This window comes from Vigna umbellata, chromosome 1, assembly GCF_029865625.1.
Source record: "Vigna umbellata cultivar VRB3 chromosome 1, Vumbellata_1.0, whole genome shotgun sequence".
NCBI classification, from domain to species: domain Eukaryota; kingdom Viridiplantae; phylum Streptophyta; class Magnoliopsida; order Fabales; family Fabaceae; genus Vigna; species Vigna umbellata.
This window is the reverse complement of record NC_142165.1, coordinates 41,254,015-41,396,857: the sequence shown is the minus strand read 5'-3', so window position 1 is coordinate 41,396,857 and position 142,843 is coordinate 41,254,015. Positions and strand designations below refer to the sequence as shown.

The following is a 142,843-nucleotide window of genomic DNA, read 5'->3' as shown; positions in this document are numbered from 1 at the left end:
AAGAAAGGTTGATGAAAGAAGAGAGAAGCAAAAGATGGGTAGGAGTATACGAATATGTGGTGGATTGAGCATAATGGATCACATGGGTGCGTGCGAAATTGCCGGAGGCTGCACAGCACTCAGCTTCCATTTTCACAAACAGATGGTTGGAGGGAAACATCCCTCATAACAATAGGCCATACAGTACTGGTTAGCATTTACTACTTTCTACTTTGTAGCATTCTCTTTCTATCTATCTCTGTCTTGTTGAGTTGTTGGTATTAAGTGTTGTTGTCCCATCCAAATGTGCATGTTTTGCCTGTGTCCCTTGTTAGTGTCGTGTGTGTGACAATATGTAGAAGAGAAGAAAGGGAAATTGAGGAGAATAAGGTGGTAAAAAAATGTGTTATGATGTTGAAGAGATGAGAAAACGCAGTCCCCACCATCCCCATCTGACAGCTCTGAGAGTCTCACATTTGGGAGGCAGTGGCACCACTTCTTCTTTTTGTTTACTGTCATTGGGGGAAGCAGCCTACATAATGCAGTGTTGTTGTGTTGTGCTTCATTACTTGGTTGTCTCACTGACCATAGGTCACATAAAGCCACGTAAAATATTTAACATCTTCTGATTCCCAATTCAAACATAGTTGCATGTTTCTTTCTTTTGCATGACATGATGTCAACCCTCCTTTGCTTTCACATATTCACTCCCAAAACTTTCCCAGAATGCCTACTTATGTTATCTGCAATCTGTCCCCCTTAAATAGTAAAACTATCCCACTCTTACAAATTCTCCAATTCTCAACAGTTTCACCTGCAAATCTCCATATACCTCACTACAGTAATTCTACAACATTATTATCTCGTTAGTATTCACTCACCTCCATTTCACAGTAACTATTATATTGAAATCTCTTATATATATTCTGTAAGTTTTGTATTGAAAACGTGGTTTTCTTTATTGCTTTTTCCACTGCGCCTGTTTTACACCTTCACTTTGTAACTGATATTCGAAACACTGATATCTCACATGCTGAATAGGTAAAATGTAAAAGATAATGATATTTTACAATTTTTTTTTACAAGATTTTAACATCATCTACGTGTTATTACGTGATTAGTGCAAAATTCTCCACGATCAATAATAATAATCATAAACACCAACATAGACCAATCACATAATAAAATAATGTTAAAATATTGTAAAAAAAAATTATCGCACTATCGTTATCCAGACATAAATGTACTTTAACAAGTCACTTTGGTGTGAGACAAGAAAAGTTACTCAAGAAGTATAAAGAAAGAAATATAGTGGTTTGTTCAAATAAATAATTTAATAAACATTTTTGTATAATTAAAATAAGTATTTTTGTATGAAGTGCATGTTGACTGTTTCATTCATGCAAAAGTATATTCCTCTTAAATCATTTTGAAGTTATTAAAGCTGTTTGAGAATTATAAATGTAATTTATTATTTCAAAAATGACTTTTATACTCGTAACTTTTTCATACCTTAATTTTATAATCACCGATTTTTTTTTCTCGTATGCTATGCATTTTTTTATTTTCTTTTTACATCCTCTTTCTTTCTTGGCATACGCACTTTTAAAACACAATTTCTTTCCAAAAATAATTTATTCATTTTATTGTTGTTTAACTTCAAAATCGATCGTTTTAATTTGCTCATTTATTTATAGGTTTTAATTTATCCATTTATTATTTATGAATGTGATCTTTTACAGTTTCAATTATGTATTTCGATTCGTTCATTAAATTGATATTTAATATGTAGCATCGATGTTAGTATTACACTCTATTATACACATTAATTTAGGTTGGCACATTTATGATAGTATTTTAGTATCACATCAAATTTTTCATTAGAAATTCGATGTATTATATTAAAAAAAGTTAATTAATTTTTAAAATAAAAAAATGCTTAAATATTGTAGTGATTATTGCTAAGAAAAAATGAATTTACATATTAAGTATTTAGGCAATTGTGAACTTAACACAGGCGTGGTCATAAGGACACAAATATTAAATATATAGTAAAATAAGAATTATTATTTTTCTTATATGTTTCTATCATTTTTTGTGTTAATTTGCATTATCTTTTTTCTTTATTCATGGAAATAAAGAAATACGCTTTTCTTGAATCAAGTGGGAGGAGGGGTAAATCACGAATCAAATTGTTAAAATGCATTGTGCATGTTCGAGGTTTCATTCATCCGATAATTAAATATTGTTCCTTCTATCTTAGTTATTGTATTAATGAAGGAGAAAGATATTTTCGTACAAGTATCATAACCCTTGCATGTATGGATATACTTGGGTATTTTTGGGTAGCTTTAGCTGTATTATATCATTTACATTTTGATATTATTATGTAGCATTATAATTTTTCTTTAGAAAAATGTGCATTGAAAAAGTTGATATTATTAATTAGTTATTTGTACTATAAATGTTTATAATTATTAATGTTTCTGTAATTGTTTTATAGGATTGGTGCCAAAAATAAATTTTGGCTTAATTACCTACTTAGTCTCCATGTTAGGAGGTAATTTTCTGTTTAGTACCCAGTTTTAAAAATGTAGGCATTTAGTACCTATGTTTTGAAATTTGTATCAATTCAATCCTATCCAGTTAACGGCGTTATAATTGATGCGAGAAATTAAGGACGTTAATGATAGCCTGGGTGGAATAGCTATCAAATGTTTGAATGCATCTTCATTAACGTCCTTAATTTCTCGCATCAATTATAACGCCGTTAACTGGATAGGATTGAATTGATACAAATTTCAAAACATAGGTACCAAATGCCTACATTTTTAAAACCGGGTACTAAACAGAAAATTACCTCCTAACATGGGGACTAAGTAGGTAATTAAGCCAATAAATTTTTGTTAAAGCAGAATAAAATCTTGTGACTCGAAAAGAGTTGGAGGTTGGAAGGGTATGATATATTTAATATCAATAAGGAAGAAATCTTTATCTTGAGTGATTTATTGTTTTACAAGTATAGTTTAATAATGGGATGATTAAAAAATGAGAAACTTAGAAAAAAGAAAAATGTTGAAATTGTTTATAAAAATTGTGGAGAATATAATAGTTTAATGATGAAAGTAGGTTTGCATGAGTTGTGAAGTGAGTATTGATTGTTGGTTTAAAGGGAACATGGTTGTTGATTGGGGTGAGGTGGGACCTTGCTTCTGAATTCAGCATCTTTCTTGGAGGGTGTGGCTATGAAGTATGATAGCCAGATATCATGGAAGAAGCACATGACACCATCAATTCTCAAACATCCATCTCTCTATACTCTTTCAATTACTCCACTTCAATTTACTTTTAAATATATAAGTGTGTACAATTTTGAGAAATTAAGTTAAATTTAAAATTTACTTTTTAATAAATAAAAATAGATACAATAAAATAATCTTGTAGTTAATCCACAGAAAAAATAAAATTGGAAGAAAATAGTAAAATATGTTGAGATGTAATAATTTTGGTTAGTATAATTATGAAAGTTATTTACTCTAGTATTTACTATTCTAATTGAATATTAGAAAGTTATTTCACTTGCAAAATATATTTATTTTCTCAATCATGGTTGAATAACACATAATAAAAACAATAGAGTATGGACATTTTATATTGATTAAAACTTAAAACGACATAAATAATATTGAGCATATTTTATTAGATTATTTTGGGAGATATATAGCATTGATTGTAAAAGTATATATTATGCTTTCTTCATTAATAGCTTAAAAGTTTTGGACTTCCTATATAGATTAATTCTATCTCAAGTTTTTAATTAATTATATATTTGAATTTTGGTTACCAAGATGTTAAACCAACCTAACTCACATTTTAGAAATCAATAACTTTGAAACATAGTTTAATCTATTTCAAGCCAGTGAATTAATAGGTTAACATGGTTAAAGATGTTATGGTTTTTAATATATTTTATATAGTTTTAGCAGTTCACCCTCTCAAAAGTACATTAATTTAATTCATTGTTTATGGTTATACAAAGTTCCCTATTTAATTTAATTCTTTTATTGTATGAAAAGGATTTGAGCATGCATTATTTCCAAGATGGAAACGTTAATAATTCCTTACATAAAAACTTTAACTCTTTTTTTTAAGCTAGAGTCTATAAATTTGATTTGTTGTAACTAAACGTGGATGACTTGCAAACTTTTATTTCTCTAATTCGATTTCTTGGGGGTTGGGGCATGTGGAATGCAATTTTTATATTTCACATATCTCATGAAAACAGAATTAAATATCTATTTATATAGAATTGGCAGCACCCCTATAAATAGTAAATAGCCAAAAACAGAAACTTTGGTCACCAGATTCCCCTTTTTCCTCCCATCACAAGCTTTTACCTTTAGCCAAAAAGGTTAACATTATATGAATGCAACACAACAACACTACCTATGCATGTAGCTCCATTTCTCCCACTTATATATATTTAAAAAAAATGTTTTATTTTCAATTTTATATGTACACAAGGAATTGTAGGTCATGATTGTCCTCTTTACACCCATGAAAGACTATGAAAAGAAGAGAAAGTATAATAATTTTAGAATGAGAAACTTTGGTAGAAATTGATTCATGTGAAATTAGTTTAGTTTTTTTTAAAAAAAAGTTTAGTAAATAATAATTAGATTAGTTAAAAATAAGAAAGACAGTTCATTGATGAAACTGTGAAAAGATTTTGGAAAAGAGATGCTAAGCCAGCTCTTTCTACATACTCACAGCTCTCGTCTTGGGATTCAGGACAAAAGAATATCTCATAAGTCTCATCAACATGGGGATTGTATACCTTAAATAAAGCTTCCTTCTTGATCACCAAACCTTGCAATTAATTAATATAAGATCTATACTTTTTCATTCACCATTATTTCTGTCATCTTTTCTCTCAATAACCCTGATTTTCTTTCCTCACAAGGAAGTTTTGTTATCCAAGAAGATTGCATCTTGCCAAAACTATCAAAATAAAGAGCGACACTTGGAATTAGAGACCCACACGTTTGTCATAACCCACGTGGGGACTTTTTCCTGCACATGCTCATTAGACATTGTTTGCATCACTCACAAGATTGATCATTTTTCTCAACTTTCTTAACTAGCCAACTCATGATAAAAATCTCAAAAAAATGTGATAAAAGTATAATATATTAGTTAAGTTTAGATCTGAATTCAATTATATGGAATCAATGTATATAATAAACAATATTTTTTAATTATGTATTGTTTCTTATGAAGTTGAGATTAAGTCTTTTTTTTTTCATAAATAATTTCTAAATTTTAAGTTTAGGTTAAAGCTTTATTTTGGGTCCTTTCTATATTGTTCGGTTAAGTCGGTATTATCTCTCATGTTAAAATCATTGTCTGTTTGAATACTCTATTAATAAATATGTAATAAAAAATAATGAATTATCTAATATCAAACCTGTATTTATAGATTTTTGGATGAATTTTTGATTAGTAATTACTTAATTATAACTCATACAATAATGATCTATCATAATTATTCTTATGGTTAATCTGGTATGTGGTCTCACCGATCGACCCACCAATTATTTTGTATTGGATAAAAAAATATGTTAATTGTTCACTCCGTGACTGTCATGGCCTACATGTATTTAATTGGTTCATAAAAACCTTAAATTTTACCTTGTATTTCATGTTTTTGGCTTGTAATTAACCCTCTACTGTGTATGTATGTATGCAGAGTACCAATTATGACCAACCCAACTGTGTATTGCTGTGCGTGCCCTTTTTCATTTCATCCAAACAGCATTTCCCAGCTTGGTCACTGATTTTGACGAATTTGACTATGACCTGATTAGTTAGAGGTGTTAATTGGTGATTAATTTATTATACCTTGCCCCGAAGAAAAAGCCAGAAGCAAACAAAACCGTGGATTCCACGTAGCATGGCCGTGTGCAGTGTATGGTGGTTTTTGCTTATAGGAGATTTAGGTGTTGTATAAAATCCAATGTTACAGGGTTAAGCGTATATTCCTCAACTTGTATAAAATAATTACTTTTTAATTAAGTTTTGTCGGTAGAATTTGATCCCCACCCTACAAAATCAATGTTTTTCTGGGACCAAATGATCCATGATGCAGAAATATGCGATAAACTTTAGAATTGTTCGAAGCTCACGAGGTCATTTTTTTTAGTGGTGGTGCAGTCAAATGATAGAAAGAGTGAAGTCATCAGCATCCATTACAACAATTGAGCATTGCAAACATTATCTCTAAGGTTGTCTTTTAGTGTTGTCAAACTAGATATATTTATGCAGGAAGCAGGAAGCATTTTCACAAGGGGTGTCTACAAATTCAACCGCAATACAGAATGGGAAATGATTATAGTTAGATATGGTTGGATTTTGGGGGGTTAATATTTTTGCATTGATCTGTGCTAGACACATTATAGTTGGCCCGTAACATGTGCGGTTTATAATTAGCATGTTTGAATATGGAAATCAATCGTAAGAGTCATTAAAGAATCATTATTACTGAATCCCATGAGACCATAAAAAAGTCATAATCACTTCCTCCATCAAAATAAAGACACTAGCCAGAGTCAAAAATCGGCTTCCAAATCACAAATTAATCACTTTTGTGAGTGATCCTTGCTTCTCATTTAAAAGCTCTCACATTTTCCTGTAGAGCAAATCCCTTTGATGCCGGAACTGAATATATATTGTCCTTTTTCACGTTGAATTTCATTTCACAAATTAATACCTGATAAGGTCAGAAAAGCTATCTGGATGTTTTAAACCGTGACACAATTACACAGAGTGATCTACAAAGTTACATCATATATATGGAGGTGTTACAGAATAAGGTCAAATTTCGATTGCTGCAGAATTCTAGATTGTATTCGTGAAAAGTAAGGCTTATAAAATTTGCACTTCACACAACCTATATTTTATTAGCATGTTTATATTTTAATATACTATTTTCTAAACCTCTTTATTTCTTATACTTAGGAAAATTTGTTCCCAAATGAATAAAAGATGATGAAAAAGAAAAACTCCTACTTTTGAGGCTAAGAATGTCTTTCGCTTGTTAGTATTTTTTTTCCCCACGTGGGTAAAGTAAACCAGGAAAAAAAATCTAAACTGGCCCGAGAGAAAGAAAACAATATGTTTTCTTTCTGCACCCCAATCATTACTAACTGTATCTCATATTAATAGAAAAGACTAAAATATTCTCTCTCATTGCACTACAGTACATTATCATTGAGAATGTCTATGCTGCAGAAGAAGATAGACAGAAACAGTGTTGTATAAAAAAACTCGTTCCAGAAAGTATCATACATGTTTCACAAATTTTGTTCCAAAAATTTTATTTCAGAAAGTTTATTCTAAAATGTATGTCGTATAATCCTGTTCCACAGATCCTATTCCAAAAATTCCATTAAGAAAATTTATTATGAAAATCATGTTCTGGAAATTACAAAAAAGCGATTTCAAAAGATTTTCAAAACAGGTAAACCAGAAGTCACTTTTACAAAGAGTAAAATGTCATTTTCAAAATTGTGGGGGTGCATCGAGCAATCATGGAGGTGCAGGAAAAAAATACCTGAGAACAAAGTCGGACTAATTTAAGATAAAATATAATTTGTTGGCCCTTATTTTTAACATCTTATACAGGAGAGTTTCTCCCTACACCTCCCAATTTTTTTTATTTCCAAAAGTAGTCTTAAACCTCCCCAATTTCTTTTATTTCCAAAAGTAGTCTTTTAAGTTAATTTTTTTTTTACTTTTAACATTTAGATTTTATTTTAAACCCTAATTGTACCCTCTCTTATTTGCACACTCACTACACCCCCACCCTCACTTCTCTCTTTCACGAATTTCTTTTCCATTTTCGTTTTTTTCCTTCTTCTTCCTCTCTTTTCACTTTTGATTTTGGTTTTCATTTGTCATTCTCATTTCTTCTTCCTTTGCATTTCTGTTTCATTGCTTCCATTGGCCGTTGAGTGGTGGTGTGGAGCACCATCGAGGAGTAGCATGGAGTAGAGCGGAGTTCTTCGTTTCGGCATCCAGGTTGGTTTGTTTGAGAGAGAGTGTTGCACCGAAAGATTTCTTGTTTGCTTGTAATGAGTGGTATTTTGGACCTTTTGTCCTCCTTAATTATAAAAGGGGCACACATACAAATGAAGAGGCACGGTGTAGGAGAGAAGAAATAAAGTGTTTCAGTGTTGTGTGCACCGTGTAAAAAAAAGATTAAAAAGAGTGAGTAGAAGTAAGGAGTACGTGTGAAGAAGAAAGAAAGTTTATGTGTGTTCTGTGAGAACCGTGAAGAACAAAACAGAGAGGAGGGTTGTATTTTAAATTGTGAGTGTATATTTGTTGTATGTTTGTCAGATTTGAGAGTGTATAGAGTGTTGCGCTTATGTATTCTAGATTTCCAGAAAAAATTGTTAATTTATTAACAGAGAATATATTTCCAAAATTCTACAAATTATGTGTGCGGGTGTAAAGATGATTTTAAAATATTTTTACCAACCATCTTTAACTCTGGAGGAATGTGGTGATGTAGGAAGAAAAGGGTGGTGGTGTAGGAAAAGTCCCCCTTATAGAGTGACAAAATTGTTAGCCAGATGGAGAGACACCTTAACACGAAAAAAAAAAACGATCTATTATTCGAAGTTAAAAAATATTGTGTAAATACAGTGATATTAGGTAATGAATGGTTGAGTATTAAATTGTTTATAAAATAAATAATAATATATTAAAATATAAAAGTGATAGCTTTGAAAGAAATTAACTATCAAAAACCTAAATAAACACTCTTAATATTGTAATAATTTTTGTGTCTCTCCCTCCATTCCCAGATCTAATCACCTTTGAAATATTGAAAAAGGCTGTTTCATCCAACACTTCATCTCCAACTATTTCAAAAATATTTTTTTAACCTTTACTAAATATACTTTTTCACTTTTTCTCTTTCTATTTAAAGTAATTCTATCCTTCTTTAACTCTGCACCATTTTAACAAAATTTTTAAAATTTTGTTTTTATTTATAATTTAATAACTATTTAATTTAATTTAAAAATCTAATATTATTTAATATTTTTTCATATTTTAATAATTATTAAAATATGATTTGTATTATTATAATAATTATATTACAAAAATTAAAATTAAAATAATTAAAATAAAAGTAATAAAAATAAAAATAAATTATATAAAATCTGATTTAATATATATAAATATATTAAATTAATAAAATAGAATTTCAAAATTTTTAGATTCTTAATTATTATTATTGTTATTTTAATTTTTTTAATATTAGTACTATTATATTTTAATAGTTATTTAAATATAAAATATATTAAATTATATTAAATTTTTAAATTAAATTAAATAATTAATAAAATATAAATAAAAAACAAATTTTTAGTGTCGGAATTGGAAATCTGATAACAGAGTTATCGGATACCAATATTCGATGCTTCTTTTTAAAGTTTATTTTTTATTTAAAATTTATTAATAATTTAATTTTTCATATAATAATTATAATAAAAATTTAAAATTAAAATAAAATCCATAAAAATAAAAGTAATATATAAAATCTAATTTAATATATATGAATATATTAAATTATATTAAAATATTAAATTAACAAAATAGGATTTTGAACTTTTTAGGTTTTTTAATTATTATTGTTTTTATTTTAATTTTTTTATTATTACTATTATAATTATATAAAATATATTTTAATAATTATTTAAATATGAAATATATTAAATAATAACAATTTTTAAATTAAATTAAATAATTTATAAGATATAAATAAAAATCAAATTTTTAAAAATTTTACGTGGGAATTGGAAATCCGATAACTATGTTATCGGATACCAACATCGGATAACTTTTTAAATTTCATTTTTTATTTAAAATTTAATAATAATTTAATTTTTCATATAATATTTATATTAAAATAATTAAAAGAAAAGTAATAAAAATAAAGACAATTATATAAAATCTGATTTAATATATAAATATATTAAAATATTAAATTAATAAAATAAGATTTCAAAAATTTTAGATCTCTTAATTATTATTATTTTTGTTTTTATTTTTCTAATATTACTACTATAATAATGTAAACTATATTTTAATAGTTATTTAAATATAAAATATATAAATAATATTAATTTTTTAAATTAAATTAAATAATTAATAAAGTATAAATAAAAAACAAATTTTTCGTGTTGAAAATAGAAATCCAATAGCATAGTTATCGGATACCAATATCCGATGAAATTTTTTAAAATTTTATTTTCTATTTAAAATTTAATAATAATTTAATTTAAATAAAAAAATTATATTTTAATAATTATTAAAATATGAAAAAATATTAAATAATATTATATTTTTAAATTAAATTACATAATTATTAAATTATAAATAAGAGATAAAGTTTTAAAAATTTTGTGAAAAAGGTGCAGAGTTAAAAAAATGTAGGTGTAGGATTACTTTAAATAGAAAGAAAGAAAAAATTTATTAAAGTTAAAAATAAATTTTTAAAAAAGTTGAAAGTACATGATAAAATGTTGTTGAAATATTGTTGGAGGTGCAGAATGAAACACTGAAGAAAAAATATATGTATGAAGTATGAACCTTTACCGAATGGCCCAAATCCAATCCACCGGTCCAGTATTACAATTTTAACAGCCCAACTCACCAATAATTAGCCTCCAACGGGTGAGAATCAAGGTACTTGAATAAGAAGAACAACTATTAATATGAAAAAAAGCATGTTTGTAATGTGTCTTCGAATACACATATAAGAAAATTATCATAACACATAATGTTATCATAGAACATCGGACATAGTTCGGTCAAATAAACGTGTTGCCTTGTCTATCCACTTTGGGCAGAAAATTGGTGGTATTATTCGGTTCTTTTTATTATTGTTCTTTTTCATGTTTAAACATATTATTTATATTTACTTTTTTTTCTCGTATTGGTTCTATTAATTTTTCCGAAAGAGGAAAATTGAGAATATCTTTAATTAATTAATGAGGACAAACTACTAGGAAAATAAATATTTTATACAAATTAGTTTCTATGTAAAGCAATTTTAACTTGTAAATGACTAAATATTTCTTTATCAGCATAAAGTATTGTAATTTAAAATAAATTTCCATAAAAATCGAAATCTTTCAATAATTAGATGGAAGTAATTTAGAAAAAGAAATTAGTTTATAAACATAGTATAACTTTTAATTAACATTTTCGTTTCCACCCCCAATTTAACGGTTACTATTTCATTTGAGTGTTTTCTTCTTTATTAGATAGATAAAAAAAATTACTGAAACAACAAAATTTATTCTATCTTATATTAATTTGTGGAGGTTATAAAATTCTTGAAAATATAATTAAAACCTCTATTATTATTAATTTTTATAAAAAATTCATCAAAATTATTTAAAATCATGTTAATTTGTGGAGGACTTTTTTAACATCTAACTCTCACTGAATATATATTTTTTAGTGTTTTATTCAAAAACGTAGCCAGCACTACATATAAATATTTCTTAACGAATCAAAGCGAATACCATTAAAGAAAAGAGTAACTCATATTTTATCAACAACTTTATAAAAATAAAGAAACATCAATTATTTTTAATGTTATCTTTACCTTCCTTTTTATTTTCATTAAATAGAATGGTAAAATTAAGAAGAAGGAATAGCCATGTTATTTTCAGTGGTAGTTCTCTTCTATCTTAAAAAAATATAATATTTTATAAATTACAAAATGAAAAAAATATAAACATTGGTGAGTAAGTTGGTTGGTTTTGAGTATTAGATTGTGATGTCATCTCATCATTGAATTAGAAAAACTTAATTGTGGTTAGGACAAGTATTTTATATAATAAAATATATAACACTGATGAGAATAGAATATCAGGTATTTTAGCTTTTACGTACCAGCAAAATATGGCCTACGTCCTTGTCTAAATGAAAACGATACATTTATTATGAAAATAATAACAATAAATTGAAATCGGTTGAAAGAAAAATAAAATATTATGGAAAGAAGAGAAATTTCAGAAAACACAAGATGTTGAAAGGAATAGAATGTTGGTGTGGTTTATTTTGTACATGTAGTTAATAGAATTATTATACACACGAATGCTTAAAGAATATATCTTTGATTTTAGAAATAAATAAAAAAATGAAAGAATGGAAAGTGAGAGAATCTTTGGCGTGAGATGTTGGATTGGAATGATTTGGTTACACTTCCAATCAAAACCTGATCGCACCCAACATGCCTACAACAAAACCAAACCATGGATAACTACTAAGCAACACCAATCTTTTCAATTACTATTTTTTTTTCCTCCACTCTTCGTCAATTATTATTGTCCTCTTCTGTTTTGTGTCATTTCATTGTGAATGAACGCAAGAACCAATACTCCTTGAAATAAATGAAGATGAAGATGAATTGTTGTAGTTGAATTTGTTAGGTTTTATAGATGGTAGGATCGTTCAGTCAGTTATGGATCAAGCGGTCAATAAAGTATTCAATCCAACAATAAAACATTATGTAATAACTGATTATTTTTTGTTTAGTATTTATTATTAAGGTATTTGGATAAATTATTATTTTGGTATCGAAGTGTTTTTTATATAAAATATCTAATTAGATTGAACGATGAAAATAAAATTGAAGATTAAACTGTAACTTAAGTCTGGAGTTCAAAAATTATTTGTATAAGAAGATCTACCTCGACTCATAAACCAAAACAGTAAAGATTCTGTATCGAGACATAAGGCTAATGAATCTAAATATAATTTTAACATCACTTTTAATTCAAAACTTTCAATCAATGAGTTAATAAGTCTTTACTTTTATATATTGTTTGATTTTTTTATTTTTATTTTTATTCAATATAAAACTTATATTTATGTTAGATTTTTAGCAAAATTTTCATTTTTATGACAAAAATGTATGAGTATTGGAATGGGATTATAATTGAGATATTAAAATTGTTGTAGTTGAAGCGGTAGGGTGAAAGAGGAAAAAGGAGAAGACATGTGATTTAAAAATAGGTGAGTTATGAGTTTGGGTGTTTAAGGTAAAGGTGAAGAGAAGGAGTATAGGTATGTAATGTTTGTGTGGAATGTGGTTGTCGAAAATACTGCCATGTTAGAGAACGCTGAAATTTGCATTGTTTAGGTTTTTTTAGTTAGAGTTTTTAAGATGGTTTTGATTTGATAAGTTATGTAAAAATATCTTGTGACTAAAACTGAATCGAGTCATTTTTATTAACTTATCATCGTGGTTTATGTCAAGTAGAATGGTATTACAAAATAATAGTTATATTTTAAAGAATAAAATTATTGAAAAATAATTTATTAAAATGTGTGTAATATTGTAATTTATAAATTAAATCATTATATTTAAAATTAAGAGTAATTTTATTAGTGACTTAAATTTTAAAAACTGCCTTTAATTTTTAATGACCTTTTAACTTAACATGAGGTCAATCCTAGCTGTCATAAATTTGTTATGAGATTGGACAGCTTATTGATTTTGTTACCTTTAAAGACATAGCTTTACTACAAGAAAAATATCAATGAAGAATAATTGAAAAAAAAAAGTGACAATTTTATGTCCATTAAGCATCAAAATTCTTAACATCACACAATGTTAAGTTTTAAAATAATTCTTTATTAGATGTGTGACATGTTGACAAGTGTAATTCAAAGAGATTTAACAAAATTATATTGATAGTTGGTTTTTGAAATTTTTGTAGAAAAAATATGAATAATAGTATATATTATATAGATTGAGTAGAGTGAAAACTATCATTGAATTTCATCTCATTTTTCTCTATTGCATCATTACTAATTTTGTCTATTTAATATGCAAACTATTCAATGTCTTAAAAGTATGTCACGCCTCATTAATTACCCTGCTGCGTCACCTGTTGGCTCTCTTAAATGCACCACGCCACTTGCTCAGAGGCATTAAAAATGCACTAAAACTCTGATATCATGAGCTGCCAAGTGTCAAATGGAACATTCTGAAGTCAGTAAGTGAGGGCAGGTGTCAGCAGAAGGGCGCACGTCCGTTTTTGGGGCATGGGCAAACAGAAAAATCATTTCTGAAAAACTCTGATCATTCTTCTGCACGCTTCTTCTTCTTCCTAACTTCAGATCTCCATTTTCTCCACCTTCTCTCTAGAAAACCTTTCACTTCTCTCTACTGCAACTCATCATCCTCTGCTCCGATTACTATTTAGGCACCGTAGAAGGATCCCCGTTGCCTTGAGCTTTCACCAGAACCGAGCACTTTAGCGTTCTGAAACCGGTAAGTCTGTTTCCCTTCAAACTGTCGTTCTTGTGCGCATGCACGCCCAAACTCTGGGTGATGGAATTCTTTAGTTAAATACTGAACCGTTTTCATCTATCTTTGATGATTGATTCATAGAGTAGTAAGCGTTGCGGATAGAAGGAATTTGTAAATTTACAAGTCAAGTTGCACATTGTAGGACGTCTGTTCACGTTAGAGGTAAGGGAAGCTTATTAAGTTTAATTCTTGTATTGTGTTGTGATGTATGAAGTTATATGATTTTATGAAGCATGAAATCTGTATTATTTGATCTTTGGTATATGATTTTGATGATGAGATGATATATGAAAATTATGAAATGTGCTATGGTATGAGTAGTTAAATGTATGAAATTTTATACTGGAAAATGAGTTACTGTAAGAGAGATTTTGATTATGAAATTCTATGATAATGAACGTTCGTTATCGAACGGTCCTTGACCGTTCGGTATTCTTAGTAACTCTTTTGATAAATAGAATTCTTTCATTCGGAAAGGAGTCCAGCTGAGGACGAACGCCCTCTTAAATTAGTCTTACGTTTGAACGTTCGGTCAAACGTAGATATCCTGAGTGTTGTGTGAGAATCTGAGAAGCTTGAAAATACACATTCGGACACATAGTCATTTTGTTAAAATATAACTTTACCATCTCGTCTTATATAAATCCCTCTTTCCATAATTTTAAACAGCGATGGGTCTCGACCCAGAGCATACGTTATGTACAACGCTCGGTCTTATACCGAACGTTCGTTCTTATACTGAATCGACAAACTAGTACAAATAGCGTTCGTCCAAAACATCAATAAATATCCCTTACCGCGTTCGGTCATTGACTGGTGGTTGGTATCGTTAATTAAATCGTACTCTGTATCAGTATTTAAACACCTTGCGGTGTTTCTATCCATTTGGATTCTATCTATAGTTATGTACTTAAATTATTATAAGTATCATTGAATCGTTCTAGAATCAGTTCATTTAACTGATTCAAGTGGTCACAACGTCCGTCATTGGAAAAGTGTTCGTTTCTTTCTGTTCCGAAATGAGGGTTATTCTGTATCGTATTAACGTTCGTTCTCATTTTGAAGAGAGCTGAACGTTCGTCATTTTATGAAAGTGAAATGAAAGATGGAAATATTACTAAAGTGGAAAATTATAAAGAATGAATGGTATTTGAGATGAATTTATGGTTGTGGAATTTGAACGAGCGTTCCAGGGAGGAACGACTCTTGGATGGAAGTTGAGATTTTAGTAATGTATGAATGTGGACAAAGCTTGGCCGACGTTCATCCTGATGTTCCGTGAGTACTCGTCCTCACGTAGAGGGGGTACGTCATGTGTGGGAACGGCAGGAGGTCCTAGTCCTTAGGGTTACTTTGGATGGAACGGACTAACCTCGGGTGGCAGCTGAGGAGAATTTCAGTTATTACATCACCCGGGTGCACGAACGTAGTAGCTACACAAGATTCATACAGTCCAGACGGTCTGTCTGGTATCAGGAATCGATTGAGTAATGGAATGAGTTAAATTATATGTTAGGAATTATTGATCTGATTGATATGTTTATGAAATGTGTGATTTACTTGAATTAAATTCAATAAGCTTACCCTTTTGTTTTTCTTTGCGTTGTCGATCGTCATTGTACGTCCGTCCTGTCTATGCGATGATCATCCGTGTGGATGTGAGCAGATGGGGAGGCGTTACTTGAGGAAACGCTGGAAGAAGAAATTTTGGAGGATGCAAACCTGGTGGAAGTTGAAGTGAAGTCCGAACAGTAGACGTTCGGTTATATTGTTTAGATTAGATATTTCATTGTACTGCTTTTAGAACGACATTTATATTATTAGACCGTTCGGTATGTTTTGTAAACCGTCGGTTGGGTATGCTTAGGTCGAGCGTGGTTTTGTAATTAACTTCTTGTAAGGCCGTTCGGCCTGAACCTTAGCTTTCGTTAATTAAGACTGATTTGGTTATCATTAAATGTAATTAATTCTACTATATGGTGTTTACTGTATTTTTGGGATGTTACATACTCTAAGGTAATTCTAGACTTATTCTTGCATATTTCAAACCCAATGTGATTCCTTTCCTTTTAGTTGAATGAATCATTGTCTTAAGTGCAAGACTTTATATTTAACCTAAGCTTTAGATCATACACTAGCCTATAACAAAAATGAGATGGTTTGATTGAACCACAAGTTAAGATTAGTTTTTCAACTCAATCCAAATCAATGAAGTAAGATGATTAGTTAATTCACCCAAACAATAAAGTATAAATCAAACTACAAACATTTGAATGAAAGCGTGGATAAATATGTTGAAGTATAGATATTTATAATTGATCACATCCAACTTCAACATAAGAGAGTTTAATTGCTCATACAATATTGCAATATAACTTCAACATCTAAACATGGAATTTACATCTCTTTACCCTCAAGACATCGATTCATACTTTGTTATCACTTATTACTTCTTCACTCAATGCTTAAAACCAAGACATGAGGTATATATTTAACAAAATTTTCATCGCTGCTCAACCCTAGTCATGGATGCTTAGTTGCATAGGTTTCCTTCTATGGAGGATTTTTTACTTTCTTTGTCACTTTAAGTATTCAACGCCATTTTTTATTGCTTAATTTATGCACCGTCTTTAACTTTTTCTCTTAACCTCTTTTAGTGCTCAACCACAACTTTCTTGTGGTTTAGCCGTAAAAAGTCATATTTTAGATATTTGTAAAGTGCTTTTGTCAATGAAAAATTTATTGAACTCAATTGCATCATCCTTTAATTCCTTAAAAAATTGTTGCAAATAAAAAAAATAATTAATTTCTTATTTTTCTGCTTCTTATTACCTCATTCTATAATTCCAAGCAAAAGGGGTTTGATTTATTACAAAAATATATCATTTAGATGTATTTTAAGTGCCAGAATCATATGTCAAATTACATAATCTAGATCCTTATCAATGTTACATGTCACTTATAAAAGTATATTCATCCTCAAGTTCTGATTCAATGTTAATAATCTCTTTCCTCTTTAGATATTTATCAAATTAATTTCGCTTAACAAGAGAATTATTGACTCACCCAACAACAAAATATGCAAAACTTAATACATTCATTCAACAAAATCAAACTCGATCAACAATCTAAAACTCTCTGAACTTTTATAAAATGATTTTTTCTCAACAGGAAAGCCTTTCTTAAAGTCTTGACCAAGGAATAAACAATTTGAATGGATTTTAAAAATTTAAATTTTGCTCAACTAATGACTAACTCGTTTACTGGATCTACATAATTTAAAAAAACTTAAGAGATACGTAGAATCAATCAATTAGTTAATTTGAACAATCATACACATTTCTTAAGTAAAAATTGCTACATATAATTCGAAAATACTTTTAAATAGAACGATTGAACAAAATTGATATATCAAATCATTCAACAACTCACTAAACCACAAAATCTTTTTTTAATCTATCATTTTTTATTTAATATTCAAAATCTTTATTCCTTATTCGAAATAGAATTATCATAACAAATATTAAATACACATAAAATATATAAATCACATTAATCCATTATCAACATAATTTCATTACGTATTCATCAATATTAATTACTAAATTAACATAGAATGCTCTTACAATTGTCAAAACTAGTAACCTCAACATACAATGCAATTGAAAATTGGACTAACTTCCCTCACTCAGTATAAGTCTTTTCATCTAACAAAACTAAGAGTTTTCACTTTTAAATGATAACATAGATTTACATAGAAAACTTAAACTAATAGTTTGAATATTCTCTAACAATCATAAAAGAACAAATATTTAGTTCTTTTGAACCACAAACATAGTCCTAGAAAATATATATATATATAAATATATATATATATATATATATATATATATATATATATATATATATATATATATATAAATATATATATATATATATATGTTTCGGATGTGTAGGGCTGTGGGGTTCCAAGTCTTTCAAGTCCTCCCGTAGTCTTGTCTCCTGGGCGGATCCTCTCCTGGCGCTCTGGTTCTCCTCTTGATCCGGAGGGGTGGAGACCTACAAAAGATTCTCCGATGCCAAAGTCAGTTTCAGAGCAGTGGCTATTTTCAGTAGTAGCAATAAATGTGCATTCAATGTAACTTATCTACCACTCACCGTGGACCTGTATTTATAGTTTTCGCTATGGGCTTGGGATTAGTGAAAAGTTAATCACGGCCCAAAACGGCCCAATAGCTTCTAATTTCTACTTACCTTTAAACCAGGCTACTTTTCCTTAAGTCATGTTGATTAGTGTTTTGGCGGGCGTGGACGTCCGCCCATGTGAAATGGGCGTCTGCCTCGCGCGCACGGAGATCCGCCCATGTGGGTCCGCCCATGCGGGCTCTTTGGTACGGCGTCCGGTTTCGCTTGGCCGTGTCCGCGAAGGTCCGCCCATGCGGGATCCGCCCATGTGGGCGCTTCCGTACGGCGTCCGGTTTTGCTCGTCGTGTCCGCCCATATGATATGGGCGTCCGCCTCGTCCGCATGGAGATCCGCCCAATTAGCTTGGGCGTCCGCCCACGTGGATCCTTCCGTACGGCGTTCGGCCCTTGCAGATACACAAGCCCCCCAAGTCCTAGTGCACGTAGTGAACGTAGGACTTTAGGTCACCTAACGGACAAGATTTCATGCCGTGGCTGTTGTGCCGGGCTGCTCTGTGATGGTAAGATTCCTTGTGAGTTCTTCAAAGTTTTTCTTATAAAGAGGCTCGGCCCGGTTGGTAGGTGTTCCTCCCTGCTACATGAGGGTTAGGAGAGTTTATACCGGGTCTAGGTTCAATCTTGGGCCGGCTCTTCAACGCATGAGCCTCCGGCGTGCCTTTTACGATTGCGTACAGGCATTGTCGTAAGTACGGCGCCTGGCACTTCGGCGCCCCTCGTACGGCGCCCGGCATTTCGGGCGTTTCGGCGCCCCTCGTACGGCGCTCGGCATTTCGGGCGTCTCGATATTTCGGGCGTCCTTCGTACGGCGCCTGGCACTTCGGCGCCCCTTGTACGGCGCCCGACACTCTCTGGTACACAAGCCCCCCAAGTCCTAGTACACGTAGTGAACGTAGGATTTCGAATACGGCGCGTGGGGGTCGGGAACCCGTAATTGGGCTTTATCCAGTGGGCCTTTTGAATTCGAATTTTAGGCGGGAAAACACGTGGCGCGTCCTCATTGAATGGAGCTGAAGCGTCGCCAAATCTGGAGCGTTGGTTGTACCTAATCTAAACGGCCGAGATGCATCTGACGGTTACTAATTTTTCCCTATAAATAGTGTGTTTAAACGGGGTCATTTTCACTTATCTTCTTTACTCAGGAGTTCGAGATTCTTTTTCCCTCAGGTAATAAATGGCATCTATGTCCATTGAGTCAGGTTCTGGGTCGTCGGGCGGAGTCCGGGAGGGGTCGGCGCAGGGCGACAGCGGCGATTCTCTAAGTTCGGCTTCTTCTCGTTTTTTGGAGGAGGCGGTTGGGTCTTCCGGAGGGGACCCTGGGTCACCGGTCTCGATGAACGACCGGATATTTAATGGTGTGCCTCTGTTCTTGTTAAAAGGCGGTATTCGCATAGTCGGGTCACCCTTCGAGCCGGATGGTGAAGGGACGGTGATATCGGAGTTGGCTCCCGTCGTTCCCAGCCGATATGCTTCTTGCTATGCTTACAGCAAGGATTTGGAATGGCGGATCCGCCATACCCATATCGTACGGGATATGGAGGATTCGAGGTTAATTCGTGCCGGGGTGACTTTGTTGAACGAAAGGGTCTTTCATGATGGGCGGTCTAGTCCTTATGATTTCTTCTTCATGTACGTGACCTTCTTCACCCATCTTTTCGTCCGGGTGCCCTTTACTAATTTTCAAACGGCCGTTCTTCGGGAAGCTAATGTGGCTCCGACGCAGCTGCATCCCAATTCGTGGGCGGCTGTACAGGCGTTTGTGGCGATGTGTTCAGCAGTGGGTGTCACTCCCACCATCCCAGTTTTCTTTCACTATTTCGAGGTCCGCCCTTCTTCTTCTGGCGGTTGGGTATCCTTTAACTCGGTGCGGGACAGGACCCTATTCCGCCCCTTCTCCGATTCCTTTAAAAATTTCAAGCAACATTATTTTAAAATAATCGTTGACAAGGACGGCCTCCGTGAATTTTCTGATGGTGAAGGGAGGCCGCTGTTCCCATTCTATTGGACGAGGGACCCTCGACGAATACGGGCGACTTGAATCGGGGATTTGACGGCACCCGACCGAGAGGCCGTGCGCACCATTAACACCCTCCCTCGCCGGATCTCCGCCCGTCACCTGGTTGAATGCCTTAGTCTTGAGGATTGTGGACCAAAGGCGTTCGGTATGGTCTTTGTCACATTAGGTGTGCTCGTTTTTCGCATACTGACGTTAATTTTTCTGAATTTCCTTGTTTTTTGCAGAACTAATGACGACTCCGGGCCCCCGCAAATCCAACTTCCTGACTGTGAGGAAGAAGTCCGGTGCCAGCTCGTCGACGGCCCGACCAACCGGAGCTCCCTCAGTGCCGCGCCCTCCTCCTGCTGCCGGCGCGCCGACTGGAAGGGTCCCCCCCACTGGTAAGGCCGGGGGTCCAGGCGTGAAGATTAGAATCCGGGAGCATCAACCGGAGATGGCGGCCGTCCAAGTAGGTCCAACGTCTGGGGCGGCCATGACTTCCGCGGATCCTACTCGAAAGAGAAAAGATCCTACTGCTGAGGGACGCCAAGACAAAGAGGGCTCTTCGTCTCGGTCAGCTTCCAAGAAAGCCCGTAAGGACAAGGGCAAAGAGAAAGAGCGGGAGAGGGTATTGGCCGTCCCCATTCCCGGCGGTGTTTTCAGCCCGGAGTTCAGCATGAGCGACCGGGCAAAATTCCATATGAGCTCCTCTCAGCGGGCGCTTATTGAACCGTTGTCCGAGCTGGAGCTAACCAACGCCATGCTAGAGATGTCTACCCGGACATCCGCTCTGGCCTGGTATCTAAGAAAGTTTGCTGACCGCCCTGGCGTGGCGGAGGTCCGGGCCGAGCTCGACAAGGAGAAGAAGAATGCAGCCTCCCTTCAGTTGACCTTGGAGCAGATGGTCCTTAATCAGGATGAATACGATAAGAAGATCGAACAGTTAGAAGCCGATCTTGAGGAGGCCAAGAGGGAGGCCGCCGAAAGTTTGGCAACCGCCCAGGCCGAGCAGGAGCGCTTGACGGAGGAAGGTCGCCAGCTGAAGGCGGAGGTAGCCCGCCTAAAAGAGGTCGAAACGGATCATGCTAAGACCAACGAGGAGCTCACTCTTGAAGTTACTAAGGCCAAGGAGCAAGTGGCCGAGCTGGAGTCGACCATTATGTTTGAACATGAGGAAGGGTTCAACAAAGCCCTTCGTCAGGTAACTCTGCTGGCGGGCATCCAGGATCCGTTTTCTTTGGGCGTGGATATAGAGAAGGACGTTTTCGACGGCGTCCTTATGGATTTGAATGTGGTTGAAGACGACGGGCCAACTGTAGAGGCGGCATCCGGGAAAAACGTTTAGAATTCTTTTTCTTTTAATTTTTTGGTGTATCTCGTGACCATCCGCCCAACATCTCGGATTGTCCAGAAGTTGGCCGGGCGGTCCTTTTGTAAATTGGCGCGTTTTAGCGTCATTGATTAATACACAGTTGCTATTTCCTGTTTCGTATATTTTGTGTGCCTTTTATTCCTATAAAGAGCTTGCTTTAGTACCGGCCTGGCCGGGTGGGATGACGCCCCCCTTTTCCCGGGCGGATGTCGACGTTTAGCTTTTAGATGTTTAACTCTCGCTTCGCGGCCCGCCCCCCACCAAGCTGAGTCGTTCTCTTTGGAACGTTGTTGCATCAACTTGGGCTTGGTAGGGCGGACATATCCTCACTTCGTCGCCCAACCAAGCTGAGAGTCGTTCTCTTTGGAACGCTCGTTCGCCAGCTTGGGTTTGGTAGGGCGGACGTCTCTTCACTTCGTTGCCCAACCAAGCTGAGAGTCGTTCTCTTTGGAACGCTCGTTCGCCAGCTTGGAGTTTGGTAGGGCGGACGTCTCTTCACTTCGCTGCCCAACCAAGCTGAGAGTCGTTCTCTTTGGAACGCTCGTTCGCCAGCTTGGAGTTTGGTAGGGCGGACGTCTCTTCACTTCGTTGCCCAACCAAGCTGAGAGTCGTTCTCTTTGGAACGCTCGTTCGCCAGCTTGGAGTTTGGTAGGGCGGACGTCTCTTCACCACGTCGCCCAACCAAGCTGAGAGTCGTTCTCTTTGGAACGCTCGTTCGCCAGCTTGGCGTTTGGTAGGGCGGACGTCTCTTCACTTCGTTGCCCAACCAAGCTGAGAGTCGTTCTCTTTGGAACGCTCGTTCGCCAGCTTGGAGTTTGGTAGGGCGGACGTCTCTTCACCACGTCGCCCAACCAAGCTGAGAGTCGTTCTCTTTGGAACGCTCGTTCGCCAGCTTGGCGTTTGGTAGGGCGGACGTCTCTTCACCTCGTCGCCCAACCAAGCTGAGAGTCGTTCTCTTTGGAACGCTCGTTCGCCAGCTTGGAGTTTGGTAGGGCGGACGTCTCTTCACCTCGTCGCCCAACCAAGCTGAGAGTCGTTCTCTTTGGAACGTTCGTTCGCCAGCTTGGAGTTTGGTAGGGCGGACGTCTCTTCACCTCGTCGCCCAACCAAGCTGAGAGTCGTTCTCTTTGGAACGCTCGTTCGCCAGCTTGGAGTTGGGTAGGGCGGACGTCTCTTCGGAACGCTCGTTCTGAATTAGATGTCTACAAAACAAAGTGAGTTTCATAGGAGAAAATAGAACTTGATTCATTAACCATGGGGGTACATTACATCAAGCCGTGGAAGTTAACTGAAATAAAACTTTAGATGTGTGGCGTTCCAAGTGTTAGGGATGGGACGTCCGTCCATGCGCTCCAGCCTATACGCTCCGTTTCCCAGGGCCTCCATTACTCGGAACGGCCCTTCCCACTTGGCGGCCAGCTTTCCATGAGTTGAGTTTCGGCGGGCGTCTCCCGCCTTTCTCCATACTAGGTCCCCCTCCTGGAAGCTTCTTGGCCGGACCTTGGAGTTGTATTTTCTTTCCACCATGCGCTTGCATGCTTCGGCCCTCAGCGCCGCTCGATCGCGCCGTTCGTCCAGGGAGTCCAACTCGATTCTCAACTCTTGGTCGTTGAGGTTCAGGTCCTCGACTTCTCGCCTCAAGGATGGTTCGCCCAGCTCAACCGGCAACATAGCATCAGTACCATAAGTTAAGTTGAAAGGGGTTTCGCCTGTGGTTCCGTGAGGTGTGCATCTGTAGGCCCATAGGACCTCGGGCAGTTCGTCCACCCACGCTCCCTTCCTTTCTCCCAAACGCCGCTTGAGTTCCGAAACTATGGTCTTGTTCATTGCTTCGGCTTGACCGTTCGTCTGGGGATGCTCCACGGAGCTGGTAATGTGCTTGATTCCCAGTCCTTTGAAGAATTCGGCGAGTTTCTTATCTATAAACTGCCGGCCGTTGTCTGTGATGATGGATCGGGGGAGGCCGAAGCGACATATCAACTTCCAACAGAATTTCTGGACCTGGGCGGCCGTGATGGTCGCCAAGGGCTCGGCCTCTACCCACTTGGTGAAGTAATCCACCGCCACTAAGAGGAACTTCCTCTGCGCTTGCCCTACTGGGAATGGTCCTACGATGTCCATCCCCCATTGGGCGAATGGCCATGGGGAGGATATAGAACGTAAGGCATGTGGCGGAAGATGGGTGTTGTTGGAATGTTCCTGACAGCGAACGCAGCGCTGGACGAACGCTTTTGTGTCCGCCTCCATGGTAGGCCAATAATATCCGGCTCTCAGTAACCGGGCTTTTAACGTTCTCCAGCCTGTGTGGAAACCACAAACGCCGTTGTGTAGCTCGTCCATGACATAGCGTGCTTCTTCGTTCCCCAAGCACTTAAGGAGGGGGGAGGAGAATCCTCTTCGGTATAAGTCATCCCCCACAACAAGGTAACGGGCGATTTTCTTGGCTTCGCCCGGACCTACCGTCCGCCCCTCGTCCTGGCGGGTCATGATCTCCCTGATTTCTGCACGCCAGTCCTGCCCTCCATCGGATACCGCCGAGCATTCTACCGAAGGCTGAAGTAGAACCTGCCGCACGACAGTAGTCAACTGTCCCTTTTCCTTTCCCGAACTGAGTTTAGACAGTACGTCCGCCCTCGTGTTTTGCTCTCTGGGAATGTGCTGTATGTCAACCTTGTCGAACGCCCTTGCGAGTTCCGCCGCTCGTTGGTAGTATCGTAAAAGGCGCTCCTCTCTGACTTGGAAGTTGCCGTTCATTTGGCCTACCACCAACTCAGAGTCCGTCCGGCAGGTTATCCTCCGCGCCCCCATGTCTTTTGCCAACTCGAGGCCGGCTATGAGGGCCTCATACTCGGCCTGGTTGTTGGATACTTTGAATTTGAATATCAAGGAATGCTCCAGTAAGAATCCGTTGGGGCCCTCAAGAACGATGCCGGCCCCGCTTATCGAACGCCCGGATGCTCCGTCCACGTACAGATTCCAGTCTTCTAGGCCGGATGGGGGTAATTCGGCCGCGAAATCTGCCAAATGTTGGCCTTTAACCGATCCCCTTGGTTCATAGCGCAAGCCGAACTCTGAGAGCTCTACTGCCCATGCCACCATCCGTCCAGCTAGGTCCGGCTTTCTGAGGATTTTGGAGATTGGGAAGTCCGTCCGGACTATCACTTGATAACTTTGAAAGTAAGGGCGAAGCCTTCGGGATGCGTGCAATAAAGCCAAGGCCACCTTCTCTACCCGCTGATACCGGGTTTCTGCATCTAGGAGCGTTCGACTCACGAAGTAAATTAATCTCGCTTGAGGCCGTTCTTGCATCAATACGGCGCTGACGGCCGTTTCAGATACTCCCAAGAAGATATGCAAATCCCCATCCGGAACCGGGCGGTTCATGACCGGTGGGTTACTTAGGATGGCTTTGACGTCTTGGAACGCTCGCTCGCACTCGTCGTCCCATGACGGGCCGGCCCCTTTCTTCAGCTTACGCAGGACCGGCCTCATCCGCTCTGCTAGCTTGGGGATAAATCGGGACAAGGCAGTGAGGCGCCCGACCAGTCTCTGGACTTCCTTAAGGGTGGCCGGACTCTGCATTTTCAGTACCGCGTCACACTTGTCTGGGTTAGCCTCAATCCCCCTTGATGTCAGCATAAAACCCAAGAACTTTCCGGCGGCTACCCCGAACGTGCACTTTGCGGGGTTTAAGCGCATGCCGAATTTCCTTACTTGGCGAAAAACCTCCTCAAGGTCTTGGATGTGTCCCTCTCCATCTGCCGATCGGACCACCATGTCGTCCACATATACGTCCATGCACCGGCCTATCTGGTCCCGGAAGATTCGATCCATTAGGCGCTGGTATGCCGCCCCCGCATTCTTCAGACCGAACGGCATAACCTCATAGCAGAAGTTAGCCTTCTCTGTGATGAATGCTGTCTTCTCGATGTCTGGTCCGTACATGGGTATCTGATTATACCCGGAATATGCATCCAGGAAACTCAGCACTCGGTGTCCGGAGGCGCCGTCCACCAGGGCGTCTATGCTGGGTAGGGGGTGCGAATCCTTTGGGCAGGCCTTGTTCAGATCCGTGTAGTCGGTACACATGCGCCACTTCCCGCTAGCCTTCTTCACCATGACCACGTTAGCTAGCCATGTGGTGTAGGTGACAGCCCGGACGAATCCGGCTCTCTTCAACTTCTCTACCTCCTCTTCGACCGCCTTGCGCTTCTCCTCGCCCATTCTTCGTTTTTTCTGGGCTATAGGTCGTGCATTCTGGAAAAGCGAGAGCTTGTGGCACATCACCGCCGGATGAATGCCTGGCATATCCGCTGCCGTCCACGCAAATAGATCACGGTTCCTCCACAAGAGTGCTCTCAACTCCTTTTCCATTTCGGGGTTCAGCTCCCTGGCGATGAGAGTGGTTTGGGCAGGTTCCTTTCCTATCAGGATAGGTTGGGTTTCTCCCATAGGTTCCAACCGGTCCTCGGTATTCGTCCTAGGATCAAGGTCGGCCATGGCCACCTCCGAGCCGGCCGCCCGTCTTTTTCCGGGACGGACGTGCAACTTCAACCCTGCCGCGTAACATTCTCGCGCCGTCTTCTGGTCCGCCCGGACTGTACAAATAGTTCCCTTCTCGGAGGGGTATTTCATTGTGAGGTGGGGGGTAGAGACGATCGCTCCAAAAGCGTTTAAGCACGGCCTTCCGAGCAGCACGTTATATGAGGTGCTCGCCTCTACCAGCAGATACCGGACCCTCTTCTCCTCGCTAGATCGTCCGGTACCCAACCTCGTCCTCAACTCCACATATCCCCTTGTGTCAACTCTTTCTCCTGCAAACCCTACTATCTGCCCATCGTAGGGGACAATCAGATCTTCGGAGATATCCATTTGCAGGAAGGTCTTCCAATAAAGGATGTTGACCGAACTTCCTTGGTCAACCAGAACTTTGCTTATCCCATACCGTGCTATCTCCGCCGTTATGACCATTGGGTCGTCCTGGTCGGGATCAGGGGCGTGAAAGTCCTCGTCCGAGAAGGTAATGGGCGGCATGGAGCGACGCGGCTTGTCAACCAGATGGACGGATTGGAGGGCCCGAACGTGGCGTTTACGGGCGGAAGAAGATGATCCTCCTCCCGCGAATCCCCCGGAAATGGTGTTAATGTGTCCTCTCAAGGGGCGTTCCCGGCTGCGGCTTCGACTTCGGCTCGGGCGCCTTTGGGAGCGGGGTCGTTCCGCTCGGGGATCCCGCGGCTTATCCTTTCGGTAGGCCGGTCTCTGGGCGGGCCGTTCGGTTGACTGCGACGGGCGCTCGTCTCGGACGTACTTCTTAAGTTTTCCCGCCCGGACGAGTTCTTCTATTTTGTCCTTGAGGGTCCGGCATTCTTCAGTGCTGTGACCCATGTTTTTGTGGTAGGAGCAATGTTTGCTCCGGTCAGCGCCCTTCAAAGTTGGGAGTCCCTCATGCTCCACTATCAGTTCTGCACTTAGGGCCTCTCGGAGAATTTTCTCCCTTGAGGCGTTCAAGGGCGTATATTGTTGGAAGCGAGGTCCTTTCTTCTGCTCCCGGGGCCTAAGGCCGAACGTTTTTCCCGTAGAATTGGCGGGCTTATTACCGTCCGTCCTCTCTCCCCTGGCTTCTTGATTTTCTTTTTTATAGGAGAGCTTCATCTCCTCCACCCTTATTTCATCGGCTGCTCTTTCCCTCAACTCCTCCATTGTTTTGGGTGCTCGCCTGCAGACACTATCTTTGAACGGCCCCGGCTTAAGAGCCGGCAGGATGTAGTGAAGGGCGAGCTCCGGCGTCAGGCTTTTCACTCGCCGGACGGTCTTCTGATACCTGTCCATGAACGTCCGCAAGGTCTCGTCCTTCTCCTGCTTGAGGGTCATTAATTCGAATACGGTCAGATCTTGAGTGCTGCTGGCCGCAAATTGTTTGACGAACAGCTGTTTCAATCCGGCAAAATTTTCTATTGAATTAGAGGGGAGGGTGTTGAACCATTCTAGTGCCTCATCTTCCAACGAGAGTGAGAATGCTCGGCACCAAATGGCGTCATTGCCTGTTCGGAACGCCATCGCGTTTGAGAATGTCTGGATGTGGGACGCGGGGTCCGTCGTTCCGTTATACATTTTGAACTGCGGAGCCATGAATTGCTCCGAGATTTGGACATTCATTATGTTCTGGGTAAATGGGAGCAATAGGGTGGATGAAGGCTCCGGCTTGATAACCATCCGCCCGTCTTCGGCAGCGCTTTCCGCGTGCACCGACTTTGCCTTGCTTTCCGCTGCCTCCGATCCGGAAGGCCTCCACGTCCTATCGCTCTCGGTACCCGGGGGCGGGCGTTCTCCTTCCACCCCCTTTCCTTTATCCTTCGTTCGTTCTTCCCCGTTCATCCGCCCGATCTCCCGAGCTATCCGGGCTTCGCAGTCGGCCTTCACGGCCGCCATCTCTTCTTCATGACGTTGCTGCATCTCGTCCATTTTTTGCTGTAGCACGCGCATCATCTCAGCGGGATCGTCTAAGCTCATATTTCTCGTGGTCACCATTGGGTTTTTTAAATCACACGGCCCCACGGTGGGCGCCAAATGTTTCGGATGTGTAGGGCTGTGGGGTTCCAAGTCTTTCAAGTCCTCCCGTAGTCTTGTCTCCTGGGCGGATCCTCTCCTGGCGCTCTGGTTCTCCTCTTGATCCGGAGGGGTGGAGACCTACAAAAGATTCTCCGATGCCAAAGTCAGTTTCAGAGCAGTGGCTATTTTCAGTAGTAGCAATAAATGTGCATTCAATGTAACTTATCTACCACTCACCGTGGACCTGTATTTATAGTTTTCGCTATGGGCTTGGGATTAGTGAAAAGTTAATCACGGCCCAAAACGGCCCAATAGCTTCTAATTTCTACTTACCTTTAAACCAGGCTACTTTTCCTTAAGTCATGTTGATTAGTGTTTTGGCGGGCGTGGACGTCCGCCCATGTGAAATGGGCGTCTGCCTCGCGCGCACGGAGATCCGCCCATGTGGGTCCGCCCATGCGGGCTCTTTGGTACGGCGTCCGGTTTCGCTTGGCCGTGTCCGCGAAGGTCCGCCCATGCGGGATCCGCCCATGTGGGCGCTTCCGTACGGCGTCCGGTTTTGCTCGTCGTGTCCGCCCATATGATATGGGCGTCCGCCTCGTCCGCATGGAGATCCGCCCAATTAGCTTGGGCGTCCGCCCACGTGGATCCTTCCGTACGGCGTTCGGCCCTTGCAGATACAATATATATATATATATATATATATATATATATATATATATAAATTTTAAAAAATGACTTAAAATAAGAAGTAAAAATGAATTTATCTAAAAAAAATTCTGAACAATTATAATTGTTGAACCAAAATATCTATGAAGTTAAATGATCTTAAAAGAAATGAACAGGTAGACCAAACACTTAGAAAAAATTCAAAAAAAGAAATGAAATAGTTAAAAAAATATAAATTTGTAACATAAAACTTAACTAAACAATTTTTATATTTATAAATTCTGAATTTTTAATAATAAAATATATAAACTCCGTTTATAAAATTATAAAACACTACTTATTTATTTTTTAGGTTTTTAGATCTCTTAATTTTTTATGTTTTATTTTATAGTATAATATCTTCGTCTTTAAAATTAGTAGCTTATATATTTATATCTTTAAACTCAATTTATATTTTATATTAATATCTCTATCTATTTATATTTATTTTATATTTATATTCAAATATATATATATATATATATATATTGTATTCTAATACATTGATCTTATAGACCTAATATATCTTATATTCAAACCCCTTATCCATTGTGATTTGATTTATTTTAATCTCTTTATCTTATGGAATTAGTTATTTGTATGTTTATCTTATATATTTTAACGCCTTTAACTTCTTGTAGCAATTTTATCTCAGTCTAATACTATCATTTATCTTATATTTGTTTTTAATTGACTTGTACCATATTGATTAATAATTAAAAATACGTGAATGATCAATATCTATATAAAAAAAACTTAATATATAAGTAACTTAAAAAAAAAAACAGGGAACACAACTTTCCTCACTCCATGTAAGATTGCTCCTGAATGTAAGTCATAGTAATTATGTTCACAAGCAAAGTGGATATTAGGAGAAAGTAAAAAAAATAAAATAATACATATAAGATTTGTAATTGAAAATTTTAAAATAATATATATGTATATATATAATTTATTTATTTTTTATTTATTTACACATTTGTTAGGACACATGCACAAAAGTGTCTCTTATCTGTCACTGCCTTCTTTTCTTTTGACATATTTACTTATTCATACCACCACTCATCACCCTTTTTCTATGCAAATACCAACCTTCCCTTTCCACACTCTTAATCAAACTAAAACTTAATATAAACCTATCCTTCTATCGTTCTTTCAACCTTATCAAATTGCCAATAATGTGCTGATTTGTAATTAGTGAAAACAAAAATCTTTGAATTAATAACACTCTCTAAGGAAACATTGTCCCTCTTTGTCATTATTTATAATTTATAATAAATGAACTTTTAAGATGAAAAAAATACAAGCCAAATGTTTTCATTCTTTATACATTTATGGTGAAATTCAATAGTCATATTTCATTTTTTTATCCCTATGTAAGCTCAGCGGTGAACCTATTAAATAAGGATGGACACTTGTACCCCCTCATTGTTTTTAGTTTACAAGTAAATATATTTACCTTTTTATTCTTTTTACTTCTTAAATTTATACATTTGTCCTCTACTAAATAATAGAGAATTTTTGAATCTATCACTGGGTAAGCTCCAACAAAGGAAAGGAGCTTAGTTATTCAATTTATAGAAATAAAAAAATTAAACCAATTTTTTTTTAAATCTTTTTATCCGGAAATTACTAAAATTAACTAATCAACTTTCTATTTTGTTTTTTTACCAAGAAAGTGAAGTTTTACATTAAATTTGTAAGATTGAGATCAGATCGGGCATCTCAACTCAACCCTAATGAAATTAATTATTTGAAGCGAGATATCTACATAATTTTACTAAATTTCAAATTTTTTTACTGTGTTTAACACTATTTGATGTATATGTATGTGTTGTGTGTCTGTCTGATTTCATTTCACCTCTCTTTCCTAACCCCCAAGGCCACGCCACTGTCACTTTCCCACAATGTGCACCAATAACAACAATCTCTCACTTCCCCACTAAAATCTAATCTGGGTTTCATTCTTCAGAGGACAAAGTTTCGGACTTTACGGGATTCGGCTTGTTCCACTGCTGTCATGGGCAAGGTCGCGGTGGGAGCTGCTGTTGTCTGTGCCGCGGCCGTTTGTGCCGCGGCGGCGCTGGTGGTGCGCCACCGCATGATTAGTTCCCGCAAGTGGAGTCGAGCCATGGCCATACTGAAAGAGTTTGAGGAAAAGAGTGGGACCCCACTTGCCAAGCTCAAACAAGTGGCTGATGCCATGGATGTGGAGATGCACGCAGGTCTCGCATCTGAAGGTGGTAGCAAGCTTAACATGTTGATCAGTTTCGTCGACAATCTCCCTACTGGGTTCGTAGATTTATCCATCTCTTTTCCCTTTTCACATCTGTTAGCTTTTCAATACTAATATTTATAAAATATAGGATTTTTTTTTGTCTATATTTTTTTAAATAAAGTTTGTAGTAAAAAGAGTTTCAGACACTTGAGGATCAGGATGTCCGGTTTTTGTTGACTGTCTATTTGTCCTGCTCTCTGGAATGTTGATCTTGTTGTTTTATTTGACTTTTTTAATGGATTTTTGGCTAATCAATGTTTCTCCTTTTCCTTTTTTTTTGTTTTGTTATGCGTGCTGTTTATTTTACTTTCTGAATTCTGATACCGTGAACTGACAAATTTGGATCAGTGGTGAAGTAGTTCACTTCATTTTATGCATTATCTCAATTACGAACTTATTGTGGTATTGGAATGTTAAGAATAAAGATTAGAGCTTTTTTGTTTGTTGTAAATCCGGGGTTTTTGAAACTCGAATGTCACAGGTTCAGAATTATACTGCTTTTTAGCAGTTCATTACGTGATTAAATTGGAGGTGTTTACTAACATATCATTCATGGTTCTGTGACCCTCTGGATTATAACGGTTTATCACTAAAGCGTTTGATTGTTTATATTGTGGTTTGAAGACCCTGCAGTCAAGATGCCGAGAGAGAAATACGAACTAGTTATTCTTAAAGATTTCTTCTGTGTTAGTTCATTGATCACCACATCCATTACATACAGGGATGAGAAAGGACTCTATTATGCACTGGATCTTGGTGGCACAAACTTCCGTGTCCTTCGTGTACATTTGGGTGGGAAAGACAAAGGTGTTATTGGCCAAGAGTTTGCAGAAGTTTCAATTCCTCCACATTTGATGACTGGTACTTCGGAGGTAAGCGTGTTATGGGAAAATCTATCAGACTATTAAGCGTTGTTACACTTTGATACATATTCATTATGTTGTTACAGGCATTATTTGATTTTATAGCAGCAGCTCTTGCCAAGTTTGTTGCTTCAGAACCAGAAGGTTTTCATCCTCCACCCGGCAGACAAAGAGAACTGGGTTTTACATTCTCATTCCCAGTGAGGCAAACATCAATTTCATCTGGGACTCTAATTAAGTGGACTAAAGGTTTTAATATTGAAGATACGGTAATTCTTGTTGCCTTCCTGTTATTCAAGAGGAGTGCTAGCAGTCCTAGCACACACTTTTTTACACCTACTATTGGTTAAAATATACGAGAAAGTACAGAATCACAAATGAAGCTGATTAACTATATTTGAAATGAGAGCCACAAAGTTTTTTGATCCCATAAATTCAACCAATACTGGAGAGTGTGTTATAAAGCCTATTGTTAGCATTTTTCGATATTCAATTTACTTGTGCAGACACTATTTTCTTCCGGTCACTCATCTTAATTACACTGTGACGGATAGTCCAGAAATTTGAACGAGTCACTCTCTCTTGTATAAAGTTTTGCAAGTCTCCAGATATTGCAATAGTACAATCATTATTTGCCTCATTATAATTCAAAACTGCATCTTAGCCATAGGATCTTTCATTTTTTTTATAGAGTGAATTTCTTGTTGTTTCTCTGATCTCTTGCTGAGCATGGATACTCCTTCATTGTTCGTTTGTAGGTTGGTGAAGATGTAGTGGGAGAGCTAACCAAGTCCATGGAAAAAATTGGGCTGGATATGCGAATTGCTGCTCTAGTCAGTCTCACTGTTCTCTCTTTTTTTATTTATATTTTATGGCTATGATCTGAGTATGACGATTTCCAATGTGTCTGACTGAGTTTTTTGAGTTACAAGATTTTATTATGTCAGTTTTATTTTATTTTAAGTCATTCTTGGTGGTTTAATATATAAACTGGAAATGAAACTTAACTTGCTGATTTGATGTAGGTTAATGATACCATTGGAACATTAGCTGGAGGCAGATTCTACAATCAGGATGTAATTGCTGCTGTGATTCTTGGTACTGGGACAAATGCAGCATATGTAGAACGTGCACATGCTATTCCAAAATGGCACGGCCTTATACCAAAATCTGGAGATATGGTATGTAGGTTATGAATGTGTGAGATTTAATTTCTTGTGAAAGAGTTATCTTTACCGTGTTGCTATCTGGTGTTACTATATGGTGACGAAGCATGCTCTGATTATTTCTAAATGTTATAGGTTATAAACATGGAGTGGGGTAATTTCCGATCAAATCTTTTTCTAACAGAATATGATCTGGCTCTTGATGCTGAGAGTTTAAACCCTGGAGAACAGGTAATAATCATCTATAGTATCCATTATTTAATTAACTAATGCAACTCTAACATTATTCCACTGTTGCTTACAGATTTTTGAGAAATTGATTTCGGGCATGTATTTGGGGGAGATTATTAGGAGAGTTTTGTTGAAGATGGCTGAAGAAGCTGACTTTTTTGGAGATACTGTTCCACCCAAATTGAAAGTTCCTTTCATACTTAGGTATGCTAATTCATACTGGCAAACGTAGTTGTTAATACTGCACTGGTGTAGAAGTGGCCAGCGGCTGCTATTTGGCATTTTTGTGGTGTGGGAGTCATGACTGTGAATAGGAATCATCGTCTCTCTCTATTTTTGATAGAGAGAGAGGCAGAGATACAGAAAGACCCACCATTTTTTCTGTCACTAGAAGTTCAAAATGAACATGAGATCAAACAGCAGTGCTGGTAAAGTGCAGCTCTGTTTCTGGCAAATCCGCTGCACTTGTCAGTTCTGGTGTTGTTTCCAACTTTCCAGTGAACCCTTATCTTGTTCTTTTCTTCTGCTCTGTACTCTACTATGGAGCTCTCTATGTTCTGTATAACAGACCAACATAGGTCCTTCATTTCACTGCTCTGTCCCTTCTTTTCCCTGGTCTTCTTAGGTCTGTTTGGTTAACATGATAAGATATGGAATGATAGGATAAGAGTGTGTGAAAATTAGCTTATGGACAAACCATAAACCATTTTCATCTGCTCTTCCAAACACTTTCATAAGTGCTTATGTCATAAGATAAACCTAAAGTTCTAAATAAGCTTTTCCAAAGACACCATGATATGAATTCAGTAAGCTCTTGTCCTATCCTGTCTTTGGTAGACACAGAATAACAACTAAATAGTATTATATTATTCTATCATGTGTTTTGAGATGGACCAAATAATGGCATGTGATGCAAGTCATAGTAAATGGCAAAATTACCCTTGTGACACAATTGCATATCACTTTTTGTAAGTTAACTTTGATATAGTTTTGTCAAATTTTCTATTGTTTAAATAATAAAAAACGTAACAAAATAATTACCTAATTTTAATAAAGTTATTTAAATCTATAAATATCTAATTTTAATATGGATGCATTGAATTTTAGAGCTATTATTTCTAAATCTTGTATTGAACTCAATTAAATTTTAAATTGTAAATAAATTATGTAAAGTAGCAAAATAATTTTAACTAAAAGAGTGTAACACGTAATGTACATATTTTATATGCTTAAAAAAATTCATTCCCATTTTAAAATAACATGGAGAATGTGGATGTGATGATAACTTGATTCGTGAGCTGCCACTGATAAAAAGGAGAACAAGTGATGCAGTGAGAGTGCAAAAGAAACACAGTACGGGGACAGATGGACGGAGAGAACTTAAGTGGAAAATATTTTAATCTTATCCTGTTAGCTTCCAACATAGAATCACAGGATAAAATTTAACTGGTGAAAAAGATAGGATAGGATTAGGTGATAAGGTTGTCTGATCATATCCAATTGGTTCACAAAACAATGGATTAAGATATGATATCTTCCTTACCACGATCACCAATCTATCCCTTAGTTGTAATGAGTTTTGTCTCTTTTTTTTTGTTCTTTGACTTTCGGTGCCATTGACTCGTGTGTTTAGCTTAAAACTACAATTTTTTACAACTTAATTTTTGGTATGTATTTTTAAATGTTTAAGGATTGATACATGACTAGTATAAATTATATAACTGATAATCATACCTTCAAAATTGTGGTCATTCCATTATGTGCTATCCAGCCACATCGGTTTTAGGGTCTGGCTACTTAGCGCCACTGTCTGGAAATGGTTACTGCCACCAAACAGTCGTTTTTTTTTTGTCTTGGATGATACCTGTCAATATTGGTCCATGACCTTCATATGGAGTATTCTTTTACTGCATATTTACGTGCCAGTAATGATTCTGATGCTTAGCCTAGTTGTTTAATTTCATGAATTACACAGAAACCTGAGAAAATTAAGATGCATGCTCTGTTTAGACTTTTTATGTGGACCACTTCAGTATCATCATGTATTTAATTTTTGACAAAGTGTTGTTCCCCCCTTTTCTATTTAAATCTTATTTCTCAAGATTGCTTGATATTTGCTCTGTTGTTAATTGATGACCAAGGTCGTCACATGAACTAACTTGTGCATCAATTTTTTTTGGAACTTGTAAATCAAGACAAGAATGCTGCAATACAAGATTGGGTTGTCATTGCCTCTTTTGGGGTTTGCTTGGTGGGTTGGTAGGAGATACAGGGATAAGAGAAAAGATGAACGTGGTGGGGAAAGATTTATTACCATTTTTTTAGGCGGTGTAAATAGGGAAATGATAATATTATTCTCTATGTATAAGCTTAAGATAGAAGGACAACTAAGAAATTATTTTGTGGCATTATTGGGATTACATTTTCATCCGAAAATGTGGCGAAAGTTTTGGCTAAGACTGGAGTGTGACGAAAGTTTTAGCCTTTTCATTTTCAGCTGTTTTTTTTTTCTGTGCTTATACCAATCAATCTTAATAAATTGTATTCAATTCTCATTTTAGCTGTTATTCCACAGTGTACACTGTTTATGCTACCCGTGCCCTTGTTGAATTGCATAACCCTTCATTGCAACATATATTCAGAGTTTTAACATCATTTTTATTAGGACACCTGACATGGCAGCCATGCACCACGACACTACTCCTGATCTGAAAGTGGTTGGAAACAAATTAAAGGATACATTAGAGGTATGCATGCTCTTCTAAGATTTTGAAATATTGCTATCATGTCTCACCATTCTATAAATTGTTTTTTCTTGAATTGGATGTGGGGGGGACAGAAATTATGACGATAAGATAAACTACACCTATTCTTTGTGACATGTCTTTTAAAGTAAATAGCATTCTGATTATGTTTAGGGCAATAAAAGTTGGTGCTTCTAATGCTCCTCATTTTGTCAGATCTCGAACACTTCCCTAAAAATGAGGAAGATTGTTGTGGAACTATGTGACATTGTTGCTACTCGCGGGGCCCGCCTTGCTGCTGCTGGTATTTTGGGCATCCTCAAGAAACTAGGAAGAGACACAGTTAAGGTTGGGGAGAAGCAAAAGTCAGTGATAGCATTGGATGGAGGATTGTATGAACACTACACTAAATTCAGAGAATGCCTGGAGAGTACACTGAATGAATTGCTGGGAGAGGAGGCTGCTGAGACCATTGTCATTGAGCACGCTAATGATGGCTCCGGCATTGGTGCAGCCCTTCTAGCAGCTTCTCACTCCCAATATTTGGGAGTGGAGGAGTCTTAAATTATTGCCGAGGGAATGTAATACTAGTTTCATTTTTTTCTTAGGTAATAGATCAACACATTGAAGCAATGATGCCTTGGTTATTGGTCTTGCAGATCATGTCCACCGGGAGGGATCTCTCTTCTTACTGGGGCATTCATTATTTTGGTTCGGGGTTTGTTTCTCCTTCGTTAAGGAATAATATCAAAGATATAAACTTTATCATGAGTGACTAGTCACCTTTTGCGGATGTAGCCAACCGGAATAAATCAGAACTTAATGCACTGAGAAGCCTAAGTGCTTTTTTATTCAAACCTTTTCTGAGTTATCAGGAGTTGTTGCTGTTATTGTTGTAGTATTTCATTATCTTGTATGAAACACGCTAAGTTTTTCAATTTTTTTGTCGGTGATATTTGTTTTTCTGAGTTATCAGGAGTTGTTGCTGTTATTGTTGTAGCAAATCTTGGATTTGTTTTTTTCTTTTTCTTGTTCATGAGAAAAGTAAACATGTTTTTATCATATCTTTTGTGAAAATTCATAAATATCAGAGAGCTTAGATTTGGCGAAATGTCTTGTGCTGTTCTCTTGTCCGCAAGAAAGTAACAAGGCACAAGAGAAAGGTTTTGGATCTGTGGTATTTTAGTGCAAAACATGCAACCGCAAGTTTTAACGCGTTTTGTAGACTAGTGAAGTGAGGTGAGCTAAAAGAGTAAAAGAGTTTCAACTCATTGAAACCAAAATCTCTTTCTGAAAGGGTTGTTGAGTAGAGAAAAAATATGACTCATCACGAAGCAGTAGTTTCATTATTAAAGATGCATCTGACAAATCGGTAACGGTAAGAGCAAACGCGTCTGTCTTCTATAAAAATCAACTAACGATATTATTGCTTGTTTTAATTTAACTCCAATAATGAAATCAAGACAAATGCTTTGGGTGGCCGATTTTGGTTTGTCATCTTTCTGTATTCTAATCGAACATTTTTACTATGATGCAACATAAGCCAGTCTACCTAGCTGTCCTTATCAACATTTTCCTTTCGTTGAGGAGAGTAAATTGTTGTCAATCTTTTCACTACGAATATGGGTTGGATCCAGCAAACAGCACTGTATATCAAAGGAAAATTGAGTGGAAATTGACGTTTAAAGATTTTGGCGTGGTTTAACGGAGCATAACTTGAGAATAGATAGAGAGAAGGCTTTCACAAGTAAACAACATTCATAGGTCCAAGTCCAATCCAAACATCACAGCAAAAACAAAAAGTATAAAACCTACACTACAGCAAACATCAACCTTGGTTTTTGCGTGGCCAACTACAACCTCTTAATCGGTGTTGTTTTTTAACCCATCGACTAGGAAACCTGAAATAAAGCGAATTGCCATTGCCGCCACCCCAAATTGCTATCAGCCTCCTTCTATGCATTCTGGAAGCTACACTTCCATGATGTGAAAACTTCATTGAAAATAGGATAATTTGTTCATAACTAAATGATACAACAATGTTATAACTCTTCAGATAAAGAGGTAGGAAACATTAAACCCCCAATTGATACCAAAGGATTCTCCAATGAGAAAAAGGGTAAAACTCAATCACCAGACTTTATTATGCCATAGCGTTGTGTGAGACAGCAGAGTGGAGAGGGCAATGCAGTAGAAGTAAAATAGTAACAGACGAGAGAGAGAATGGTTGCTTTGAGATTTCAGGCATCGGAGGGAGGAAGAGAGACATTGTTGAGTCGCTCGAGTACCAAAATCAGAGCCTGAGTACCCAAATATCCTTCACCATGAGCCTTAAGCGACAAATAAAGCTGTTGAGCAAGAGCCAAACCAGGCAAAGCAATCCCCATGTTCTGACATTCCTTCAGACAAATCCCCAAATCTTTAACAAAGTGGTTCACGAAAAACCCCGCTTCAAAATCCCTCTTTAAGATCCTCTTTCCGTACAAGTCCAGCGACTTCGAACCGGCCGCGCCGGTGGAAATCGCCTCCAGGTACAACCCTACATCCAACCCCGCCTTGTGCGCGTACACCATTCCCTCCACCAGCCCCACCATCGTCGACGCTATCGTCACCTGATTCGCCAATTTCGCGAATTGCCCCTTCCCACTCCCTCCCATGTAGTTCACTTTCCCCATCACTGAAAACAAGGGTTCCAGATTCTTCACTGTCGATTCCTCCCCGCCGGCGAAAATCGCTAGGGTTCCGTTCTTCGCGCCTCGGTCGCCGCCGGAGACGGGGGCGTCGACGGAGTGACAGCCTTTGCCCGCGGCTGCCTCCGCAATTTCGGCGGCGAGGGAGGGCTCCGAGGTGGTCATGTCAACTAGGACACCGCCGGGGCGGAGGGCGGCGAGCGCACCGGAGGTTGGGTGGAGGAGGACGGATCGCACGTCGGAGGGGTAGCCGACGATGGAGAATACGACATCGGAGCGGGAGGCGACGGCGTTGGGGGAAGCAGCGAAGTGGGCCCCGAGGTCGACGAGAGGTTGGGCCTTGGAAGCAGTGCGGTTGAAGACGGTGAGAGTGTAGCCGGCCCGGATGAGGTGGGCGCACATGGACTGGCCCATGACGCCAGTGCCGATCCAGCCCACACGAGTGTTTGATGGGCTTATGGGCTCGGCGGCGGCCATGAAGTTTCGGACGGTGGAGGAGTAGCAGTGGCGGATACGACAGTGGAGGGAGCGGAGATTTAGCAGGGGAGAGGTGAGCGGCATGTCTCTTCTTTTGCCAGCCACATATATATCGGTAATTTTTCGCGTCCGATTATCCTGTTATGTGGTTAACCTTAGAGAATTTTTTTTATTTATTTTATTCTTCAATTAAAGGCGAACTCGGTTCGAGTTTGACTCACCAAGTGAAAAAAGTATTATTTGTAATTACAGTTGCAAATTCTTGATTTTTTTTTCAATGTTTGTAGGAGCTAAGAAAATACTAATTTTATTGATTTCTATCCTTATTAAGGAGCTAAGAAAAAAAAAATCGAATATAAAAAAGTGATGTTATCTAAAGTTCAAATAATATTTTTCCAAAAAATAAAATAAACTATTTATTTATACATTATGGTTAAATTTTGGATCAACCAGATTAAATATTATTGGATATATTTAATTTAATTTCAATGTTTTGTTTCTGTAAATTGTAAAATTAGTATATTTTTCATATTTACATAAGATTTCATTATTAATTTACATTTTCTTACTTTTATGATTATTTTAAAATAATTTATTAATCAATAAAAGGTCAAATAAGAACATTAAACGGTGTCGTTTAATTGCCCCTCTGAACAATTACGAATCATCTCCTGTAGTCTCTGTCTGCCCTAATTTCGCATGCACATCTATGTAGGAAAGAAAGATAAGGCATTATCATTTTGAAAACTTCACTGTACTTTAATCCAGTTTTCACATGGTTGCTCCTTCCTCAATCCATTCTATCAATACTTGAGATTCTTTTCTGGGTTTTCACTTTGACGAGTTCGTAGTTATTCTAGTGCTACCTCAATGTACACCAACATCTCCAAAGTCCAGGCATTTCCTTTTGCCGCTAAAATCTCTTCGCAACCCAAATGCTTCGCTTCACCCAACGCCTTAAGGTCCCTATCTTTACCGCTTGCTTATAATCAAAACCACATCTTAATGATCCCCACTTCACATAAATTTGGAACCTCGGAAGCGGGGAAGTTAGCAAATCCGTACGGCTTTATGGTACAAATTGCTAGAAGGTATTATAGGTCAAGAAGTGGCGAAAAACAACTTCCTTGGTTAGAAGTGGCTAATGAGGTTCAGGGAGAAGGTAAGGTGGTGGAGAAAGCAAAGATGACTAGGATTAGTGCCTCTATCCAGGAAGGTTCAGCAAAGAAGGTGAGTGCTAAGTCCTCTTGGGAACAATCCATTGAAAGGTTAGATAAAAGTCATAAAACAACAGTTCCAGAAATTAAGCCGAGATCAGCAACGGCTGCAACAGTTTCTATGAAAGGCGGTGCATCAGCAGCTGCTAGTAAGGAAAGGAAGAGTGGATTGGTTGAGAAGGCTGGAGAGCACAGGAGTGATTATGGCAAAAGGTATGTGAAGTATGATGATAGTGACGAGGAAGAAGTTGATGATGAAATGGGGGAGGAGATTGAGGATCCAAGGTGGGATAACATAAAGAATAGGTTCAAGGGGACGGTGGGGGCAAAAGTTGGAACGGAGAGACCCGAGTTTCGAAGATGGAATAAGCAGGAGAACTGGGGTAGAAAGACATGGAAAGAGGCCACTGAATCCACTGTGCCTAAGATTGTTGGTGAAGGGATTTATGGGGTTGGTCCTGTTTTGGCTGCATTGTCAGCTGATCGAAGGGAGTTCTATGCATTGTATGTTCAAGAAGGATTGGATTTGAGTAGCAATAATAGGAAGAAGAAGGACAAGAAAGGCTTTGAAAGAGTTCTAAAGATTGCTGAGAAGCTAGATTTGAGTGTAAAAGAAGCATCAAAACACGATCTGAATATGGTGGTTGATAACCGTCCTCATCAAGGTTTGGTTTTAGATGCTTCACCACTAGAGATGGTGAAAATAAAGGAACTGGACCCTGTTTCTGTTGATGAGGGGAAGGGTTCCCTTTGGATAGCTTTGGATGAGGTTACCGATCCACAGAATTTAGGGGCAATAATTAGGTCTTCATACTTTTTTGGAGCGACTGGGGTAGTTTTATGTGCCAAGAATTCAGCTCCATTGAGTGGTGTTGTGAGCAAAGCAAGTGCAGGCTCTCTTGAGTTAATGGAACTTAGATATTGCAAGAATATGATGCAATTCTTGGTGTCTTCAGCTGAAAATGGTTGGCGGGTTCTTGGGGGCTCTGTCTCCACCAAAGCTATTTCTTTGGATGAGGTTGTACCAGGTCCGCCTACTATTCTTGTTTTGGGCAGCGAGGGCACTGGTTTGAGACCATTGGTGGAGAGATCATGCACTCAGTTAGTTAGGATTCCTGGGAATATTCCTCTTGACCCAAATACTAGTGAATTGGATGGTGAAAGTAATGATTTGAATGCTCAGAGCTCTGGTAGAGAGTTTCTATCATTTTTGGCCGTGGAAAGCTTAAATGTTAGTGTTGCAGCAGGTGTACTTGTTCACCATTTAATTGGGAAGAAGTTAGTGGATTCATTGCCAGAGGACAATAAACAGGTTGTCGTGTCTGAGTGAGACGCATTGCCTCAATTTATTTAGTTCTATCTTACTTACTGTTTGCCGATGGATCACAGCTTTTGTTTCTTTGAATACAGTGTAATTTCTCCTTCTTTATCACTTGATTATGTATTCATATTATTATCATGTAAGAAAGTTGGTCTGTCCTGCCGTGGAGTCGGTTCACAATTTTGCCTGCAATATAACTTGAAGGCTAAATATAGTTTACATCATTATTCAAATGAAGGAGAATTGATCAATTAAATCAAAAGTCGAGGCTTCTGCTGCTTATCACATTGAAGTTGTATTAGTTTATAGTTGTGTTATTTTTAACTTGAATTATATTGTTTTGAGTTTCAGATGTGATTTTTTCATTATAAATCAAATTTGAAACAATTGAAAATTGAAAATTATGATTTATTTTTATTGTGGTTACTGTGTTCTCTGTGTTGAAGTTTATGAGTTGGCTGCTTCTTTCTCCTGAATTTTGCCCATTGTCTCCATATAACATGAAACCGGTGGCCTGCTTATACTCTTAACTTTAGCTGAATCCCTATGACTCCATGACAAGTGGCACCATCTAACGGAGTATAATTACTTTTACCTGTTCTTGTTGCTTTTTCTTTCTGGTTCTTGTTGAAGTTCTGAAGGACTTTTGGGTTAAACGTGTTATTACTTTCTGCATTGTTTGTAAAATGTATTACCCATTCTTGCAGAGTAAAGTTTCAGGCTCAACAACACCCACTGTTAGGCAACTGAGATCTTTTCAAACTGAAAATATCAAGAACAGAAATAGAGAATAGGAAACAAATAGTTTTTCTGTATTAAAATTAGTAGACGACTGTGCTAAAGAGCAATCCCTTTCTGAACCAAACACAACTTCTCAAGGACCAACTCAACAAATGTCTGACTAACGTCTACTATAACTCTTTGTCTTGAATAGACCTTTGGACTTGAATTACAGACTGGGCATCCTAACCCACACCTACAGTTTCTTACCTCTTCTTGTGGTTTGTGAGCTCAGTTCGTCCAGCATTAGAGCCACATGACATCAAGATCTTGTTTTGGCATATGTTAGGACTGTTGGAAAGGGGTAGTTAATTAGCATCTTTAGATCATTTGTAGGTAAAGGGAGTTACTGGAGGGAAAGGAATTGTTTCATATTTGTTATCATTTGTAAATAGACAATAATCTCTTTGGGATATGAGGAATCGTTGTGAAATGGAAACCTGATCTCTCTCCTTTGTTCTGTTGTGTTGCCATCAGTCAAGAAATGCTATCTTTCTTTTCTTTTCTCTACTTTCAGTTCCAGGTTGCGAACGGTCTCATTAATGAATGGCTAGGTTCCGAATATGATGAGTAATAACTGTTGCCATGCAGTTGCAGTTCCAGCAGATTGAACTTTATGATACACACTAGCATTGCGTTAAGGTTCTCCACTTAATGGTTTATCCTGAATTCTCTAAAGAAAATACCTTTTGTTTTGTACTTATACACACCGTATTTTAATCTTCCCTTGTATTTTAGATATTTATATTTTGGCAACCAAGAATTAATTTGTTTATTTCATACTCGTAAGATTTGTATTACCAGAAGCAGTATCACAATCATCTTTTTCAGTGTTATATTTAAGAAATTTATTATTTGTAAATAATAGATGCTTCTATTCTGGAAAGACAGTATGTAACATATAGGCATGATATAACTGGAGCATTACAATTTTCATTCGTGACCGTTATTATGCAAAGATCTTCTGCATGTCTTGAGCAAGGCACGACATGCCTTAGTTTACACTAAATAAATGTTAGAATATACAAAAATATCTTATCATATCCTATCACATTTTAAATTATCTTTTGGTTCAATTTCTCTGTTCATCTTTATCTCTTATGAATAGTTATCATCTTTCTTTATCTTAGTATGATTTCCTCCACATGTTTAGTTAGATTAATATACATTAGAGTTAGTATTATAAATTTAATGAATATATAAAAAATATTCTGAAATTGTGATATATTTCTATTAACATTAATTCAGTGATAGATTTCTCTCAATTCTTTCCTTTCCTCCACATGGTTATCTAGAGCAGTATGCGATGTCATCCTCTTTGTCTTACTGTTTTCAACTTCATTCTTTCTTAAAAAATAAAATTAATTTGTTTTATAGAACTTTCTCCCGAACTTATCTTACTTTCTGCAACTTTTTGCTTAATTTCGAATAGTTAAAATTGCTGTGTATCTTCTTCTCAGAAAGTTTGTATCTCCCTTTTTGGCTCCATGGTTGAACTCGCTTGCCTCTGTTCAAATCTGTGATAGCTTTGGACTTCAGGTTGAGTGTGTCTCCTTCAATAATATGTTTTTTTGTCTTTATTTTTACCCTAGCTATGTCCCATGGAGTGTTGTCGGTGTCCCAGTCTTTACTTCTTTGGATGTGACTTTAGGCTTTTACTTTGATGTTGTTTGTCTCTCGCTATTTTTTATATCTTATTTGGTCTTTGGATCTCTCTTGAATGTCTTTATGCTATGTTAGTTTAGTGCCTTAATGAGCACCCTTTCAGTCCATAAAGGATAATCTGGAAAGTAAAACTACTGCTTCACACCTGATCTCCCCTCTTGTTTGACACCCATGTTTGATTTGTTGTGTCCCTCTAGTTGTTCGGTGGCTGTGCAATATTTTTAGGTTGTTCTTTCCCTGACTTTTTTAGGACTTATTTGTTTTCTATTAGAAGGAGGGTTTTCTTTATAATAAGCTTTAAATTGAGTGTTAGAACCTGTGGAAATGTCTTTATTTTTTATTAGAATATCGTAGATGATTCTTCAGGATTAATGCTTTCTTTATATACCGGACTAATTACATATAACTTCATCATATCATGATCTACTCCTCTGATTTTCAAGGATTAAGTTTGATATTAACAAAGGTCACATGTTCTATGAATATACCAGATATATAGATACAGTGTGGTACATCTCAGTTAATAGCTAGTAGCAAGAATTGGATGCAGATAGAGAGATAGAGGAACTCTTATAATCTAATTACATATTATCATACAATAAAAAATTGTAAACTTCAATTAAGGGAAACAGATTGTACAATATGGTAAGAGTTGATCAAAATCATAAGGAAATTTCTCTCTGTCTGTCTGTCTGATACATACACATGCCCACAAAAATTATGGGGATAAGAGGAATAGGAACAAGATAACAAAGTTCACTGTGCAAGAGCCTCATCATTAAATAATATATGGACATAGCAGCAACACAGCGAAAAAACACTCTCCTATATGGCCCTTAAGATAAGGGGATTTTTTGTTTCTTTCCTTAAATTTCATTTGGTACTTATGTTTCCATAGTTTTTATCATCATCATCATATATATATATATATATATAAGCATTGCAATTTTAAGTGGTCAACAGCTTGTAATTCCTTGATATATCTTATTTTTGAAAGTTGAAGTGAATGCTCTTAATTTTTCAGAATCCCAACATAAAGTAGCAGAAAAACATTATTCCTACTAAAAGCATGGATGTCACATGATTTTCGAGTTAGTCTAAACTGAAATTCAAGTTTTATATTACCAAAAACATATTCTGGAGTTGTAGTGTTGACATTTTTGAAGTTGGACCTGTTGTACAGGCAATTATTTTTGGAACTTTTAATGTGAACACCCTTCTTCAATTAGAAATCAAAATTTGCTTCACTATTTATTTATTTATTTTATTTTGAAGGACTGAGCCACACATGAACAACAAATTATCAAATACTTATTTTCCTCTTTTCCTTCTGACAATTGGAATCACTATCTTATTTTAAAATATTTATCCTGTTTCACCTCTTAAATGAATAATGTCAAATGCCATTTTTCATTTGGAAGTAGTACTTCTGATAAGAGATTAATTTCTATCTTCTGAGTATAAATAATTATGGATGACAACGAAGTAATTATGCTCATTCCTCTTAATTTATATATATATTTCCTACTATGAGTTTCTACAACTTTGTTAGGTCAGAAAATAGTCTCAACCTTCATACTAAAAATTTTACTTGACAAGTTTTCAACCTTTATAATCAACTATACAGCTGCATGAATACTTATATGGTGCGCCAAAATATATATATTTGAATTGTTAATTTCCTGACTTAATATATATATATATATATATATATATATATATATATATATATTTCTTAACTTATATAACCTCTTAAAGTGTATCAAATTTTTAGTTGATAAAAAAATTTTATTCATAAAAGCAGACATACTTTAAACATAGAGATATTTTTAATATTTATTTTTAATTTAAAATAAAAAAAATAAAAAATTATTCAAATATCCTTAAAATTAGCAAACCTCACACACACACACACACACACACATATATATATATATATATATATATATATATATATATATATTGAATTTAAATTTATTTTATTTTACATTATTTATTTTTTAAATTTATTTTATAAAATAATTTAAATATGTTTAATCTGATTTTTATATTTAAATAAACTATTTAAATTATATGTAAAATAATATTTAATAATTAAATAATCTTAACAATTTAAAAAAGGGTTAAATATGTTTTTAGTCCCTAAACTATTGGTCGTTTCTGGTTTTCGTCCCTCTTTCAAAGTAAGGTACAATTTGGTCCTCATTTTTTTCGAAACGTTCGTTTTAGTTTTCGGAACTTTGTTTTAGTCCTCATTTTTTGCTAAATGAGGACCAAATTTTTAAACAGTGTTTACTTTTCGAGGACTAAAACGTTTCGAAAAAGAATGAGGGCGAAATTGTACCTTACTTTGAAAGAGGGACGAAAACCAGAAACGGCCAATAGTTTAGGGACTAAAAACATATTTAACCCTTTAAAAAAATATCAATAGATTTTCAATTAATATTAATGAAAATTACTTTTAGTTAAAGTGCACTAAGATATTTTCTATTGAAATAATTATTTTTAATTAATATTGTACAGAATTATTTTACAAGGCTGAACATATAAGTTATACTTTATTTATGATAAATAATTTATTTTTTGATACATTGCTATTTTTAACTATTGATATTCACTAAGAGTGTAAGTATATATATATATATATATATATATATATATATATATATATTAAAAGAGTAAAATTGACCCCTTTATAAAAAAAATTGAAATGAGTGATTGAGATGGAAAACATAAGAAAAACATATATTTTAATAAGTTTTTGTACAAGAGGATATTGAAAGTTATTTTAAGAAAATCTTGAAAGGTTGGATTACACACACACACACACACATATATATATATATATATATATATATATATATATATATATATATATATATATATATATATATATATGCAATTATTTATAGAATGAAGAATGGTAGATTGTTGGAGTTTGATTTTTGGCAATCATAAAGTTACAAAAAACACCATAGATTATGTTGTCAAAAAAATTGCAATGGACCACTTGATGAGTAGTTTTCCATTAGAACATCAAAAGCAATAGCTGGCAATGCCATGTGAATAAGGTGGGGCACTTACACATGCATTCCAAATCCCATCACTTTCTTCATTATCCTTATTCACTTCTTTCCTTCAATTTTTGCAAACTTCTCACTTATACAAATCATATAACATTATACACATTCTAATCAACATCCATGTTGCTTCTTTTAATTATTACTGTGCAACCTTTTACTTTGTTTTTCTATTTAATGCATGTTTCACGGATTTCTCACATGGGACACATCTCAACCAAATCACGATATTTCTTCTATTGTTTTCTTCTCAATTTGATATCAAACTCCTTCACGGCATTATCAAATTGTCTCATTGAAGGAACTGAGAGGAAACTGCCACCATTTTTTTAAAGATTAAGATCATCTCATATAAAAAACATCAACATCTGAACATAGTACATGTCAATACTTAGCAGAAATAGTAAGAACCTTTACACGTTATTTACCTCATAAAATATTCATCTCTTTATTGTTCATACAAAGTTGCATGAAGTGTAATAATGACCAAAAAGTGATGGGAGAAGACATGTACTGTGAAGTGATCAAATGACAAAGGAAAAAATGTTGCGTTGTGTGTACCAAAAGCGACATATGGAAAAAGATTCGGATCCTACGAAAGGCACCTTCCTTCTCATCAAACTTTGCAAGCTGCCATTCTTCTCTCAACCTATCAATAACCACCAATCCAACGGTCTGTTTCTCTTTTTTCTCACAGATTTAACACTGCACACCAACAAAATTTCAAATTATAAGAAAAACATATATTTCGTTTTCTTTTCTTTATATAGAACAGCACAAAGGTGTATAAAACAAAAATAGTGTTGTTTTTGGAAGAATATTCTCATTAAATGCTTCAATTATGTTTTCCTATCAGACAAGTTTGGTGAAGATAACTATGGGTTTCAATTTATTTTTTATGCTATTTAGTATTTGGATTCTCACATTGAATGACATCAGATTTGGCATCTAATCTGGTTTGATTAACTATTTTTTGACTGAGAAAAAAAATACTTCATTTGGTACTTATATTTTTAGGACTGTGAAGTTTTTTTCCTCAGCAAATACATTCTACTAATATCTTAAATTACCATCTATTTTTTATGGTAAAATTTATATTTTTTAGAAAAAATATGACTTTAAAATTTGAATTTTAAAAGCATATATAGATTTCCAACTTATGGTTGGACCTAATTAACTTGTTTTTAGTTTAGTTAACCTTGAGTTTGTTGACTGTTTTAAAAATAAAAAAGCAAATAAATCAAATTAATTTCAATTGGTGGACTTTTTTTTCCCTATTCCGAACTTAAATTGAACTCACCCGTAATATTTCTGTTTTTTTATTTGGAATTTTGTTTAAAAAGTTTTTTTTCTTTATTAAAATTTATATACCATACTTTTTATGAATTTTTTTAGTATACTAATATAATTTTTTTTTCTGTTTTTTAAATTTCTCTTCACATAGTGCATTCTTCAACTGTTCCTATTTAAAATGTTGTAATCTTTACATAATAATTGAGAAAGTTTTGTTTTTTTGGGTGAAATTGATAAAGCGAAAATACTCAAAGAAACTGGAAAAGGTAGAAAGCAACTTATAAGGTAACAGAATTAGGTGAAAAGAGAATATTTTTATGAAAAATAGATTACTAATTTTTTAAATAAATTAAATTTTAGTTTTTAAATTCTTCTAACTATACATTCATCTCATTTCCTATTATATCCTTAATATATATATATATATATATATATATATATATATATATATATATCTCCTGTTTCTTCTATAAATAATTATTAAACAAATAATTAAATTGGATATGTAGAAGATATTAAATATTTTCCACCAAACAAAAGAAAGATATTAAACGCAATTAATTTTCATTAATATTTGAAATTAAATAGTACTTTATATAACTAGGTTTGTAGAAGATAAAGAACAAAATATAGCATTAATATGCTAAAAATACCAGGTTGTATTAACAAATATTATTTGAAGGTGATGATGAAATTTTGAATTTAAAAAATCCTTAATTACGCAATAAGTGTTTAAATTGAATTGGAGCTTTTTTTGAGAGAGTTCCCTGAACTCCCTTGCAGCTTGTGTTTCTCTCTGTGTTGTTCATGTCCTTCTGAGGTAGAGAGAGACACCGTGAGCGTTTCCGTTCAGAGACAGACAGAAAAGAAAGTGTTCAGAAAGAAGAAAGCACAACAATGTCTTCCTTTGATTTGTTACTGTTTTCTCTGAGCAGGGTCTTGTGTAGTCCCATCGCGGTTTTCTTTCAGATCCAGGTTTTTCACTTATATCACTTTTTGATCTATCTCTGTTTAAAGCTCTTGATTTTGGGGGTGACTAATTTTGTCTCAATTATTGTTCAACTAATTCAGCATTTGTCTCTTGTTGGTGGGTAGATATTCTTTCCTTCCTAGCATTTCTTGGCTTCCAGGTTTTTGTGGGAACCAATATGAACTTGTTCCTCTTCATTCAGTATCTCTATGCGAGGGTTTTTCAGCTGAGTTATGATGGTTTTGGTACCGCACAAAATTGTGCTTTTTATGTTTTATTTGTTTGTGGTTACAAAGGGTCTGGGGAGGGAAAGTGGGTATGTCTGGATGACGTGCTTCCCAATGGCACTTGGTGAAACACGAGATAAAGCTCCTGTGTTGGTAATGATGCGTTTGATTTAAGCAATTGGGGCAATTTGCTAGTTCTTGAATTAAATTGAAGTTTCTTTTTTCTATGGGTTGTTGAAACCAATTTCTGCCTCCAGGAAGAGGATTGAATTCGTTTTGTGTTTTGTTTAAGTTTGAGAAAGTGACCTAGTTTAGCCTGGTAGGATATGGATGGAAGTCTCCAGTATTTATTTTTTATCTGTGAAATCTTTTTCACAAATTTTATTCTCGCCCAGAAATTTTGACAGTTGAGGTACCGGCATGTGTGTCATTTTTATTGATTTAGCATCCGGAATCCCTTTAGTTGGGATGTCTATATAGACTTTAAATTAACATTTAGAAACAGAAGAAACAATATAAATAATTGAGATAGAAAATTATGCATTGTTGAAAGGGATTTCCCTTGAGCTGCATTTCAAGCTCAGGTTGTAAAATTGCATGTTTGTTGAATGAAATGGAAATAATAAAGGAGGTAATGGAACCTTAAGTTTCAGAATATGGGCTATGTGTATTTGTGGCAGTTTTAAGTATGGCAATATAACTCTTGCATTTCAATATTGAATGATAATTATCTATGTTTCCTTAAATTGAAATCTCGCTTTGTTTTCTCCACCGTTTTTTTTAAGAGAACATTGCATTAAAACCTGAATTTTATGTTTGCTCTGCAGGGGTGTATGATTTGCTTAACACTTGCTCTTGGGTGGGCCTGTGCTGCTTATGTGAGGTAGTCACTGATATAAATCAACTAGGAAACACTTTCATTTCATTGAGAAATTTACAGTTTTTTTCCCCCACTCACAGGAACAGAGAGATCAAACAAATGAAGGATTGTATGAAGAATGGCAATAGCTTTTCTTTCCTTTCTCATGACATTAACGAACTTGAGCACTCCTACCAACTCAATCTTCCAAGAGTAACTGTGATTATGCCCCTAAAAGGGTTTGGAGAACATAATCTCCATAACTGGAGGAGTCAGGTGATAACTTATATGACATGTCCCTGGAATTTATTTGAGGTTTCCAATATTTTGGTTTCTGTGCAGTGCCTTTTTGGTTCTTTCACAAGTAATAGTAATACACTAGAAATAGGAAAGTTGGAATATAATTCGATCTTGTATGATTTATGTATTTCACACACTTTCTCTTGCATTTTCCTAAATTTGTAATTTAAATGGTATGATCTATTGTCATTGTAGTCATACTATTAGTTATTCAGTTTTGTTGCAAAGTAAATAATAATTGGTTGTAATTGTGAACAACTGTTGTCCACTTTCTTTAATATCTGATTCTGTTCATTTTAAACACAGATAACATCTCTATATGGTGGTCCTATTGAATTTCTTTTTGTGGTAGAAAGTATCGAGGATCCTGCTTACCATGCTGTATCAAGGCTAATAGCAGAATTTGAGGTATAAATAAGCTCACAAGTTATTCTCTCATGTTTTTCATTTTATTTCCACTTTCATGTCTTTCATTATTTGCGTTTAAGTTTTGCCGCTCACACTTCTTAGTCTTTTCAATTAATTGCTTTGCCCTGTTGGAGTTAGTTTTTTCTGTTTTGGACTGTCTCCATTACCTTGTCTGTGTCTCATTCACGCTAAATACATGCCTATTTGATATATGCAGGATCATGTTGATGCTAAGGTTGTTGTAGCTGATTTGTCAACAACTTGTAGTCAAAAAATTCACAATCAATTGGTATGGAATTTTGTTGACATATATTTTTGATAGTTTTTTCAAATACTAAGTGTTGCCTTGGGGCCATGCTATATACGGAACGTAATCCTATCTTCCTTGTATTTTGTGGAAGTCAATCTGAATCTATGTTGAAAATGATGATCTTGGATCTTAGAAAGCACTTCTCTATATGTAACACTAACTAGGCAAATACATATGTGAAAGACCAGGGTTAACTCGTAGAAATCCCACATTGAAAATTGGTTCATGTGCATCCTTGTTGATTTCCTAGATTGTCCTTGCTAGATGTATTTTACCAATCACACGTGTGTTGAGTGGTCTTAACACCTGTGCAGGTTGGAGTGGAGACAATGCATAAAGATAGCAAGTATGTATTGTTTTTGGATGATGATGTTAGGTTACATCCTGGATCAATTGGAGCACTCACTCGTGAGATGGAGAAGAACCCTGAGGTCTAACTTAAATTTGTTTATTGTGGTTCTTTTCTAAAGGATTAATTATAACTATTGTGGTTTCACTTCCCTGAATTAATTTATTATGGTCTTAATTCTTTGATGCTTAGCAGATATTTATTCAAACGGGATACCCTCTTGATCTGCCATCTGGAAGCCTGGGGAGTTACTGCATCTATGAATACCATATGGTACACAACTTCCTCTGGATTTATATCTCCAATCTCTGCAGCACATGTCTGTGTATAAGATTGAGTTTTCTTTTATTTTCCTTTTGTTATAAAGTGTACAAGTCCTACAAATGAAACTCAGCTAATTGAATGTTACTCAAGTTTCAGGATTTATTGGATAACTTTTAGTTTGGATTTTTTGTAAATCCTAATATTTGACGAGATTTAGTTATAATAATTCCACTCTTTTGCTCCTAATGTGCTTTTATTTTATTTCACAGCCTTGTTCAATGGGCTTTGCCACTGGTGGAAAAACATTCTTTTTGTGGGGAGGGTGCATGATGGCAAGTAGCTTTTACTGTTCTTTTTTACTCAGTTGATGCTTTGAAGAAACTATGTTCTAACTATTTAGCTTTTTTTTTTCTTTCAGATGCATGCTGATGACTTTAGGCAAGATCGTTATGGTGTAGTCTCAGGACTTAAAGATGGTGGATATTCTGATGATATGACTCTTGCAGCCATATCCGGTTAATCTTTGGTTCTCTTATCTTTTTGTTTATGTTCACTTTGTCATTGTATACAACTACTTTATCTGTATCATTCATTGAAAATAATGATTAGTTGAAGATTGATCCACGAAGAAGCTAATTCCTTATAGATTTGGCAATCCTATGAACAATTTCTTCTTGTTTATGTGCATCTTGCAGAAAAATGACATTGAATGATAGTAGTTTTCTTTTGGGTAATGTTGTTTTCATTAAACTATTATTGTGCAAGAGACTGCTCCACACACTCACATACATATATGACATCGTTTTTTTGGCAATGTAATAGGCTCTTACTCATTCCATTTGGATAGACTAACCTTTTATGGTACATATTTAATGTTTTTTTCCTATCATTTCATTCCTATTTATTGAGTGAGTTCATTGCTATTGAATTTATACAGATAAGTTGGAAAATAATGAGAAAAGAGAACATGTATGTGTGTGTATTTCATTTACAGATGTTAATGTTTTGTACTAACCACTAATAGTCCTACTTATACTGATAATATAGGCCAAAATAGTACCGTTGTGAATTTTGTTATACCCCTACTTAATAAGTCAACTAAACAAAGGAGTCATCTAAAAGAATAAGAATCTTAATATTCTAACAAGTATTACAATTTATTATACAGGGGCTCACAAAAGGCTCATTACTTCTCCCCCTGTTGCTGTGTTTCCTCATCCCCTTGCAAGTGATCTTAATTTTGGAAGGTTTGTGATTATTTCTCATCTTAAATTGTGTTTCTTTGCATTTTTGATGATTTACTTTCTTTTTAACGTTTGTAGATATTGGAATTACTTGAGGAAGCAAACATTTGTTTTGGAGTCCTACACAACAAATGTTAACTGGATAATGAATCGTGCATTGTTTACCACACACTGTTATTTATCATGGGGATTTGTAGCACCATATGTTATGGCGATGATTCATGTTGCAGCAGCCTTAAGATTTTACAATAAAGAGTTCTTTCCTGAAGAAATTACCTACAGTTCTGGTGGTGAGCACACTACTTTTCCTTTCTAGGTATGTTGTTAGTGTGTGGATTAATGGATAAAAAATGACAGGATTATGATGCTGAAACAGGATTATTGTTCAACTTATATGCAGTTTTAGAAGCTCTCTATTCATGAGTATTTGTGTGATTTTTTCGTCTTACATGATTTCATAAATACTTGTTATTATATAAGTTTATTGGAATTTTATTTATGTTAAGGGTCATTACCTTCTGTGGAATATTATATAAACTGATAACTGCTATCAATATGGTTTGGATTATCTTTTTTAATAACGCAATGGGATGACATGAAATTCAATCCAGCCATAACATTCTATTCCCATTGTTATATGCTACATTTCCACTGGTGCTATTTCTGTATTTGCCATGAATAGATGGGGCTGTAGGAAAACATAAATGGGGTGTACTGCATTATTGTGAGATAAACTTTTTCCCATGAAACTTTACATTTTCAGTTCTTGTGTTTTTATAAGTACCTTTTTCCCAGGGTTGTTATTGGTGACCATCCTAGCCATATGCACTCTTGTTGAACTTCTTTCAATGTGGAACTTGACGCGGATAGAAGTCCAGCTGTGCAACATGTTGTCTCCGGAGGCGCCACAACTCTCCCTCGCATCTTATAATTGGTGTCTTGTGAGTATTTTCGTCTTGCCTGTTTTTTATGTGGACAAATTTGACAGGCATTGTTTATCATTGATGTCTTGTACATTTTTACTGTAAAGTTGAGTTCTTCTGAGTAAATCTTTATGTATCAACCTTGTATTCCAATTTTATAGCTAACGATGATATTCAAGGGGAGGAGAACGATGCAGTATTTAATGACTCCTCATATTCTAAAATTTGATAAAACAACAAACATAAATTTTGAGTCCAATCAAACATTGCAAGCACAAAGAATTGACGTGGGTCAGCCACTGGCATAAACACGTTGAACTATGGTATATAAAATTGAGAAAGTAATGCATGGACTTGTGAGTATATGTTGGAAAAATTTATATTTGGGGATGATTATGAATGTAGTATTATGATACAAAGGGTGTTAAATATCAAACAAGCCTGCTACTAGTTGGTAAAGTTAGAAAGTGACTTCTTTTGAACAGGTGTTCATTGCAATGCTGGTGGATAACTTCCTATATCCCGTATCTGCCTTCCGCTCTCATTTTTCTCAATCTATCAACTGGTCTGGTATTCGGTACTATTTGAAAGATGGGAAAATTAGCAAGGTAAGATGGTTGTTGATGCTTTATGTAATCTGTGATTTCCTTATTAGGCCAGTGCAGGGGTGCCTAGCTTTTATAAGACCAGATTAACTCTAACAGCTGTTTCCTTAACCAAAATATATTCCTTTTTTTGGTATGTTATGCAGATTGAAAGAACTCAAAGAAGCAAGGATATGGGTCCAGTTTTCACAGATTTGGGAGGAAAACATTTATACGGAAAGAAAGGGATGCCTACTAGAGGATCATTCCTGAGTTCTTTGTCCAGAAGTTTGGCACAATGGCATCAACCCAAGAAATTTGATAACTAGGAAACCTTCTCTTCTCTCAATTTCCTTGCCTCACTCGGGAAGCTTGGGTGTTGATAGATCACATTGGTCTCAATTATTGTTTGGTGCATTCATGATTGATTGTTTTAGTGTGGTAGGAATTCCAGTTCCATTTTTTCATTGTCCATTCAATCCATATGATTTTTTTATAGCCCAGGCCTTCTCCCTTAGGGTTGATTTTGTAATTGTAACGGTTCGGTGATTGATTTATGTAATACAGTGATCAAGAATTGCAGAATTATATAGGTAGCCATTTACATCCACATCCAGACAATGGGTAAGAAAAACATCTAGTTTATTCTTTTTATTGATTCATTAATTTAACTTTTATTTTTACTGTGGAATGATTACATGAAGTGTTTTAAAATTAATAAATAACTCAACAAAATATGAGTAAAAGAGAATGAAATTAAAAAGGTTTAAATTCCTTTTTTACATAATTACAAAAAGAAAAACATTACAAAACATGTTATTCCTACAACAACGCTTCTATTCGTGTCACCAAAGAGAACTGTTGCATTAGATTGCAATATCATTGGCATGGTTTTAAGCAATATTTTAAAACCATTTTCTAAAATTCATTGGTATCTATCAACACCTAATTTTATCTTTATATGGGTAAATGAAACGTGTTTAAAAAACTCCAAAAGAATATTTATTTTTCCTTTATAGATCAAAGTCAATTTATGTACTTCAACTTTATAGGAGTTCTTTCATTTAACATATTTGGGTTTTTTTAGTCTTTAAATATAAAAAAAATAACATGATTTTTTAGTCTTCTAATTTAGAAATCGTCTAATTTAGTTCATTAATATGTCATTGTTAAAGGTTGTTAAGGCGATTGGCAATATATTTGTAGACAATTTTGGAAAAATTCAGAACTTAAATTAATGAATAAGATTTTAAGATAAAATTTATAATTTTAAACCACCAACATAGTATAAATAATCCAAATCATTAAAAAGAAAAAAAAGGAGAGAATGAAAAGAAAGAAAGAAATTGAAATAAAAATATGAAAAGATAATTATAAATCATATTTTTAAAACTGAATTATTCTTTGCAAAAGCTGAAGATTTGCTTAAACCCATTTAGTAGTATATATCCTTTTACAGTGATGGTATATAGGTTTAGAAATAGTTAATACTCACTTATTACTTAGGATTGTAAGATGGTTAGTGATGGTATATACCTATATTTATATAGGTTTAGAAACAGTTAATATTCACCTATTATCTAGGATATAGGATAGGAAGATAGAACAAAATTATAATTTGTTTATAGTAAGACAGAACAAAACTAGAATTTGTTAAGTAGATTTCATACCCAATTTCAAAATTCAAATATATCATACAATGCTGTTCTATTTTATGTCAATAAATTTTTCATCATCATGTCAACAAATTAAACTAAATTATAATAATCTTAACACATTTTGGTACGTTGATATGTAAGTGAAAGAAAACACCTAGAAACTTGGAACTTTGTAATCTTCCAGACAAAACAGACCTACACTGTAGTGATGGCTTTTTATTGTACCTGCTCAATTTTAAGAAACCAATAGTAATTATCTTTATAGAAGATTACTGGTAAAATATTATATTGTATTATTCAATTTTATATATTTGAATTACTAACTTCAATTTGTTGTGTTTTATCTCCACTGATACGGAAGATTGACTCAGCAACACTGGGGGCAAGCTGTAATGCTCTTTCACATTTTTCAATAAGGTCTCCATTGTTGCATTTGTTTATGCAATATCTTTACAAACTAATTTCATCTGTGTCTCACTGAAGCCTGCAGCGATAGATTGTGTGTAATTATTTGAATTTGAAGAGATTTTGTTCTCATACGTGTATAGCTGTATTAAAAAAAAATGGTGCCTACTTATCTGTAGTAGATGGTATCTCCAACACAGGTTGATTAATATATTTTTTAATCAATATACTCATTTTTATGTAGTCTTTTTCTAGATAAAAGAGTGTTAACTATGATAGAATATATTTTATAGCGACATGTCAGTGCTCTCAATCTTTTATAAAATATTTTCTAGTTTCTTTTTATAGAATATATTCCACCGAAAGTCAGTTCACCTTAGCACCAGATATTTGGAATGACTTTTTGACTAGTTCACATGGTGCCACTTTTCAAAATTATAAAATTACAAAATTTTCTTACAATTGTGGGAGTGTGATGGTGTTGCTCTTCTGTTAAAATTGAAAGTTTATTTCAATGATATACATAATAATAAATTATACTATAAAAAATAAGACAATAATTACAAAACAACACAAGTAACTGTGTGTAAATCTTGTCAGTATCTAAACTAGATTAAACTATGTATGCATGGGTGAGTCCTTGTCCTTTTTTTACGCAAATAATTTGTGAGACTACTTTTAATGATTACGAACTGTCACAAATATTTCTCTAAAAAAAGACATTTTATCATTGATAAATTTTGAAAAACTAAGTTAATTTCATAATTAAGGGAATTGCTGAAAAAGCATGAAGAACAGAATAAAGCAAGGAGCAAAGGAATCCACAGCAAGAAAAAGTTTTCCGATTTCCTTTTTCTGGATTAACATGGCTGCCAAGAGGGAGAAAACAGTGATGGGGTGTTGCCTCCGTGGTTCCTCAGCTACAGCACCACCCATGGGAACCTCCATGCCTGCAACTGCAAGTGTTGGAGAAGTTGTCATACAAGTAGCAGCTTGTAGAGTTCATCTGATGGATGAAGGAGAAGCTCTTGAACTGGCTCAAGGCCACTTCATGATCGTGAAAACCTTCGAAGAGAATGTGTCTCTGGCTACAATCATAAAAGTGGGAGATGATCTTCAATGGCCTTTGACAAAAGATGAGCCAGTAGTTAAGCTGGATACTCTCCATTACCTGTTTTCCTTGCTGGTGAAAGATGGTGAGCCTCTCAGCTACGGTGTGACCTTTTCAGAAGCTACTTTGGGAAGTTTGAGCTCGCTGGACTCGTTTCTCAAGGACCACTCTTGCTTTTCTGGCTTCAATTTCAACAAGAAGAACAATCTAGATTGGAGGGAGTTTGCTCCAAAGGTTGACAATTATAATCATTTTCTGGCCAAGGCTGTTGCAGGAGGAACTGGTCAGATTGTGAAGGGCATCTTCATCTGCAGCAATGCTTACACCAATAAGGTTTTGTTCTCTTGTTGACTCACTAGAGAGTAATTCAGTGTTTTCCCTTTGCTTTTCACTTTTATTTTATGATGCTTGAACCTTGTAATTTCTTGAGGCTAGAAAAATGTGTCTGTGACTGAAAGACTGATGATGTCGAACAGAATACAATGTTAAACTATTCTCTATATTCATGTACTCTGTTTTCATTTTAAGTTTGAAGCCCAGAAAATCAAGTTTTGAACTTTACTGCTAATAAAGTGAAAGGTGAAATTGTTACAAAAATTTATCGTGGGGTAAAGCCACCCCAGAAAGTTTTCCATATTGCACTCTCGTTAGAAAATTTTGTAGCAGTTATATATATCACTAGAATATTTTTGTTAGTAACACATTTACATGAGCTTTTTGAGACTAAAACTCAAGTGAAATTAATTACAAAGACAGAGTTATAAACATCAAATGAATAGTCTGTCTGAAGAAAAAAGAAAGAAAGACAATCAAAATGCTGTTTATACCAATAAATGTCTAAAACTTGCTGGTTGGAAAATCACCAGGTCCAGAAAGGAGGAGAAAAGATCCTAAATAGTTCTGCAGATGAGAAAAATGGTGTTGTTGTGGCCAGGGAAAGCATGAAGGACAAGACTCTGAGCGCCTCAAAGAAGAACAAGATTAATAAAAATCTCAAACGGTATTCAAGGAATGAAACTGGACACATAAATCATTATGTTTAGTGCACATGTGAATGAGTAATAATAAATGTCTCTTGTATTTGCATTATAGTGTGAGAAATGTGTCCAAGATGACAGAGAAGTTGAGCAAATCTCTGCTTAATGGTGTTGGTATAGTGAGTGGATCAGTGATGAATCCTGTGCTTAAATCCCAACCAGGAAAGGCATTCCTAAAGATGCTTCCTGGGGAGGTTCTTTTGGCTTCCCTTGATGCAGTGAGTAAGTAAAAGTTAAAACCATCTGAAACACTTCAAACAGTACTTTTTCTTTCAGATAAGCACCACCACCCTGACTTCTTTAATTTCTGACTCTTCTAATGTGCTGCAGACAAGGTTCTTGATGCTGTTGAAGCTGCTGAAAAACAAACTCTTTCTGCCACTTCCAAAGCTGCATCAAGAGCGGTTTCTAACAGGTAAAGGACATCGCACAGAAAATAAGTTATGCAGAGATTAAATGTAGCCTTATTTTAAGTTTAAGCAAACTAGTTACTATCTTTTTACAAAATTCTTAAACTCTTAGATATAACTTTTACCAGAAGAATCTACTCTAAACTGTTTAAAAAGTACTTCAAATAAGAGTAGATTAAATGTTATACTTATGATATGATATTTAAGTAATATGCATATGCTTTTTTGCCTATAGTTGAATTTAAAAGATGAGATTTGGTAATAGGTTTGGGGAAGGTGCAGGGGAAGCTACTGAACATGTATTTGCAGCTGCTGGACATGCTGCAAACACTGCTTGGAATGTCTTTAAGATACGAAAAGCTTTAACTCCAGCTTCTTCAGCAACCAATGGAGTGCTCAAAAAAGCTGCCAAGGTTCCAGCTTTTAAATAAAAAACCAAATTAAGTTTCTTTTTTTGTTTGATTATGAAAGGTTTAATGAAGATAAACACCATGTGGTGGAACAATTTGTACCTATTTTAATCACTTCAGGCTTTCACATTTTAATTGGTAACCCATTTTAGATGGAGTATCAACACTAAATAGAAATCGTTAGATAAAAAATGTTATAATTAATGAAGAGAGCAGCATTATCTGTTTCTAAAAAGGTTTACTTTTTACAATGATTTTGATTATGATGTGAGTTCCAATATTCTTTTAATTAACCAACTTAAGTTATTCAATGTTTCATGAAGAATGCTCACATAAACATAGACTAGTGAAATAGGTCTTGCCGTGAGATTTTATTTTATTTTATTTTATCATTGATGTTTGAGAGATTGATTATCACACAGCAATAATAGCGTTTACATTTTAATTTATGAGAGCAGATGGATAATGTATGTGACAAAATGGATCGCTGGTAAAAAAATGTGATATTGGATCAAATTAAAACAACTTGAAGCCATATGATAAAATATAGAAATGAATTTTAAATACTGAAATTAAATTAAATGCAAACCTATCTAAATTTATCACTTAGTTTGCAGTAACAGTTAAAACTTAAAAGAGCAAAAACAAATGTTTTCATTTAATCCAAATTTAGATAGGTCTGCATTTAATTTAATCTCAATATTTAAAATTCATTTCTATATTTTATCATATACCTTCAAAGACAAAAAAAGATTTCATCATATTTAAACTTTACTTATAAATCTAATAAATAAATTAGTTCTATTTTAGTTCACCCATAGGAGTTTACAATCCGCATGAGTCCATTCCATCTTAAAACAGAACAAAAAAAATAAATAGATGAAGGAGTGAGAAATAATTAGAAAAAAAATAGAAATACAGAATTGCATTTTATTAACATATAATTAAAAAAAAAAAGCATGTAGCATTGTGAAAATTTTAAACACTTGTTATAGCTATATTTTAACTACCAACAATATTTTTTCCATTTTATTTTAAGGAACTAAAATAAAAGTATTTCTTTACCTAAAGTTTATTTTATTTTATTTTGAAAATTATCAAATTATTAGAGAGAAGTGTATATAATCCGCAAATTGTTTATTTCCTTTTATTATTCTGCATGATTATGCGATCGGATTATAAACATGCTTTAATAAGCATATATTGGTTAAAATGATGTGAGAAAATGTATAAAAATATTTTGACAGTAATGGTTTAAACAATATTAAAAATCGCAATATAATTATGCGTATTTTCAGCTTTTACAAGTATTTGATAGCTTCTAATACAATTAAAAGAAATTAAGCGTAATTTAAAAAAAAAAGAAATATAGATAAAGTGTGTTTAAAAATAATACTTCAAATCATCTAACAAGAAGTAGTGTTTCAAAGTAAGACTTTATTATTATCTTTTTAAATAATTGAAGTTATGTTTTAAAATATAATTTTAGTTCTTTATTTTTATTTTCAAAGGTAATTTTAAGTAAAATATTTTTAATTAAATTCAAATGAGATTTCTATTTTTAAAAAAGCTCATTTATAAATATATATTGTAAATCATGTTTTAAAATACAACTTATGATGTGCTGATTCTTTAATTTTATTTGCAAATTGCCATTGTATACTTTGGAAACCTAATGAGACGATAAACACAGACAAGACTATAAACCTAATAAGATAAGTAGTATTTCTTTTTCCATTTGACAAAATGATTGGAAATTTCAGAATTCCAAATAAACTAGACGTATAAAATAAAATATAATTTTTTTTAAAAATTTTGGAAAATTGATAATAGGAGGAGAAGAAATTTGTGGGGTCCACAAAGTGAGGGCGTATGTTAACATCTAACGAAGTTCAAGTACATTTATGTTTCTTTGAATCTAACAGAAGCAAACAACGTTAGATTGTGGGAACAGATCATAGATTAGATCATATATAGGAGATTACATAGGACAGAGAAAGAGAAAAAAGAGCTATGGAAGGGGAGGAAGGAGGTGCGAGGCTTAGCATTTACAAGGCGGCGAGAACCATAAAGCGAAGAGACAACAGTTTATACAACGCTCTCAGATCGATCTACCAAGACTCCATCTTTGTCTCTGAAATCTCTGTCCTATGGCCCCAGCTCCCTCTCCTCGCCAACCTCCGCTGTGGACTCTGGTATTCTCGAGCCTTCCACTCCACCTGCTATTTCAAATCCACCGACGGCCACACCAACAACTGCTCCTTCAGCACCTCTCGCCTCAACCTTCACGTGGCCCAACTGGCCGGTACTCTTCTTTCTCATTCCCAATTATCAAAGACGTAAGCTTTCTGCGTTAACGCTCACCATTTTTCATCTGGGTAGGTAGGAAAGAAGGGAGGCTGCATCATCGTTGATTCCACTCGAAGAGGAAAGCGCTTCCCTGATAGCATGTCCAAAACTATACCCATTTGGACCTGTGTTTTCAATCGGGCCATCAGGGACTTTCGTGTGAGAAAATTTTCTTTTCATCGCTGAAATACATTGTTGGTTATTCATCTTGTTTTGAGGTTTCACTTTAGTCCTTGGTTTGATACGATTCACTTTGATTCTCTTTGTTTCTGATAGATTAAATTGGTTCACTTTTGATTCTCTTTGTTTCTGATAGATTAAATTGGTTCTTAACTGAAAGGACGAGGGACTGAAGTGTACTTTAGCAAATATTATTGCTTATGATAATGTTTCAGTTATGTGATTGACTGCTTTGTCTTCATAAAATAGGACTCTAATGGTTGTGATGAAAGTGTTCGTGAATGGGATTGCTCCTTGCACCTTCCCCTGTGGGTTTCCCAAACAGAAAGAGCTTCCATTGAGAAGAGGTTAGAGGAATGGACTCTGTTACTGAAAGCAAGTGGGGCTGATATTGCATCCCTTGCTGCCTGCTTGAGGAAGCCCTTGCGCCCTCTCTGGATTTCGCAGAAAACTGTCATCTGGTTAAATGAAGTGCCTCACCATGAATCTTGGGATTTCACACCCATCATTCTTGTTTCAGCTTCTTCATCAGTTGGTGTGAGCCAACATGGTACTACCTCTGAGTTCAGCTGGAATTACATACCTGGTGCAGGAGATGATGAAGAAAGCTGGGCCAGGGGTTTATCACCTGTCCTTTTCTGGAAACATGTTTATGATCTTATAAACTCAGGTCCTGATGTGTGCAACCAGAAGGTTGCAGATATAGTTGAAAAGAGTAGAGTAAACCGTGCTTATAGAGGAGAAAGTGCACCACAGATTACAGTTAAGCCCCTTAAGTCATCCTCTCTTACACAGGAAGAACCATCAGTGACTTACGATGCTTCGATTGTTAAAACTGATGCCGAGTCTTCCCAAGATTCTGGATTTTCTTGGTTGGGGTCAACTAATTTGGCAGTTGGCACATCTCGAATGGGTATGCTTTAGTTAATTAATCAAGGCCACTTATAATCCTTTGTGCATTTCTTTTAATGATGACCGGTCCTGTTGAGTTTATGATCACAATTTTTGAAAACAAAGGTCTGTAAAATGGAAATACACTGTTAAACTTACAGTTCGGACATACTTTTGTTGCCTCTGCTTCTGATCAGCAATCACACATTGAGCATTGTTTTTAGATTCTTCTAAAATGTTTATGTGGCCGACTGTTCGGTGTCAATGTATGGTGCAGCTGCAGCTGCTGCCAATGTAGATTGCATACTGAATTGTGATCAGGAGTCCTTCTCTGTCTGTCTTCCCAGTGCTGAATCATATTTGCATCTACCAATGATGGTTAGTACGTAGTTGAAGGGAAACTTTTCATTTGGTTTTATTCTTGTGGAAATACTTACTCATTCCTACTCATCTTAATCTTTTATGGTCAGACTTCAAAGTTTGATAGATTTTCTTTATTGATCAATCTTCCTAAAGCGGTGAGCTTTGCAAAGTTCAATCTCAGCCAGGGAAAAAGACTTCTAGTTTGTTGTAATAATGGTAATGGCTCTGAAGTAGCCTCTGTCTACTTTCTGTATTTTATTAAGTGGACTAGGATTTGTTTGAAACCAAATGACATGTATTCATTCCTTCTGTGATGTTTATGATTTGAAAACAGTTCAATTTCCATTGATATAGCATTGTTTCTAGTTTATTTTTCTTTTCCTTTGTATATTTGATGAATGAATACCTGAACTCCCATTTCACTCTCCCAGATATTTGTTTTGCTTACTGATCACTCCCAATTTTGTATCCTTGTAGTCAATTCAACACCCCTTTCATGAATCTTCCTCTAGGATTCTTGGTATCTTGAATCTTCATTAGTAAAAATTCCTTTAAAGCCTATCATTACAACACTCATAGTATCTCATACTTAAGAAAATGTGGGAATCTCAATTCATGCTTTTACAAACTTCCATAAATTACACGTGTATCCTTTATATCTTTCAATTTTTGTACCTATTTCCTGTGTACCTTTTACTCATCCTATACTTGTGTATCTAAGATATTTTCCTGTGAACCAAGCTCCTTCATATGTACTTCTCAAGTGTTTGTTGTATGTTCAGAGTTACATTCATTGCCCTTTGAACTTGTATTATTGTATCTTTTTTTTTTTTTCTTTCTAACTTCATTTTGAATCTCTAAGGTGCATTTCCTTAATCCTTTAAAATGATTATCATAGACCATTAAGTGATGTGTCAAACAAATAATATATAAAATTTCTTTGCTTTTCAGGGGAAGATATTAGTGTATGTGTTTGTTTAGCAATCTTAATGTCATTATTTGATGAAAAAGGTACGGATCTGTATATCTTTCACTTTGTTAGAAAACTTTAGTTAAGAAGCCCATATCTCACTTACTATATAATAAATGCATCATAGTTATTGTTGCATATTTATCATATCATTTTTCAAGTATTATTGATGTAAAATTTATGTTTTTAAGACAAGTTTGATACAGAGAGAGAGGAGGGTGGAGAGACATGTTCATATTTATTTACTGAATACTTAAAAACTGATTGTCAAATAGAGTAAGGGAATTATGTAGGAAACATTAAGCATAGGAAAGTTAAAACCAAAATGAATGATTACAGCATAATTGTACACTTAGAATAGTCTTTCCATTTTCTTTATCTCAAGATGAAAATATTCATGTAGTTTGAAACACAATAAGCGTCTGACTTTGAACAAATATAATACATTTTCACTTGTCTATGCTGCTATTGCATGTCCATCACTGTGTGTGAAGCTCATTAGGCTTAAATTGGTTGTAGGATGAGTAAGTTGGCATGATGTTCTATGCAATAGATGATAAGAGAGTAGATTTAATGAGTAAGAGTTAGATCTATGCTTGCAAATCCAGGCTCAAACTAAGTTTTCTGCATTCGTATTCTTGAATATTGTGAGTTTTGATGCTTTATAATAAGTCCATCACTAATCTTTGGTCCCTGTGTTTACATTTCTTTCTTAAAGGTAAGTTTGATGATGGGAAATCCTTCGAGGCAGCACAAGTCACTAAATGGGATATGAGGCGACGGCTTGTATATTTATGCAAGTTTGCAACAGATGCTCGGCCATCCAGAGGAAATTTGAGACAAGTTTTCAACTTTCTGATTGGTGGAAAATGCGATCATGAGGGAAGAGATGAGTAATTGGAATTGAAATTGCACCTGAATGATTGATTACCTTAAACTTTGAAACAATTCCAGAACCAGTACGCAGAGAATTGTTGTATGCCTAAGTTTATTTTAAATTGATAACTATCTTAATAATTCTTAGTTTCAGGCTCTGATCAGAAGTCTATCTTAATAATTCTTAGTTTCAGGCTCTGATCAGAAGCCGCAAATTCTGAAATGTCTGATTAGGTGATAGATTCTAGCAACATGGGCTAAACATTCAATAGTCCTTTAGGTAAATAATGGTTTATAATTAGTTTTATATTTGTGGACTTTTTAGTTATCAAATATTGATACATTATTTATATACTGACTTTGTTGAATCAACACATTTCAAAATTCACCCTTTATTTTAAGCTATACAAATACAAAACATGTTATTCAATTCATACCTCAATTGAAAAATATTTTAAAATTAAAATCAGCTTAACTATTAACAGACTCAATCAATTTAATATCTAAATTTTGATTAATGAATATAAATATGATAATATTTTATGCAAAATTTTAATCTCTGTAGTGTGAAATTGAAATATTTAGACAATATGATTTCACATAAATATTGTGAAAATATTAATAGAATGGGCAACTTAACAACTGAATTTATTAATGTCATTTACAAATAACAATATTGGGGAAAGATTTCCAAGATGACTAATTGCCTTGCTTTTCAATTTAGTTTGGTTGTGGAAACCGAATTTGCAAACAATGCAAGTTCGTATAACAGTTGAACCTTGTTATTAGTTGTAAATATTCATATATACTTGTTGAACGACAAACATGCGTGTATGATCATAATGAAGTGGCGTCAAATCAGATTGTGAGAGAGTGATGTTTCTTTTGGGCCATGCATTTTAACATGACGTTTTTAGGTTGTGTTGTTTTGTAGTTGATTGAGAAAAGAATTGATGATTTGAAGGCTTTTTAGTTTGTTTTTAGAGATGAGAAAGACACGGAAAGTGATGATGTGTGACATACATTTATGAGTTTTGCATCCCGTTATTGCAAAGAGATTTGCAATCGAATCTATTGTTTTTGTGTAAATATCTTTCAAGTGTCTACTGTATTTTGGCATTGTTTTATTTTTTAAATGCATTACCATAGTTATTTTCACATACACATGTGGAATTTTTGAAGAATACTAGATAGTGTGTGCATGGTTTATATTTGTGCTTTTCGTGGTTTGTAGTAAGAATTGTTAAGAAGTGGAGTCAAGTTTAACAACATAGGAAAAATTGAACAAGTAAGGGAAACTCGCTTTCAGTGTAAGAAGCTCGGTTTCAAGAATCCATATCAAGAGTTAATAGGATATGTGAAAACTTGGAACTGATTTCAAATTTGTGTTCTTTTGTTTGGAATTGATTCAGAGTTTTGGAATTTATTCTCTCGTGCTTGGAACTTATTCCAGAGCTTTGGTTTGTTCTTAAAGATGTATTGTGTTGCAGGAAGCGTTGGACAAGTTGTATGACGTGGTTTGAGAGCTGAATCAAAAGCCTCTGGTGATTGTTCGTGGTGGATGTGACTTCCCGGATAAAGGTGGTTGAGTGGTTCAATTTGCATGGTTTTGGTGGTTTGTGGTTAGGGGAGTTCATGTGCATGGTGAAAGTGATGATGTTGCCATGTGTTTTGTTTGATAAAAAAAAATTTGATATTATTATGATTTGAATTTTATTCCGTGTTGCAGGTGATACTTTGTAGAAGGAGGTGTTGTACCTTTTATTTGGTGATGCAAAATGAGTTCTTCAAGGTTTGTATACAGAGATCAATTATACAAGTTTATCCATGGAATGTATTAGTGTGTATGTACATTGATTTGTATGAGTGACAAATTTTTTTAAAATATTATAAATATGTATTATATATATCTTAGTTTATACAAATTTTAGATGAATTACATAATAAATTTATCTCGATTATATTTATTATAATTCATCTTATTAATTGAGTTACAATAATCTTTAATTATTTTAAATGTTAATATTGAAAATCAAAATATTAATTTTTTTAATACTAAATATATTGTATTCTTTATTTATTTTAATTAATACTTTTTTTTTAAAATTTATTCATTAAAAAAATCTAAAATAATTTTAATTTATTTTATATTTCTTTTAACATCAAGAACAATTTGATAAGTTACCTTTTAATTTATCACATCAATCGAATCTCTCGTAAACTTTTACAAACTTTACTTTCAAATCAATTTTACCATCATCTTCAAATCTTTTAAAAAAAACCCAAACTTTACATTCAAATCTTTCTCCCATAATTAAAAAAAAAATCACAACCTTAAACATTAATATGTAATTAAAATAAGACATTCTTCAATCCTTTCCTCTAACATATATTGGCAAAAGTATCTCTATCAGTAATTTTTTCATTGAAGTGCATTGAAATTTATGCTTCTTGTTTCAAGGAACAGCCTAAATAGACAATTTTCTTATTCCAACTTCAATTATGTCTAAATATTTAATGACATGTGAACAAAAAAGGTAGGACATAGACTAAAATTAAATAATTATCTCTTATTATTATAGTAATTTTTGTTTCACTGTTTTAAAATTAGACATGGTAGCAAGAGTATTACTTCATTAGACTAATTTCATTCTATGTTTTCAAATCAAATAGAAGATGGTGAGAATATTGAATGCAATGAAATGGAATAAAGTTCACCATATTTTATTCCATTTCTTTCACTAAAAGAAATTCAAACAATACAATTGATGGCTTTTCATTCTGTTATCCACATAACCGTTCAGGAATCAGGAGCAAATGGAAAAGGAAAAATAGTACTGATCTATATACTTCATTAGAACAAGCCAGCCCTGCTAGTTGTGACCCGTCATGAAGCAGATTCTTTTTTCCCAATCAACTCTGTACAGCAGGTTAGGAGAAAGACACAAGGTGAAGTGATACCAAGTACCAAGGAGGTCATATGAAAAATAGAAAAAAAAGGTTTGTTTATAGATCAACTCTACAACTTCATTACCGTCTTTGTCCTTCTCAAGATTGAAGAGAATCAGATTCTTAGGAAATTAAAGCAGGCCTTTGCTGACGTTTTCTCTTGGATTTCAGATCAACAACTATGATTGAAATGTTATCTTTACTATTTCTACCATATGCAATTTCAGTCAGGCTGTCGGCAACAGCTTGTGCAGGAGACGGTTCCTCCACTGACAAGGATCTGCGTCGTCTTCTAAGAATGTGGCGTGCCACTTCTCCAACCTCTTCATTGCTCATTACATCCCAGAGTCCGTCGCTTGCCAAAATTAAGCACTCATCCTCGTCTGTCCTAGCTGTGAAAGTTATCTCAGGCACGGGAATAATCCATGGTCTCAAATACCGATCACCTGAGACATCATCGTTAAGCAGGTCAGATACAGGACAAGTCATAGACTTGTTTTCAAGATGTCCAAATACTAGCTCAATTTGGAAGACTGTCCATATAGTTTCTGTAACTGAATAGCCCCAAAAGAAAAGAACAAACCCAAATTTTGCACTAGATGCTGTTAAAAATATGCAGCCTTGAAAATCCGGTGCTATACATACCACAAACACAATACCTTTCTTCCAGATGATCTGAATCTTATTGCTGAAAACTTTTCTTGAATTAACTGAACAGTTAAATAGCTTCTGCTAAAATTTCTGGAGAACCATCAACTAGAAATTTCTACGTACTCTGGGATTTTTAGTAATATCGAAAGAGAAAATAACCGTACATTATTATTAGATTAGAAGAAAAATAGGTTTGTAAGATGAAGTAGATAAATAGGTCGATCTTGTAACTCTCTAGGACAGTGAGAATACAACTTAAACCAAAGCGACCCATCTAGACTTGGGTTTACTTACATCTTGGCCCCTATAAGGAATCATGCTTCATGCAGATTAGGACTAGAAAAAACTGTAGGCTCGTATGACTACAACGTTTTTGCCTTTTTCTATTTAACCTTCCCTTCCCCTTGTTATTTTTTATTACCAAGATATCTTCTGTATAAAAATAATAAAACCCTATTTTTGTATCATCCTCATTACACTTTAAACCTTATTTTTGCACTCTTCGCCTTCATTGTTCTTTTGATCCCTGTACTCTTATCCTGATTATTCTTTAAATACGTGCATCACATCTCCTTATTTGGTAAACTCTTTACATCTATTTTCTCCTCTCTTTTATTCTCTGTAAAAAATATCATAATTTTATTTACATCGAAAGTAACTTTTTGGAAAATATATACATATTCAAAGTAATTTATAAAACTATAAGCCAAAATCCATAATAATTTTTTAGAATAGATAGATACATATTTCTATAATGTAATTTATGGAAGGTAAGATAAGGTCTGGAGAAAAAAATGGACAATGACAACTTACCCGGAAGAAAAAGGTGTTCAACGAATAAAGGTATTGAAACAAGGAACCATGTTTATGAAAGAGGGAGGATATAAAAGAACGAAGAAGAATAACAGCATTTCAAGAAGAACTATGATATGATAACAAAATTTCAAGAAGAACTATATGATAATAATTTTTTTTAACAACTTTTTCTATAATAGACCATGTGTCATTATTTTATTGGTATGTATATTTGAAATGGACCAATCACAAACTATCACATAAACTGTTTATAAAAAATTGTTAAAAGAATATTTTCCTTTCAAGAAAACAAGGATCACTTAATAAAAATGTTTATGTAAATTTATGGAGTATGATATGTTAAAAAGTTCTTTTAATAATTTTTTGAAAATAGATTATGTGTCACTATTTTACTGGTTTGTATATTTGAAACGGATTAATCACAAGCTACCATGTATACGGTTGTAAAAAGTTGTTAAAAAAACTTTTTCCTAAATTTATATACCAAAGGGCCAAGGGAGCTACTTAACAAATTAAAATGTGAAATTAGAAAAAGACTTATTTTTCTGGATCCGTCTACGCCGTTAGAATTTTTAATTAAATTTTTGTTAAGAAAGTTGTTTTATTGTATAGTTAAAATATTTTCTTTTAAGTATCATGTCTTTTATTTTTATCATCTTGTCTCCTGTTTACCAATTAACTTATTCTTTTTTTTATAATCTTTTTTAATTTATTCGTCAATTTACATTTTTTTTTATAATAATGAGTTTACCAAAAAATAAAAAAAGATTTAAGATGAAAGAGATGAGTCATTCCATTGATAAAAAAAAAATCAAATAACAAATTACATAAAGAAAAGTAAAAAATATTAAGTCAATAGAACAAAATTATTAAGAGTCTTGAATATAAATATATATTTGCAAATTTCTATTGTTTTATCATATGTATCATATTCATATATATATATATATATATATATATATATATATATATATATATATATATATATATATATATCCTATAAACTTAATTAAATATGTTTTTAATCTCTTAATTTTAAATTAATTTTTTTTTGAAATTTTGATTTAATTTAGTTTTTTTAACTAAGTTTTATTAAATTTATTTAATATTCAAATTTTATGATAACATTAAAATTATTTACACCAAAATAATATTTGAAATACACTTGAATATCAAATAAATTTAATAAAATTTATTTAAAAGAACTCAGTTCATATATTTCTAAAATTAAAATACTACATTAAATCAAAATTAAAAAAAAAAAAAAAGACTAATTCTACTTTTTAGTTAAAGTTGAGGAAACAAATGGTTAACCCTTAGATATAAAACTACCTTTGTGAGGTCCAACTTAGCCCCTCTACCTAGCCTTACCTCCAACTCACTCTCATTTTTAGCAACTAACAATAATAGGGTTTTGTCACTCCTCTGGCTATATCTTTCTCTTAAATTCTATCCCCTAAGTCAATATATCTCTTCTTAACATCTTTTAACTGCTCATGCTGGTGTCAAAAAACCTAAAAGTGTAAACTATAAAATTTAAAGCAAAAGTTTGACAAAATTCAGCCAGAATTTAACAAAACTTAAGTAGGATTGCCGGACTTTTTCTCTATCCAAAAGTCAAACATAATGACGACTCAATTCATTCTATTAACAAAATTTCCAAGTCCCAACTGCTCAGGAATTGTGAAAATAATTTCAGACTAACAAATTGCAGTATAGCTAGAATTTGTCCCATTCAAGAAAGTGATAATAATGGTTAGCTATTCACTGCAGGCAAGCTTCTTGGTGTCTAGCTTCCAAAACTACATTTACTTTTCCTAAGAATAATTTCTATAAAATTACTTCCTAAGTAATATACCAAAGTTATAGGGAGTTTTTCAAATTAGTGAAACTTATTTATACCATAATTCAATGGAGTTGAGAAATACTATAATATATTATTGTTGATAATTGAGAGATCCTCCTCTGTGAAAGGACCATCTATAATGCAAGAACTTGCATGAACTAGTTACCAATTAAAATAAGCAAGAGGAAGAGACAGGCAGAATTTTTTCTCTTCTAAATCATAAAATGTTGCTATAATCAGACCAGAAATATATGCAGAGAAATTTGATCAAGCATATAAAACTTGAACCAACGTGTATGAATGGTGGCGGAGAAAAATTCAAGCGTCACACCAAAAGGTTAAGTTGTATTCTTATGGAGTTCAAGCCACAAGAAGCCAGAGGCGGGAATAATCTACCTTGATTTGATTAAATTGAAGAAGAGGGAAGACAATAATAAAATGATAATGGATTCAAATGATAGGAATTGTATTTCTAATTAAAGAGGAAAATATTATGTAAATGTTGCATTTGGATATTTAATTTAATAGCATTCTTCCATATTATCCCTCATGGTAGACTTTTTTCATCGAAGGTAAAGCCTTTTTGGTATGGTAAAGATGGAAAACCACATCACAAACTTGTTTAAGCACCTAAGTTAGGCATAATTGGAATGATAAATCAATTCAATGTTAGTATATGTAAATTTAACAGATGAAGCATGCCTGTTGTCCGGTCCTCGTTTATTTTGCAAGAAAAGTTATTCAAGAGAAAAACAAATGTTGCTTAAGATACAACCAAGAAATTGTGACAAAATTGATAACATAACATGAGCAGTGAAGGTTTGGAAATCCTTCGTAAGTTTGATTAGCAAATAAACAATGTAGAATATCCTTCCATATATGAATAGAAGACGAAGAAACCAAATTATGGATGTTGGACTTTTAAACGTTTGCTCAACATTCAAAATGTCCCTTAGTGGTACCTAATATTTCTAGGAAGGTATGTGAATGATGAAAAATCAAGTTCCACAAACATTTAAAGTGTGTGTATCGATCATTGATCAAATTCACTCTTAGTAAGTTATTGTAGGAATATTTTATTAAGGTTAATTTATGACTAAACCTCAAAATAAGAACTTTAAAATTAAAATAGAAAATGTTAGTCAGTTTTTATTTCTTTTAATTAAAAGAGACAGCCCAAAAAATTTGAGAGACTAATGAGAGAACAAAGAGAGAAATAAAAGAAAAAGCAAATTTTTACATAACACCCAAAAGTTTTACTACCTCAATAATATACCTAATAAAACATAATATTTTTTAACTTTGTAGTTGATTCCTTTTAAATTATTTTATATTTTAAAATAAAAATATGATATGATAGATTTTTGGATAGAAGTTTATTAGGATATAGAGTGTTTGTCTATTACCACCCTAAAAAAGAATAAAGAAAAGAGACACAGTCCATGTGAAGCGAGAGAACAAGATAATTTAGACAGAGACGAGAAATCAATTACTTTAAAACAAAACAAAAAAAAAAATCTTTCTCCTATCTTTAAAAAAAAATAAAAAACTTATTTTTCAATTACTCTATAAAAGTTAAGCTGCCAAAATTTTAAAAACTTTAAAAAAAAAAGTGTTTGACCAATTTTTAAGAAAAGGAAGCAAACAAACTTGGAAAAATTACACTCAAACATAGCATAAAGTTGACACCTAACTCATTTAATTCTATCACACAAGCACCTCTCTTTGTGTTCATCTATAACTTACGGTTTACATGGCTTTCATTTCCTTCTGCATGGATAAATTTCCCCCCTCTCATCACTTAGCAACTTCGTCCTCTTACTGTGTTATCTCACGAGTCACGACACTCATCCTCGGACTCATTTTCAAGTATCAAAACAGAGGAAGGTTTTTAACTCAAACTCAGATTCCTTATCTTAACCTGCATTCTCCCACTGTCTCATTATCGAAACTAATGCAATAAGCTTCGGTGTCTGCGCATTTTGTTTTGTTTCTTTGAGTAACTTATTTATAGTGACACCAGCAAGAGAATGACCCTCTTACAGGAGTATAGATAATTACAATAATCCCTAATTACTAGACGATTAAAATCAAAATACTAGACAGTTATAGCCGTTTGCATTTTTTATTTTTCCATAGCAGAGACATAATAACTTTGTCCCTTTATTAATGGTTCAGAAAGAAGAAAAACTTTCGCAAATTCTTAACCTAAGATTGGGTATGAAGATAAATCAAGGTACCTATGGCCCTGGACATGGCAAGAACACCAAACACCCTAGCTCCATTCCAGTTTATGACTTTTCCTCCTTCTCCTTCAATTCTCAAGAGTTCATCTTGTCTATCCGGCTGTACAAACAAGGACAATGGTATCTCAATTCCGTTAATGATATAAGCATAGGGGAGTAAAAGTTACCTTCACTAACATAACTAAATCAATAAATTATAATGTTATAAAGTTATATAAATAAAATCAAACTATACAATTTTTGAAGTTTTTTTTAGAGAGTTACCCTCCTTACATCCGACCCTGATTTCGTTGAGTACATGACTGCATGGGCGAGTTTTCTCTTTTTTATTCCCTTCTCCCGAATTATTAAGAATTTCAAAAGCAGCAGAGGTCAGTGCTTTTATCTTTTTTATTATTGTAATTGTTGTCAATAAATTTATGGTCTTTACATACACATGGAAACTAAAGAACGACAGAGAAAAATATCCGGCCTACTTTAATAAACTGGAAGTACATATAATTTTCCATTCAAGAAACCTAAAACGGAACGCATGATCACATGATCGGAGTTATATTATCAAGATAAGTGGGTTATGACTAGACCTGACCTTTTGATCCACTGACAAGGGGATAGTTTGTGTCCTGCGGAAAAGAACTACCCTTGAGTCGCCGCAGTTGGATGCAATAATTTGGCAACCAGATAGAACCACCACAGATGCAGTAGATCCTACCATTTCAGGTGCAACTTCGTCTGATAGGATTTCGTTGTCAGTCCTCTCAAAACTGTTAGCAAATACGGTTTCCCATCTTCTCTGCCACTCAGCCCCACCTGCCATTTCTCGGTTCCACTCCTCTGCTATAACATCGTGCATCCGCTTAGCACAGAACTTAGCCACCTAGGAGTATTAAATTACCACAACAGTTAGGAGAATGGTAAAAATTTCATGATGTACTCCATCCTGTTTATATGGTGTTTATTTAACCAAATCACACGAATCAATAAAAGTAACATTAGATAATCTATTTCTTTTTGAAAAATTTATGACAACACTCAAAGTTTATCCTTATTTAAAACACCAAATTTTAATGTTAGTTGTAGAGTAATTAGTTGATTAAAGTCAAGAAGGGAAACAAGGTGACGACTTCAACAAATTGTGTGGAGTCTTCTTTTAAGGACTGACAAATATTTCTTGAATGGATCTTATCGTATTAACTTCATCAGGATGGCCAGATACATTGGGCGAATGCATATGACTAGAATCAAAGATCGGTAGAGTTTAGATAAAAAAAAATAGAAACAATAGCCATCAAGGGGAAATTTTCGACGAGTTTTAACACTAAAATATTATCCATCTACAATGAGCTCCAGGCTTCGCAGTTTGGACAGGTATTTCTCCTCCCTTGTACAAGGAGAAGGACGTTCAGATTCAGTTGCCCTTCTTAATCCATCTTTGATATCATAATTCTGAAATAGATAGTTGTAGTCAAGGAAATATACTCAATTTAATACGCCAAAATAATAGGTATCAATGTCATAATTAATATCTACAATGAATTTTATACAATGCAAAATATTCACCCAATCTACATGGTAAGCTGTTCAATAAGAAAAATAAAATAGACTCGTTTTTTTGCTGATACAAAAATATAAATAAAATAAAAACTCTCATTTAATCATCCTGTAACAAATACCGAGTCTAATCAGGCATTTTCATGAGATCTTCATTCATCCATAGAACTATTTTTGCTTAAATGTACGAGAACAAGAACGGCGAGACTACCACTAAATGTTTTTCTCATTTTCTGGTGAATTAAACTCTTGCACCAACGGTATATTATGCGCTCCACATTTTTTTCCCACACAACTCACCTAGAAATTCTGTTGCACATACACTTCAAATGCAAATCAACGATATAGCTATCGCGCAGAATAACAAAGAATGAAACTCGGGAAGAGGCTTTCCGCCACTCAGAATTGGAAAGGGATAAAATGGGTACAGTAAAATGACAAATTGCTGATAGTTCAATAGTTACTTAAAGCTCTAATGAAACAGTGGAAATTCGCCAGGTATCCTTACTAAAAGTTCGGGACCCAGACATTTTCGACGTCTGAATTGTAGATACAAATTTCGTTTTGTCCGAGGGATGAAATAGATGGATAATCAAATGGGAAACCAAACTTCCAAGGTTTATCTAGAAGGGTGATATTTTTTTCATACCTTCTGTCTACGCCATTTTCACTCCACTTGCATATTTAAAGGCCATTCTTAAACCCCAGTTACAATGATTGGTTTCTACTTATGTAACTAAACATCACTAAAAGTACTGCTGAAATAACAATATCCTGCTGAAAAAGAATCCTAAAATTTAAAATCAAAATTGTTAAACAAGGCATGAATCTTATCTGTTGTGGAGTGTGTAGAGCATAATCTTTGTACGAGAGAGAGTTCCACATAAACTATAGGTGTTGTTCGGTACCCGATATACAGGGAAATTTGTTTCATATATTCAAAGAATAATGTCTGTAACAGTTGAGATTTAATCTAGTGACATAGACATGAGCAATGCTATGCAATTTATTATAATGTATTAAAAATTGGTATTCAAAAAACATAGGAAACTTTTTTCTAGAATGAAACAGACTAACCAAAGCCATCATCAGTCGGCCCCACAATATAACATGCCAAAAGTAGTGCAAAGGAGCATAATTAGTATAGGTCCCACTTCGTCACACATGAACAATACACCTTTTCTTTAGACAAAAAGCTCATCCTTCTATCCAGGTGGCCACCCAACAGTAGCACGTCCTAATCATTATATTTCTTTTCACAGGAAATAAATAAATAATCAACGTATAATTGTATCAAGAAAGAATTTTTAAATACAATCTTTGAAATAAAGGTAGGTAAAAAACATAATTAAGTATTGTCAATATATTCTGTTAGATTAAATAAATAATATACATAAATAATATTATGCACACAAAAATGTCATCACCTAATTATAAATCGTGACTTTTATAATAATTATCTTAAGAATTATACAAAAATAATTTCTTATTAGTTGGCAAAATTGAATCTGTATAAATAAACTGCTCCAAAAGTATTTATAAAACCAACAAAAGATGAAAAAATCATAAACTAACATAATATAAAAACTTTTATAAATTGATTCAAGCTTTTGTAGTATTAATGAAAACGTCATAAACACAATAAAATAAAATCAAGCTTGAGAAGAATTTCTGATTTATTTAAAGGAAAATGACACTTGAACAACCATTTTTGACAACATTTAGACACGCACACACGTGTCTAAATTTGAGTGGTCCATTTTTATTTAATTTTTTCAACTGGACCACTCAAATTTAGACACGTGTGCGCGTGTCTAAATGTTGTCAAAAATGGTTGTTCAAGTATCATTTTCCTTATTTAAAATCCGACTGTTTTTCTTCGAGCTAGACTCATCTCTGAAACCTTTCGTCTTGCCACAAGATGATGATTTGTCTGTGATAGAAACCACGTCAGATCTCAGTCACACAAATCAATCCCCATTCCTAATTAGTACAAGTATCCATCCTAGAAAAGAAAAGGCCCACGCCCCTATTATGCACGATCGCATTTACACGTGTCACAGCAGAATGAAAAGCACCGTGAATTTATCTCTCTTTGTAAGGACCACTCTGCCTATGAACCTACAACACGTGGCCTTTCTGAGCAACACACCCACCAACCCCATTCCCAGTTTAAACTTAGCGAGCACAATAATTCCGATATCATTTTTTATTTATTTACAGAAAATAATAGTAGTAAAATAAACATAGATAATAATCAACCAGATAAATTACAATTGAAAAAGATAATAAGTAAATATTAATCAGAACGCCACACTCCCTCCCTGCGCAGTCACCACAACCACCAAAAACTCTTTCAAACTTCAAAAAAAAAATAAAAAAATATATATATATAAATGAAAACGTAAATTTTGCAAAAAAATAAATAATTATTAGAAAATGGACGAAGGCGAAGAAGAAGAAGGTGTACCGAACCTGTGAGCCACCATGGCCGTCGTAAACGCCGAAGAAATGAACGGGAGAGATCTCGCCGGAGGATCTGGAGCCGGGAGCGGTACAACCGCCGAAGTGATCGCACGTGCGAGACATGAATCCGGGAATAACTGCCACAGCGTCCTCCATCTCTTTCCTTCTTCCAATCACCGAAGTGTGACCCCAACTCACTCCCTTGTTACTCCTTCCGATGCACTTCTCCCTCACCGCCGGTGTCTCGCAGTCACTGAGCCCCGCGCGGTGCAGCGGAGGCGGCGAGAGTACCGCCTCGGTGACTGCGGAAGGAGGAATCTCGCCGGAGCCACTACTGATGGAGGAAATGTCGCCGGAGCTGTTGAGGTTCCGGAAATCTTCGGTTCTGAGTGTGGAGGAAATGACGGAGCCAGAACTGGTGGACGCGAACTCCAAGTCGAGTCGTTCGAGTAGGTCGTCCTCCTCCATAGCTCAACGGTGTCGTAATTGAGAGAGGGAACGGGAAGAAACGGAAGCGAAGAGGTGATAAAAGGAGGTGAAAGGAGAGACGAGAAAGTGACACGTGTGAAGAAATTGTAAGTTTTGTTGATGGCGCACGCATCTATTGTGAATTGTGAGTGGGGAAAGAAAAGAAAGAAAGGAAAAGGGAGAGAGACACCAACTGTTTGTAAATTGTAGTCGTACTCACCTGCCTTATGGTGTGTCTCCACCTGTCCCTCCATTGATCTTCCTTCCACACGTTTCTTTTCCTTATCACGCATCTTTCTAATCCTCTGCTTCACGCAACCCTGCACCCGCTTTCATCCTGTTCTCTCTGCTCATCCTACGAATCGTGATAAAACCCTTTCCAAAGTACCACGCAGACCTCCCTGCACTGGATTGCTCCCTTGCGTGTGTGACGTGTGAGGAACCTATGTACGTAAGCAACGGTACTCTGTCTTTAATTAGAGTAACGCCAGGTGGCATCAAGGCTTACTTTGGGGACCTACTCGTTTGGTAAAATTTGACGTGCGAGTTAATTGAACTTCAATGAGAAAATCATGATTTTTTTTTTCAATTTTCCCTTTGCATTAATGAATGAGTATCTTTTTAAAAAAAGTACAAGAAAATTTGGAAGGGTAATTTTTTTATAGGACTTGACTGCGACAGAGGAATTGGTCGTTCTAGGCTACAAGTCTACCACTATACTTCCAGGTGTTCACTCTTCTGAAATTCAAGCCATCGCGGTGTGGACTTCAACCAAACACCAACAACGCGTGGTGATTTCTAATTTCTTTAGCAAGGTAGAAAGAGATTAGACAAATGCCAACTGGAAGAATCAATCATCTAGAACTACAATGCCTTTTCAAGGTAACACTAGCATTATTTTGAGACTACATTAAAATTTTTATAACAAAAGTTGAAAGTTAATCTGATTGATTCATTAAAATCCACGTGTTTTCAGTTGAGGAAAATAAAAACAAAATCGGATAAAAAATATAAATAAATGATAAATATAATAAAATTATAAAGAGTGTTGGAATTTTTTTTTAATAAAATCGAGAAGAAAGAGAATTTATATTTATTTTGAGGATACAATGATATATTTTTTTCCTTCTCACCTACTTCTCCTGTGTAAAGTATAGATATAGGGTTTTACCTTTTGTACTTTGACTCTAGTTTCTTATTCCATTCCTACCGAATACACCATGAATGAATGAGTTAAATGTGTTGATAGACCAAGTTTGTAACATTCCTAAGTAACATTGCGTGAGAGGCAATGCAGGGACAGCAGTGATGATGAATCCCTGTCACTGTACTGGGGTACTTGAAATTCAATTATAGGAAACAGGTGGTAACAGTCCGTACAAAAAGAAATATAATTTTAAGAAAAGAAAATTAAAAAAAAATGAAAAAGGAAGAAGAAAGTGTCCATGATGAAAGAGCTTTAAAATTGTGTTTGAAAGAATTTGGGAGTAGGAGGTATCTGCTTTGGGATTGATTCTTGTGGGTACGTGTGAAAGAGGAGGGTCTGTTTGGGTGAACACGTGGGCGTGTGTGAATTGAAGGCTCCATGGTTGTTACATCCACACACTTCTTCTTCTTCCACTTCACTGAATGATTGAATATTGGTGGCTTCCACGAGTCTTGGGTTGGGCTAGCTGGGAAACACTCCTAGACAAGGACCTCTCCCAAGGTACACAGATTCCTTTCCACTCCAATTACCACTATACCCCTCACCGCTTATCATTCTCCTTTTCAAATTATAATGTTGCATCATCGAATCCTCACACGACACACACCTTCCATCTCTCTCAACTCTTTGCCAAATGTTGCCATGCCTTTTTTAAACGTTAATAATTTTTCATACTACTTTAATTAATAACCTTTACTACACATTATTGTTGTTAGGACTCTCGGGTTAGGTTGGATTTAGATCAACACATCAACCCAGTTCAATCTAAATTTGGCACGACAAGAACGGTTAGTTAGACTCTTCTATTACTTTTAACCGTTCGGTTTCTTGTTGATAACCGTTCGGTTTGTTCTGGTAGTTTGTGGTCGAACGTTCTCTTGTGAGTGTTCGGTTATGTACGTTCGTTTTTTGTTCTTGGCTGTGTTGTTCGGTCTTTGTTGTACTCGACCTATGTTCGGCCTCTACTGCTTACGATCGTTTAGTTTTATTTCTGTCATCTTGAATTGACCATATATTGTAGTCTGTCTTTGTTTTTCAGAATCGATTCAATCTCGAAATATTTAGATCATTTTTCTGTGTTTTTTCTCTTCTTCCTTTTCTGGGTTTTCTGTTTCTTCGTTTCACACTCGAATCCAACAAGAACTATACTAGAGACTTAGATAATAAAAAATATACTTCTGATTCAGTCTTTTTGATTGGAATTGAAACTGTCTCATGGGCTTAAAAAAATAATCATTGGTAAGTTTATCTACTATTGAGGCTTGTTATAGCATTTTGTGTTCGTATTTGGATTCGAGAAATCTTAAAACATTTTGGATCAAAAGAAAAGGAAGCAACATAAATCTTACGTGACAACAATTCCACCATTTAATTATTTGATAATCATGTTTCCATAGAAGAAGTAAGCATGTTACAATGAGATTTCATTTTCTTACAGACATGATATATGACCATATTGTTTGATTGAGCTATTTCTATTTTAATAATTAAATCTTGATCAATCTAAAAGAATCTCAACACATGCTTGAAGTAGCAGCAGTCATCGAGATAAACTAAATATAACTATTGTATAACTTATAGGAGGAAATGTTAATGTTAAGTTTTGTTTTGTTATTATTCATATATCATTGAACTAGTCATCTTCATTTTTAAAAGAGTGTTTGTTATTTGTCTTCCTTTACTTATATATAGTATGTATTTTGCGCTTTTTATTTTTATTGTAAAATTTATATAAGCCATTTTGATTATTGAATATGTTTTCTATTTCTTATTTTTTTTTTAGTGTTACACCTTGAGTTCTAATAGCCATTCATTGAAGTTATTGACAATAGAAAAGAGTAAATAATATCCAAAAATTATGGAAGATCTTAGAAAGTGTGAGGATTGTATATGAAAGAATATGAAGAAGATGATGAGTTGGAAAGGAAAAGTTAAAGTTTGTACCTTGAGAGTGTTCATAACAAATTAAATAATATCCTCAGGTCGAGTGGGTATATGTGAATATTTTTATCCAAATCCGTATCCAACTATTTAAACTCGTTTTATCCATTCTAGTTTATCCAATTTAATTCATTTTCGTGCAAAACCGACCCGTCAGTTATTTTCTTATTCGGTTTCGGAGGGTGCGGGTCGGATCCGCACACCATGCCCAACCTTAATTATTGTTTGAATAACCAGTACTTTCTATCAAATTCTCAACCATTTACTTGTCCCACACCCTCATCGTGTAATATAACATAATTTGCAAAAAAAGTAATGAAGTAGTAAATGGAATGAAAAATGTATGGAGATGGATGTAATGCAAAATTTAGAGTATCAAGAAAAAATGAGAAGGAAAAAGTGAAACGATAGTGAAGATTCTGATTTATTGCTGTCATTTTTCTTCTGCAATTGCATAATATATGTGATGGGAATTTAATGTGACTTAAAAGTCATATAAATGAATAAAATTGATAATATATAAATATAATGAATCTTAAAATTATTATTGTATTAAAGTTTTAAGTTATATTGTATATTAAGATCTTATATAAGTTCTTTTATGGCATATTGGTGAAAATGTAAGCAAACATTACTATAATGATATAAAGGTAAACCTAGATAAATTTAGAGTTTAGGGGTTTAAAATCCAAAAATAATAAAAGAGTAAAATTTTAAAAATAACTAAAAATTACTTTTCTTGCTTCTTGAATAACTTTTTTTAATATTCTTTTCTTTCTTTTTTTTCTTTTACAATCATTCACATGAGAGAATAAACTATGGTAATACGATACACCAAAAATGGTTCACTCAGCAATAAAACTCAAAATCTTACCAACTATCATAAAAAAATTCAACCCAAAAATTCTCAAAATCAGCGTAATTAACAAATTTATAGATAATCCAAGCAACACCAATTAAAAATCCAATTTTTCAAAAAAATTAAAAATACCGACCATTAAAACAAATTTTAAAATTCAATCAAAATATATTAACATTTTATTTATTTATTTATTTATAACTGGAAGTAAACATAGAAACATATTATGACGACTAATCATTATTATGACTGGTCAATCATTTCCGTTAAACATCTACCATCACAAATTTCCATCTATGTTTACCAATTTTATAGAAAATACAAACTGTATATACAATAAATTTATACCATCATTGAATAACACGTCATGCTTTACAACAAATTTATTAACTGTATAATAATAATTATCCTTAAATCCAATCAATAAAAGTTCTAATTTAATTGATAATATAATTTTTCTGATACTTTGTAATTATTAACTTCATTTATCTGACATTAGACTTTATTCTCTTATTCCGTTTACATTACACTCTTATAAAGTACATTCGTTGCTCTTAAAGTTTCAAATTTTAATGAACACACGACAGGTTCTAAATAAATAAAAGGGTTAAAGTGTAATATTGGTTCATGAATCATCCTTTCTCAGTTGTAATTAATCAAATTTGTTAGGTTAAGCAGTTCCTTGCTTCTATAGATAAGTGAATCACGAATTTGATTTGATTAATCCAAACAAAGTAATCTGATTAATGGTTAACTAATCACATATTAGCTGTAAATCCACTCCCTGTTTACACAAATTATAAACTAATTAAAGACACAATTTACCGAATATGAGACCTTCTATTTTCTCATTCCTTTAACCTTTTTATTAAGTATATGATTATTTAAAACAAATAAAAAATTACTAAAGAACCGCTCACTAAAAAATGAAAATTGAAAGACAAATTTTACTACTACTTTTAAATCCTTTTGTAACCAAACAATTGGTAACAAGTGCTTAATTTATTGAATCTAGGATCGAATTATTCATACATTTTCTGAGTTTAATTCTTAGTAAAAAGGAAAAAGTATTGGTCAAACTTTATTTACCTTTCAATCGAATCAGATTAGTTTCAGCCTTATGTTACTAATTATGGTGACTAATTATTTTCTTAAAAATTAAGTGTTATTCAATAATTTTTTTATAGTGTTATATTATAAGTGATTTGCTATAAATCTAACATAATTTTTATATAAAAAAATACGAATTTGTTGTAATTTAGTGTGTATTATATTTTAATATAAAGATATCAGTTTTGTATAGTTTCAATTATTTAAAATTGGTGAATACTTAATATAGTTATTAATATTAGAAGACAAGTATGCCTTTTGTTTATTATGGCATGACTTATACAACCTCCTTTTTTTTTTGGATATATATTATTCAGAAATTTCATGTAAATCTTTAAACATTTTTTATTTGGGCCTTGAATTGTTTAAATTTTATGAATTGAATCCCTGTTGAATTTAGTCAATATGACATCAGTTCTATGAAGAACCGAATTAAAATCTTTTCAGTCTATGGACCAACATACAAAATTATAAATAGTTTACATTTTTACTAATGAAATATTTTGACATTATTTTAATCAAGTTCTCGGAGTTCAATTTAGCAATATGCTGCAAATTACTAACCACAAAGATTCAATTGCGAAAATCTGCCACTAACGACGAAAATCCAATTAAAAAAATATAATTTTATGAGTTGCTAGAAAAACAACAATTTTTTCCCGTGTCTGTAATATAAAATAAAACTTGATTAACTATCATTAATGAAATATCTCCTCCTATTTTTTCACTTTAGTACCAAATGAATAATTCTTTTTTTTTTCTCCTTCCTTAACAGAGTTATCAACGAATAATTTAATTAATTAATTTTCCTTAAAGGGGTTAATCTAATAATGACCACGTGTTTAAGCATACATGGCAGTGATGTTTAGATCATCACCGGTGCATTTTTTTAATAACCTTAATGTTTCGATTAGAGTCGTTGTTGAAACTTAATCCCTCATCAAGATTTTGCATTAGGTAGATATATTAACGCGCACAAATATCTAAAACAACATATTATTTTATGCTATAAATGTATTTAAATAAATTCTATTATATATAGACAATGATAAATTTGATCTTAAATGACAATTAATAGATATTAATCGTAAAAAAATTTCTAAAAAAAAAAAAAAGAGGGACTAAAATAGGTATTTATTCAAAGAAAAATCAGGAAAGATAATAAAATGCTTGCGTAGAGGAGTGAAAACAATTGGGAATTGAAAATTTCAATATTAGAAACGTTGAAGAATTTCAAATAAAGTTTTATAAATAAAGGGTTGTGGAAGTATCATATCATATCATATCATATTCATCTTAATCTTGACAATAATCTCTCTCTTTCTATTCTCTCATTCTTGTGTTGTTTTTAGTAATTAGCAGTGCGAAGAAACAATGGGTCGTCGTAAAATTGAAATTGCAGCAGTGAAGGATCCTAATACGAGACAAGTCACATTTTCAAAGCGTCGAACAGGTTTATTCAAAAAGGCGAATGAACTATCGATACTGTGCGGTGCAGAAATTGCAATTGTCGTGTTCTCTATTGGAAACAGACCTTACTCTTTTGGGCACCCAGGTGTCGATGCTGTTGCAGCCAAATTTCTTGAACATGAAATCGTCAAATCAAACGATGTCGAACAGAACAACGTAGAAGTTGGTGACATTGGTAGGTTGAATCAACAACTGTTAGATCTTGAAGCCCGAATACTTGTGGAGGAAAAGAAGGGCCTAGAGCTTGATCAGATACTAAAACAGCACCAACTGTCACAGCCTTCCCAATTTAAGCAATTACAAGATTCATATTTAGAATTCCAACTTAGGCTGAAAGATTACACTGATGCGATTGAGGTATCAGAATGTTTGATTCTACTTGCACAAGAACCCGTTGTCGAAATAACAAAACAGGTGAAGAAAAGAAGAAAGAATTGATGTTACGTAACATGTAATTTTGTAGTTAAATTTTAATTTCACTTTATCATGTAACTTTGTTCTCTCGTGCCGCTTATGCGGATTGAAATGAGAAAAAAAAAATAGCAATAGCATTGAGTATGTGTTTTTTGGGGATTGAATTTAGAAAAATACGATGGGATGGAAATAGCAGGTTTTACATTAATTCTTGTATCGAATTATGCTATTATTCTGTAAGAATATTTTTTATTTGTATCATGCATTGGTTTTGAATTCTAACAAATATACTATATTATGTATTGGTTTAGACCTGGGGATTTCTTTTATCGATTGATAACATGTAATGAACAATTAATGGAATTATATAGTCCTTCTTTAGAGAGAGAGAGAGAGGATCATGACTACTCTAAAAAAATCATCTTATAATCAATTATAAGGTTTTGTAATTGATTACTCTAGAAAAATATTATTTTTCACCGTGTTGTTCACGTCTCTTATACGACTGATATTGTGTTATATATTTTTCTTTCATTCTTTTTCTTCCATTTATTTTAACTTAATTACTTTAAATAGGGTGATCATATATAACTAGAATGAAACAAACATCTTCTTCGAAATATTCTTCTTTTAGAAGGAAAAAACAAAGGTAATAGATTTCATGTTTGCATGTTTTCTTCTAGTTGAATAAAATAACCTTTTTTTATATAAACAACATTTCAAGAAGAACTATATTCTGATTTTTTTTCACATGAATGTGTCCATGTATTTATCATATGAGACTAATTTTAGATATTAAACAAATGAAAAATTATTCTTTTGACACACTTAAATTTTTTACATTCATTTGACATTACCTTTTTTACATTTTACTTACTCTTTTTTTTTTCTTTTTTCTTTTTTTCTCTTCTTCCAGTCTTGAAAAAATATAAAAATTTATACTTTTATGACTCTTTTATCTTGTACTCTGAGTTAAATGAATGTAAAAGTGTGTTTTGATACTATTTCTCTAAACAAATCTGGCTATGTATTGATTATACCAGTTTATCAATATACATTTAGACCAATATATTTATGTATGATTTGTATTTATAACAAATATATACTTAACAAATTTTTATAGTGTTTATTCTTTATATTTTTAGAAGATTCATTCTATGTTTTTTCACATGTTATATTCATTTTTTTTAATATTTTTTAAATTTTTATATACATATATATTAATTTTCTAAATTTATGAATAATTTTTCACGTTAATTTTATTCAAAATTTAATTTATAAATTCAAAAATATTATTATTTTCCCCTTAATCCTTAAATATATTTTAATATAATATATTTAAATATCTTTTAATATAATATATATTTAATAATATAAAAGAATCACACACAAATGAACATATTTAAAATGAGTAAAGAAATAAAAAATTACAAAGAGGGTACAAAAATGAAAAAGGGGTCTCTACAACATGATTTTGTTTCCGGCCCAAGTGCTTAAAGCACTTAATAAGACCTAATATATATAAAAAACAAAAAGGAGGTTTGGACTAATATCGATCAAATAGGGGCTCTTTCTCTCTGCAGCTCTTTTTTTATTTTTCCTGCACCCTCATAAAATTCGTAATTCCCAATTTATTCTTGTTGAAAATTTTATTAAAATCCTATTACTTGCTTAAATATTCTCACTTCCTCAAACTCTGCAACCTCTTTTCTTCTCACTTTCTTCTTGCTTCCTTCTTCTTACGAGCATTATCAACTTTTTTGGTGACCTATTGAAGAGGTAATTCTTCCATTTTCTTTTTTCGATTTGGGTGATAAAAATGGTGGTTCTGGTATGTTTTTTTTTGTTTGACTGCAGGTTTCTGAAATACATTCCAGAATTTCAGAATGCATTACAGGAACTAGATTCTGAATTATGTATTCTAAAAGATACTCTCAAATATGAAAATACTTTCTAAATATATAATTGAAAATATTTTTTTATACAAGGTTGTATATTCTGAAAAAGAATTCTAAATTTAAAAATGAAACATACAATCTGTAATACATTTCAAAAACTATAATTCTGAATTATATATTTCAAAAGATAATTCTACATCTAAAAATACTTTGAAAAAAAAATGTACAATTGAAAATATTTTTTTTAATACATTCGAGATGTAGGAAGAAAGAGCCTCCAACAGGTGGACTAGTACAAAAACACTTCAGCTTCTTTTTATATAACTTTTTTCGTTTTAATTAAATTAAAAAAAAAACAGTCTTAATTTCTTTTAGGTCTATGTTGACCACCAAATGGCTGTTGATAGTTGAATCATCACTAGGGATCGAATCTACGCTCATATACATTAATAATCCTATAAATCATTAATAATAGATGATTTAATATAAAATTCTTAGAAAAGATTTACTAAAAAAAAACTAAACCATAAGAAATTTATTATCTTATTAATCAAATTATAAGAATTAACAAATTAAGTCAAGCAAAATAAAATTATCATTTCTCTACCTTACGCACAAAATTAAAATTGGCCAGGTCTTTCTTAATTAACGGATTCCTAAGTTTCTATCTTAATACCTAATAATGCGGCAGGATTCCTGCTATAATTCACTCACAGTAGTTCTAAAGTTCTCCAAAAGAAAATACTATTCAAGGGATAATTATTTATTTTAAGAAGACGAGACAGAAGTAAAACATTTGACTCAACCTGACAAATTTAAATCCAGGTCATTATAAAAAAATAGGAACAAATTATATAATCTTATATTTTTTTTTCTGTCATCAAAATATGAATGACTTCCAATAAAAAATATTTATGATGATTTATGTCAATCATTATAAAATAAATAAACAAAGACTAAAATATGTGAAATGGGTAATAACAATGTTAAGGTGACTGTCAATCAAAATCAAATTTATAATAAATTATTATAAAAGAGTTTGAAAAAATGAAACTGTTGAAAGACCCAAGCTATGTCAATAAATATGTGAAAGGAAAAGTAATCGTAGAGGGTGAGATATATATAGGTGATTCGTTATTGAGCTTGTGCAATGGATGACAACAACGCTAATCATAGGATTTTAGAGAACAGCGATGATATTGCGGCGATCATGGTATCGCCGGTGACAATGGTGAACAATTTCATAGACTTGGGTGGTTTTGATCTGGACGAGGCTCTTGCGGTGGTGGAGGGAGAATCAGGGTGTGTAGTGGCAACGTGCAAGAGCTACGTGTCGAAGTTGCCGACAGTGAACGAGGTGAGGAGGGACGAGGTTTGCTCCGTTTGCATGGAGGGGTTCAGCCGGCACAGCGGGGAAGGGGAAAACAAGCGAATCCCCTGCGGCCACGTGTACCACTCAAGCTGCATCACCATCTGGTTGGAGCACTGCAACTCCTGCCCCCTTTGCCGCCGCCTTATTTTATTCTAAGTCCAATTTTGCTTTCCTCTTCCTTCTGCTGTTCTTTAGTCAACCTTTTTCTTAAAGATATAATGTAATAATAAAATAATATATTCTCCATTTGAACGTTCATGTAGAAATTTCTTACCAGTAAGTTTGTTTTCTGAAATTTATCGTTATATAAATAACGATGGTATGTAATTAAATTTAATTGGTAGTTATATTTAATAAAAAACTAAATTTCTAATATTAAATCATTTACGCGTATTGACGTATTTTTATTATACTCAGAACTTTTCATAAACTAGTATTAAGGTAATTTTATTTGTTATATAAAAATGAGATAATTAAGATTGCATATAGTATTAATGTATAATAAGAAGGTATAATTAATATTTTGGTTAATATTAAATCCTTTTAAATATTAATTTTAAAAGAATTTAATCTTTTTCATCATAAATTTGATATTTGACAACATGTTGCATGATATCTGAAATACATAAAATAAAATTAGTTACTCTTATACATCTAAAAAATAACACTAAATAGTCTCAACTAAAATTTTATCTAATTTATACATAACCTTATTATGTACACATTTTAACAAATTATAAAAAATAAATTTTTCAATTGTAAACTTGGATAATTGAAGATTTAATACAAATAATTAAAATTTAATCATTTCTACAAAATTTCAAATAGAAATTAAGGTTCACTCGATTCAAAAAGAACTTCCTTTTTTCGTCACTAGAGTTGACAACAGTTTTTTCCGTAAGAAGAAAAACAAAGAAAAAATGTACTGCATGTTTTTTTAAACAAATTTATGTCTCACGTATAAAGGTGAGACATAAAATATGATTCTTAAATTTCACTCGAGAAACATAAATTTAAATCTACCATATAATTATTAGACATAAATTTATGTTTAACTTATAATAGTAAGATATAAAAATCTTTTTTTTTTAAGTTTGACTTGTAAAAATCAAATGTAATTTCTTTTTAATTATTTACAAAAATATTATTATGTATTTTTTTTACATGTCAAAATAAGTTTAGAATGTCAAAATTAAGTTGAGTGTTGATAATAACTCTTGTGTTAATGAACGTGGTGTAATACTTCAAAACTTTGTTACCCCCAAATAATTGATAAAATAAAATATTTTCTTTACATGCTAGTAATTATTTAATATGTTATATAATTCACAGTAATAATTTTATGAACTATATTAGATTTCTTAAACTTATCAAATACATTGTATTAGCATGTTTTATTTTACTTTAAACTATTGTTAAATAATAGTAAGTAATAAATTATTAAAAAATACAAGATATTAATACAATATTAATTATTAAATTTAATATATTTACTAATATGTTGTTCATATTTTTAAGAGATATAACATTTATTAAATTAACATAAATGATTAACTGCAGTCATTGTATTTTTAAATATAATATACAATTTAATTTAATGATTTTATGAAATATAATGTATTTATTAAATTTTACAAAGATAATATAACAAACTAGGCATTTATTGTTTTAGAATAATTATTATTCAATAGTTGTAATTAATTAATTTATTAGAAAATGTATTGTTGATACATTTCTACATTTAATATATTAAATATATTGTTCCATTTAATTATTACATTTAATATATTATTGAATTCATGAAATGGTATTATTTAATAAATTCAAGAATATATTCAATGATATATTTATTGTATTAAATGCAGTAATGTATTAACACTATATTACTTAATAAATTCATTATTACTCTTATATTTGTAATGAATTAGTCCTAAATTTCTCCATTATTTCCTTAAGTTTCAAATTGCTTTGAACGCTCCAGATCTAGCCATCTTTTAACATGGGTAATAGAATTTTAAGAAGATTAGAGATCATTTTCCATTATTGGAATTACTATAGTGCAGTACTATATTAGGATAACGCATCATATTACATTTGTTTTTCTATTTGAAACTTTAATATTTATGTAAAATTGCTAGTTTATTATATTTTCTTTGTCAGAGTCTTTGTTTTCAAAGAATCTTTGTTCTATCTCATGAAAATTGCATAAAATGTTTTTTATGAGAATTTGATTGATTTTTAGGGGGTGAAAATTAACATAGCAGATAAAATTAAAACGCAAATATACATAAGGATTGGAATTTTTGAACCAGATAGTTATATTCATACATTGCATATTATCTTCTATCAGTTAAAATAAAGCCAGCACCTGGTTACATGTTAAGGATTTAGAGAAATTAAGATAATGTATATTCATATAGGGAAATGGTATATAAAAAATTGATATCTGGTGCAAGAATTTTCAAATTGATATACCAAATATCAAATAAATAAGAGAGAAATGCTATAAATAAATAAATAAATAAAAATGAGATAACTGTTAGGTAGTGAGAACAAATAATCATTAAAAGAGGACAACATAAACAACGAAGACAAATTTTAAGGCTTTTATCCGTCAAGAAGATAGAAGAAAAAAAATTGTGATAAGAACATATCAATAATTTGATAAACTAATGCACTAGTAACATAATTAGTAAGCATAACTCTTAAATTAAGAATAAAATGCGAACTATTTAAAAAGTTTTATTAAAAACTACTATTTTTAAAATTTTGAGTTTACAATTATCTTAGATGTAATGTAATATTAGTTGATACCTTTCAAGATTATCCAATGTAGACATCTTCATAGTGAAAAATGTATAATTGTTGTTTAGATATCTCAGGATTTGTCAGAACCTTTGTATTTTTATTTGAAAAAACAAAAAGAAAATCACCACTTAGATCAACAATGCTTTGACAAGAATGAATTATATCTTCCTGATTTTCATGATATTCTCAAGATTACTATATTCTTTCATCATCCAATACAATGAGATTTCTTTTGTAAAAAACATTCAAATTGAAACAAGCTAAAATTTAGTAATCAATTACAGATAAAATTCTTGAAATACTAAACCATAACATAGATTCTGCAAATATAAATAACAACCGTTTCACACACAAAATATTATTTTTTTTTCAACCAACACACTGGGAACAACAACAAGGGTTATAAGAACCCAAATAAGAACATAATTTTCATGCTACAACGCATCAATTCTTTCTTCTTTTTGCATTTGCTTGTGTTGTTATTCCAATTACAGGTTCTTTTGCAAGAAGCAACATATACTCCGACACTTCAATGGCATCAAGATAGTCTTCCACCTTACGCTGAACCTTTAGGTACGAACGTTGCAATTGTTTGTTATAGGTAAGTTTAGTCACATCTTGTTGCTTCTTTCTCCTGTCAAGTTCAACAGCCTTCTTATGTTCCTCGCTTATTTGAGTTTGAACACCAGACAACTGTTGATTCAGCGCATCTATGTTGTCATCATTCGATGAACTATTTCCTTCGACAACGTTTGGTTTGACAACAACATCTGATGCACTTTCTTGTTGCAGAAACTTGTCTGCAACAACATCAACACTTGGGTGCCCAAAAGAGTAAGGCTTGTTCCCAGGAGAAAACACAACAATAGCAACTTCAGCTCCACACAAAATTGATAATTCGTTTGCTTTTTTGAACAAACCTGTTCGACGCTTCGAAAATGTCACTTGCTTGGTGTTGGGGTCCTTCACTTCCGTAATCTCAATCTTACGACGACCCATGATTCAAGAACAAAGCTTTAAAAAGAAAGAAAAGTTATTGGGGAGCCATAAGCAAGAGGGTTCAAAAGAGAGGTTATTAGAAAGGTTTAGGTGTATGATATCACTCCCACACTTCTTTATTTATACACACTCATGAAAATTGTCAATATTTTTAATATGAAGTTTTTTATATTTTTTATTCTTTTTATTGTGCATAAGGAAAGTGTTTTAAAATGTTTTATAGTTTCTAATTTTATCAAATCTTATGCTATATCAACAATTTTGGCTATGAACTTCCTTATTAACAATTTTGGCTATGAACTTCCTTATTAGATGGCACTGATATTAAATAGTTATATTGAAAAATATATATGGTTTCTATATTTGCTAGATATTAGCGTAAGTTTTAAAAGAAAATGTTATTGTTTGGTCATAGTTGCCAACTTTTTTTTTTCAATATCCTCTCAAATAGTGAGTTGTTAGGTATAGTATGTGAATAACAACTATAGTTTATTTTTGTGAAAATAGACCTATAACTTAATTTAAAAGATGGTTGATTATAATTATTAGTGCAAAAAAATATTTTTATAACGATTTTTTATATTGATGATAATTCATTCGCTATAATAAGTGATATGGTGACAAAATTATAAATAAGATAACACTTTTTATACCAGTTGGAGTTATAATTAGTATAAAAAGGAGATATAGTGACATTTTTGTAATAAAGAAAAAAAATTCTATAATAGTTCTAACTATTACTACTATAGAAAATGTCCCCTTTACTTCTTGATGAACTACTTTGATCTTTTTTCTACGAAATCTGAGCGGTATCTTCCTTCTCTACCCTTCAAAATCATTTACACTTCCTTATCCCTTGATCCTATAAAAGGAAAACTTGAGGAAGAGTCTTTGCAATTCAAAGGACATATGATAAGGTCAAGGAGCAAACAGTTGGAGGAACAAATCTCCTTTAGACTCATGATACTCCATGAAGATTGGAATTCAAGAAACATGAAGATCATGGCTTGTAGCATAATTATATAATAATTTGGACAATTAAAAATATTTGCAATTTTCTTTTAGTGGCAAATAATTTGTTTCTGTTTTCTTTTTTTTAATTTTTGAATTATTTTTGGGCTCAATGTCTTTGGCCTTTTTCTTTTAAGGTTTCTTAAGTTCCTTAAAACATTTGTGCCTATATATAGGGGCACCAAACTAGACACTTTTGAGTCATAATATATTCATTTGCATTTTTTTAGAGAGGATTTTCTTGGTTCTTGGATTAAAACACTCATTCTTATCAAAGATTAACATCTTTGTGGCAAATCTTCACTCAACTTATTAATCTGCTAGATTGTGACATCCTCATCTTTGTCTTGTTTCGCATTCTTTTCTGATTTATTTTTGTTGTGTCCTTTGAGGATTCAAATTCAGAAAAGATCGTACTCTTTCCTGGACACGGTCATATCATCTCGTATCTAGAATAAGGTTTTAGTTTGAATATCCTCTTTTATCTTATTTTTTTCATCATATTAAAAAAACCCAAAATCCAATTCCCTTGAGTTTTTAATTTTCGTATTTTTTTATGTTGTTCTTTTATGTGTATTTCTACATTTGATTCGTGAAAATTAGTTGTTTTTCTTTTATTGTGTTCTTCTGTTAATTGTAGTCCCACTTAAATTTTTACCTTGATCTTACATGAGTATTGGTATTTGAAGGACAATCTTTATTTATGCGTTGAACTCCCAAATTAAAAAAAAATAGTGGATCTAATTAAAAAAGAAACAAATATATATTAAAAAAAGAGAGAAAGTATGGATATAAGAGTAAAAAAATGTATAGTTCAACACAACCTATTATGTTGCATATTATTAACTGTTAATATATTAAATTATATTCCGTCTTTTATTTAGAGTCTCCACTTGTCTCATTTAACTCTTTTTGGTAGTCCTATAATTTTCTAATTTTATTATTTTGTGTCTTTTAAAAATTTCTTGAAGTTTTGTATAGAGTTTTCTATTTTCTTTGACCTTTTGAGTCAAGACTTAGATCTCGTAACATTTTTCACATTGTTTGTTCAGTCTTTGCTTAAGTTATTGGAGTTTTTTGCCAAACACTAAAGGGAGTTTGAGTGGAAACATGCTAGAGAGTACTTGAAAAAAGCCTATTTGTATGATATACGAGTGAAATTTGAGTGAGACACTTAGAGGTGTGGTGAGGTACTAACTATATTATTATTATAATCACTAACACTTTCTTAGGACGTGGCTTTTTCCCAAAATAGTGATCCTCCATCACTTAAGACTATGAATATTATGGTTACACTTGAGAAGTTGAACTTACAGATGGCTCAAATGCAACAACACATTCAACTGCAGTTTGAAAGACTCCAAAAGTCTAATGAAGATGTGAGTGTGAGATTGGAGGGAGTGAAGAGAAGGATAAGGAGACACGATGATTTAGACTGTTATTCACATAATGATGAAGAAGAGCATTTTTAGACCAAGGAGGGGCCAAAGACGAGAGAAGTTTGAGAACCACACGCTTGGAAGGGATAATGATGAAGAAGAGCATGGTTTTAGACCAAGGCGAGGTCAAAGACGAGAAGAGTTTGGAAACCACACACCTAGAAGAGATAAGATGTGGAGAAAAATTGTTACCCCTAAATTTAATGGAGCTAAATTTTTATTATTGATGAAAAATTTCTCGGTAAATTCAATTTTCCCATCCAATTTGACAAACTATGTTTATAAATTAATTAGATATGTGTGAGAAAAAGAAGATTTTATAAATAAATACATGTGGTTATCAACTATCTACCTCAGATTTTATCCGTGGGCACAAGTATATTTGTCATCCCTAATGGCCAACATCCAAGGCCTTTATGCGAAAAGGGGCACCCAAGACGTCGCCAATGTTGTTCCAAGGGTAGCCAAAGTCAAATAGTGAAGAGGGGCGGTGGTAGCGGCAACTTCGTGCATAACGAAAGGCATTCAAGGCGTACATCGAAAAACCAATAACTACTCCAAGGATGGCGATCGTCGATACCAAAAGGGCTTAAAATAGCTTCCTAAAGTTGTCAGTGCTGGTTGGAAGACACTGTCTACCAAGGGTAGAAACAAGAAAGAATACATTGTATGTACGTGGACAAGTGAAAAGGTTAATCTTTTTAACTCAGGAAAAAACAATAGTAATGGTTACTTCACTTAAACGTCGTTACTTATCTGTCAACAATTATATAATGATGATTTTACAGGATACCATTGTCATTTTTTGAACAAATAACAACAATTCCTTTTGAACCATCGTCATATTTCAATTTTTCAATTATAATGACAATCATCCTTACAACGTCAGTGTAACGTTACATTTAATTACGATATTGTCATCGTTTCTTCTATTACTTCGCCAACAACATAAACATCATTATTAAATGTTTTTACATTAGTGCATATATAAGGAATACATTTTTGCATACTATTAACTTCAAATTGTTCCATATTATTAACTTCAAGCTTGGTACCATGATTTGTACCTTTTATATGATCATGAACATAGGGGAAGCAATTCAAGAAGATGATGAGAGCTTGAAAATAAGAAATAAAGATATTCAACAAGGGAGAGATGACAGGACAATATAAAAGTTAGGAAAACTATGATACATAACCGTTTTTGTGAAAGTTATTTTTTTAAGCATTGGGCTAACCATCTCAATAATAAAGAAGTTATTATAACTTTCCTCACTCGTGATCATTTTGAATGTCAATCAAGGTAAGTCTATTACTCTTTGGTTGAGTTTGTTTTGCTTCTTTACCATTTGTAGGAAGTTTCTTGAACGTTTACTTATTCTATAAAAAAATATTATTATTATCTTTTGTGTTTGGAGTTTTGAACTTTTAAGTAGTAAGATTTGAAGTTTCTTTGTTGTAATTTGATCATGAAAAAATATTTTTAAATTACCATTTGGATTTAAGATATCTTATGTGCCTTGACAAAGAAGAATTAATTATCTTACTATCTTCCATAAAAAAATTAACTCCACTACACTAGCATTATCTATACAGATCTAAATTATCTTATAATCTAATTTATAAAACTTTTTTTTATATGATTTCTCTACATTTTTATCTTGAATGTGTGTATAGTTAATTTATCTTAAAAGAATAATTTCGTTTATTTTTCTTTCTTAAAAGTTATGAAAAAATTTATCTAAATTAATATTAATTACACTTTAATTGTCACAATATATTCTTCCAGTCCTTTGATTACTATGCCAAGTATGTTCAATGAAACAAAATAAATCCATTCTCATATAATTTAAAATTGTTATACTTTTAGAAGATAGTATCATCAACTTGTTATTACAAGTTAAGAAATTTCTCGTGATAATATTTATCGTAATGTAAGTGTAAACATTAGACAAAAATAAATAATATATATAAAAAAATCTTTAAATTTAATGTCTTATAATTTTGGGTTAAGTATAATTTTAAATTCATTTATATAATTTATTTATGGTCCATTATAAATATATACCATTACCAAATTTTATATTAACGGACAACATCTGCAATCATAATTTTAGAAGACATCAAACCCAACCTATATATTCTAATTAAAAAGTTTTATTAATTAATATTTTATTAATTAACTTCTATTTTTATAATGTTTAATTTATAACTATCCTAATTAGTGTAATGTAATATGAGCTGGCATTGGTAAGATTATTCAATAGACATTTATCTCTACCAAAAGAGTGCTCAAAGATAGCAATAACACAGTAAGAAAATCTTAGTTATCTCAGAATTTTCCTTCTTCTTCTTTAACAACAAATATTTTTATAAGATTTGGATTATATTCTGTATATCAAGATTAATACTGTATTATTCCATTACTACTTCAAGGCATAGCAGATCTCTTCAGAAAAAAAAACATATTAATCGATCTCAACAAATCTAAACCAAGTGAATTTATTGAAAGTGACAGAATTCTTGAATTCTTGAATTCTTGATGTTTAATATGATTAAAATCCATAAACTTACTAAAATTATTGATAATAATAACAACACGAACACAATAATTATATATAGAGTTTATTTCTTACTTTTTGATATACAAGAAATATTATTTTCTCAAGAAACACTAATTTACCTGAGAGATGCAAAGATAATTTTGAAGGTATTGAGTATCAATTCCTTCTTCTTCTTCTTCTCTTGGTAATTGCACGATTTGATATTCCAATTACAGGTTCTTTTGCCAGAAGCAACATACACTCTGAGACCTCGATCGCATCAACATAATCTTCCACCATACGCTGGAGCACTGGTGAATTTTGCAATTCTTTGTTTTGGGCTTGTGAAGCTTCTTGTTCTTTCTCTCTCTTGTCAAGTTCCGTTGCCTTCTTGTGTTCCTCGTTTATGTGAACTTCAACGGAAAATAACTGCTGGCTTAACCTCTCCATGCCATCAACTTCATTAGGTGCGTCATTTTCTCGTACATAATTTGCTCCGACAACATTTGACGTTCGCTTCTTCCGAAGAAATTTGTCTGCAACAGCATTAACACTTGGGTGGCCAAAAGAGTGAGGCTTTTTCCCAGGAGAGAACATAACAATAGCAAGTTCTACACCGCACATTACAGACAATTCGCATGCCTTTTTGAACAAACCTGAGCGGCGCTTGGAGAATGTAACTTGCTTGCTGTTGGGATCCTTCACCTCTGCGATATCAATCTTACGACGACCCATAATTGAAGAAGAAGAAGATGGTTGAAAGAGAAGGGTTACTTTATTAGAAAGGTTTTGCTTTGTGGGATCATTGATCCCCACACTTCTCTCTTTATATACTCCCTCAAATCTTACACAGGTTTCTAATCTTGAAACTGCAGTTTCTAATAACTTTTTTTCTGTACATATGAAATTGGTGCTGTCAAGCGTTTTGGCTTCATCTATTCTCCTACTTTAATTTAATAAGTCTGATGTTAAATATGCAGAAATCTTTTGATTTCTTTGAAACAAAAATACTATTTCTATATTGGTTAGATATATATTTTACTACAAGAAATAAATAATTCTTTTGTTTATAATATATTAGTGTTGTCTCAAATATTTATTTGAGTTGTTAAAAATATCGCTTATAAATAAAGTAAACGAGAGAGAAGAAAAAGGTTTCTAAAATATATGTATTGGGTATTTCTTTTATTTTGTAAAAATAACACATTTATTAGGTAAGAGTTAAATATTTAAGAGTGATATTAATTAAATGAAGTCAATGACATAAGTATTAAATAAAATATAAAGTTAATTTAATAGTACCATTAAATGTTATATTTATTAAATGTAATATATATTAAAATCAATAAATGCAATCAATGATAGTTTAATGTGGCATTAATATTTTTTTGGTTCAAATGCATGATATATATATGCGCACATTAAAAGGTTTCTTATTTTTAATGTTATTTTATAGAACTAAAAGCTAATTATCAATTACAAATAATAAATTGAATTTAAGTAGATGAAAAGTTATATATTGTTTTAATATTAATATTATTTTAATTAGTAGTAGTGTTATTTTATTATTTATTATTATTAATAAGGCTTTTATCAATTTTAAATATAATATTTATTGCTATTATTATTATCATAAATGAATAGGAGGAGAAAAGGAAAAGTAGTTAATAAGTCAAGAATTTTAATAAATACATGAATAAATGTAAAATATGCTTGTTTCATAATGAATAAAGACGATAGTTTCTATGCATATATATGGAATTTGAATTCTCTCCTGACTGGGTTTTTTTAAGTTGAATTTGTTTGTTCTATCCTCTGTGCCTTTAAAATGTTCTGCGTTATCTGACAGTAGTAGTTACGTGTTTCATTGTGATGTCCTTTACTCAAATGAATCTGATAGTTTTCATTGTGTTTAACTGACATGGATAAAGGCAGTAATACATGGTACATAGGGTTGAAATAAGCCAAGCCGAATTACGTAGTAGAAAAACATTAGTTCATGCGTATCGTTTACTCTTGAGGAAAGCACAATAAAACATCAAACACAAAACACATCCTTGTTAGAACCAAAAGGCAAGAATCCATAGAAGGTGTCCTCAATCACCTATAATTGCGGTATACAGGGGTATACATGCAACTCTCAGCATACTTCACAAGATCCTGAGGTCGTGGAAGACGAGTGGCCAAGCCTACAAAAACAGTTGAAACAGTTGTTTAGTTTTTACAAGGAAATAAATGAGGATGAAAGAGCAAAGAGAATGAGTACACACCTAGTTCGTAGGCCTTGGCAGCAACATTTGCAGCTATATTGGCTGAGATTTTTCTGATATTAGAGAATGGTGGGTAAATCAAACCATTTTTGTTGTTCTCCTCGCTCACTTGTGTTGCCAAGGCTTCAGCTGCACAATTCACAAGAATGTCAATGAGTTCATCATTCCATTCTCAATTTTACACTATCTAAAATCATTTTTTGAATTTGTCACATTCACTTACAAGCTGCTAGAAGCATATCATCATGTACTCGAATAGCTCCTGAGATTACTAAACCCAAACCAAAGCCTGGGAAAATGTAAGCATTGTTGGCCTGAAATAACAAGGAAAGCATCAGATGCGATGTTCTGCTGTTTAACAAATGAAAAAGAGAAACAATAATGAATTTGGAGAAGACTTTAAAACCTGTCCAGAAGCGTAAACTTTGCCCTTGTATTCAACAGGATCAAATGGACTACCACTGGCGAAAATTGCACGACCCTTTATTTGAAAACAACAAGACATTAATATTCTTGCAAAAATGTAAGAGAGTTGGGCATAATTTGCATCAAAAAAATGCTTAACCAGGCCCAGAGAAAGACGTGATCATCAGTCTCTTTACCTCACTCCACTGGTAAGCCTCTTCGGCAGTACACTCAGACTGTGAGGTAGGATTGGAGAGAGCCAAAATGAGAGGTTTCTGCAAGTTGGCATGGCAGTGCAGTTCTTAAGTAAAATTGTATATCTAATTACTCATCCACAACAAGAGTGAGATTAGGTTTTACATCATTGTTTGAAGTCATAGCCTCAACCACTTCCTTTGTAAATGTTTTTCCCACACCAGAGGATCCAATCAAAACTGTAGGCTTGATCACCTGAAATGTGCAGTAATTAAGAAGAAGGACATAGCCCTTGAAGACCATATGCAAACATATTAAACACCTTGACGGCTTCTAGGAGACTGTTGACTGGCTCATGTTCATGAGCCCAGGGCTTCTTGAAGTGTTGAAGTGAATTCTTCCGGGAACTAACAATTAAACCCTGCAACAGAATGAAAATAAATAAATAAATGCTTTAGAAAAGTGTACAAAACTAAAATTTAATAAAAAATTAATCAGCAGAGAAGATTTTCCTGCAGAAACATGTCAAGCTCTATACTACCTTTGAGTCTACAAGCCATATCTTCTTGCGACTCTCTTCTATGGGTGCCTTAGTCTGCCAGAGAAACAAATAGAAATACATATAGAACGTCACCACTCGTGAATTGAAATGAACTCAAGAAACCAGTGTTGCTGAATAAGTGACTGATTCACCTGCTTCGACATCTCAAGAGCTATTAACTCTGCTATACCAGTTCCAGCCTGAAAGTGTACAAACAATGAATTAGACAAATTGATTTGTTAAGTAACAAAAAGATGGGTAATTAATGGCTTGTATTATGACCCTCGGAATGTAGATGAAATTTAGATGATGAAAAAAATTGAATGATCCATCACTTGAGTTGCTTCTCTCCACTTCCGTAGCATGGAAAGAAGCATAAATAACAAGTCAGAAAAAAAGACAAAACAGAAAATGGTCTTACTTCTCCAGCACCGAGAAAGAGGAATTTGTGCTCAGGTAAGGTCCCACCAATGAGCTTCAGGGCTGCTACAACACCAGCTAGAACAACAGATGCAGTCCCCTGAAATAACACATTAACAATTACAACATTCTAACAATATTCCATAAATAAGTGCCTGATTTTGGGAGACAAATTACCTGTATATCGTCGTTGAAAACAAGATGTGTTGTACCATATTTAGCAAGCAACTCAAAAGCATTGTGATTTGCAAAGTCTTCAAACTGCAAAAATCATTTGAAGTTGAAATAATGAGGCATAATAAGTGAAGAAAAGGTTTAGAAGCCACATAAACCATGCATAGAAAATTTGTATCGACCTGTACAAGAACTTTTTCTCCGTAATTTTGCTTCACAGCAGTCATGAACTCATCCAGAAGGTCATAATATTCCTAACATGAAACCATTAAAGTTGCCTCAGATCAAAACAAGTTATTAACTGTACAACAATATATGCTAAAATAATTCTTATAAGACATCTTGCTTATACAAACCTGCCCAGTTGCCCTTTTTTGTCTAAGCCCAATGTAAAATTCATCCTTCAGTAATGTCTCATTATTTGTCCCCACATCGATAGTGACAGGCAAACACTGAACACAAAAACAAAATCAAATGAAAGGAAGAGAGGAAGAAATTAAGAAGACAAAACACAAACATCATATGTAACATGTAACAAACAATGGAAAATCCTTTACAGCTGAAGAACGAACTCCTCCTAGTGCAGTGTACAAAGCCAATTTACCAACAGGAATCCCCATCCCCTGAAGCACAACCAACGTAATTAGTTATCTGTTCATCCACTTTCACTTGTCTATAATTTCTGTGCAAATTAAGTAGTTCAATTCCCCTGCATATGTACCTGACATCCAAGATCCCCAAGTCCCAAAATTCGCTCACCATCAGTTACAACAATAACTTGAATATTCCTCTCAGGCCAGTTTTTCAAAACCTCAAGGACTTTACCCCTGCAAATGGCCAACAACTTCACAACCCCGCACCAAATATGGCTGAAAGTTTCATACTAATGCAGGAAAATGAGGAATTATACTTTTCTTTCAAACTAATGTAAAGACCCTGAGGACGCCTGAATATGCTCCCATATTTCTGGCAAGCCTCACCAACAGTAGGAGTATATACAACTGGGAGCAATTCCTCAACATTGTCAATGAGAAGTTTGTAAAACAGCCTTTCATTCCTCTCCTGTTTGCAACAACAAAACGCTGCGTCAGTTATTTCTCAGCTTTCATATCCTCATTTTATATAAAATATTTCAGTTCTCACCACATTGATACATTTTCTATGTTCTTGCAAAATTCAAGGGCATCGTGTATTTGCGATGATATACTGCCCTTCTTTTCAGCTAATGCGAACAAAAACGCCATGAATGAACAAGAGAACCTAAACAGGAACTAATCTTACGGTGTTTAATCTATTTATAATGACTTGAAATTCTTGCCTGAAGTTCCATCATGGCCACGTACTTTTGCAAGGGAACCTTATATTGCCTGATGTTGTGCATCAGTTTCTTCTCCTGTAGAGAGTACAAAGAAATAATGAGACGAAAGAGGGGGAGAAAAATAATACTCTCATAGATTTTAAATAAAACTCTTTTCAGAAGGCACAAACCTGAAGTAACTGAGTGAGGACAGTGGGAGGTAGAAGTCCACGCAAATAGTGTGCATCCCTCTCTTTCTCACTGAAAGCTAGCCCTTTGTTGTACTGTGGATCCCTTAGCAAAGACCAACCACTGCATGTAAAACAAATTGCTCCAAAACTCAGAAACCACAAATTCACATCAGATAGATACTCAGAGTCAGAGTCTACTAAAAGATTAAATAGTACATGCACTCATAAAGGAACGATGTTTATACAGCTATCTAATCACAACTTACCGTATAGGGTAAATTCTCGATGTTACATTAATTATCTTAAAAACCATTCTAACATGAGTTTTAATTGGTTTACCATGTATGTTTCTCTATGATAATAACAGTGCATAGAAATAAAGAGGTTACTAAAATCAACCCAGTAGTAAGGGATAAAAGAAGCAAAATGGCAGAAAAGAAACACAGAGCTATCAGCTAAATAAAACACACAATTCCATGATACACCACATGCAATTGAACTCATTAAGAAGTATAATGACTGAGAAATGCGTGTGATGTGAGATGGACCTGGCAACTGAGATAGTCCATGGGGTGACAAGTTGGTCCTCGGTGGCGCGATCCTCGCCGTAGACATCCTCAACGCCACCGCTGACGGTGGATCTGGGGCTGAGGTCCAACACTGACTCTCCATCTCTCAGTGGCTTCAGTAGGCTCTCCATCTTCCTACCAATCACTTTCTTCTCTTCTCCCTCTTCTTCTTTACCAGTGTTATGGATATTATTATGTTGACGAACCTTCGAGTTCACACGCAACACAACTTTCTCTGATATTTTCCTCTTATCACCGCCACACCAGCCAGAAATTCCCAAGTTTTTTGAGCACCCGTGTCCCTACTTCATAAAAGTTAAATGTCAAACACAACAATTATGAAGAGAGAAAGTCAAGGGAACATTGTGCAAGAGGTGTTCATGTGTCAGTTCATTTTCTATTCGAAAAACCATGTCAAGTCTCGTCTTCTGTGCATTATCGTTACAATTTTACTACGTTTTGCAGATGGTTAGCTAATGGTGACCATGTTGGAAATTTTCAAGTTTTAACCAAAAAACAAGTAAAAAACGAAAAAAGAACGGAACCATCACTGGTTGAGAATCGTTAATTACCATTAAATTGGCAATGTTCAACGAAATCATACGAGGTGAGAGAGAAAAAAGACAAAGGCTTTGTCTCTGTTCGGCGATAGTAGATATATAGAACTTCTAGATGACAATGTTGAATACGTGGCACTGTGTGGTATTAATTGGCTTGAGGAAGACTTTTTGTCTGATGTCACGTATTCTTGTTGGATAAAGGGAATCAGATAATGTTAAGAAAATTGTTACAAGAACAAATTTATTTATTTCGAAGTACGCATTATTAATTATATTATAGTTATGCTTTGTAACATGGTTGAAGAAAGGTGTCCAAATTAGAAGGAAACAATCGCTGTTATGAACACGTGCTTCATCGAGAGGTGAGAGTTGTTTGTCCAAAAGAAGCAAGGGTGGGAATTTTAAAACTAAAGAGAACTACTGACCTCGTATATTGATCATCACACGCAAAGTTAGAATATTCTTGTCTATAGTACTTTGTATAAAGATATAGATTTGTAGTATTGGACAATTTATTTTATTCTTTTTGGAGTAAGAATTTTTTTTAAGGAGAATATAGAGATAACTTGGTGGGTTTTGAATATCTTTGTATGGATAACAGGTTATTTTTAAATAGGATAATTAAGTTTTGAGTAACTTATAAATTTTAGTATTTATTTAAATTTATTGATGTGTTGTTTTATTTGTTGTTAGTGAGATGGTTTTGATTATTATTTTTTTAGCTCTTCAATTAACTTATTTATTACTTTTCTAATTTCCACTCATTCATGGGTCTAAGAGATTTGTGAATTACATGTTTTATCTTTATTAAATATTTATTAGTGTTAATAGTACAACATTGAACATGTACACATTAATTATTAATATTATGTGTGAAAATTTCTATAGAGTGTTTTTGGTGACTTAATTATTAGACAATTCCACATCATATTGATATGTTTTATGTTAAATATTTAACATGTTTAATCTACTTGACTTATATTTTGATAATTAACTTTGTGAAAATTTTTTGTTAAGATATGTTAAGTTTTGTAACATGTTGCTTGTGATACTATTATATGGTGTTTTTGAAATAAATTTATCGAAGTTTCGTAGAGATAGTAATAGATGAGAATTTGAAAATTTGTTCGAAGTTTGAGATTGTAGTTATTTTGGTACATGTTGTGTCTTGTTTGTTAAACATATTTCAATTTGTTTGTTTCTTATATATTTTTTTAAAATATATTTAGGACATTTCATACAAGCTAACGTTGTCATGTGTCATAAATTGCCTTCTTTGATATCATTAAAATATGGATGTTTTGGTCATTTTTCATTCATAGTATTTCATCATTAAAAGGATAATTGGTTAGGTACAAATAAAGTCCAACATCAGATAAAATAACAACATAAGATACCTCCATTGGTAAGGAATCTTTTGAAGTGGTACCAAAAGTAAACTCATTGCCAATAAAAAATATAAACATTAAGATATTAAATAAAATGATTACAATTAAGACTAGACTCCAACAAAATTTGTGAAATATATTGAAAGTGTATTACAATTATATATTCATTATTTTTGAGATAATATAAATATGATATAAATATATCATTAATAATGTCTACTTTAACAATATAAATATATCTTTAATTCACATTATTTTTTAGGAGATAAAACAATCGTGAGATTTTTTTTTCATTACACAAAAACGTTGAATGTGAATTTTAAACTTGTAGTAAAGTTATGGTTTAACTACAAAATAATCAAAATCTTTTCGATCATCCAAAATATTACAAATTACGAGCGCTTTAACTAAAGTGGACATTTAAGATGTCTTACATGATAAATTTACTTCATTTGTTAGACAGTTTTCATTGAATTTATTCTAACGTATTTAATTCTTCAGAAATAAATAATTTTTATTTTATTTTAAAGTATTAATTTGATTAAATTGTATTTTAATAGAATAAAAAATAAAAAAGAGTTTTGTTTAAAGTATTAATTTGATTAAATTATATATTACTAGAATAAACAATAAAAAAGAGTTTTGAGTCTGACTATTATATTAAATGTAGACCACAGTTTATGTGGATATTAAGGTTTGTCGAGATAACGTAATAATATACTTTAAATTTTCTTAAGTTACTTATTTTGTAGTTTCAAATTTTCTAATAGAAGGTTATTATCTATTATATATGTTAAAAAAATGCATAAGGCTCACCAGTACCCACATCACACAATTGAATAAATTTCACAAGTGTGGCAAAGTTTTTTTTTTCTTTATTTAAATACTACTAACTTTTATGTATTTTTTTAGGATTTATTAAGTTAAAATGTATGTGTTTGAACTTTTAGTATTGACTTAAATGAGGTGAATATATGTGTGGTAAGTACGTTTAGTTTTAATATAATTTTGGTTATAAAGATTAATACACATAAAGTACATTGTTTAGTTTCATTTGTTTATCTACATGGAGAAACGCTTAAATAATATAGTATTAAAATAATTACACTTTATATTTGTTGTAATCAATTTTTTTTTTGTAAAAGGTGACACATTATGTGCACATTATAGTCATTAAAATGTGACATATTTCACATGGGGCCTATCTCTAGCTCATGAAGATATTCCACATCAATTATAAACATAATGGATCTATATTAATTTAATGTGAATATTACATGTTTAAAATAGTTCAATAATTGATGCAAAATGATAAATAATCAACATAAATACAAAATGTTGATGATATAATAAAATAAATATTTTTTATAAGAATTTTTAGCATAACTATAGAGATATCTTTAAACAAATGAAAACATTTGCATGACATGTTTTACATAATTATCAAGTATTCCTTTTATTTCTACTTCTCCTTTCCTACTAAAGATTTCATAATCAGTTATCATCTTCTGCGAGGCTTCTCGGATCTGCGTCGAACTTCGTTGGTGTTGTTTTGGGTAATTTGAAACATAGTTTATGATTTGCTTTAATTTTGGGGCTGAATCAATGTGATTGGTTTTGCTCTGTTATTATCTCTATGCAATATGGACGTGGGCCACTATTGGGCTGCCGAAACAATATTGTCCGTGGTTTGTTTTCGAGAATTGCTTCCTGCACCCCTCAAATTTCTTCCTACACCCTATCATTATGTGAAACTCCAATAATAACCTTTGTTATTCAATATTAACTTTTCAGCCACTTTCTTCTTCACTGTGTGGTTGTTGTGCATCTTCGCTGGTGGTGGTGTTCTGGTCGTAGCTTCAACCAACTTGCCTTCAACCGAAGGTGCTTCGCACTCCCCTCATTTAATTATTCAAATGTATATATTTAATTTTAAATTTTATATTGATTTGAAATGATACAAATTTGTAATATATAAATGAGTCTAAATCTCATTAGATTAAATTAATCATTTAAAATTTATCATGTAATATGTTATTAGGTAATTATTGAACATATCTAATCTTGTAGTGAATATATTAATAAAAAAAATGGGCATAGAGGAAAAATGAAAGTGGGTTTTATCTGTGTATTACCTAACTAAGCAACAATGGTCTTTTGGGTCCTTAGTGATCCCTAAAGCAGCATGTACTTTATTTTGTGTTTGACAAATTGGCTCCGATGTTTGCCATAGCCACTGCTTTGGGAAGAAATAGACAAACTAATCCACACACTAACTAAAGTTCCCTCAAATAATACCAGTGACCCACATGTATTGTATGCCCATTACTATCACAGAATCACACTTTTCAATCACATCATTTTTCCAAAACAATTTCTTCTTTCAAGCTGTAATTGGGTATGTTAAACCTAAAATACCAATGCTTAATATATACAATAATAAATTTAATTAGATTGAATTGACTTTTTGATCCAAATAATCAAACTAGTGATCATCTAAATGTTTTCAAAATTTAAAAAAACCATACAATCTTATCTTGTTTGTTAATAATAATATAATTTGTATACAGTATGATCGTCCAATCAACCACAAACAAAATGATCAACTAATTTATTGTCATATATGAGTCAGTGGATGAACTGATCGATTGAATTACAAAAGAGTATTACTAAAAATAATTATATTAACCATAAATTGAATCGTCATCGTTTAGTTTGTAATTATAAATACATTTATTATTATACAAACATTGACTTTAATATCGAAATATTTTTTGCAAATAACATTCTAATTCAATCAAACTATGAGAACAAATTGAAAATAGAACTTTAACTTAGGTTTTAGGATTAGAAAATCTTATGTAAAACAGAGTTAATCTTGATCCATAAATCAAAAAATTCATTAAGAAAATACTTTAAAGTTGAGAGTTTTATCTTGCTAACATTAAGGCTTTGTTCACTTGAATGGATTTGGAGAAGAGTAATTGAAGGAATTTGAGAGGATTTGAAGATAAATTTTTGTTGTTGTTTATTTGAGTGGATTTGGAGATAAGTGAGGCTGAATTTGGAAGTAAATTTTTTTAATCTGTCGTATTAATAAAATTCTACACTAATTCTTACAAATTTTACTTTTAAATCTACAGTCACTTACCTCCAAATTCACTCAAATAAACAATAAAAAAATTATCTTCAAATCCTTTCAAATTTTCTCAATTACTCTTCTCCAAATCCAGTGTTGTATAAGATAATATTTTTGACATTGATAAGAAAAAAAATGGAAACGAAGATACGGATCCCAAATATTGAGATTCAATGATTTTGTTTATCTTTTGGCAAAGGGCTTTTTTTGAGATTCAGATGATGGCACACGACGACAAGTGCCAACCCAGCAAAACTAAATAATAAAGTGTAGTGGTGTTACAAAGACACGCCTTTCAATTAAATAACTCATTATTTTTATCATACGTGATAACTCCAAAGTACATTCAAATCATAATAAAAAAAAGTTCAAATAATGATTTTTATATACAATCATTGAGACAATGTTTTTCAAATTAGATAGATAGAATTCTTCCTCCTAATATTTTAAGAAATTGGATATCCCATACTTACATTAATATAAAAATACTACTAAGTTTTTAATTCAAGTACTAATAAACTCGATCTTTACATAATAGTTCAAATTCGAGTATTGTAGTTGGAAAGGAAAATTCAATAAAAAGTTATTAGTTATGTTTTTCTGTAAAAAGAAGAAGTAATTATTATAGATAAAGTCAATAAATACTCCACAATATTAACATGATATATAAAACCTAATATCGAAATAATGAAACTAGTCTATATTTATATGTTCAGAAGTAACCATTTTTAATACAATAACATTTTCAATATAAAATTCTTTTACAGGACAGCTTGTTAGAAATATATCTATGTTAAAATGAAATTATTTTAAGCTATTAAATTTTTAATAAGATTTTGGATCATAAAAAAAAATTTAAATTTGAAAAATTAAATTATAAAGACAAAATTATCTGAGTGTGAATTTTATAACACTTTTAGAAAAGAAAAAAAATTAAAAAAATTTTAAACTCATATAATATGAATCTTATATTTTAGAATAACTTGAGTTTATAAAGAAAAACGCAATCTCAATGATTGATACTTTAAAAATATATTACTACATTAATTAATGAATACTAATCCTTTCTAACACTTTTTAGCCGTGTCATTGATATTTTAAACTTATAATGTTATTTTGGGTATAGGATCTAGCATTTTTACAAAATATTCATTCATACTTTATTCCAAGTCAGTTTAGGTAGTTTTATTAGTTAAAATCCTGATTCAAAGATATCTTGACACTCAAGTTAGTGATTAATCTTATGAGGATCACAATAAAATCTCAAATTCACAATAAATGGGTTTGTAATTAGTGAAATCCTAATCACGGTACAATTACGGCCTATTACCCACTAAGTAGTTATTACCAGTAATATTAATAAGAAGTGATGTAGTGATGTTTAGGGGTAGTTGTTGTGGAGATTGTCCATTGGGTCTCTCATCTTCCATGATCATGCGATCGGTTAATAAACAACATTTATTTATCTTGGTTGCATGACGCGTGGTGATATTGATCTCAACCTATTCGACCGGTTCGTCCCTCTATGTGACCGTATGACCATACACTACAAAAACAAAGTAAAATAATTAAACTTCACTGTTTAACACGATGACTTGATTTTTATACCTGTCATTTAATTTTTTCTATAATTTGATAATGAAGTTTTAATTAGGAATGAAAAATAAAAAATTAGTACATGATAATATATATATATATATGTAATATGGTTAAAATTTATGATGAATATTTAATTAGTATTTACGAGTATGGATATATAATTATATGTTTGTTGATGGAATTTACAATATTATGATATCATGATTCATGGTGTCTGATCCTTGGATATCAACTATCAATTAATAATTGTTAGTAATTTTTTATAAAAAAAATAAAGTTATAAAATAAAATCATTAGTAAAAAAACATTGATTTGATTATTTAAAACTAGATTTCATATATTTTTGTTTTTGTATTTAGATATATGAATTAAAATTATTTTTAGAAAAGATTACATATTTGAAATGCATATTTAAGTGTAACTCTTTTGATTTGATTTTTAGAAAATTTTATTTTTATTTTTATTAATATTTTAGTGAGTAATTTAATTTAAATTATTACTTAAAATTAATTTTTATATAAATTTAGATTTTGAAAATCTAATTTTAAAAAAAATTATTTAAGATTTGAAATGTATATTTAAAAATATATATGTGAATATTTATGGGTATTGAGAGTGTAAAAAAATATCTTTTATAATTATCCGACAAATAATGTAACAAGTAATAGCATATACAGAAGCAGGTTATGAAAAAGGAGAAATTTAGAATGATAGAGCAATTGAGGGACAAGAGAGACATAAAGGCTCTAATAAAGCCAATTTCCAACTCACCAAACTCGAAAAAGCTGTAAATTAAATTTCTGGTCACATAACCAATAGCTGCATTGATTTCCCACTTTAATTTATTATTGTGCAAAGTTGCAGTAGGTGCATTCCTTTATTGGGGACTGGGAAATTCCAAACCACTGGAGGAAGACACGCACAAAGAATTTCACAAACAAACACATAACATCTCTTTTCTTTTTTCTTTTTTTTTAATTTTATTTTCCTTTCATTCTTTTCTTACATTACACTGGTACTGTCACCAACATTCTCAAACCCCAAATACTGGGAAGAAAGAAAAACATAGTTCCAAAACACTAATATACAGTGTAGTATAGTGTAGTGAACCGAAACAAGACAGTATATGCAAAAACACAAAATAAGCATCAGGACAATCATCTCCCAAGAACCCATCCAAAAAAGCAAAGCTGCTGCATCGAACGAAAGCAACAAAGTCACGTCACATGCCATCCATGTCACCGTGCAAATGATCAATCTGATCATGTAACTCTCATGATGTAGCAGCCAAAAATATGCGGAAGGTTTTGTTCGTGCGAGATGACAAAGGTTGTTGTTTTGAAAAATGCAATATTGTTCATCTGCTCCAGGAAGTATGATATGGGGACTCAAGATATGCCATTTTTTTCTGCAAGTTGAGATCTTTGTAGAACTTCTTAATGAATTCTTCGGCTGCGACGTCGACTTGGCTATCCCCGTCGTCTTTGAGAGGGAAGGGTGAGTCGGTGACTCTGAGTTGTTTGCCAACGGGGCTTTTTCCGAAGGCGGGGAAGGGTGAGTTGTTGGCGTCGTTGTTGAGGATTTCGAGAACCTTCTGAACGGCGGAGAGGGTGGAAACGTCGTGGTGTTGGGAGGGTTTGGAGAAGCGGTGGTTTTTGTGGGTGCGTTTGACGGCGTGGAAGGGGATGGCGGGGCTGTTGCTGCAGCTGAACTCGTAGTCGCGTGGGGAGATGAAGGTGGCGTGGTTGTGGTTGGAGCGGCAGGTGAAAGAGGCCATGATGTAGTGGTGGTTGAGCATGAGGTTGTTCACCAAGGCTTTCTTCCCACGCTTCAGCATGAGATGGAACTCCGCCATTATTTTGCTCTTCGCTATGCCCTTCCTCAACATGAAGAACATCACACGTATGATGTCCCATACCTTCTTCGCCACCACCTGCGTGCTTCCCTCAATTTCCATTTTCTCACTCTCTTTTGTGTTTTTTTTTCTTCTTTTTATGTCTAAATGCTTAAGGGAGTTAGAGAGAGAGAGAGAGAGAGAGAGAGAGAGAGAGAGATAGAGAGAGAGAGAGAGATTTGAATGATTAGAATGTGTTTTGGTATGCAATGGGAGAGGGGGTAGGAGCTATTTAAAGGAGTCAGTGATGTGCAAGTGTGTTGTTCTTATTATTATCTCATTATCATTATTTATTCTTTTTTTATAACAATTAATTTAAAATTTATGTTTATTAATGGGATGAAAATGTTTAAACGGAATATTATATATGGTTTAGAAATACAACCGCGACAAATCTCCACAGCCATATTTAACAATTATAAACCTATTTGTATCTTTAGCATAATACATCATTACTCTACGTTAAAAAAAAAATCAATCATTATAAACAAAGTATGCTATACACGATAATTTATTTTAATTTTATTTTTATTTATCAATGAATAAACGATAATTAAAACAGTGCAAGTAATTATATACAAAATACATAATATATATATATATATATATATATATATATATATATATATATATATATATTCTTCAGATGATCGTGTATGATATTGGACGAGACAATAAATGAAGTTTTTCCCAAAAAAATAAATAAATAATGCCACCAATGATTGAGATAACGAGTGGGACACAATTACTATGAGAGAATGAACAAAGAAAGAGAAGAAACGAGAGAAGAGAGAAAAACGTAATAAACTCAAAGCTAGAGTTTAAAGATGTTTGTTAATTAATGTTCTATTTTTCTATTATACTACACATCTTTTACATGAAAATTCGTTATTATAATGCATGAATTAAAAAAATATATTTATTACATATGCTATTTTAATCAATATTTATGAGAATTTGTATTTTAACGATAAACAAAAAAACTATAATTACTTCATAGGTTGATATTTCCATCTCTTTTTCTTTCAAAATTTGCTACATTACCTTAATTTTTAAAAGTGATCATTTGCGAACGATACTCGGGTTGAAACGTTACGATGAAATTTTAAATTTGTTAAGTAATTTTTTGTGTTCTTACTAATAATTTCCAGTTTAAAGAATTGAAGACTAATATAGTTTATTATCATAATGATTCAACAAGTTTCCTTAAAAAAAGAAATAAGATTTCATATAAGTGATTTTGATTATTATATATGTTGGCAAGAATACAAAAACTGACAATTTAAAAGCTGGTTTTAGTTTACTAATAAAATAAAAAATATTAAATTAATTATTTACTTCTTAGGCATAGTTTACGCATATGAAAAATCTCATTTACTACTATTTGTTGTACTTCGCATAAGTTATGATAAAAATTATTTTATTGACCACTAAAAATTTCAATTATCAACACCAGTTAAACAAACACCAATAAAAGGATTGATAAAGATTATATATGATAGATTGGAGAAGGTGAGAGGAAATTTATATGACAATGACAAAAATGGTTATTTAAAAGCGTGCCATTGATGTTGGTAGGTTGGTGCATTACAAGGAATGGACGTTGGAGTTTACTCGAAGGTCTCTCTGATGGAAACTCATGTTTATTTATTTTATTAAACTGCATTTTTACACTTTAATAAAATTATTAAGAGGACTTCGTCGATATCAACTCCATTTCTTAAATAGAGTTTTAAACTTAAAATTTGTGCATAAAAACCATAGCTAATAAAATATATCCTACCAGAAATAATTAATCAATTATTTTAATAAAAAATATTTTAATCTAACGAAAATTAGTTAGAGGTAAATAAACAGATTTGCATACCAAAAACAAATAATTAGAGACGTTATTTGAGATTTTTAGCCAAGTATTGTTGCCGTGTTGACTAGGTATTGATTAAATGTATTTCGATACGTGTAATTTTTGTAACAATAATTTAAATTAGTAGATAATATTATATTAATTATATCATTTTATAGTACACATGATAGATTTTACACTAAATATCTAACTTGATAGTAGAAAACAAAGCTTTATCGTGAAAATATAAATAAAAAATAATAATATTCAAATTTCTCTTAAAAATTCAAAAATAATTTTCGACTATAAATCTCTAATTATCAACATATTGGTAAAAATACAAAATCAAGTCTCATAGAATATTTTTTAAAAATTCGATATGATTCAATGATTAAATGATTAAAAAGGAAGAATTTAAAAAAAACTTAAAAAACAAAATAATATTATGTTCAACTCTTTAAAATTGTGAAACTGGCTTTCTTAANCTGACGACAACCTAGCAGGTCCACTTGCATCATCCTCGCGCCATTCCAAAACCTATGCTTAGGGTTCAGCCACAGCACACCGTTCACCTTGACGAGACCACAGGCGGCGGCGCCGATGGCCACCAGAGGCCTCGCCGGCGTCGTTGACTTGTTTACCTCCTCCCTTCGATCTTCTTCTTTAATTCGTGATAGCAACTCCTTCCACCCCATCTCCGTGACAGCGCCGCCGTTCGCCATGGCCGCTTTTCGCATGGCGTCGCCCAGACCGAGGGCGTTGACGACGACATCCCCCTTCTTGCACAAACTACAGGACCACTGCCCCTTCTGCAGCGGCGCCACCTTCTTTTGCCGCGCCGCACGACGTTTCTGGCGATGTCGCTAGCGCCACCCAGTGGCGTTTCCCCTCATCCTTCTCTTCGTTAAGCCTGCGTAAGGGAATCCCTTCTCCAGTTCCAGATATCCGACATTGCTTCCGACCGACGAGTCTTCTCGGCCAGAGTCACCATTGATGACACCAATCACTTCCTTGGTCATCACTGGCGCCGCTGTCTTCTATTAATATGATTTTTTTGTTTTTAATTTGATTGTGTTCGTAAATTGATAATTGATTAGGTTGGAGATATGAAAATCGTGATGAATAGTAAAGTTTGGGAAATGTGATTAACTGTATTATGAATCGTAGAATTTAATATTAGTTATTTTTTAAATTTTATTTATCTAGACAATATGATTTTATCTAATTAGTTTACTTTTCATATTTTTATTTTACAAATAATTTGGTTTACAACTATACATATTTAATATTAAAACATAATTTCATTATTAGACTAACCAATATTAAATTTTATTTTTTCATAATTTTTCATAGTCAGTTATTATATTTATAATTGTGGATTGACGTACACATAAATCATATTTTTTTATTTTTCAGAAAATAGCATATTAAAAAAATTATAATAACAAACCCCTCTTGAATTTATCCCATGCATATTTAAAAAGTATACAAAATAAGTTTCACTTTTTCTTTAATAAAAGGAAAGTTGTCTTTTCAAAATTTCAAAGTTACCAATGACTATAATTAAACACATTCTTAAAATTAAATTTTATTTGATTGACTCATTAGATATTTATTATATTTAAATATACATGACATTACATGCTAAATTTTATTTAAATAATTTGACGTATATACTATAGTCGTATGGTGTAGATGATTTTTATATTTTCATGATAATTAATTGTATCAAAAGAATACAAATAAATTTCATCCATATCATAAATAAGAAAGAGTAGTTTGTAGACGTATGAGAAATGAATAAGGAACTATTCACGTGATAACATATGCATGATTGAAAATTGAGTATGACTTTTAAGAGAATTAGTATATTTGTATACTTTTATAAACATTTTTCTGTTTATTTTATGACTCTATGGATATATTTTAGTAATCAATAGGAAATTACAGTTTTAGATAATCTTTAAATATTTGTAACGAATGAGTTACATGTAACGTTAAAATTAGCTTAAAATAAGTTACATAACACATGAGATTTAAGATTTTGAGTATACTATAAAACTCCAGTTAAGAAAACATTTTTAAAATTAAAAAAATTAAAATATAAAGAAAAGATTATTAAAGTTGGGCTCTATACCATCAAAAAACGTTATAAAAGTGACTTAAAGTGAAATAACATAATAAGACACATAAAATAAAATAAGATTTTATGATATGACATTTTCATTAGAGATAATCTTAGAATCAAATTAAGATGAAATTACTTTTGTAAAAGAAAATAACATTGTATGGATCTATGGTCTATTCCAAATAAAGTATATAAATACATTAATTATTTTGAAAGTGATATAAATAATTGGATCTTCTTTATAAGTTATATATTTGTTTGTTTTTAGAGGAGTCTAAATCGAATCCGCTCATTACGTTTTATCATATTCCATATGTATCTCATGGTAACTATTAATTCGTAACAGGTTTTGAATAAAAACAGTGAATCTTATCCATCAGCCCATTGTTTCTCTCAAAGGGGGAATACCATGGTTTCCAATCACCAAACATTAAATCAAGAAAACTAATAATTGATATATTTATTGAGAGCAAAATACTAATAATTAATATATTTATCGATAAAAAAAAATTAAACGAGAAGTTAAAAGGTTGATGGAGAGGTTGGATGAAAGGGAAAGGTCTCTGTAAATGGATTTGATTTAAATATTTTAATAAAAATTGAAATAAAAAGAGAAAATGTGCAATGAATGAGTGGTGGGCAAAGATAAGATTGTGAAGAAACATGATATTATTTTCTGGAAAAATAAACAAGATATCGTGAGGCCTACCTGCCCTTGTCACCGTCAATACATTACAATAAAATCATGTGGTGCTCGTTTCATTGCCATTCACATATCACCACATCATTCTACACAAGTCAACCTTCTTATCCTCACACATAGTCTCACATCCTTATATATTCTAACTACTATAAATATTCCACCTCATCCTATGTAGGACTTAAGTTGCTTTTCATCAAATGTTTAGCTGTATGCAAAATCAAAATCAACTTTCATTAGATCACTAACCAACACCATTTTTAATTGCTCCACTTGGACTGGGCCACCCGTTGTCCTAACTCTAAAAGGAAAACACAATAATACTCTATGTTGCCAAAACTATAAGCATTGATCAATGTTCAAGGTTTGACATGTTTCAACAAATACTCTTAATTTATCTTTTTAATATAATGATGTAATATATTAATAAAAATACTACAAGTTTAACGTCGATTAGAAATAAATTTAATTTAAAATATATAAGTCAATCTTATTACGTGATTTTGTAGAATTCATAATAATATTTTCTTGTAAATGACTCTGATTGTTGGTATAGAAGCAACTTAAAGTAAAATAAATTTTTTTAGTCAAAGTTGTCCAGAATAAAATGACAAATATTCGACCTAAGAGATAAAAAAAGTCATATAATCTAAAAGTCTAGATCATGTTATACTATCTTTTTTAACTTTTTTTCTCTACTCTACCCTATTTTTAGAAATTCTAACAAATTATACTATTTTACTTTTTTTTTCATTTTTTTATGTATATGAGCCGTTTTAGTTTATACGTGATATTTGAATTTTCTATAAAAAAGTCTTTATTGATATTGATTAGTGGTATTAAAGTAAGTTTATTTTTTATTTAAGAAAAAAAATACAATTAAATTCATAAAATTAAAATTAAAATTTCACTTAAAAGTTCGACAAGTGAATACATATAACAAAAACAAGCCCTATATAACAGAAAACAAATCTAATGTATTATATTTAAATTCAAAAAGATCAAACAAGATTTATTGGTAACGACAAATCTCTGAAAACACAAACTAAAAAAAAACATTTTTTCGGTCAATCGATCAATCCGTTAATTTTCTCAATTCAAAAAAAAAAAACACAACCAATTCAACCGTCATTTTAATCTGATGTTTTTTTTCAGTTTTTTTAAGCCTATAACCATTTCGACCGACTGATTCTATTTAATTAAATGAAATATAGCTTTTATGAAGATCTGGACCGGTCTGATTCGAGTGATTTTGAAAAAAAAAAGAATTATTAATGTTGTATTAGTTATGAAGGATTTGGTATAGAAAGTAGCATGATTCATGGTTGATAGAGTCGAAAACGTTGAACCAATTGCAATATGCCATTACAGTCCAATCGTTTCAAAGCTCGTAAAACACGTGGATTCAATACTTTGTTGGTTGCTTGGTTAAGAAGATCGAGTAAAATTAATTTTGGATGTTAAGTAGCACCACGTGACTTTAACTACCAAGAAGAAGGTTAAGCCAAAAAAATAGTTAGGTAAGTGCATGACCAATTAATATCAATTCTTTGCAGTAATCATCTTTGAGAAAATTTGCAATTTATGTATATTCCTATTAGAATTACAAATTAGTTAAGAATTAAAAAAAATTTGAAAAATGTTAATGTTTTGATAATTAAAGGAGAGAATATATTGGAATTGGGGTGCCCCATAAATTGTTCCGATTGGTAGCACAACTTCCAAGCAAAATGAGGTAAAGGGGCAACGTGAGCATTACAACCACACTTGACCTTAAAACCTTAACCCGGTCATCCTTTTATTTCTCTCTCCCTTGGCCATAGCACTAGCATTTACTAAAAATGTCACATAATTAAATTTGATACATATGGTGTGATAAACGATGGGAATATACCCATCTGTCATGTCTTTAAGAAGCAAAGTTGGGGAGATGGGGGACCACAGTTTCACACGCCAAAACTAAAACAATGGCTGACTCGACTCAGGATATGGATGTCTTCAATTTTAGTCCTTATCTATACAAGTAACACAAGAAGAAGAAGAAGAAGAACAAACAAAACGGTATTAAGTTTGCACGATATAACGTGATTTGATAAGGACAGAATTTAGGATAAAGTGTTAATACTCATCGACTTAAATAAACAATAATGCTATATAGCCATTTCTTCATTGCTAATCCTATAAATAACACCATCCATTACCCAATATACATATATATATTTTTTTTATCTGTTAAATACAACTACCCCAATCTGATGATATCATGTGCTATAAAATCTGTCTGAGTATGCACAGATAACCTTCCTCAATGAAGGCCTGTTCCACACACACTTGATAAAGCATACACATTCAGATCTTAATTTCTTCTTCTCTTCTTCACGCATATATAGCAGTTGAGAAGGCAGAGTCAATCTTGGGAGAAATGAACGTGAAGGGAATCATGGATGGGAATAATGATCTTGGCGACGGAAATACAAATTGGGCTGTCAAGGAAGATGTCAATGATGATACCAGCGATTCGATATCCATTGGATCAATCTCGGGAGATTCAGAGAACTCCGTGTCTTCGTTTTCATCATCAGAATTGGCCGAGGAGGCATCATCCTCTTCACCATCTTATCTGTCTTCCTCCTCTCATTCAAACGGACCTTTGTTTGAACTGTCAGAGCTAATGAACCAACTTCCCATAAAGTAAGAGATCGACGATGCATATTTCTTTATTCAATTCCCTTCTTTGAAAATTGGTGTAAGTTGGTGAGTTAACAAGAGTTTATTGTATGTGAAATGTGCAGGAGGGGCTTGTCTATGTTTTATCAAGGGAAGGCACAATCTTTCAGTTCTCTGGCGAGCGTAGAGAGCATAGAAGATCTTGTGAAGAAAGAGAGACCTTACAGGAAGAAAATGAAATCATGCAAAAGCTTCGGGGGAGGCTTGGATACCCCCAGAATATCCTTCACTCCAAAGGCTACAATTTCAAAGAAAGCTTCAAGAGGAACTCTTGTATCTGTTCTAACTAAAAGACGGAGTTTCCTTGGAGCCTCCAGAACTTCTTCCTTTGCTGTACAGAAGAACTTTTGAAAAATCCAACCTTGCTAGTTAGACCTTGCTTATTATTTTATGCACAGAATGGGGAAAATTTTCAAGCCCTCATCACCTTCAGCTTCTTTTCTGACCCGACGATACTCATATTGTTAATTGATTCATATACGCATGATTCATTAGTATCATTAATTCGTGGTACTTTGTTTTTCATACAATAGGATCATGGCCAGTGTTTCATTATTACTAGAATAAAGTTACATTAATACATGATTGCCAATTAGCACATGTATGCGACAACTTTTAGGTAATCGTTGTTGGTGAGAGACAGGCTGTGGAATATATGTGAAACAGTTATGTGGAAATCTGTTGATAATATAGAAAGAAGATTTGAGTTTACAAATTTTTGTAATTAGGTTTATTATTAGTTTTTTGTGCTTTATCCTCATCGCAAAACTGCAGCAAGAACTTAGCATTTACTATACCACCGTTATCACTCTATTAATCTTTTTGTAATCACATAGGCCATGGTTGCAGACATAGAAAGTTTGTGGAAATAATAGTGTTATGGTTGCTCAAAGGTTCTACCTTACAGCTTTTGTAGTCATAGTTTATTTATGGTGATGGACGATAGATCAATTGAAAGTGGTACATGACGGTATTTAAAGGTTAGAGGCTTTTTGTAAGGAATGATTGGGTAGCGTTGGTAGGGATATTGATGGTGATGAAGATGAATTTAGAAGTCGGAACATGGATGTTTTTAGCATGAACATTAATGTTTATTATCTAATTATTTATTGTATACACAATATAAATAACAATTATTTTAACAAGAGTGAATGTTACAACTACCAATTAATAGACTGGATTCAACTTAAATTGTTTAAAAAGATAAATTGATTGAAAAATTAAAACATTAGTTAGGTTTAATTTTGATTCAATCGCTCAAAAAATATAATGGAAACTGATTGAGTATCAAATTGAATTTTAAACCAGCAGATATTGAAAACAAAACCATTTTTTTTGTATTTAGTTTTTAAAAATATTTTTCTGTATTTCTTGATTAATTAATATTCTTACTTTGAATAAAAAGTTACAGTTCCATTATAATTTAAATATATAGTTATGTGTTGCAGTATTTTTTTTATGAAATAAAAAATTTGAATATAAATATATTTAATTTTAAGTATTATATACATGTGTTTAAATAAAAATCATATATAGCATACACACAACTATATACCAATACAATAGTACGAAGTTAATCGATTAAAATGATTGGAAAAAAGTTTGAAACATGATCAAACATAAAAAGATTAAAAACTTAAAATAAAATAAATTTATTACATTTTTTATATTTATAAAAAATACATTTCTTTTGCCATTAAAAATATTAAGTTTTAGTTACCATATTTTTTCTTAAAACGATTAATACATATATAATTATTTAATGATGACTTCCGAAGCGTCTAAACATTTTGAGTAAAATTATGACGTAAATGCATGTTATATGATGAATGACTTACATGAACTAAAAAATTTAAATGTTGTAAGCGAAAACATTAAGTATGAGTCTTGACAATTATATATTATTGACTACATTTATTTTTATATGTACCGTGAAACTACTTATTATATTGAATACAAAATTAAAAATATTTATGCTACATTCATTAATTTCACATTCTTACAAAATCAAGTTGAAAAAAATTTAAATATTTTTTTCTTGTATTTTCTCCTTACAAGATTTTACGTTTCAAAACAAACAATATCTTGAATAAATGATGATTGACTCTAACAATATTATTTGATGAATTTGAAATATAATAAATTTTTTTATTATTGTATCGTATGATTGTCTAGTCAATCTTAGATCGGACAGTTCAAACTGTTAACCATGACCATGTTGATCATCTTGAGACTAAACAATGATAATTTATAGACTAAACGGTTATCCTTAAGAACGATTGGACTTAATACTTATTAACTTACAACAAAACATAATTAGAACCAATTGAGTCATGATTAAGCCATTAGTAATCCAAAGTACATTTCAAAATCTATAAATATAGTATTTAGATAAAGATATATGTGATTGCATTTATTACACATTAAGTACTAAAACTATTATATTTTTACTAATTTTGGTATTTGAGTACCATCTTTCAATAATCTTTCAATTTGAGCTAACAGATTTCTAGAACGAACAGTGAAGAAGACAGGTATCAGAATATTTGTCACAATAAACAAATAACCACAACCCGTAACTGAAACAATTATGTTTAATTAAATTGTATGACATAATAATAGGAAAAATATGGTTTATTAAGAAGAAAAAGAAAATGGTATAAGTATTGATATTAGAACCCAGCGTCTAAGGTACGTATTTATAAAGTGGGATGCTTTGTGCGATCCCTTACGTTGTTGTTTGATTCTATGGTCAAACAGCAATGCTTATCTCATGTGTTGGCTTCAATTATCCAAATGAACGTGTGGACGTTTTTTTTTTGCGATTATATTTGGCTATAATGGGTCTGGATTCCACTCACAAAACAGAAGTTCTTTTTTCTCCCGTCATATTCATGCTTCACGTCTAAAAGATATTCTTCTTATACAGACAAAAGGATAACCTAAAAGAATAAATAGAAGGAACAAACAAACACATACAAAGAACAACACACTGTTCACAAGTTGCATAACAATTTACAATTCATAAATTATTTCATTTTTTTAATACAAACACATCAATTTGAGTAAACTTTAATTAGTGCCAAATAACTCCTTTAAACTGTTTCTTATATGATCGAAAAGAGAATGCTGAGCCAAAAAATATTAATTAAAAGAGAAAACTTTTTGTTGTCATGTGTAATTATGCATGTCTTTTAATATTCTCTAATATAATTTTTTTTATACAATTTTTTTCTAATTATTATTAGAAAGGCCTTTAATTAATGTGTGCTTTCATCTTTATAAAATAATTATATTTGACACACAGATGGATACTAAAATGTGAAAACATTTATAAAAGAAAATTCACAAAATGTATATCACAAGATAATTTAATATGAGTCATTCATAAAACTCTTTTAATAAATTTTACTGTTAAGTTTCTCAAATTAAATTAAAATCTTGGCTTTTACGAATTTCCAAGGGATAAGTAATTCCATTTTGTTTTCATATTTTTTCTTCAATTTCATATATCTCCTCTGACTTGCTTCTTTACGTTTTCTCTTTATTTCAAAAATTGTTTCACAATTGTTTTTTTGGAATAAACCGTACTAACTAGAAGGTAAGCATTAAACACTTCTAGTCAATCAAAATTAATTTTGGAACAGATTCTTTTTTCTTTAAAATATTTCCGTTCTTATAAAAAAATGAAAAACAATTTAAAAGTTTCCAGTTTTTCATTTATCGGTTATTTAAATCGTTTTTTTATCGGTTCGTTTTCTAATACCGGTATAGTAAAGCTATTATAGATGCCTTGAAAACTTAAATTTAAATTAAAAAAAATTATTAAAAAATCACGAACCGCTTTCAAATTTCTAATTAAGATATAAGGTGAAATAAGCCTTACAAATTCTCTTCCAAAATCTCATTCTCTATTTCAAACTTCTTATGTATGAATTTAAACTGAAACATATTTTATAATTCAATTATTCGTAGAATTAAAACTAATATAGTTGATTTTGTACCATTTTCTTGCTTTTATAATGTAAAAACCAATGGAGAAATTAGTTAAAATTAAACGAGTTGTATTTCCCTCTTTAAGAGATTAGTATATATTACGATATTTTAATATGAACATTGGTGGTGTATAATTAACTCTAACCGAGCATCCAAAGAACATATTTTTCTATCAATTTCAGGACTTTAATAAATGTAATGATGTTTTAAGTACTTCAACAAGATACTACGATTCTTGGTGGCATTTGCAGATCATATAATTAGAAATTGTATTGTATCCGAATATGAGATATAAATAGATTTTAATTTAGTTTGAAAGTTTAAAAAATAAAAATATATCAAACTCTTCTAAAAAAAATTTAGCTACATTGATTTGAAAACAAACAATTTTATAATTATTTTTCTTTTGTGAAATAATGTTAAAAATTCCTATATTAATTAAGATAGGGGAGTAATAACTTACAAACAAATAAAATTTAATAACTCAAGTAAATATGTAATAATGTTGATCTTATTAATAGCAAAAAACTTTAGATACAATTTTCTTTAAAAAGAAACTCTGAGGGTAATTGGTTTTCCTAAACTTGATTTAAATGTGCGATTTAAAGCTATCAAAGCATCAGTGACAGACAGACAGGGACAGGGATCTTGACTTTCTGCTATTTAAAGCTGTTATCCCCGTGGATTCAATTAATGTTGCCTTCTAAACTTTCTATCATTATCTTCTCTTCGTAAGTGTCCAACGTATGAGTTTAGAATCAGTATAATAGTTCATCTTATTTACATGTAAACAAAATTTTACATTGGATAAAATAAAAAATACACATGAGTTTATATATGTAAGATATTTTCTTTTATTAAAAGATTTTTTTTAGTGATATCAAAATCAAATTAGTAAAGATTTATCTAAAACAAACAATATCTTATCATTGTAGAAATTTATGAACATGTGTATATATTAAACCTACTCTCCACCAATTTTATAAAATATAGGTACTGTTTGTTACTTATCTTACAATAAGCTGACACGAGTGCATGTCTCGCGGCTCGTGCCACTCTCACCATTCTATTATTTCTGTGTCTTCTGCTGGAGTTTGTGATAGTGCGAGAAAAAAAATATCGTGTTGGCATTGTGCCACATTTGTACCAAGTAGCTTCAACCCCTAGTATTACGGTGCAAAGTTTTCTTACAGCTTAATTTTTTTTTATAAAGACGACGATTCCCAAACAGACCAACTAGTTAAATTGTAATGAGAAATTTCTATGGAAGACAAAATTATGATTGATGGTTTGGTATGGTACTGATAAAGGTACAGATAAAGAGTAATTCAACTTCTGATTAAAATTATTGAACTCATACATCATTTTAGTTGTCTCTTATCAGTTGGTGGGGCCTTCAATTGACAATAACCCTTTCATTTCTTTCCCTGTCATAAAGGTTTGGATCATATTCAAGCGTTTGTAGGCTTAACTTTTTACAATTACAGTATCATTTTCTGATAAATTTCTTTTCTTTCTTGGCATCTATTGCAGAACAAAATAAAGGTTTTTTCCCTTATATTCTATAAATCTCTATACTATTTTACAGTAGCACTTTATTTGAAATGATCCAGCAAGAGAAGCTACTGATGAAAGTGGGATTATAAAAATGTCGTAAACTGAGAATCTTCCGAAAAGAAAACAAACAAAAGTAGTGACTATTTATGCCTCATAGTGAGTTCTTTCACCTCATTGAAGCTATAACTTATGGCCACAACAGTGCTTTATGCTTTGTGGCTTTGGTGCTTCTCTGATTCACCAACCTCAACCATTACAAGTTTTGAAATAAAAATTTACAAGTAAAGAAGAAGCACTTAATTATATATAGGAGGGTCCAACAACTGAACGGCGATGATTCAAGGTAGGTAGGTAGTATTTTACAAAATATGGTATTGTTTGAAGCACAATCTGAAAGGACCCGTCATCTCAACAAGAATAATTTCACGATCACACACAAACAGAAAGAGAGGGGCTCACGGGCAGCACCAAACAAACAACAACAATTACAACAAAGTGAAAGTGGCCAAACATTAAAAAAAATAAAAACAACATTTTTATAGGCAAAAAGTGCAACCTGTCCTGTGGTTTGGATTGCCCATCTCACCCTCTCTCTCATTACATGTCAGTAGAAGCACCCGTGACCTATCTCTCTGTCATTGATTCTCTGATTCAGCTTCACTTTCCAGTGCCACCTATAAACAAGTACTGTTAACTTGTATATAAACCGTTAAACAAGCCAATTCCCACGGCACTTCTACTTCCAAACCACATTCCTCTCCTTACTATTCTTTTGCTCACATTCTCTCTGAGAATGTCAATTTTTCATTCCGTTTTCTATGGTTTAGTTCTAGTTATCATTCTTCTACAGAATCCCAGTTCAACACAATGCCATACCAAGGGAATCAGACCCAGGCCTGGGTATGGTTTATCTACCAACATGACCAGAGTTCAATTTTCAGAAGAACAGTTCATGAAATGGGTGCGATTTGTGGGTGGCCTCAAACATTCTGTCTTTAAGACAGCAAAGAATAAGCTTTTTCCTTCTCACACTCTGCATGTTTCTAAGAAGTCTGGCAAAGGAGGTTTTTCGTCAATTCAAGCAGCCATTGATTCCCTTCCATTCATCAATGTAGTGAGAGTGGTAATTAAGGTCCATGCAGGGGTTTATACGTAAGTACTTGTATTATATTTCTACTTGCTCCACTTGAATTCTGCCACATTCAAGTCTTTTTGCCATGTGCTGCTTCTTTATGTCCTTGTTCATGTGAGACATGGGTTTTGCTGTTTGTCCTGTTCACGTTCAATAAAAATAATAGTAATAATAATATTATTATTTGTTGTTTTTGTTTTCGTGCGATTTGGTACATAGGGAAGTGATAATAACTTGGGTGTCTTTTTCCTTTTGATTCAAATGCCCTGAGGATTGGTCTTTGACTACAGGAGACATTGCACCTAATGGACTGTCCTTTCTTTCAGACTTGTCCTGTTTTTATTTTATTCTTTGTTTCACAAATTGCAAGTTTTCTTCTATGTTCATTGCTGAACAAATTTTGATTTGCATTTGACTGAAAATCTCTTGTTTGCCTTTGTTAAATTTTGTAATCACACAGGGAGAAAGTTAACATCCCTCCTTTGAAATCCTTCATAACAATACAAGGAGCTGGAGCGGATAACACCATTGTTCAATGGGGTGACAGTGCTCAAAGCCAGCCATCAGGAACCTACGGTTCTGCAACTTTTGCAGTGAATTCACCTTTTTTCGTAGCCAAGAATATCACATTCAAAGTAAGTAACAAGCTCCATTCCTCTGCTTGAATATAAATAATGCTGCTCTGTGTTTCTACAACAAAAACGTTGTTGAATGGGCTTTCAGAACACTGCCCCGATTCCAGCACCAGGAGCAGTAGGAAAGCAAGCGGTGGCATTAAGAATTTCAGCAGACAATGCAATATTCCTAGGCTGCAAATTCTTGGGAGCACAGGACACACTCTACGATCATCTGGGTAGGCATTACTATAAGGATTGTTATATCGAAGGCTCTGTCGATTTCATCTTTGGAAACGCTCTCTCTCTCTTTGAGGTTAGATTTTTTCTCCAAAATTTCACAGCCGTGATATTGAATCAGTGCTGTCAAACAATCCAAGGCTTTTCAATAAATTAATCAGAAATGGAATCTAAGTTGTTGCTTACCTCTATGTCTTACTCATTCCATTTAATTTATTTTCAAATGAAAAGAAAGTAGAAATAATGTTTTTATTAAAAACGATAGACACGGGGTACCCTGAGCATTGGTAAGATTTTTCAACCTTTGTTGTGTTGAGATTACGTTATGACATTGGAAACACTTAACAGGGATGTCACGTGCATGCAATAGCACAAGTTACAGGGGCCCTAACAGCCCAAGGAAGGAGCAGCTTATTACAGGACACGGGATTCTCGTTCGTTCACTGTAAGGTCACGGGCTCAGGAGCACTTTACCTTGGAAGGGCTTGGGGTCCCTTTTCTCGCGTTGTCTTTGCTTACACTTACATGGACAACATCATCATTCCCAAAGGATGGTATAACTGGGGTGACCCTAACCGTGAAATGTAAGTCCTTTAAACCTTCATCAAACTAACATCTCAAACACCACTCAACTTTTCATTGCATAACTTAGTATATAATCATTTGCTTCAACTCACTTTTGTTCAATGCTTTATAGAAACATGCAAATTATCTCAAGAGAGTAAAAATAAAGTGTTGTTTCTCACTGGGTATATAGGTTCTGCTGATTAGATTACAAGTTAAGAGTATTTCACCAAAGGTATCTCTCTGGGTAACGGAAAGTGTAGTGTGTTGTCTAGAAAGATTATGTTCTGAATACCTTTTGCAACAGTAGTGTTTGTCTTTTTGCCCTTTATGATAGAAGTTCGCACTTGAGAAAGTCACAATAGCCCCAGCAATTCTCAATGCTTTTATGCCAAGTGACAAGAAAACGCACTAAGTAAGCCTCTATGATCATGGTAACAATATATCAGAATAACTAATGAGTCTCATTGTCTCATGACAGAATAAGAGCATTGTTGGGTATAGCTAGTTAGAGTATTGTGCCACCAGGAACAGAAGTGACCTAACATGTGTGGTGGAAGTCTACGTGTTGTTGTTGGTTCATTAATCATGCCCATTCCAATACTCAAAATGGTATAGGTAGAGTCCTACCCACAAACCACATACAATGCAACTGTATTTGCTTACATAGATAAGGCACATCAGTGTGCATAAAGTCTGAAAAGAGCATGACAACTTAGCCACCTAGTTGAGTAGATATTTATGAATTTGTTGATGTATGTTTTGTTGGCATGGTCATGTGAGTGTGTTGTTGATTTGAATTTTGTCTGGTTTTGGTTTGGTTTGGGTCCACCAGGACTGTGTTCTATGGACAGTACAAATGCACAGGAGCAGGAGCAAGGTACGCGGGGAGAGTATCATGGTCAAGGGAGCTCACTGATGAGGAAGCTAAGCCGTTTATTTCCCTTAGCTACATCGATGGCTCTGAATGGATCAATCTTTCTTTTTGATTCAATTTTATTTATCTCATTACAAAATTTTTATGTATAAATTTATATAAATTATTACACTTTTACACTGTCTTTCACATTTCCCACTTCAACTTCTTCCTGCTTCACATTTCTTCTATAACTTTCTTTTTAGGGAAAGTGGGTAGGGTCCAGGAGAATTTTCTTACTTTCCATTTCTCTTCTTTTTATTTTCTTGTATACATGTTTCAGAATAATATCATGTTTTTTTAAAGAAAAACATGGCATAAAATTTAGTTATACTTTTATTCTTGTACCTATGTTTGCGAAAACTAAAATCAACAAAACATGCATATTAATTTTAAAATATTTATAAAAAAAAATGCTCTTTCTTTCTAAAAAGAAGAAATGTTTTACATGTTCTAGTTTGGTCTTTCGTGCTGTGGTGCAAGAAAATCAAAATAAAAAATAAAACAGTATTCAAGAGTTGACTTTAATATATTTTTGAGCTCTTTTAATTTACAATTTATTTTTAATTCGGAAATTAACTTTTTTAATCCCTACATTTAATCTCCATATAACATTTTTGTGATTTATTGTGTCCTTTGTAACGAGTGTAATAGTATTATGGGCTTAGATCAGTAGTGACATAGAGCCCATTTATGTTAAGGCCCATAAAAAAAACTTAAAACACAACAAACAGCTATTATTAGACATGTATCTTCTAAATAATTTACCATGACATCTAAATAAAAATTATTATTTGTAATATATTTTTTAAATTAATTATTCTGAAATTTAACAAAATTGCTACTCATAGTATTCTGTGATTAGATGAGAGTTCAAAAGTGACTACTGGACCTAATTTGCATTATATGTAAATATTATACATATATATTTTGTTTTTCACTTTCATTTTATCTTTTTTCATATGTATACATATTTTAAAATTAAAGCATTCATCAAAACATGTCTGACTTTGTCCATAGTTAATTTGATAGAAAGCATTTATTTCCCCCCTTAAATGTACTTTAGTTATACTTTACAGATTTAATACTCAAATTTAACATTAATTTATAAATGTTATTATATTTTAGAAAATCAATAGTGTTATATAAATAAAGCATAAAAGAATTTATGTTATCATTGTTAATTAGTAATTAAAAAATAGATAATTTTTGGAATGAAGGAAGCAACATGCACCAACATACGAAACAGTAAAAGACAAAAACAGCACTTACCCTACAGTTCAAAATTCAAAAGAATTAGGGAAAGATTTGAAGAAACGACATAAAAAGGTCAGATTATAGTACGTATGAATGTGATGAATCAGAACTCAGAGAGAAGAGATAACCAAAAAACCTGCATTCCCTGACATTCAAGATTCTCTCTCACTCCATAAATCAAATACAATTTTCAATCATTAATTGTTAATTATAGTTGTCATTTCAATAACTGCACACTCTGCAGTTTAAATATCAAATCATGACATCTTCAGGTTATTTATCTTTTTGGTGAAATAAGTTATTTTAGTAAACACTTATTTTTCTAAAAACTTAACAACCATGCTATCTTGAACCAATAAATTGCTACATCAATGTCTTGATGTTTTATATTCCAACAAAATTTCTTGATATTACATGTTGAAGCCTAGTGTAGTATATGTTATTGTTTGGAATGCTGTTGTTTGAGGTGTTTGATAAATTCTGAAGGGAATGAACAATTGTAAAGATGTTAACAGAATTAATTGGTACTTAAATTTAAATTTTAATGTTTAGATTTTTAATTTGTTTTTTATGTATATATAACTTGTTTTTTTATAGGTACATAACATAACCCACTTTTTCAACTAAAAAGAAATCAAAAGAAGAGTAGTAGAATGCTCCTTTTTCAAACTTTAGAACAGTCTTCTTGTTCTAACGCCATTCTTTGAAACCCTTCAAATTGAAGCTTTATTTTTTGCGTAACAAAGTTAACAAATTGCACAGATAAATAAACACAAATGCATAGTTTCAGTAAAAAAAAAAAAACTCAAATTGCTGTAACATTTGATTATGATGAGATAATTCCATGAGCAAATAACAAGGGGGACCTTCTCTTTGTTCTCCTATTTTGTCTTGTCTCCCCTCACTGTATGTTCTCAAATTGGCAATCATGGGGGTGCAGACACGCACAGTTACTACTAACAAGGTGAAAAGGCAAAAGGAAATACACTATCACAAGTTTCACCAATCGCCACCTCCTCTGGTTGGAAAAGTTGGTGTTGTCTCCCTACCAAATTCTGTGGATTTCTGAAGCTTACTCATCACAGCATTCTTAAAATTAATTGCTTCCTGAATCTGTGAGCAAGACCTTTGCATTCTAGTCCCACTTAAAATGCTCCTGGACTCCATCATCTCATCGAGGGTAAGTCTCTTCTTTGAACCAGGATCTGGACGCTGCTTCGGAGCACTATGAGACCTCAATTTAGCCTTGAAAGACTGAGTGCTGGCCATGTAGTTTGGAAAATTGTGGTACTGCCCATAGAAGAAGTTTTCGTTGCAAACACTTTTAGGTGTCATAGGGGCAACAACAAGAGAGCCACAACTACAAGAGTTGGTGGTGAAGCGTGGAGTGCTTTGTGCTGTTGAAAATCTGCACTCTTCTCCTGTTAAGCCCCACTCTGAGTCCAGAAAAGTCCTGTGGTTCGGTATGGATAAATGAGTGAATGGGAGAGAAGAAGGAAGTGTTTGAAATGATGGGTCATCACCAAAATCTGACATTGATGTGTTGCTCCTGCGAGACCTTGACTTTGGCCTACCAGTGTCCACTTCAACTATTTTGGGGCTCCCATCAACACTGTTGTTTGCATTATTCATTGTGGCATCAAAGGAAGATGACAGCCTTCTGCTGTGGATGGGAGCTATGTACTCACTCTGTATGTCTTCAAATCTCTCCTGCAAAAACATTGTGACAACAATCACTATAAGTCTATCACAAATCATGATAGTGGACAGGAATATAAGATCTGTCATACAATACTACCATGGATTTTCGTGCTTGTGTTTGAAACCTGTGTGTTTCATTCTTTGTGCTCATGAATCCCTGAGATTTCTTAGATCTTACTGTAGCTTGAGCTCTAATTAGAGCCTGCATGCTGAGTAGGGTTGCTGCCGCTTGCTTCCGCACTAAGTACCCTCTCACTAGTGCTTGTAACTTCACCAATCCTTTTAAAGCTCTCAATGCCTTCCTTGCCTGGGTAGAAGAATCAAAGAATTTCAAGATCAAAGTATTTCTCTTGTTGATTTCTAAACAGTCAAGAGAATATATTTATCTGTTGACATTCTTTGAGTGCACTGTATTGCACACTGTTGAAAACTCTTGTAAGTGTTTTAACTGATATTAATTTAACTTGTTATAACTAACTAAGAATGATATGTAATAGAATCCAACTAGTGTTTTAGGATGTGAATTTTACAAGATGAAATGTTTATTTTTATATAATTGAAACAAAGTTCATAATAAGCAAGCATTTTCATCAAAGTATCATGGATCTACTAAAAGCTAATTAGAATTTGCATCTTACCAAGTATCCTCTAAACACAGTTTGAATCTTGACAACAGCCAACTTTTCTTGTCCACCATCAAACATAGTGTCTCTGCCATTGTCATGGCTGGTTAACCTAACCACTGCTACAGCAGCCTGAGCAGCAGCCACCGCCGCATTAGCCGCTGCTGCAGTGGCCACCGCAACTGCAATGGCATGCTTGTTCTGCTCCTTCTCAGTTTCTGAGTAGAAGGATTGTAGCCAAGCAGCTTCAGCAGGTGAAATATTGGGAGGAATGGTGGTAGGATTATGACATAAACCTCTGGAATCTCTGTCTGAGTGACACCATTTGGAGTCAGGATTTGAATTTTCTTTGCGCGCTCTGTCTGTCTTTCTCCCAAACAATCCCTTCAACCACCTAATGGTTCTCTCCATTGGGTGCCTGAGGGAAATGTTACTGGGGCCTTTGAATAGTCCTACTGGGAAGCCTACCTAAAAAAAATCACAGACACAGTTTTTTCAAGACACAATAAATAAAACATGTAGTTAAAATATGCATTACATGTCAAAATGCAGGAGACACGGTGAGCAAAATCAAACAACATTAAAATCCTGGAATATAAAATAGAGAGTTCAATTGAGGTGTTGGGGTTCACATTACATTGAAAGGGGAAACTATAAGATAGTAGACAAAGAAACCATGATGGTGGTATTAAACAGAAGGAGTGCATGGTAAAATCAGGAGTGAGATAACCCACCTTGGTAGAATCGAGTTCTTGAAAGGCCAAAACAGTTCAGAAGTGGGAAAAAGAAAAAGGAGAGGGAAGTGAGAAGGGAAAAACTGTGCAGTGATCCAATGAACAGAAAAAGATGGAAAAGGTTCAAAGAAGAGAACAGGCCCATAGTGAAATCTCTATCTTCATCTGTCTCCTGCTACATTGTGGAGGGACGTATCCTCGAAAAGCAAGATACCTCAGCGTCCCAAAAACATCTGACACACTCGTGTCTCGTGAAGGCATTCCCTAAACTGTACCACAGATCAACTCTCTCTGTGTTCTGCAACTGTTTTACCCTCCTTTACTCCCTAGTTTAACTCCTAGCTAATCGATGAACCACTCTCATTCATTCTATTTTCTCAGCTCTCTCTTCACCTTTCACTTCCCAAAACCAACTAGCTCTGAATCACCAGAAACAATGCATGTTCCTTCTCTGCATGTAGCCCAAGATACCTATGCTGTTTCTCTGCAACACTTCCTCCTTTTTTATCTCACCATTTTTCTCTTTCATTGTTTCGTTTTACTCTTCCCTTGTTGGAAGTCCCACATCGACTAGAGATAAGGCCAAATTATAATATATAAGTGAGGTGCAAACCTCACCCTACAAGCCGGTTTTGTGGGGTTGAGTTAGGCTTAAAAACTCACTTTCTAATATGGTATCAGAACCATGGTTAGTGCCTATCCTAACGAGTTCTAAGTGGACATTCTATTCTTCTATTCCACCCGCTATCGGACCACCCAATTTCTACTATCACGCACGAGATGTCTATACCTCGACGTGAAGGCACCTCACTCTACAAGCCGGTTTTGTGGGGTTGAGTTAGGCTTAAAAACTCACTTTCTAATATCCCTCAATTATTTTGTGTACCAACTCCAATTCCCCTTTGTTTTTACTGTCGTTTTTGTGCAACATAGAAATCATCAACATGATCCTCTCTCTCTCTCCACTGCATGCTATTGTTAGAAAACAGCTGGGATGATCCACTATTAAGTATGATTAATGATGAAAAACTTGATTATGTTTATCAAGTTTTTATAGAAATCTTTTGGGTATTCAAAACATCAAAGACAAACCAGCTGTACTATGCTTCCAGTACTTTGCTGACTGTAACGATCCAGATGAAAACAAAATTTTGCTGAACACGTCGCTGTTTACGATTATTGTGCCATTTTGTAATTTAGTGAATATATGAAACAGTACTCCAGTAATTCAGGGTAAAATTTTATGTCTACTAATTACTTATCACACAACTTCTCTCTGTCAATAATTCATGTATTCTGTGTTTTTGAATCTTTTTTCTTTAAATACCAAAGGTAAGTTCCACTTAATTAATACTAAAAAAATTACATCAAAGTACACATGCGTCTAAACTTTAATAATGATATTTTTTTTAATAAAATAATTTGTATTTGAAAGTTTTCAGTTCTATACAAAGTTCTGAAATCTGAGTTGTTTACTATGGTAAAACAGAAGAGAATCCACACCATTCAAAAAGAGGATCCACTATGTGGTCATGAAATTCAGAAATTTGAACATTTCCATAAATCTTACTCACATGCACTTTGACTGTATCATTCCGAATCTTGTTATGTCACGGTAATATTTTTTTTTAATTTAGATCATTTAAAAGTTTTAGTTTTATAGTAGAAATGGATTGAAAATAATAATAAGGTAAGTTTCACTTTTGTCTTTTAATTTTAATGGGTATTGGTAATTTTTTAAGCAAACCAATAAATAACACATTATTAATTTTTAATTGTTAAATATCTTAAATATTTATTAATAAGAAATTTTAACTTTAGTTATATGTATGGTTTAATTGTGAATTTAATTTTCTCTACTTCAATTTTCATTAGTTTAAATTTTAGTATTGACTATCTAAAATTATTGACTTTAGTTTATGATAGTCCAAATAGAAAATTATAAACACACTCTAATTTGTGTAGAATATGTGTCCTTTGTGGATGATCTATTATAGTTGCTTTTTTTTCATAAATAAATGGGGAGGATACATGTAATAATATTTGGTATTAAACATAAAATTCATTAAAGAAATAAATATCATATGAGATTGATATTAAATCTTACAAGTTGAATAGGTTTGTAAGTTTAATTAGGAAATAAATACATGAACTATCCTAACTTAAGCAACTACAATCAATTTTGATCAGTGGTGTTTTTGATTAATCAGGTGTTAGTTTTTTGTGAGATATTTATAATGAGCAAGTCTTCGAATAAGACATGAAGTGATATATTATACTATACATTGAAAATATGTTTAAAATTCAACATCTTAACAACATATCAGTTTATTAAAGATGAAGCAAGCAGAAACCTTATATAGTTTATAAATTCGTTGACAGAAGAGAATATTTTGAAGCAGATATTCAAGTGGTTAAAGTTGATGATAGCATAGCAGTGTTCGAATTTAGATAAAGTTGGTATGATTAGAGACAGAACATGGCCATCACATCCTATATATGAGAATTGATGACATTCTGTATTTCCAATTTGGACGTTAGATAGGTACATGTAACACTCTCATGGCAATATCAATTAGGACCATTTTTTTCTTTCTTTAGGAATCACCTAACATTATTCCATCAAATCACTCTTTTCCTGCCTACACCTTCCATTATGTCATTTCTATGCTCAATTCCTTTTTATAATGTCACCGCCGAATGATTGGACATTCATTTTAATCTCAATCATTTCACTAGTGCTGCCAATATGGGTCTACTGACCCGACCCGTTTTCTATTTGGTCAACATAAAATACATATACATGCATACTCTGTAAGTTTATTTTAAACTTTAGTTTAGGAAACTTTTCTTTAAGAGGTGTGAGACCCATCTAAAATCATTAAAATTTCCTGCATAGTGGATTACAAATGTTAAGGAAGGGATGTCTGAAAATCAGATAGTGGAAGATGGGTGTGTGATGCAGATTAGATGTTCAGTTTTGACGGTAGAAGTAAAATTCAAAGTTTCAAAATTTACGTAAGTGTCTGCATGCAATCATCTTCTTCCACCTACTGAAAATCATTTTCTCCTCCTTCTTTCTACATCTCCTTCATCTTCTCTCTAAGAAATTCCCACATTTTCTTCCTCCGATCACCATTCAGGCACCGTTTCTACTCCTCCGATGTCAAGGGCTTCCGTTTGAGCCGATCGATTTTGGGTTCTGAGTTGGTAAGTTTTCTCTTCCCTCAGCCGTGTGGTTTTTCTTGAACATGCAAACCAAGTTTTTGGGTGCATGGGTTTCTTTTCACATTCTGAACGATGTTCTGTTTTGGTATTTGGGTAGTTTCTTAAATCGTGAACCGTAGTCTTCAAAGGAATCTGGTGGTGAGCCTTTATCTGCAGAACCGTGAGCGTTCGGCTAGCTTAGAGGTAAGGGAAGCTTATATAATTTGATTTAGATTCTTGCTTTGTATGGATACATGTTCGTTGATTTTTGAATGAATATGAAAAATGATTGTTACCGCATTGTTGATTGTATGAGGAACTGGAATGATATTGTGTTTGATGATTTGGTTGATGATGAAATATGGTATGTCGTTTAAAAGTATTGATGATTAATGAAAGTCATGAAATGGGTAGGGATGTTGTCGAGAGTCAGTATTGATCATTCGATTATACCAATGTTCGTTCTCAGTAGCGTTCGTTCTTAATAAGTGTTTGGTATTAGACCATGTTGTCGAGAGTCAGTATTGACCATTCAATTATACCAGCGTTCGTTCTCAGTAGCGTTCGTTCTTAATAAGTGTTTGTTATTAGACCATGTTGTTGAGAGTCAGTATTGATCATTCAATTATACAAGCATTCGTTCTCAGTAGCGTTCATTCTTAATAAGTGTTTGGTATTAGACCAGCGCTCGTTCGATGTAGTGTTCGGTTTTCTTGTGGACTCGATTGGAACTGGATTATTTCATTTGGAGAGAGTTCTAGTGAGTTCTAGTTGAAGACTAGCGTCTTCGTTTCGTTTTGTAATATTTGTACTTAAGCGTTCAACCAAGGATATTCGTTCCTTGGTATTTGATTATAAACTTCAGTATATCTATATGTATTTGTATATTTCGTTCGTTCTTGAACATTAGTTAAATGATATCTTATATTTATCAAGCCTTTATTCTATAAATTAAGTAGTGCTTGCTCTTACACCAAGCGCTCGTACTAAGTAGTGCTTGGTCTTACACCAAGCGCTCGTACTAAGTAAGTGTTCGGTCTTACACCAGGCGTTCGTTCTCATTTCCGTAATCTATCTTTATAATAAGAGCGTTCGTCCAAACTCAATAGCGTTCGTCCAAACTCAATAGTGTTCGCTCTCTACAGTGTCCGGTCTTAGACTAGCATTCGGTTTCCTTGATGTTTAACTCATTAAGAAGCTAAGTATTATTGGCGTTCGGTTTCTTCATATGATTCCGTCAAGTACTATAATTTGATGTCCTACAGTATCTGTCTTAATTGGGTTCGGCCTAGAGTCTTAGTATTCGGCCTAGGTTTTACGGTGTTCGGTTTGAACTCTCAAGAGTCAGTTCATTAAATTGGCTCACTTGGAAAATAACGTTCGATTCTATTAGTCTTTGAGAAGTATTATTGTATTTGGTCCCTTTCACAACAAGTGAGTAACTCTCTCGATTTGATTTGTTTTGAGTTGGAGACATCTCAGTCTCACTCCAAGTTTTCAGTCTTGTTCCGGGTTAAAAACTAACGTTCGGTATTTGGTGTCCTACGTGATCTTCATTCAAATTGGTTAAGTTGAGGTTTTAATAATGAAAGATGATGGAATATGATATGGATGAAATGACTTTGGTTATGAAAGAGTATTCCGGGGAGGAATATCTCATGAATGGATATTGGAATTGGTAAAGTATGAATGTGGATAAAGCTAAGCTGGCGGTTCATCCTGATATTCCGTTATTACTCGTTCTCATGTAGAGAAGGGTAAGTCATGTGTGGGAATGGCAGGAGGTCCTAGTCCTTATGGTTAATTTGGACAAATAGGACTAACCTCGGGTGGCAACTGTTGAGGGTATCCCAATTACTACATCACCCGAATGCACGAACGTCGTAGCTACACATAATTCATACAGTCTGGACAGTCAGAGTCTAGTATTAGGCTTTGCATGAAAGAGTTAATGATTTATCTTGTTTAGTTGATTGTGTGAAATATATGTTGATAATTGAATTAAATTACATAAGCTTACCTTATTTCCTGTCTTGTCATGTATTCTCGTTCGTTCGTCCTTGTCGTTGTGATGATCATTCTATTATATGATTTTACACTATATTTTTGGGATGTTACATTAAGCTACAAATCTAACTTTAATAGATTAGGTAAGAAAATTAAAGTGTTTAGTTCGTAAAACACTTAAATTTTAGCATCTCAAATTAATATATATTCAGCACCAAACTTAAATAATTAATTACCTTCAAAGATTTCAGTTTTCCAAACAAAAAATGTTTACTGTTTTAAATAAATAGCAAAAAGAAATACAAAACTTTTAGAAAGATAAAAATACAAAACTCTAGATATTAAAATATTGTTTAAATAACATACAATTACAATATATAAAATTTTGTATATATCTCTATTATTACAAATTCTTCATATAGAGATAATATATGTCATTTAATAAGATATACTTGTTTTTTTTATAAACGTTTTTTTATGTCTTTCATGTGAGGTAATTTGATACAACTTGGATATAACTTGACATCTTTCATAAATATTGTATTAGGCTCTTTTTATCAAAGATTAATCTTTAGTTTATTCCAGATCCTTTTGATATACTATTCTTAATTTCATAAATTGAGGATAATTCTTTTATAAATTTGTATTAATTTTTCGACAACTAATATTTTAATATATTACATAGTTTGTTCGTCAGATTAGAAAACCTATTTCACAGTGTATTTTAATTTTCGTTATAATAATACTAAACAAAAATATTTATAATAAATAAACAATTTAATATTAAATTTTAAAAATAATTTCATCTCCGTTTCTTTTCTATCTACAATATTTATCTTCATTTTATTTCTCACTTATATGTTTTTATTTTCTTTTTCAATTATTTAATCTTACTATAATTCATTTCTATTACCTAATTTTATATTTAGTTTAGATATTTGAAATTTAATTGTATTTTTTTTACCCTAAACATGTTTCTTCTATTATATTTTATTGGTGTCCTAAGCTTGTTTCAGGCGTAATTTTGTATGGAATTGGGCTTCGTTAAGCCCAAACGAAAGCCTGCCTATTTCTTTGCCTAGAGTGATTTTGGAAAAGTCCAACCCTTTGCTTCGCTCCTCTAAACGAATTGCCTTATTTACAAACAAAAGGGAAGAAAAAAAAACTTATCACATGTTCATGAAAAAAAATAAAATCTTCCTCTAATTAAGAAAAAAGAAAAAATAATAATTCTGTATATAAAACATTGAAAAACATAAACTAGGAGACAAATTAGTTCTATTGAAAAAAATGGCTAGATTTAGGGTTTATTGATTACATTGAAGAATAATGATGAATGACTTCTAAGTTCTGATGTATATTTTGAATAACAAAGTTACTGAATACATTTTTGAGTTTTTCACGTAATTATATGAGATTTAGTGTGTGATTGTACTGACATCTTCTAAAGAAATAATCATTTGTTGTTACAAGTCTAGTTTTTCTATTCAGAAAGTTACTATATAAGACCAATAATCTTAAATTAATTAAAATTTCATATATGCTCATAATAAATAAATGATTTAATTAGAGAATAGACAGGTGTGAAAAATCAAATTTAATTGGTTTTGATTGACTTTCATTATTCCATACCAAGAAAACATTTACACTGAATACTATGATGTTTCAATTATAAATGTGGTTATGGTCTTTCTTACTCAATTTATTTATTTTGATTAACAGAATTTGACTCACTTGAATGATGAAGTAGCTGAGGTAAAAGACATCCATGATGGTAAATATTATTTTCTTATATACAATAATTGTTCAGGAAAAAATAAAATTTTATTAATATGTATATTCGTTAATTATGAAAGTTTCATGCATGAGTGTATAATTAATATCGAGAAGAATTTGAGAAAATGTGTGGGCCCAGAAAGTGTAGACCTTAAAGGTGGAAGAGAATGATGGGTGGGGAAGAGAACCCTATCTTGTTATAGCCATGTGTGGAACATAAGGATAACCCTTGTGACTTGTGAGAGGTTAGGGGAACATGTCAAACCAACTTCAGAAATAAAAGCCAACATTTGGTTGTGCAAATCATGGAAAACTAGCCATTTTTTTTATAGATAAAAGCTATTATTTATTATAAATAGTTTTTTTAAATGTAGGATCATTATAAATGTCAAATATTTTTCTTTCAATATAACCACACTTACATGTCTAACTTTCCAACTTAGAAAAAAGTAGTCAATATGAAATTATCTCATATTTAAATAACTTTTGTTAGACTAGAAGGAATCTCTATATATTAATATGATATACATTTACTTAACTAAAATAAAAATAGGTTTAATTAAATGATATATTTGATTATTTTTAATTGAGTTCTTATGAAAATATTTTAGTGTATTTGTAATTACTTAGAAATTGACCTTTTAGAAGTAGTAGTGATTTAAATTGGTAAAAGTGGATTATTTTAATATTAACAAGTTTTAATATAAATATTTCTTTTATGAACCAATTTTATTATTCTAAAAGACACAATCCTTTTAGAAATAACTTTTTAGAGTTCACTAACTTTTCTTTAAGAGTTCTCTTCCTCTGTTCGTCTGATTGATGAACCAATACCGTAAGATTGATCATTGTAGCGAGCGCTTTAATCTAGACAAATCAGTTTCTCCACTTAAGCAAGTTGAGTTTCAATCTCTTTTCTTTGGTATTTTCTTATATCTATTGTCTTTTGAGTTTCTACGCTCAGTTTGCATGTGTCTTTTGACTCATCAGTTTAAGTTTTTGATGATCAGTGGTTCTAACAATATACCTTGATCGTATTTCTGTTGTTCATATAGCTTCTTGTGTGTTTGGAGCTGTTTGAAGCTTTGAGTGATTTAGTCATCTATCAGGTAAGGAAAGCTAACTACCACTTTTAGAATTCAATTTCTAAAAACATCAAATTTTCACCTTATTTTGCATCATATACAAAAACCGAATTTTGATGAGATTCCTTCTTCTTATATTTTGGAAACAAATAACAAAAATATTAATTTAATAAATATTAATAAAAATAAAAAATAATAATCCTATTTTGTTTTGTTATTGTGTTTTAAATAATAAATTAAATTTAAAGAATATTTTAATAAAATAATTAATATAGTAACTAATCAATAGAAATAAAAATTAAAATACTATATTAAAACATTACTTTTTAAATAATAGTAAAAGTCTACTTTGATACCTAAAGTGGATTTAAGCATAGTTGGGGTAATTAAAAAAAAAGTATAATTCGTGAAAAAAAAATCATCAAGCATAACTATTTTTCTTCAATATTTTCTTATAAACTATTAAAAATATATAATTTCATTCGAAGATGCTATTGATAATCGTGCATGTACGCTTCTTTTTTGGTTACTCAATATACCCATTTTATTTCATTTTATAGTGATAAAGTTATTAGGCACAGAGAAAGAGAAAGAGTAAAGCTTGGTAAAAGATTTAGAAGGGAGCAAAAGGGTAGCATTTGAGAAGCATATTATGCTTTAATTATCATATGTTGTAACTAGCTGCCTAGTTATTAAGTAAGTATAATTATTCAAATTGACAATCCTTATTCTTATTGTTTGAATTAATGAGATTTTTTTTTTCTCAGACCATCAATTTTGAGCTCTATTTAATAATAAAATATTAAATTAAAATTTATAATTATAACATTATTAAATTATTTAATTAAAACATTAATAAAAAAATTGTAAATATTTTACGCGATAAAAAAATAATGAAGATATCATAAGCATCTCATATTACGTTAGCAAGAATTTATTTCCTATGTTAAGTTATGATGAAGATCCCAAGTTAACAATATTAAAATTCAAAATTTTTTAAATTGAAAAATAGAGCATGAAAGACAATATAAGAATATTATGCAAGGAAGTATAATTGGTTATAGTATGACTTTTAAACAGTATCAAATTCTCATAGTGATGAATGAAACTGACATCCAGAAAGAGGGCCATCAAGAAATACATGTAACATGTGATTGTTATTTACAGTAGCAGCAAAAATGTAACACAAATTGTTCCTCCAGATGTGTAAGTGGTGC

General features: G+C 32.8%; 16 protein-coding genes across 19 annotated transcripts; 8 read left to right on the top strand and 8 right to left on the bottom strand.

Annotated features, from left to right (window-relative positions):
* Positions 1-23,237: 23,237 nt before the first annotated feature.
* Positions 23,238-29,110, bottom strand: LOC148205387 (uncharacterized). The gene is made up of 2 exons (XM_088104422.1): positions 28,844-29,110; positions 23,238-28,640 (listed from the first exon to the last, which is right to left on the bottom strand). The coding sequence occupies exons 1-2, from the start codon at positions 29,108-29,110 to the stop codon at positions 23,238-23,240; spliced, it is 5,670 nt and encodes a 1,889-aa protein (XP_087960548.1).
* Positions 29,111-31,071: 1,961 nt separating this feature from the next.
* On the top strand, positions 31,072-37,464 carry LOC148205386 (hexokinase-1-like). Of its 2 annotated transcripts, XM_088103129.1 has the most exons (10): positions 31,072-31,502; positions 32,210-32,360; positions 32,438-32,620; positions 33,110-33,184; positions 33,377-33,532; positions 33,653-33,748; positions 33,822-33,952; positions 36,414-36,495; positions 36,709-37,073; positions 37,152-37,464. In XM_088103129.1, the coding sequence occupies exons 1-9, from the start codon at positions 31,231-31,233 to the stop codon at positions 37,054-37,056; spliced, it is 1,494 nt and encodes a 497-aa protein (XP_087959255.1). In that variant the 5' UTR covers positions 31,072-31,230; the 3' UTR covers positions 37,057-37,073; positions 37,152-37,464. The 2 variants fall into 2 exon arrangements, with proteins under 2 accessions (XP_087959255.1, XP_087959254.1); XM_088103128.1 differs by having other exon boundaries at positions 31,073-31,502; positions 36,709-37,464.
* A 767-nt stretch (positions 37,465-38,231) lies between these two features.
* LOC148205385 (putative 3-hydroxyisobutyrate dehydrogenase-like 1, mitochondrial) lies at positions 38,232-39,797 on the bottom strand. Its single transcript, XM_088103130.1, has one exon. The coding sequence runs from the start codon at positions 39,741-39,743 to the stop codon at positions 38,733-38,735; it is 1,011 nt and encodes a 336-aa protein (XP_087959256.1). The 5' UTR covers positions 39,744-39,797; the 3' UTR covers positions 38,232-38,732.
* A 510-nt stretch (positions 39,798-40,307) lies between these two features.
* LOC124820906 (uncharacterized) lies at positions 40,308-43,421 on the top strand. Its single transcript, XM_088103131.1, has 2 exons — positions 40,308-42,188; positions 42,905-43,421. The coding sequence occupies exons 1-2, from the start codon at positions 40,530-40,532 to the stop codon at positions 42,989-42,991; spliced, it is 1,746 nt and encodes a 581-aa protein (XP_087959257.1). The 5' UTR covers positions 40,308-40,529; the 3' UTR covers positions 42,992-43,421.
* A 6,348-nt stretch (positions 43,422-49,769) lies between these two features.
* Positions 49,770-56,063, top strand: LOC148205384 (uncharacterized). Its single transcript, XM_088103127.1, has 14 exons — positions 49,770-49,990; positions 51,040-51,095; positions 51,173-51,347; positions 51,678-51,779; positions 51,997-52,068; positions 52,404-52,520; positions 52,634-52,711; positions 52,972-53,034; positions 53,121-53,217; positions 53,871-53,949; positions 54,025-54,236; positions 54,742-54,887; positions 55,355-55,477; positions 55,621-56,063. The coding sequence occupies exons 1-14, from the start codon at positions 49,913-49,915 to the stop codon at positions 55,780-55,782; spliced, it is 1,560 nt and encodes a 519-aa protein (XP_087959253.1). The 5' UTR covers positions 49,770-49,912; the 3' UTR covers positions 55,783-56,063.
* A 2,202-nt stretch (positions 56,064-58,265) lies between these two features.
* On the top strand, positions 58,266-60,626 carry LOC148205383 (senescence/dehydration-associated protein At4g35985, chloroplastic-like). 2 transcript variants are annotated; one of them, XM_088103126.1, is made up of 5 exons: positions 58,266-58,960; positions 59,494-59,627; positions 59,720-59,886; positions 59,995-60,079; positions 60,357-60,587. In XM_088103126.1, exons 1-5 carry the CDS (start codon positions 58,304-58,306, stop codon positions 60,367-60,369), a joined length of 1,056 nt encoding a protein of 351 aa, XP_087959252.1. In that variant the 5' UTR covers positions 58,266-58,303; the 3' UTR covers positions 60,370-60,587. The 2 variants fall into 2 exon arrangements, with proteins under 2 accessions (XP_087959252.1, XP_087959251.1); XM_088103125.1 differs by having other exon boundaries at positions 58,271-58,960; positions 60,340-60,626.
* Positions 60,627-62,421: 1,795 nt separating this feature from the next.
* On the top strand, positions 62,422-66,422 carry LOC148205382 (uncharacterized protein C3F10.06c-like). Its single transcript, XM_088103124.1, has 7 exons — positions 62,422-62,789; positions 62,871-62,992; positions 63,263-63,926; positions 64,182-64,282; positions 64,375-64,483; positions 65,219-65,278; positions 65,956-66,422. Exons 1-7 carry the CDS (start codon positions 62,498-62,500, stop codon positions 66,132-66,134), a joined length of 1,527 nt encoding a protein of 508 aa, XP_087959250.1. The 5' UTR covers positions 62,422-62,497; the 3' UTR covers positions 66,135-66,422.
* A 2,373-nt stretch (positions 66,423-68,795) lies between these two features.
* Positions 68,796-79,255, bottom strand: LOC124845838 (putative protein phosphatase 2C 6). Of its 2 annotated transcripts, XM_088103123.1 has the most exons (5): positions 78,648-79,127; positions 75,211-75,498; positions 74,616-74,721; positions 69,148-69,508; positions 68,796-69,032 (listed from the first exon to the last, which is right to left on the bottom strand). In XM_088103123.1, the coding sequence occupies exons 1-4, from the start codon at positions 79,104-79,106 to the stop codon at positions 69,186-69,188; spliced, it is 1,176 nt and encodes a 391-aa protein (XP_087959249.1). In that variant the 5' UTR covers positions 79,107-79,127; the 3' UTR covers positions 68,796-69,032; positions 69,148-69,185. The 2 variants fall into 2 exon arrangements, with proteins under 2 accessions (XP_087959249.1, XP_047178974.2); XM_047323018.2 differs by having other exon boundaries at positions 68,796-69,508; positions 78,648-79,255.
* A 6,342-nt stretch (positions 79,256-85,597) lies between these two features.
* Positions 85,598-86,131, top strand: LOC148205381 (agamous-like MADS-box protein AGL29). The gene has a single exon (XM_088110602.1). The coding sequence runs from the start codon at positions 85,598-85,600 to the stop codon at positions 86,129-86,131; it is 534 nt and encodes a 177-aa protein (XP_087966728.1).
* A 6,498-nt stretch (positions 86,132-92,629) lies between these two features.
* On the bottom strand, positions 92,630-93,200 carry LOC148205380 (agamous-like MADS-box protein AGL61). The gene has a single exon (XM_088110594.1). It carries the CDS (start codon positions 93,182-93,184, stop codon positions 92,630-92,632), a length of 555 nt encoding a protein of 184 aa, XP_087966720.1. The 5' UTR covers positions 93,185-93,200.
* A 5,154-nt stretch (positions 93,201-98,354) lies between these two features.
* LOC124821761 (agamous-like MADS-box protein AGL29) lies at positions 98,355-98,964 on the bottom strand. The gene has a single exon (XM_047293692.2). The coding sequence runs from the start codon at positions 98,910-98,912 to the stop codon at positions 98,355-98,357; it is 558 nt and encodes a 185-aa protein (XP_047149648.2). The 5' UTR covers positions 98,913-98,964.
* A 1,167-nt stretch (positions 98,965-100,131) lies between these two features.
* Positions 100,132-104,878, bottom strand: LOC124821759 (NADP-dependent malic enzyme-like). Its single transcript, XM_088103122.1, has 20 exons — positions 104,812-104,878; positions 104,219-104,541; positions 103,671-103,791; positions 103,501-103,575; positions 103,093-103,244; positions 102,904-103,009; positions 102,740-102,805; positions 102,539-102,634; positions 102,365-102,436; positions 102,186-102,269; positions 102,010-102,108; positions 101,741-101,788; positions 101,589-101,642; positions 101,370-101,468; positions 101,213-101,302; positions 101,050-101,127; positions 100,854-100,928; positions 100,671-100,761; positions 100,448-100,576; positions 100,132-100,366 (listed from the first exon to the last, which is right to left on the bottom strand). Exons 1-20 carry the CDS (start codon positions 104,839-104,841, stop codon positions 100,278-100,280), a joined length of 1,977 nt encoding a protein of 658 aa, XP_087959248.1. The 5' UTR covers positions 104,842-104,878; the 3' UTR covers positions 100,132-100,277.
* Positions 104,879-111,609: 6,731 nt separating this feature from the next.
* Positions 111,610-113,019, bottom strand: LOC148205379 (uncharacterized). Its single transcript, XM_088103121.1, has one exon. It carries the CDS (start codon positions 112,880-112,882, stop codon positions 112,283-112,285), a length of 600 nt encoding a protein of 199 aa, XP_087959247.1. The 5' UTR covers positions 112,883-113,019; the 3' UTR covers positions 111,610-112,282.
* Positions 113,020-119,702: 6,683 nt separating this feature from the next.
* LOC148205378 (protein OXIDATIVE STRESS 3-like) lies at positions 119,703-120,932 on the top strand. Its single transcript, XM_088110588.1, has 2 exons — positions 119,703-120,181; positions 120,283-120,932. The coding sequence occupies exons 1-2, from the start codon at positions 119,913-119,915 to the stop codon at positions 120,566-120,568; spliced, it is 555 nt and encodes a 184-aa protein (XP_087966714.1). The 5' UTR covers positions 119,703-119,912; the 3' UTR covers positions 120,569-120,932.
* A 5,480-nt stretch (positions 120,933-126,412) lies between these two features.
* On the top strand, positions 126,413-129,386 carry LOC148205377 (putative pectinesterase 53). Its single transcript, XM_088103120.1, has 5 exons — positions 126,413-126,922; positions 127,363-127,537; positions 127,626-127,832; positions 128,105-128,340; positions 129,156-129,386. Exons 1-5 carry the CDS (start codon positions 126,564-126,566, stop codon positions 129,307-129,309), a joined length of 1,131 nt encoding a protein of 376 aa, XP_087959246.1. The 5' UTR covers positions 126,413-126,563; the 3' UTR covers positions 129,310-129,386.
* A 1,909-nt stretch (positions 129,387-131,295) lies between these two features.
* LOC148205376 (protein IQ-domain 26-like) lies at positions 131,296-134,219 on the bottom strand. The gene is made up of 4 exons (XM_088103119.1): positions 133,552-134,219; positions 132,833-133,285; positions 132,292-132,501; positions 131,296-132,203 (listed from the first exon to the last, which is right to left on the bottom strand). Exons 2-4 carry the CDS (start codon positions 133,226-133,228, stop codon positions 131,493-131,495), a joined length of 1,317 nt encoding a protein of 438 aa, XP_087959245.1. The 5' UTR covers positions 133,229-133,285; positions 133,552-134,219; the 3' UTR covers positions 131,296-131,492.
* Between the last annotated feature and the right edge of the window lie 8,624 nt (positions 134,220-142,843).

Bases quoted from the DNA above. Each gene is read 5' to 3' on its own strand.
- LOC148205387 (XM_088104422.1), bottom strand. From the start codon at position 29,110: ATGCGGACGAGGCGGACGCCCATATCATATGGGCGGACACGACGAGCA. The intron at 28,641-28,843 runs GTTTAAAGGTAA...AATCTTTTGTAG, and splicing joins ACTTAAGGAAAAGTAGCCTG to GTCTCCACCCCTCCGGATCA.
- LOC148205386 (XM_088103129.1), top strand. From the start codon at position 31,231: ATGGGCAAGGTCGCGGTGGGAGCTGCTGTTGTCTGTGCCGCGGCCGTT. The intron at 33,185-33,376 runs GTCAGTCTCACT...GATTTGATGTAG, and splicing joins ATATGCGAATTGCTGCTCTA to GTTAATGATACCATTGGAAC. The intron at 33,533-33,652 runs GTATGTAGGTTA...TAAATGTTATAG, and splicing joins TACCAAAATCTGGAGATATG to GTTATAAACATGGAGTGGGG.
- LOC148205385 (XM_088103130.1), bottom strand. From the start codon at position 39,743: ATGCCGCTCACCTCTCCCCTGCTAAATCTCCGCTCCCTCCACTGTCGT.
- LOC124820906 (XM_088103131.1), top strand. From the start codon at position 40,530: ATGTACACCAACATCTCCAAAGTCCAGGCATTTCCTTTTGCCGCTAAA. The intron at 42,189-42,904 runs GTTGTCGTGTCT...CCATTCTTGCAG, and splicing joins TGCCAGAGGACAATAAACAG to AGTAAAGTTTCAGGCTCAAC.
- LOC148205384 (XM_088103127.1), top strand. From the start codon at position 49,913: ATGTCTTCCTTTGATTTGTTACTGTTTTCTCTGAGCAGGGTCTTGTGT. The intron at 51,780-51,996 runs GTATAAATAAGC...TGATATATGCAG, and splicing joins GGCTAATAGCAGAATTTGAG to GATCATGTTGATGCTAAGGT. The intron at 52,521-52,633 runs GTCTAACTTAAA...GATGCTTAGCAG, and splicing joins AGATGGAGAAGAACCCTGAG to ATATTTATTCAAACGGGATA.
- LOC148205383 (XM_088103125.1), top strand. From the start codon at position 58,304: ATGAAGAACAGAATAAAGCAAGGAGCAAAGGAATCCACAGCAAGAAAA. The intron at 58,961-59,493 runs GTTTTGTTCTCT...GAAAATCACCAG, and splicing joins GCAATGCTTACACCAATAAG to GTCCAGAAAGGAGGAGAAAA. The intron at 59,628-59,719 runs GTATTCAAGGAA...TTTGCATTATAG, and splicing joins ATTAATAAAAATCTCAAACG to TGTGAGAAATGTGTCCAAGA.
- LOC148205382 (XM_088103124.1), top strand. From the start codon at position 62,498: ATGGAAGGGGAGGAAGGAGGTGCGAGGCTTAGCATTTACAAGGCGGCG. The intron at 62,790-62,870 runs GTACTCTTCTTT...CTGGGTAGGTAG, and splicing joins TCACGTGGCCCAACTGGCCG to GAAAGAAGGGAGGCTGCATC. The intron at 65,279-65,955 runs GTACGGATCTGT...TCTTTCTTAAAG, and splicing joins GTCATTATTTGATGAAAAAG to GTAAGTTTGATGATGGGAAA.
- LOC124845838 (XM_047323018.2), bottom strand. From the start codon at position 79,106: ATGGAGGAGGACGACCTACTCGAACGACTCGACTTGGAGTTCGCGTCC. The intron at 75,499-78,647 runs GTTCGGTACACC...TAATACTCCTAG, and splicing joins ACGGCCATGGTGGCTCACAG to GTGGCTAAGTTCTGTGCTAA. The intron at 74,722-75,210 runs GTCAGGTCTAGT...TTGTTTGTACAG, and splicing joins CCTTGTCAGTGGATCAAAAG to CCGGATAGACAAGATGAACT.
- LOC148205381 (XM_088110602.1), top strand. From the start codon at position 85,598: ATGGGTCGTCGTAAAATTGAAATTGCAGCAGTGAAGGATCCTAATACG.
- LOC148205380 (XM_088110594.1), bottom strand. From the start codon at position 93,184: ATGGGTCGTCGTAAGATTGAGATTACGGAAGTGAAGGACCCCAACACC.
- LOC124821761 (XM_047293692.2), bottom strand. From the start codon at position 98,912: ATGGGTCGTCGTAAGATTGATATCGCAGAGGTGAAGGATCCCAACAGC.
- LOC124821759 (XM_088103122.1), bottom strand. From the start codon at position 104,841: ATGATTTCGTTGAACATTGCCAATTTAATG. The intron at 103,576-103,670 runs GTTTGTGCCTTC...TACTCTCTACAG, and splicing joins TCCTCACTCAGTTACTTCAG to GAGAAGAAACTGATGCACAA. The intron at 100,577-100,670 runs GTAAGTGAATGT...TGAATTGTGCAG, and splicing joins TGATATGCTTCTAGCAGCTT to CTGAAGCCTTGGCAACACAA.
- LOC148205379 (XM_088103121.1), bottom strand. From the start codon at position 112,882: ATGGAAATTGAGGGAAGCACGCAGGTGGTGGCGAAGAAGGTATGGGAC.
- LOC148205378 (XM_088110588.1), top strand. From the start codon at position 119,913: ATGAACGTGAAGGGAATCATGGATGGGAATAATGATCTTGGCGACGGA. The intron at 120,182-120,282 runs GTAAGAGATCGA...TGAAATGTGCAG, and splicing joins ATGAACCAACTTCCCATAAA to GAGGGGCTTGTCTATGTTTT.
- LOC148205377 (XM_088103120.1), top strand. From the start codon at position 126,564: ATGTCAATTTTTCATTCCGTTTTCTATGGTTTAGTTCTAGTTATCATT. The intron at 127,538-127,625 runs GTAAGTAACAAG...ATGGGCTTTCAG, and splicing joins CCAAGAATATCACATTCAAA to AACACTGCCCCGATTCCAGC. The intron at 127,833-128,104 runs GTTAGATTTTTT...AACACTTAACAG, and splicing joins ACGCTCTCTCTCTCTTTGAG to GGATGTCACGTGCATGCAAT.
- LOC148205376 (XM_088103119.1), bottom strand. From the start codon at position 133,228: ATGGAGAGAACCATTAGGTGGTTGAAGGGATTGTTTGGGAGAAAGACA. The intron at 132,502-132,832 runs GTAAGATGCAAA...TCTTCTACCCAG, and splicing joins CTGTGTTTAGAGGATACTTG to GCAAGGAAGGCATTGAGAGC. The intron at 132,204-132,291 runs GTAGTATTGTAT...ATGTTTTTGCAG, and splicing joins CACAAGCACGAAAATCCATG to GAGAGATTTGAAGACATACA.